Source organism: Periplaneta americana, chromosome 2 (genome assembly GCF_040183065.1).
Source record: "Periplaneta americana isolate PAMFEO1 chromosome 2, P.americana_PAMFEO1_priV1, whole genome shotgun sequence".
Lineage (NCBI taxonomy): Eukaryota > Metazoa > Arthropoda > Insecta > Blattodea > Blattidae > Periplaneta > Periplaneta americana.
The window spans coordinates 105,238,580-105,382,758 of record NC_091118.1 but is presented as its reverse complement, the minus strand read 5'-3'; positions in this window follow the sequence as shown (position 1 = coordinate 105,382,758).

The following is a 144,179-nucleotide window of genomic DNA, read 5'->3' as shown; positions in this document are numbered from 1 at the left end:
AACAATCATGTAACCTATTTGAAACATCTCTTCCTTTTAGTTGTATAATAATTCATTCTCCAATCTTTATTTAATGACTGGGCCCTTATTAAAAGGCTAGAATTTTTTTTTCGTGTATTTGAGATCACGTGTACAATCTCAAGTGCGAAAATATTAACGCTTTATTTAACGTTATATTTTATGTTTCTTAGAAATACAAATTTATTTGAGAATTTTTTTTCTATTTTTATAACCATAGGCGATATCTGATAATAGAAACAGAACATTTTGATAACTATGATACTGTTTTGTTTTGTCTTTTTGTATCAATTAAATAGCTCTAATGTTATTTATGTGAATGATGTATATTATTCACAATTACGAAATCTTTCTACGCGGACCAAATGCTATTTCGAGAATAATGAGCGAGACTAGAAGCGCACGAGAGTTACGAGACGAGACGAGATCGAAAGACAACGAACACAGCGAGCGAGAGTGGCAGTTAGATTTGTTCATTTCTAGTACAAATGCTACTTCAAAACGGCAAGCGATACTTGGATTGCAGCAAGGAAAACATCACGAATGAAGTAATTGTTTAACTGGAACTTCGTGCAGATACTGGCGAAGAGACGAGGTATTGTACCTATAACTACAACAGCCCTACAACTTCAATAGAAGTAAGGTGATATACGACTATTATAATAGATAACTTAAACCACTTCATACATATTTAAATCTTAGGAAATTAAAAACCTTCCTTCAACGACCCTTATTACAAATTCTCAATTCTTAGTGAATTAAAAAATTTTCTCTGAAATACCCTCTTTTTGTTCTGATTTATTTATCCTATACGTTTATTAAAGGTTCTCTCTCAAATTTGCAATAAGCTAAAGAGGAACTGCGAAAGTAATTCTAGCATGAAACGATTAACAGTTAGTAAATCTGAAGAAGAAACATCTAAATTATAATTTTGTATTTTTAGGTCTTTGATAGCGGATCCAAACTCGAAATGTCTACATAATAATATTTTGCACTCTGGAGAGTCTCTTGATGAATCAAGTGGCATACGCTTCTCGGCATCAACTGCATCTATGATCACGCTCCTAAAGTCGAGGCGAATAACGGCAAAGTTCAGTACTCTGTCACTGGACAAAAATAAAAGCAGAGGTGAGATATATAACTCGTAATACACTGAGGACTCCTAAATGGCGTCTGTACCAAATTTGTTTTTTGTTGATATCAACTCAATTAGTGAATCGAGTACCCATTGTCATATTAGCAGTGGTTCAATGTAATTTCAGATCGTCATGGATGGTGTTTATGATTTTAAACTTTTAAAAATTTTTTATTTCCCCATCGAAATAATAACAGGTTATGCACGTTGTATGGCTCGTATCCATCTAGGAACATCGCTAGTAAATTTTCTGCCCTTCCCACTTTTTAAGTATACAATGATAGTTGTTATATTTTAGATTAATTAGACATTTCTGTCATTAGATATTAGGCGCTTCCCATTTGAGATCTACTAGCTAAGAAGCCGTGAAACATGTATTTTCAAATCTCTAGTAGATAAAAGAGTCATTAAGTTGCTGCGTTATGCTATCCAATTATCTATTAAAAATTAAGCTTATATTTAAAATTTTATCTGTAATAACTGTTCTTAATCCTAGATATGTGCCCAAAGTTAAGAAATTCTAGTCTGAAGTACTGTATGTGAAACTGGCTTGTTTACAGGATACTCTGAAAATTAATAAATATTAAGTTAGCGAAAAGAAGACAGAACATGTGGACTCTACAGTCGAATAAAATAATGCAGACACACAAATCTGAGTAAAATCTGAGAAAGAATTAAAAAAAAAATAAAAAATACGCGGCAGGAAGTAGAGAATATCAAAAAGAACAAGCAGCTTCTCAAAAGACATAATATGTTCTCAATGAAAAACGCGTCTGCCAGACAGCTAGCGACAATTATTGTAACATCAGAAGAGCAAAAAGAAACTATTAAACTTGTGAGGACACTATTTCTAGTACATTTAAATAGAAGCAAAAATATAATCGAGGTAGCACCAGAGTATAAAGGGACGAAAAATAACTCCAAAATTGACTGATATTTCGTTGTAGACAGAATCTCGAAAACGGAAAGTGAAACGATGAAAAAATTCCGTCATTCGTTTTGACAATCAATCTTTGGAAACTATTCAAATTCGAAAGAGCAGGAAAGTAAATACAACAAGGAAAGAGAAAATGAGCGAACAAGCAAAATCAATATAGAAAAAATTCCTAAACAAGAATAAGTAAAAGCTCAGATGTAACTGAAATTGTTAAATAATCTTCCAAACAGGGAATGTGTTGTTTTTGAACTGGAAATATTCAATTGCTTAAAAGTTCAAAATAACATCATCTCAAGCGTAATTAAAATAACCATGCAACATCGTCACAAACTAGAGCTCTAGAATGGCCGTTGTCTTGTAATTAAAACTATGAAAGAAGTCCACCTGGAAATCATCAATTGCGCATTCCTTACAACAGTGGTAACTGATAATGACTACGATAATTTCTGTTCGCCATTTGCGTACAGAGTAGATGAAAATGAACTTCAGCAACGTTTATTACCTGAAATTAAAGTAAATAAATACGATCAATGCTTCATTCATTTTGGATTAACACTATGGCGAAAACGTACTTGCGAGCATATGTATCGATACCTGACAATTAATATAACACCCCAGCTAAGAAGTATATTTTCGGTATAATTTTCACATTTAGATTAGTAACTTTTTGTCTCTTAAGTTTTCATTGAATGTATGTGAGTAGACATAATAAACCACTTAATTACATAAGAATATCACTTCGTCAATTAAATATAAAATATGTTCTCAATTTTTAATTTACTAAAATATCATCATAACTCTGCCAAACAACTGTAACCTTTCCCACATTATATTGTTTGTTATATTACTCTGTATTCTGTGTTATTTATGGGAAACGAGATGAGTTATTTTTCCCTGGTGTGCTTAGGCCTCCTCATAATTCCAGCGATACAATTTAGTTATTAGTTATTCACACAGTACAATTCATGTTCGTATGTAAACGCGGTAACAAATTGGAGGCTCAGTCATTCGAACTTCTCGCACATCTCACGTAGATAAAAATATAAGCACACTTTAAAAAAGCCATACCGTAATCGCTTTCGTACAAGAATTTGTAAGAAAATACTTGATTAACAGTGGACAGTCTCGCAAATAACAGTATTTTATAGGGGATATGCATAAATGCAACTACTATAATTAAATAACATTCATGGAAACGACATCAGAACGAGGAAGGTGAAATATAATATTGAGTACCTATAAGGAAATACAGGGTGTTAAAAAAAGTATCCACTATTTTAGGAGGTTATAGTAGGCCTATGCATCAAAACAAAAGAAATATGTCTAATAAATATCGTTCCTACAACACATACTTGCTGAGATCTGAACACTTATTCATTGGAGGTGCTCAATGGGACGTCCTCGCCCTACAATACAGCAGACTACCAGATAATCATATCGTAGTTGACACCCCTGGCATGGAATACTGATACGCCGCAAGGAATACTGAAAACAAAATATTGGTTGCGGATATGAGCGGGGCTCAGCAGAGATAGCGTTGTGAATTTTCGTAATCAGTATGTGTAGGCTGATGAAAATTCCCATGCAGTTGAAGAAATAAGACATCAGCACTGATTCTCAATCAACTTATGGGCAGGTGTTCTTGGCGATAGATTAGGGGCCATACGTGCTACCACAGAGATTAACTGGGGCTCGTTATCAGGACTTTCTTATTAACGTATTGCCTACCTTGCTGGAGTATGTGCCATGTCAACAAAGACTACAGATGTGGTTCATGGATGATGGCATATCAGCACATTTTTTCCGCAATGAGCGTGAACACCTGACGCTGACATTTCAGGACCCCTGGATTGTTTGGGGAGGCTTCACACCTTGGCCTGCTTGTTCCTCAAACTTAAATCCCCTACACCTTTGGTTATCGAGACCAACCAGGTCAATTTCAAAGAGAGCGTGATTCCTTACGCCGAAGGGCGGAGGAATGCACTGCCATGAATAGACGTCACATTGAGCACCTCCTATGAACAAATGTTCAGATCGCAGAAAGTGTGTGTTGTAGGACCCATGTTTATTAGACATTATTTTCTTGTTTTGATGCATACTAGCATTCCACCTAAAATATTGGATACTTTTTTAAACACCCTGTATATATGCATATGCATTATAGTGGCGGAGGAAAACGAAATAGGCTAACTGAATATAGATCTACATAGGAAATAATATCTCAAAAATATAATCACAATGGAAAGTGTTGTACGTTCGGAAAATTTTCAGTGACATTCATACATTTTATTAAAATAACGTTTTTAATCATTGTACAAAACATAACTCAGGTAGAAAGTAAGTAGCCACTCAATCGTTACAAATTATTACAAGTACTTCTGAAATTTCAGACGTTCAGTGGAATCATACTGTATATCCCGCTAAATATCGAAAATCCTTTGCCCTAATATCATCACAAGAGAGAGTTTTCTCTTTTTATTCTTAGGATTTTACAAGCTGGTGAAGTATATATAGAAAATCCAATAACATTTCAATTTTCTGAATATGATGGTCTAAGAAATTTGATGTACCAGTAATTAGGCAGAAATTAAAGTAATGAAAAATTTAAAAACGGGTATCAAAATCACTGCTAGAAAGGAATTTTAGAAATAAAAATATAGCATCTAATATGCCTAGCCAAGTAAAAGAAAAAAATATACGTCATAGTAGTTTACATTTTAAATTAATGAAATCCATTCAAATTAAAACTAGAGTATATAAACGAAGCGCCTAAAAACTATTAAACCATACGTAATAGAGGACCACGAAAGAAATTATATTACATGTAAAAAGTAGAAAAGAGTCAAATATTTAACATTTTATCAAGAGAAATAAATCTAACATTCAAAATTAATGCACCTATGACAATAGATCAATAAAATTACTAAAATGCTTACTTAGACGCGGGAGAGACCCTGGATGATGCTAATTTGGAAGGAATTATCAAAAATTTTTTTGACTTTGATAGAAGGCACCTTATTACATGAACGTCAATTTCTTACGGACAATATTTTAAGTAGTGAAAATAGCAGTGTTATACAGGGTGTAACGTAAATGATGTCATTAGTTTCAGGAGGTTTTTCTTTGAGAACTTTAAAACAAAAAATTTTACAACTGTGTTCATTTTTACTTCCTTTTCGAGAACAGCGTGTTTTAGGAAAGCCATTGATTTAAGTCTTAATATGCTCAGTCAATTTAACAGAGCATTATATTATGATAATAAATGACTGAAAGAATTTTAGTTCTATCATTTAAATTTGCATAAATTTGATCAGAAGAAATGTAACCTTCCGTTCAGCAAAGATATTTTACAATGTTAAATTTGTTTGCATCAAGTTTCTGCACATTTAAAGGACAAAACTAAAATGCTTTCAATCACTTATTATAATACACTGCTCTCTTAAATTGACTGAACACACTGGAAATGTAATCAATGGCTTTCCCAAAACATGCTATGAAATGTTACATATAAAACAATTTTTATCTCAAAAAGAAAGCAAAAACGAGCAAAATTTTATTAAACCTTTTTGTTTAAATTATCTCAAAGAATAACTTCGTGAAATTTATTATAGTAGCAATGTTACACTATGTTTATTATACGAAATGTTGAAAACACTAGAGGAAGTCAGACAATCATGAAATCTTATATTTATTTTAAAGCATTAAGTCAAGTTCTTAACACATCTTAAAGAAATAGTTGTACGTGTATGTAAGGAAACATTGTAAATGAGACTTTTACATATTTACTTAACATAAAATTTTCAAAAATTCATTTAAGAAGCCTACATTTAAGATGTTTAACTTCATACACTATGCAGAAGTAATATAGTGAGAATCTTTTAAAACTATTGGCCGCCTCCTCGTAACCGCCGACATCTGTTTCCGTGAAGAGACCCATACTGACATAAATTATTATTAGCGTAGTACAGGAAAATTCTGTTCATGTGTAATAAGTAGGGGGCGAATATACTATAAACGACAAAATAATCATGCACGTATGCATTTAAAAAACAATGTACATACGCTAAAAATAAGAAAATATGCACTACTAAAATTAAAGGAATAACACATTTATTTTAATCAATGTATTATTACTGATGATTTTTCTGTAATAAGAATATTATTGAAAGCCCATTAATTAAAGATGCGTGTCCTTAAAACCACTGCTTCAACAGTACACTTCTGACACATTTTTCTTTAGGCATAGTTGATAAAACTAATTCAAAATTATTAATCTGTTCTAAGTACAGTGGAAGCTCTCAAGTTCGACAGAAAACGATATCCTATAGTTCGACTGCTTACGTAGGAGAATTAACACGCCCCTATATGGGCACTAAGCAATGGTTTGCCATTTGAATAGAAATTGGTTCTGTGTCTTTTAGTGATACTTTTGTTAAAGGAAAACAGAATATTTTATTGGTTAGGATACCATATTTAATCACTGATTTTAAATTAATGAAATCTTCTTTTTCTATTTGAGAATTGTGACGTTTGTGAGACGGACTGTCGAAACCCACTGTGATACTATAAGCGCATACACAGGTCTCGGGACGGCCAGGAAATACAAGTACAGTACTGTATTCGTTGATAGATAATCAATAAGAATTTGTATTCATTTCACCTGCCACACCCACTACCCTTATTACACTAAACTTTCATTTCTGTTCAGTCCAACTTAAGAGAGTCCACTGTACAATGCACTTTACACATTGTCGAATGTATCTCACTTGTCACATCATTACACGGGATGTCAGGACGCCTGCACTGCGTGCTGTCTAGAACCCGCACAACATTTTCTTAAGAGTGATGTTAGTACTTTATCTCGTTGATAAGTGAACCTTGTTGGATTTATATTTCTTGTAGTATGAGCACGTAATACAGGCATTTTGACATCCCGCCGTAATATAGTAATATATTCTGATTTACCACGTCGGCAAATAGAAAACAGAAAATTATCCTATTGTGCCTATATTATTCTTGATAGACGGCGAAATTTGGAGTTTAGTGAGCTCGAAGTCTATGAGCACTTCCTTCAACTTCAGCGCCAATCATATTGCAGCGATCTCGTGAAAACTTTAAAATCTTATGAATGTGCGTAGTAAACAATAAGGCGGCTTCTTGTTCTGATTTATCTTTATTTCAATCTCAGTTTTCATCCAACATAACATCCGAATATTATGCACTTACACAGAGTCAGCAATGCATTTAATTAGGGGGTATTTTCTTGATTGTCTCGGATTGTCCACAACAATTCGCCGACAACATTTCACTGTCTGCATGTTGTGAGATTGAAACAAATCAAATGTAACTACTGTAATGTGTTTCAATGTCTGCGTTTGTTCTTTATTCCATTTTCCCATACTTTACGTATTCATAATCATGGTTTAAGCTAAAAGAAATTAGAAAAATATATTTTTATATGCGCTGAAATATAGGCCTACATTAACCCCATATATTACACGACGAGGAAATTCTCAAAACTTGACATGTCTATTTTCAGAAAATACAATTCAGATACCAAAAACGTACATATCTGCAATCAGAAAAATTTTCATTCTATTTAAATATTGCAAGATCAATTTTCTCTCTATTTCGGTCGATTTGAGATGGAATAGCCCATATGGAGTTAATCTCCTCAAAAGAATATTGGATAAATTTATTTCACTTCCAATCATATTCACGATTCTTACAAATAAGAACCATTTCCTTAAAAATCTAAATATCACAATAACAGCCAACAGAGAACCTATGAATTCTCTGCCACTTACTTTTAGTTAGTAGTCATATATTAAATATTATTATTATTTTTTTTTTGCTGTATATTGATATAAAATTTCAGCACAGAAGTATTTTTGTTTATTGTATATTATATTAATTAACAAAATAAAAGTCTACAGAATAATTTAGAAAGACAAAAAGATTAAATACAGTAATTGTTTAGTAAAAAAAAAATCAGAGAAATGCAAACCCAATAGAATCATCAATGGCCAAAATATAAATGGTAATGTAATATTTGGATTGAATCCTGATATTGAATCCTACATATTTGTAGCAGTTTCTGAAAGTGGACATATTAGCTTTTGAAAATTTCCTCCTCGTATGTATGTGTGTGTGTATGTGTATTATAAAATTTGGACCTTCGGTCAGAAATACTAAAATCCGTCCTCTGATAATAAATATCCTAAACAATAAATATACTAACATAAATAATGAATGTATTTCGAGATTAAGAGGTTCATATTTTGCCAAAGTCAGTAACTTATAAAGCAGTGGTCGTCAGCACTCGCTGAAATGTGTAAAGCACTGGTCGTCAGCACTCGCTGAAATGGGTAGAGTGCATGGAGGGTAAGGAACTCTGCTCCGTCATGCACAAGGAATAGAGAAACAGCATACCCGCTAGCAGCTACAATTCCACGCTAGGGCAGTGTCTTGTCCGCGGGTAAGAGACGCTAGTCCGAGCGTGCAATGTTTTGATGACCACTGGTGTAAAGGGTATTCGGTGCAACACGATATGTCCCATCGTGCAGCAGGCTGAGAGATAGAATACCCGTCAGAGCTACGAGTGCACCGTAGTGCAATCTCTTATCCGCGGGTAAGTAACGCTAGCCCGAGGGTGCTCTGTGCTGACAACCGCTGTTATATAGTCTTGTGAACAGTCAATAACACAGGCTGTCTCGAAGCCACGAAACATATCCTGGTAAAAAATTAAATACGTAGGAAGATCATGTGTGTATACTTTTGTCTAACATATTACTTAAGCGTAAATATTATGAAGCTGTTGGTTGTAAATATTCATTTAGAATTAAGTATTAAAGGCCAATTACTCGCCTTTTATTTAAAGGCAAAATGAGTATAGGCCTAGACTATTTCGTTTTTAACACATGGGTCACTGTCAAATCATAATTGAACTTCGTTTGTCATATACCTGCTTATGCATTTCCATTTCAAGTGTAGAGGCCTACGAATCTGTTTCTTTCCTCCGATAATTATCGAAAATATAGTAAAACACTGCGGGTTGTAAATCAGTTCCTATGCAAGGAAGGCACAGATTCAGTGACATCTGGCAGCGCATGACTCTTCGAATAACCATTAGGACCAAGCACCGAGGAAAGTTGTCTAGGGACGTTGTTCTTTACGACAACGCTAGGCCCGATGTTGCGTACGCCATGGTCTCAAATCTGCGACAATTCAGTCGGGAGACACTGGAACAACCTTCTTACAGTTCCGACTTGTTACATTCTGACTTCCATTTTTTTAGCAATAGAGAGCTGTTTGAAGGGATGTTGGTTCAATCCCGATCAGGAGGTTAAAAATGCGATGGAATTGTATTTTCAGCAGCAACTAACAAGCTTCTTTGAAGCTGGTATCGAAAGACAAATACACTTTTGGGATCATGACCTTAATGGTGGAGGGATCTATTTCTAGACTAGTCTGATGCTATGACATGTGCACAGTGTTTGTATATACTTATATGATTTTACAAAACTTATAAAAGTCTGAGTCTGTATTTCATTTGAAGAAACTTTTAAGTAAATATCCTGCAATTTATTAATGTCACTAATGGTTACAATCATGTTTACACATATGTAAATTAAAATTACATTTTAAGATTAAATTAGAAAGTTAATATGTCTTACTTACAAACTGCTGAAGAACAGGAAACCAGTCGGAGAGTCTTACCTGAAATGAAGAGAGAGCGCATTAGAATTTGAAATAAAAAACTATTTAACACAAGCAAAAAATAAATTTTTGGTTAGTTTCAAATTCCGAAACAATTGGCCACTACGTCAATATATTCTGGGCTGCTGACTTCTGTTTACTTATTTCACACCTATCTTCAAATTCTTAATTTCTGAACTTCATACTATTAGATCGGCGGCTAACTGTACACAAAATATTGAGACAAGAGAGATCTGCTTCATATGAATTTGTAGCGATCATTTAAAATTTAATTAAGAGTACGGACAGAATATACGATGGACTTATGTCCTTGAGTTTCCAGTGTTGTTGTTGACAATGGTAAGAGAAGAGAAACTGTCCTTCGGAGCAAAGGCTTATTTTTTTCTTTTCGACGCTATTCCCCAACTTTTTTCGAGCGAAGTGAGACACATCAGTTTTTCGTTCTAGTAATATAGTTCAGTCGCGTGTTAATATTACATTCTGGTTCATATGAATAGCCTACTTCTCTTTACCATTTCAACATGAGACAAGTTCGTAAAAGTTATATTTTTGGTACGAGCGTAAAGTTTGTGAAACCAGACGAAGCCGAATTTCACAAATACATGAGGGTCCAAAGAAAATTTTACGAATGTGTGTCATACAATGTTTTTTTTCTACGGTAGCACAAATTCACATTAAATAAATATTTCAAGTTGGAAAGGTTATAAGATTACAATGTCATGGCCGTCTAAAACGATCATATAATCAACAAAGCGGTTAGGGACAGTTTAGCGATAAATCTTGTTACAATAGATACTACATGTAAGTTCAGAATGGGTTATTCGTCAAGCATGCTTTATTGACAAATCTACTCTAGTTTATTAAACATTCAAAATTTGTCTATTATAAACCAACATTTTTTTCACACTAACAAATAATAATATTATTATTCAATACTCAGAGCTGGAGCACCACATCTTTGTACGAGCCCTTATGCGTTGCGATCTGTGACAATAAAAAAGTTGATATTACTTATCCTAAAACTTCACAGAAATCTTGTCTTAAAATACTGTCGGTGACTCAGGAGAAGACGAGAGCGGACTGAGGAGGAAGGGATGTGAACAGATAACGTAAGACAACACGTACAATATTTGTACTGCAGTAAGCGGAAACATTAGGTCTCCTTCTGTTCAACTTAGCTTTAATTTCCATACGCATTGTTACTCATGTTTCCTGCACGAGTAATAACCTGGCTACTGGGATGCTTATCTGAGCGATGTTTATAATAATCAACAGCGATAGTCAAGAAGGTCACATTCTTTCCGCTGTCTTCCCCTGAGTAACGGACAGTAGGTACTCTTGTGGGTTAATATGCAGGAACTGTACACAATTTTACATAAATTAATCAACATCAGAGCCATATCTATTACGTTATTCACAATATTTTCTTTAGGTATGTACTTTAGGTTCATTTTTCTTTAATAAACACTTTTCATAATTTACATTAAATGAGAAAGATCTCATCCATCGAAATAGAGTTAGGAAATGATCCCAGGATGGAGGTAGCATTCCCTTGCTGAACCGCAATTACAATGCGTTGGCGAAGGAAATTGATACATTTAGGATCGCCGGTACAGGACAGTAGGCGTGTATAATAAGGGCTAAAATGTAGATATGAATGTTAAATTTATTCTTATTTGTGTTAGGTGCAATAATTAAATCATGAAAGATCGAAGTAATGCATTAATTTCTTACTGAATGCAGTTTTTACATTGAATATTATAATTTCTTTGGTAGTGCGTAAAATAAATAGCAGTGCCTAAAGTGATTTGCATAAAAAATTAAGCAACAGTGTTTTAAAGGCTCACGTAAGACACTGATAGCAGTAGGTGAAGTGCAACTTCGCGCATTATCGTAGAAAAATATTTGTATGTATGTATAGCACATCTACACACATTTACATCGATATAAACAAATAGAATTTCAAGAGGTTTTTCATAAGTGTTTTAACTTAAATACCGTACACGAAGAAAGAACGTTGCTCTTGTAGTGGTAAGGTAAGAATTAGGTTATACAGGTGTGTTTCACACAAAGACTCTGAATTTCGTTTATTTTCAAGACTTTTATCCTGTATGTTAAGCTTAACCTGTTCATGTGAGCAAATAATTTATAAGACAACAGTATCGTTCTAATATAATATAGTTTCACATGATTCATACTCATATAGTCTTCAACCGGATGCTGACACTGTAGTGAAGAGAAAGAGATTTCATAATCTGCCTAATGCCATGAAAATTAATTAATTAAACTATTTAATAACTTATATTTTCATTTAATTATTATTTCTTTATTAATTCACAGCAAAATCTCCTTCCTTTTATTCCAGTAGCTGAAACATTTATCAGATATTTTTTTAATATGAAAACGTGTAATTATAATTTATGTTAATATTTCACAGATACTACAGTAGTTGATGTTATGCACTCATTGTGTAATTTAGAGTTCAATAATATAACAATTATATTACTGCACAGAAATAAAACAGCACACATATCAATTGAAAGTATATCTGCGGTTAATATTAGATAACAGACGAGTAGTGTGGAGCCAAGAGATGAGCCGTATTGGAAGCAAGTCACTGCTGTTGGCTTGTTGTAAGTTCGAACTTAAAATTTCAGACCTTGCAAATTTAATAGGTAATGCGTGAGTTACCCGCAATTAGCTCACGACTTCCACTCTCCTTTAATTTTTATTCTGCCTGCATTTTTGAATGTACTTCACTCCCATCCCCTCTACTGGTAAACTTCCAACCGTTCTCCATACAGAGGCAAGGCCGCGTATGCGGTCATAGTAAGCAGTACTGAGTAAGTACAGTACGTTCCACAAATATGTTCGCGTTTTCCAGTGACAAAAGATCTTTCAATATTGAATTATATTTTCGCACAGGTACTGTTGTCCGTTTATCTACGTCGCGTTCCAGTTTCCCCCACTTGCTTCTGCTCGCCCCTCTGTAAAGGCTAGTGGCTGGGCTGTCTTAGCTATTTTCTGAAAACATTAATTTCTGTTAGGAATTTGACGTCTACGTAATATTATACACCTGTTTAAAATAACTTAAATAAAAGGGCCTCGTTAAGTAATAAACTGTCACGTGATTTCCCCCCCTTTCTACGACCCTGCTACACAACCACTTGGACGGACAGTAGGTAGCATATCTGAGGAATTTTATCTTTTCGGATCGGGCAGAAGTAAAGACTGAATTTACAGTACGTAAGGTACTCTTTTATAAAGTAGGTACAGAATTATTTCAACATGAGTTACTAGTACGAAGGCCGAAACTGGTAATTGGAATTAGGTACAATAGTTTATATTGCGATAATATGCACAAAAGAACTGAAGTCTGTAAAGAAATGAACGGCCACCATTTTCAAAAATGTGCTTAAATATCCATATCATGATTATTTTTCAATTTAACTTCATTCTCTATATTGTACGCTAATGTCCTGTAGACAGTATAATTTACATTGCATAATGAATACGTTCGCATATATAACTCAGTTCGTGAGTAAAAACAGTTATTGTTAATATTATACTGTATTTTGATTAAACAAAAACCTAATGAAAATTATCAAACTCAAAATTATAATATTTGCTAGTTTACATAAATGGATGAACTACTTTTCTTCCCTCCTATACCTAGTAAAGTGATTTGTTTGTATTTTACGCCAGTATCATCGAACTCCAGTTGAGGACGGGGGTAGCAAACGGTGTTTCCGGTTCTCAACCGTTAATCCAAAGGTATAGCCAGGTTAATATTAGAAATTTTAGCAAAAATAAAATGATGTCCCTGTGTATATATATATATATATATATATATATATATATATATATATATATATATATATACACAGGGACATCATTTTATTTTTGCTAACATTTGATGATTACTATGTATATATATATATATATATACATACATATATATACATATATATACATAGTAATCATCAAATGAGGCGACTAGACTTCAAAATACTTAAATATAAACTTATGACCAATGAGGTGGTCAGCAACTCCAAAGAAACAGCGGGAGTTAGATACCAGTTTCAATTCAAATGTGAGGGGGAAAAAAGAATGAAAAGCTTAACGAATGAAGTTTGTATTGGTGGTGGTGGTGGTGGTGGTGGTGGTGGTGGTGGTGGTGGTGGTGGTGGTGGTGGTGGTAAATGTGTTGATATATTGGTGGTAATACCGGTGACGGTTATAAACTATAACTTGTATGAGTGATGTAGGTGTTCATTTTGATTATGGTGATAATGGCTATTATGATTCTGATAGTGATTATGATATAGATGGCTGTGACAGTGGTGGTGGTGCTGCTGCTTGTAGTGGTGGTTCTAGTATTCTGTTTTGGCTGGTGTCGATTATAGCGCAATTGATGCTAAAATGTTTCCTTATTTGAAAGTTAATTATCTACATAACCTGTTTTGAACCATTCACTCTTAGGTGCAATGGTACCAATCATAAGCCCTCGACAGTATACGAAGATGTTTGATTGCTTCAAATACATAGTATAAATGTTAGCCTATGTGTAAGTCTGCTCATGCGTAACAAGTATTTCAGTTTGACGATCTGATATCTGTTGCTGCCATTTGTATTACAATGCCTTCCAGCAAATTATTGTGCGCTGACATTGATGAAAATACACTTGTTGCAAGTCCGATTCTTTTGCGGTAAAGCCAGGTGGTTTCGGCGTTCGCCGTCATGGCAGACATCGATCGCCCCGTTCCTCGTGCAATGTGTGGTACCTAACGCATGACCTACCCAAAGAGACAATCGCGCACTAGTTAATTTGTTTATGTCACTGTCTGTAAAAAAAACCGGCAAGCGACTTTAAAAATACAGATGCAGAATATAATCTGCATTTTTTCACCTAAAAATTAGATGCTACCAACTTCAAAATGACATCAGCAACAAAATAAGTTCACAAGACCAACCCTAGATTTAATTTTCTTGCCTATATCAAAACAATTAATTTTATATCGTGTTTGGAACAATCTTTGGTCGGCGGGAAAAGGCACATAAGTCAAAAAATAATAATTTTTCTGGAAAGACTTTCTTTTTAATTCACTCTTAACTGAATATAGGTATAATAATGAAATTCTTGTATGTTAAAGTAAGATCCTTTTCAATTTAAAATACAAGAAAATTTATTATTTAAAAAATTAGGAAAAATATTAGACTTATGTTATTAGATACAACAGAAAAATCGACGTTTTTACTTATGTGCCTTTTCCCGCCGACCAAAGATTATTGATAAATTCTCATAGACAAAGACGGAAAGGAACAAATATTACGTATATAAAAGTATGGCCCGTCCATAGACTCTATTTATCCATGGCATTTCGGCCAGTTTTCGAACCATGGACTCCACTTAAGTTAGTTTAATATTTGAAACAATTCATAAAAATTTCATAAACAAAGTTGGAAAGGAATATAAATAAAGCACTGTCCATAAAACCAGATTCTAGTATATACAGTCACGAAGCTTGAGTTGTGAGGGTGCTAGGAACAATAGACTGTGCTCGTACCATTTCGCATTTTCTGTAATGAGGCGATATTAACGATCCTAGTGGTTAGCAACTATCTATGGAGGCATATTTACTACGTATTGAGCTTCGTATATACTAGACTGTGATAAAACTATAGGTCTTCCATTGACACTAATTTATCTATGGCACTTAGACTAGTTTTCGAGCCAAGGCCTTCTCAATCCTCTTCCTTCACTTATGGCTTTCATGTTCGGAACAATTATTCATAAAAGTCTCGTAAACAAAGTTAAGGAAGAAACAGAAATTATGTAGGCCTACATAAAACTATGGCTTTTTCTATTGTTTTGTTTACTGCGCAGAATGTAATGACCGGCCCAGCTATATCAATACAACAGTAATGCAATTCCCAAAATAGTCTCACATGGAAATATTTATGCCTCCCCAAAAACTGTTATCTGGACGAACTAGACCGCTGTAACCGCATGATAGGTTGACCTCGTCTTCCTAAAGCAGCGGTGACCAAAACTCGAACGACAGTGATTACACGCGAAAGACAGTCTAGCTATGAAGTAAAGAGAAGGAGGAGAGGTGCATGGCATAAAAACTACAACCAGTGGTTGTTCGTGCACTAATATTGAGTTCATCAACCCGCTAATAAAAATCACAAGCTTTGCTGTATCAGTAATGTCACTACTGTCATCAAGAGCCAATAAATATTTTTTCCTTGCTTTTTTTTTTTTTTTTTTTTTTTTCCAATATTCCTCATGAACACAATCAGAAATCTCCTGAATTTTCTTCTGGATATTTAGTCGAGAAAGCGCAGTTTTTCAAAATCAATTAACAACTTTCATTGGACAAATTATTTCAGCCACCTTAATCATTACGCTTTTAAAAACTCTTCTTCGTTGGAAGGCTTAAGACAGGCATGTCAAAACCCTGCACATTGTGCAGTCGCGCACATTGTGCACTGGTCTCTGTGCAACGTGCAGTTCCTATTCTCCTACCTGGAGGGAGCGAATCGGCTTGGAGGGGAACGCGACAGGGCTGTACAGTACCTATAGTAGCAGATCAGCTTTTGTTTCAGTAACACAGATCAGTACGGGTGCTCATTGAGCTGTGATTGTGAATGCGTTATGGAAAATAAAGTGAGGAGTCCACAGATATAACGAAGAAGAGAAATCACGAATCATATAACGTAACTGTTATGATGTTTTCCTCAGCCAATAGTAATTATTTTAAAATGAAAGGGTTTCATCATAGCATATGGACCTAATAGTGATATGAGAATTTAAATCATATTAGTAAAGTTCTCAAAATATGATATTCGCCAGCTCTTATTTCTTAATTAGTACTCTCACGGCAAAACAAACATGAAAATGATGTTGTTTTGGAGTCTGTACTAACACAGCCATCAATGGTTAGACGACTTACAACTTTTATTTGATAAGCTGACAAGTGATGAGAATATAGTGAAGAATATATGTGAGGCTCTTGAGGTTGTAAGGGAAGGAAGAAAGCAACTATTTGTAAGGCGGAAAAATTTTCTGGAAAAATAATACATAATGGCGAATTTTCCATCCCACGTTACTATATTATCTTAATATACTTACGTTAATAAATCTTTAAACCTGACATAAAGAAAATGTCCTCGCTTCACAGCTTGTGAAGTGCTCTTTTAACTCAATTCAGTAACGCTCCCAACTTGCTGATAGTTGCTCTCAACGTTTTTCAAATTAACTATATATAAATTTAAATTCAAGCTTAATTTACCCAATTTATTAATAATAATGTGAATTTATATTAATATACAGCAAGGAAATGATTCCAGTGTGAAAGCTTCACAATGTACTATTGCATGTAATTGGGAGTAAAATATTTTCTTTAACATTTGTGCACCAATGGTCCCAATAATACTTGAGGAACAATGAAAGGGTATTACTTTGAAACAATCAGTGCCTACTACGTAAAATGAAATATTGTGTTCGTTTTTTGTTGTTTCGTAATTACTGCAATATTTATATTTTCTTCAAATACTGTATACAAATCATGTAAATAAATGATTCTTTACAAACGACTGCATTGTGAATTGAAACTGAGTAAGTCTATTGTTTCTTGTGTTACAATTATTGTCAAATATAGACACTGACAATAATTGTGTTTTTTTCCTTCTGCTAAGTATGTTTATAATGTCCAAATGTCAATTTAATTGAACACTAGAAGCGCAGAATAGATTCTTGTACATCCCTCCGGCTAAGAACTGGTAAGAGCAACACGTGAATGACGGAATCTGCACAGACCGGCGTTCCGCGCACATACACTGCACTTTCAGTGTCTGATTTTTGACATGCCTGGCTTAAGAGAACGAGCTATTTCGTTCGCCACTAGATAGCTGGCTTCCTTACATTTTATTTGTGTCGTCTTTCTCTTCATGACGATGATTTATGGCTGATTTCAGTTCTTGGAGTTTAATAGCTCGGTTCATTACTACACAAGCACATAATATTCAATCAGTTTCTCTACATTATTATTATTATTATTATTATTATTATTATTATTATTATTATTATTATTATTGCTTCTACTGGTAATGCTATCAGTATTGTTATTGTTATTATTATTATTATTATTATTATTCGAAATTTTCTCGGGCTTCCAGCCAGGTCATAAGTTGGTGATCCACCGACGTTTCGAGGATGTTCATCTTCCTCATCTTCAGGGTTAAATGATATCTGAGGGTACTCAGCTCCTTAATTTATAGTGCCAGAGGGAGGAGTCAGCCGAGGAGCTGTGCGCCGATTGGCTGTTATTAGTGCGGACCGCGGCGAGAATAATAATAATAATAATAATAATAATAATAATAATAATAATAATAATAATACCTGTTATGCCTGTGTATTCAGCGTATAATGCCCTGTAATGTTGCTTCTATATACGAGTACTTCTACTAATTTAACCGTTGAGCAAGGCAACAAACATTACATTTTCTCCGACAGAACTGCGAATAAATTCCTCTTCCCATTCTGTACCGACACTGCTTACCTTCAGTACTTGAGCGAGACAGAGAGCAATGTACAGGAAATTCCCCTTACCAGTATTAATGTCTTTGATTACACGATGTAATCACGATACCCAGTTTGGTCACAGCTGCTCTAAAGTGAGACGAAGTAACGTAGCTTCATCCGTAAGTGGATTCGTAAAAAATGGGTTGGAAAACCGTGCGAACACTGACAAACAAATATTCTCATGAGCACATAAAGTTTGTTTTTCTTCCACCATGTTAATAATGTCAAAACAATTGCTTATAGACATTATGGCCACTCGAGCACAAATACGAGGGCCGTTTAGAAAATAAGTTTCCCTAAGGCCGTTTACAGAAAGAAGATACTATTTTATGTAAAGATTTAATGGAACAGATACAATTGTTGAGCTAATTTTAAACATATTTTCTCCACCGGAACTGAGACAATTTTCATACTTTGGGATCAAGAGAGAGGTGCAGACGGCTATCACACACTGGTTTCGATCCCAGGCGGCAGACTTCTACGACAGAGGGATACAAAAGTTTATTTATTATTTATCCATTTATTTAATTACATTTTTTTACTTTCCTACTTACCTATTTATTTATTTATTTATTAATTCATTCATTCATTCATTCATTCATTCATTCATTCATTCATTTATTCATTTAACTAGCTAGCGAGTACAAATTAAAATTATAAAACAAAAATGTTTCTAACCACTACCGTAAGAGCCAGGCTCGTGTACGGTGTGGTCTTTGTCAATAATATAACATACAATTTACAAGGACAGTTTACTAAATACAGTAAGTAACTTAATTAAAACCAATAAATAACACACAAGAGCAAAAAAAGAAGAAAGAGAAAAATACACATTTAATACAAATTGACAATAGGACAGAAGCCAGCGATATTTAATAAAAACATGAATAGCCTATAGTCGACAGAAATAAAAGGTAAAAAAATACATTTGTTAATATTATATATCATGAACAATTTTATAATTTTTTTAAAGCTTCGATTTTAAAATATTTCAAATTTGGAAAATGGTTTGTAATTTTATTATAAACCTATCTCATTTCCGATGGGGAATATGTTGAAAAATAGCTCAAGAATTGCTGTATTTGTTTCAATAAATATTTTCATGAAATTGTGTTTCCTTTCTATAAGTGGCCCAAGCTCACTTTCTGGACGGCTCTCGTATCTGCGCTCGAGTGGCCAAAATTTGTATAAATACTTGTTCTGACAGTATTAATATGGTGGAAAGAAAAAAATATTTAAAATTACCTTTTTATCTGTTCATATGAGAACGTTTGCTTGTGAGCTGTGTGGGCGCCCGTAACTCCAGCGACTTACTTCATTACTTACATACGCATTTTCTTTTTCTTTTATTTTTACTACTCGATTGTCTGGAGCGGGCTTTACATTGTTCAATTACAAACAAAAGAAAAGGTAAGGAGCATATCATGGCGAAAATATAATCACATCTTTAAATATGTAAACTTAGTACTTATGATTTAAACAGAGCTCAACTTGAGTTTTTATAGTTGATGACAACAAACAACTTTTCAGAAAAAAAAACCTCGCCGGAATCACAACCAAATTCCTGACTTAGGCTAATTTACTGCAAACCGAACTATTTTATTTTCGTAAGAAACTACTACGCTATTGCGCCATACCTTTCCTTTGTACTAGTGCAACCCTCAATAGCCAATAAAAAGTCTGGAAATGAAAAGAATTTTGATATGGGGAAAGCATGACGATTCGTTGATTAGCATGACTGCGAGAGTCTTGATCGGCGAACAGAGCACGTTCGCAGCGACAGATCCGCTAATTTCGAGGCGGGCAATCGATGGATGCGTGCATATTGCTGCACACGGTGCCCTCAAAGCTTGTTACATCTCAATACAAGTCGGCTCGCTTCACTGGAGCATCGCCACCTGCTGCGGGTATTACCCACCCGCTCTGAGTCCGGTAGGGTAACGACACCAATGCCGGTTAATGTTGTGGAAACGCTACATACGTTGTTAATCACAACTAGACATACAGATGCTCAGTCTCCAAAATTTCAGAGGTTTATGTGTAAACATGAAAAAGTGCATTTAGTATTGTGGAATTTATTTTTAAGCAAACATTTACAAAATGTCAATCTCACCTTAAAATTCATTGCTTTACAGTGACTATATACGTATTTAAAGCGTTGAAATAAAGCTGATTGTATGAAGTTTATTTAAAATGCTGTTTACTTGACTATAACTTTAAGCAGTTTTCTGAATAGAGAAAAGTCCTTTACACAAAAGTTATTGTCAGATTGGTCTGAAACTTCTCACAGAGGTCAATTAAATGTAGATAAATAAAATTTAGTTAGCATCTATATGAAATATTAATACTAATTTCCTTCGGGACATATTCATATTGCACTTAGATTAAAATTATGCTGTAATGGTAAATTCATGAAACTATAAAAAATATATTCCGACTCTCTATTTAGACTAAGCTCAAAAAGCTAAATCATTTTTATTCCCATTACTATTTTCAAGCTTTTGAACAAATATGAACTATACATTTTTTAAACTTCAACACAAGGAGCCTTTTTACTAAGGTCAATAAAAATATTTAAAAAGTGTATAATTTCAAAACTATTAGCCCTAATGGCACCAAATTTTGAACAGATGATAGTATTGTAGGCATATTTATGTAGTTTAAAATTCATAAATTTTTCGATAAAAATGGTTGTACAGATAACTCAAGCTAGGAAGCTGCCTGGAGATGGGAGGTAGTACAGCTAAAGATGGAGACTCACCTACGGTCCGATACCCATGTATAGTCATATTATCTGAAAAGTTGACTTCCTGGTAATGTATTCAAGTTGCATCCTCCCTATCTATCTATCTATCTATCTATCTATCTATCTATCTATCTATCTATCTATCTATCTATCTATCTATCTATCTATCTATCTATCTATCTATCTATCTATCTATCTATCTATCTATCTATCTATCTATCTATCTATCTATCTATCTATCTATCTATCTATCTATCTATCTATCTATCTATCTATCTATCTATCTATCTATCTATCTATCTATCTATCTATCTATCTATCTATCTATCTATCTATCTATCTATCTATCTATCTATCTATCTATCTATCTATCTATCTATCTATCTATCTATCTATCTATCTATCTATCTATCTATCTATCTATCTATCTATCTATCTATCTATCTATCTATCTATCTATCTATCTATCTATCTATCTATCTATCTATCTATCTATCTATCTATCTATCTATCTATCTATCTATCTATCTATCTATCTATCTATCTATCTATCTATCTATCTATCTATCTATCTATCTATCTATCTATCTATCTATCTATCTATCTATCTATCTATCTATCTATCTATCTATCTATCTATCTATCTATCTATCTATCTATCTATCTATCTATCTATCTATCTATATATATATAATTTTAACTGGTAATGGAAATTATGGAAAAACGGCTGAACGGATTTTAATGAGTGACCCCTCATTTTCATGCCTGGCATCCAAAGTTTTTCGGAAAAGTAGTAGTTTTTAGTGAAATGTCAATTTTCCTACATAATTTTCCTATTTTCCAAAATTCATCTGTTGTCAGTTTTGAGAACTAATTTTATTGAATCACGGCCGACTTGATTGAATTTCAGAACAAAACGCACACTGCAATAAACAATAGGCTATTACACGAAGGCCATGACCTGCAGGATTGCCGACATATTTAGAGCTCAATTCAATTTGGTATTAAAAACTGATTCTGCAGTGTATAATTTTCTGAGTACAGCTGTGTATTGGATATTCAAATCTACGAAACTTGCGGTGGTTTGATGACATTATTACCATTAGAAATTAAATATTATTATAGTTAATATCATGATGCATCTATTTTTCATTAATTGTACATAATATTGATGCTATATTGATGACATGAAAGTGAAACGTTTTGAGGTTATGTAAGTAAATGTAGAGAATATCTTAATTTAGATCTTCATTTCTATAATTTACTGAGTGGCTGCTATATATAACTACAAGACTTAAGTAAGATAATAATATTGTTATTAAAAATCAAATATTTGTATACTTATTAACCCAGTGGAGTTGGGTTTTTTCATATACTTAATGGCGGTGTAATGTAGATATTGATATGTGTCATTGTCTTCAGTATTGGCTCCAGAGAGCGCAAAAATTACAGTTCCTAAGGAAAGATCAAAAGGTATTACTTATTGATAAAATAAGAGGCCTAGAAAATTTTGTAGTCTCAGATCATTTCAGCAAGATCTCTTAGTAGGATAAAATGATTTTACGCTCTACATTTCAAGTTCTACATGCAACAGCTATACGAAAATGCTATTGTTCGAAAGCTTAGAAAACCTGACATTTTTTTAACTTTTGCCTACAATCCACAATGACCTGAAATAGCTACTGCTATCGTCCTGACATTGACACTTGCGTTTTCGCGTTGAAACTCAAAACCAGAAGTTGGATAGGTTCAAGAAAAAGTATTTGGCCTAAAAAAATCCATTCAGAGGGAGTATGTTTCATTATTATGGAAGCAAATAACTATCAAAAAGACAAGTATTCTTCATTGAAAATAAATCTGAAAATTTTTTATTTGAACGAACTTATGCAGCAGCATTTGCTGCACAAGCCACTAGTAATATATTGAATAGTGTTGTAATACATAATAATTTGTTTAATATTATTGGTGTTAATAATTTATTTTATAATTGCAAAGATATATTCATTAGTATTACATATGACTGACCTAAATGTTCCAATATTATTCTAGTTATATGTGTCTAAATTATGGATTATATAGCGTTTGATTATGGAGAACTTTTCCCGATAATGTACTAACTTACTCATAATAGAAGAAATACTTTTATCACAAACGACAACCACACATAGAAACGTTCTTATACAGAATACAGCCTTCTCAACTGTTATTAGTACTAAACTGTACCGTTCTAGAACACAGTGCACAGCAATAGGCGGACAGTGGTAGGGGACATGTGCTCTATGCGCCTGCGCGAACAAGACAGCTTGCTGGTTTGAGGCATTTGTAGTTGTAGATGTAGTTTAAGTAACAGTAGGCCTAGCAGTACTAATAACACGTATGGGTGAATCCAGAAATGCATATATAGTGCTAGTTGGGAAACCTGAAAGAAAAATACTTTTGGCGAGGTCGAAACGTAGATGGGAGGATAATATTAAAATGTATTTGAGGGAAGTGTGATATGATGCTAAGGACTGGATTAATCTTCCTTGGATTGGGGCGCCGATGAGCGGGTTTATGTGAGAGCGACAATGAACCTCCGAGTTCTCTAAAAGCCATTTATGATTATGATTATGATTATGATGATGATTATTATTATTATTATTATTGCATTATATTTTAACGTCTTTCCTTTCCCAATCTCCATACACCACTATATTCCAGATCTCTTCTTCAAGTAGGCTACTCTCTCTTCTCTTAATTATTATATTTCGCAGAGCCAACCTAGTCTGGGTCTTCCACGGCACCTTCCTTGGCGTCGACATCTACAGTCTTTTCAGTAACCTTTTTTGTGACATTCTTCGAATGTAGTCATACCATTTGAGACTTTTCTCTGTTTTATCCAATATATTTTCCTGGTTCATTTACATCATATTACTATGATCTCATTAGGTAATTTTTCTAGTTTTAATTACGAATTGTAGGCCTTATAAGGTCCATGTCAATAGCGAGTAACTTATTCCGTGCTATTATGGATTATCTTCTTTTCCTTTTTATCGTCGTCATCATCATCATCATCATCATTCTCGTCTTACTATATTTGAGTGGTATAAACATTATTTATCTCAATTAGTATTTGAAGTATACCTCATCCCGACGTTAAAAATTGAAGGTTAATTTAGAAGATTTAAGTTTAAAAATGTTTCTTTATCCTTCGGGAAACAATCTGAGGTCTCGTTCGACAACAATTCAGTTAAAATTTAGTTTGTCTAGGGTATCTTACCATAGGAATGTTCATCTCAGGGATTTGATATATTAACTACCATCATATTTCAACTACTAGAAACATTAAATATACAAGTAGTGAACTCGCACTTGCAAATTCGAATAAATAAATCAAGACACAGATCACTTGAGCCCATCTTGTATTCTTCTTAAGTTGCATGAGGATTGAGATAGAGGAGAAAATGAATGTGGAGAACTGACGGCAGTTTACAACTCGCGTGTGAGTAAGTTAAAATTACACCCCAGAATTCAATTCAAATGTGTATTTCATGAGTTAGTAAGCACCATGAGGGATCCATCTTGCCAACATAAAATGCTAAGCTTAAAACGAGGGAATAAAGTGAATTGCTGAAAGGAATTAGAACTGCGTTCATCTGGAAGAAGCCGCCATTCCTCACTCAGTGACGAAGCAAGAAAAACCATCTGTGTCTAACATCAGAGCGAAGGGGTAATTCCTATGTATAAAGTAGAGTAGATTGAGCTCCGATACAGGCTTTAAGGTTCGATGTCCTCCCATTCCGTTGCACAGATATTATCAGTAGAAGTTGGCCTGCTATGGATTCCCTTATTTTACAGTATTACTGTTTTTCAGTAATCGACGTACTTTTATTCCTAATTTCTGAATGGTCCCTGTAACTTAAAATAAAATTAAAAGTGTATCATAAAAAGACGATGAAGTAACTGCAAGAACTAATTTCATAACATTTATAATTTTAAAAGAAAATATTTAATCACAATAATACAGCTCATAAGTAAGATATTGGACAGTACAAAGAAATTCAATGATTTTTTACTTTGTTATCAACTACGAGGTTAATGCAATAATTAAGCAAATGAAAACTGAATAGGGAGTCAATCAGCATACTGGCCAGGACAGAAAAATCAGCAAAATACTGCAGTAAAGAAAGAAAGGTGTATATACAGTATAGCCTAATGTGTAAGAACAAAAATAAATAAGAAGTAGAAGATGTAAGAAGGCTGACAAAAAGTAAAACATAGTCTACATTAAGAAATTCATGGAGAATTAATGGAGAAAAGAGAAACGGAATATACAAATGGACAGTAAAAGGAAATAAAAAACGGAACTCAAATACAAAGAAACAAAAATAAAAACGAGACAAAAAAAAACAAAAAGTGAAGAGAGGTATTAGTAAAAAGTGAGAAAGTAATAAAATAAGGATGAAAGAGAGGTTAGGAGGGAGAAAGAAACAAACAAACAAAGAAAGAAGAAAGAAACAAACAAAGAAGAAAGAAAGGAAGATAGACTAGCTAAAATTTGAAAGGGGGAAAGAAAATTGAAAGTGAAAGACGTTAAATCAAACAGTAACAAATTAATTGTACATTCTGGTCTATAGGCTATTACGTACACGAATACATGCAAAGTACATAACATAACATAACATAACATAACATAACATAACATAACATAACATAACATAATATAACATAACATAACATAACATAAACATAAACATAACATAACATAACATAAACATAACATAACATAACACAACACATTACTTTGGTACATAATAAAATATTACATTACAGCACAACATAACAATTGCGTAGGCAAGGGGGGCTCACCGGGCTGAAGCCTCCTCCCCTAATTTTCAAGAAACATTACAAAATTATATTAGATTTAAACCATGAAGAACCAATTCATCAATGACATTGTGAGTGTAATATTCGAAGAAAAATATTGTTTGATTGTTTCTATCGACACTGATCAATATTCAGAATAAAAAATCCTTTATAATATTTCTCCTGTCAGGTTGTTTTAAACTGACCGATGATTTTTTTTTTAATTATGAACCTACATTTCTCGACAAACTAACTAGATTCATTTAGGATCGGCAATTGTTCTTTCACTCATCAACTATGGAGAATGGATTTTGCCTCAACTTTGGGAGTCTTAAGTTGGTTTTAATTCTCATGCTATTAAACAGTAATCATTATTATCTTTTAAATATGTTGCATGTAAGTTATAGGCAAATTTGTCTAGTGATGTTCTCAAAACTTGCCCCCTGCCGTTTGTTAAATTCCTAGCTACGCCACTGTAACGTAACATTACATAGTTAACACTGCATTACACGAGTTAATTCATACTTACAAATAATTACATATCTTAAATTATATTATATGATATACATGTATATTATACTAAATTCTTACAGATGAAATTCACTATCCATAACTAAAAGATTGATATTTATTATCTGTAAGATTTTCTTTATTTCTCATTATCACATAAATCTGCGAAAGTAAATCAATGGAAGTAAATTTTAAGACGCATTATCATTTAGCATAATCAAAAGTTGTGCTGTTCATTGAAGTTGGGTTCTCTACCGCATGTCGACGAGACATTATGGAACAAAAGACGATCTACCTGAAATAAAACTGCGCCATGTTGTTGTGTATAGAAAATGGAAGGCTGCATGAATAACAAGAGTCTCATGATGACAATTTTTCAGCAATATGAGGCCTCTGGGAGTAGAATGGAGAGGCGAATCATGGAAATGACCGGTTTAGATTCTAGATTATTCATATTTGAATTAACCTAACTGCCACTCCATCCTATCGGATAGCATTAGCATGCTGCATTGCGCCTGCAACCCGGGACTAACGACTCCTGCTGACGCAACAATGCAGAAGTTCAGCCACCAACAACTACATCATGGCAAATATTGCCAATGGGTTATCAAGTCTCCAATATCAGCGTTCATTTTGATCAGTTCTATAAATAAAGTTTGCTTTCATCTTTAAATAACCATTATGGGACATCTAAAATCGGGTTACAGTAGAATATGGGATTGAAACCAAAATTATGTATTTCATAGGTTTACAGTAGGCCTATACGTCCTTGAATGGAAACATGTCATTTTTTAGAATAACTAAAATAATAGGTGCAGTTAATTCGCGAAATTTGTGTAAGATCTTTGTTTTATGCATATAAATTTTTATTAAACAGGGACAAATTCTCTTTGTAATAACAATAATAATTTTGATGATGATGATAATAATAATAATAATAATAATAATAATAATAATAATAATAATACGAAAAACTGAAATCAAATTCTCTGAGATGTTTCTTTGGAAGAAACATATGGAGAATTCAAAGTAAATACGAGTGTAAAGAAAGGGATTCGAATAAATTACCCGTTTCGAGAAATTCCCGTACCGTGTGAACTGACCCTAACTATACTATGTTAATGAAGCATGAACTCTTAAGAAACTTTGAAGCAAGAGAAGTGCAGCTCATGAAATAGTGTTACGAGAAGAACAGCGAGATACGACAATTTGAAATAAGGAAATAAATTATGAATTATTGGACTATATCGCAAGATTCCAAAATAACTGTAGAAATAATGTTGATAAGATGAATGATACACGGTATACGAAGACTTTTTTTTAAATGCCGAGCTCTCAAAATATGGATGGAGAACCCAAGATGGTAAAAGGCATTATGGATTAGTTGCTACTTAATAGAATGATGACGATGCTAATGATGAAGTCTATGACTTTGGTTACTGCAGGAGGTTTTTTATTAATTCGATTTAGAGTTGTTTTTAGGGACTGATTTAAATATTTTTCTTTTACTTATTTCTGGTTTAGCAATGTTTATAGCTAGTGTGGGAGCTAATTTTGAGTGTCATTTGAAAATATTATTATTTTATCAGCGACGACGATAATAATGATGATGATATAAATCTATGCTAGTAATTCTGCACAAAGTTTCATATTTTATAGATCTCTTGCATATTGTATTCGCTTATAATACACTTTACTTTTTACTACAATCCTCATTTAAAATTAATAGAAATATGTAAACGTGTCTGGTCATTTATAATGAGACATTGTGTAACTTTTATTTTAACGGCTCCGGCTCGAGTGAAAATTTATGGATAACTATTCAATTGAAAAAAAAACACTTTTACAAAAGACTGTTTCAGTAGACAACATTTCATTATAATAAGCGATATTTCGTGTTAAATAAATTACATTTTGTGTGAAGAAACAATTCCGATTATACATTCCCCATTTTTGGAACTTTGTCTCTTGCATTGAAAATTTATTATATTGTTTTCATTTACAGAAATAATTACAGCATGTAAATAATAATATGATTTAAAAGAAATTTAAATATTTGTTTCTTCTTCAGAGTCTTTATTTTGCTTTTTACGGAGGACGGGTTCGAAGGCTTGCACCATAGCACCACTGTCTTTCCCTTCTCTTTCAAATATTGCATTTCTCCACTCCTGTCTATCTTGCGTCTCGTTTTCAAAATTTATCCACCCATCATAACCTAGACACACGATCACAACACTCCTCAATATTATCCATTCCCTCCCACCGAACATCCTCATATTCATCTTCTTTCACTGTGGCTGTTCCTCGACTTTGGAATTCCCTACCGAGTAATGTCAGGGACTGTCAGACATCAAACCAATTTAAGAATAGGCTAACGAGATATTTTTCTAACAATTCTTGTTAACAATAATAGCTGTTTCAAGTTTCTCAATGTTTAATTGTTATATATATCACAGATAAATATCTAAATTATCTCATTATTATTATTATTATTATTATTATTATAACTATTTCTTACCAATGTTTATTATTATCACACTAACATTAGTTATCCAGTTTTCATTATTTACTTTCATGTTGTTTTATGATCTAGATATTAATGTAATAACTATGTAAGCAAATGTATTTAATTAGAATTAGAGTCTGGCTGGGCGGAAGAGAAGGCCTACTGGCCTTAGCTCTGCCAGATTAAATAAATAAATTATTATTATTATTATTATTATTATTATTATTATTATTATTATTATTATTATAGCCCCAGGTTTATTGCGCTTACCATTCCTTTCGCAGGGATCAAAAATCTGTAGGAGCACAATCCTGTAGGTATCATGATTCACTATGTTGTGTCAACTATCAATCCAGCAACACAACATGCAGTTCCGACAGAGTCCGCGATTAAAGCCTTTCGTCCCCTTGAAAGTCTGCAGTCTCCTCAGAACGATACCACCTGTATGCAACTCAAAGATACTGCATCCTGTATTGATCTGGAACTATTGAATGATAATAAAATAAGTTGAAGTTAATGATGGCAAAATGACTCCGAGGCCCAAAGCCGAAACTTATCCAGCAATTCTGCTTCAATAACTGGTTACGGAAAAAAACTAAGGAAAAACCTCAACCAGGATTTGAACCCATTTCTGCTCGTTTTACAGTCAGACATGCTAAACGTTACTTCACAGTGGTGGACAAACTGTCAGAATTATAACAATCTTACATAACCATTATTAAATCATTTTTCGTATCTTTATTTTTCTGTAAATAATAATTAATTTTTCTTGAAAATAAGGTTGGGGACATTTTTTTAGAAGATGAACAATTCAGTATGGACGGAAAAACGAAATTAACTACTCTAATACGGTTATATAGAGATATATTTCTATTCCTCGTGAATTCAGTCGTAGTTTCGAACCCTCAATGGTAGAAACTTACCAGACAGGTATAGCGAAGAATAGTATAAAGTGAGCTCACAAAGGATTTACCATCCTTAGTAAACAGATCAGTATGATACATTAGATAAAAGAATGAAAGAAAGCCTTAAAATTAAGAATAAAAGAATCCACAGGTGCATAGCTTTACCATGCTGCATGCTCGCATCTTGACATATAGACCAGTATACGTGTGGGAGCGACTACCTGCTGACAGGTACTGTTTTATTTCTTTACGTAAAGCTACATGTGGAAGGTGCTAGAAATGAAACGAGGTTGTGTATGCAATAATAATTTATTGGGCGTATATTCCCTTCTTCTCCTTGTCGTCCATTTCTCCTTGCACTATCATATTTTCTTTGTTATCCCTTTATCTACTTCCATTTCCCTTGTTCTCATTCTCGTCTCGTCACTTGTCCTCCTTGTATTCCCCTTGTAGTTCCTTTCTCCTCCTTGTTCTCCTTTTCTCTTTATTCTCATTGTCGTTACCTTTATTCTCCTTGTATTTTCTCCTTCACCCTTATATCTTCCTTGTTCTCCACGCCGTCACTTTATTCTCCTTGTATTTCTCATGTTGGCATTGTAGCAGCGAGTGGGGGTTGCATATTTCGATCGGTCAGTTCATAAGTGACCCCCTACTCCATGTTGTGCGAAGGAGCTCGTAGTTATACGTCAAAAGAAGAAGTTTAATATTTATTGTTACATTCCATCAATTACGCCACTTTAAGTACCCTTTATTATTAAATGAATACTTCGGAAACCGTATTATTTGTGGAAGATTGAGGAAGATTTGTCTTCACATTACAACACACAAACACACCCTTACAACAGGCAGAGATATCAAGATGACGCTATGATCCAGTAGGCTCTGACGATAGTGTATATACCGGAACAGCTGTAAGCCCAGATGCTTAAATATATAACACTAGTAAGTTGCCCATTTATGAATCTTTTGTAATAAAGTATTAAAAGTAGTGTACGCAAGACTCAAGATGTATTATGTCTTTCTTGTGTTAAATGTTATATTACCTTGTTAACATGTTTCAGCCTGCTATTGGCCATCATCAGAACTGGTTGTTGCTGGTCTTGCCTCCTTTGGTTTTGTTTCCTGTGGGGGTGTGTTTGTGTAGTGTAATGTGGAGTCAAAGAGTGTGTGTGTTCTGAAATTGAGTTGTGTGTTGAGAATTTCATTTGGATGTGTTTTTGTGTGTCTCTATATTTCGTATTGTTCTAGTGTGTGTTTTTGGTTGGAAGTGTAGAATACAATCAAATACGTAGCACAAGAAAACGGAATAACCCCAACATAATATACACCATAATAAGAAAGACAAAACATAATCACAAAAAACATAAGAATACAACACAAATACAAGAACACAAAAAATACATCACACTAACATACGAAAACAAAAACACACACACGATTGAAACCTCATTCAAGAAATTAAATTATAATATCGCATACAGATCAAATAATACTCTACAAAAACATCTCAACACACAAACAACACAAACAAACAAATAAATACAACCACAAAGGCGTATACAAACTCAAATGCAACACCTGCAACAATTTATACATAGGGCAGACAGGGAGATCATTTCAAACACGTTACAAAGAACACATCACAGCCATAACAAAATTATAAAACACTTCCACATATGCAGAACACATCACAAATGCTAACCACATCTACAGAGATATCAACACGGACATGGAAATTCTACACATCGAACCAAATTCAATTCAGGAATCCGCCCCTGAGCACGAGTTACTCTTTCAGGGGCGAGCTAAAGTTTCTTTGTATATGTTATATTTTATGTTACAATTATTAGCAAAATAAATAAATAAATAAATAAATAAATTAATTAATTTAATTAAATAAATAAAAAGCTAGAAACTAAACACACTTGAAAAATACGAAATATACATACACACAAAAACACATCCAAATGAAATTCTCAACACACAACTCAATTTCAGAACACACACACACACTCTTTGACTCCACATTACACTACACAAAAACCCCCACAGGAAACAAAACAAAAGGTGGCAAGACCAGCAACAACTAGTTCTGATGATGGCCAATAGCAGGCTAAACATGTTAACAAGGTAATATAAAATTAACACAAGAAAGGCAAATAATACGTTTTCTGTAGTGATATAGTTTTAAAAGTTGTGTAATGAAGATGCATATTAAATGAAAAATGATATCGGAAATGACAGAATACTTATTACTACAGAAGGAGTATTTGTGAAATTTAAAAACATACATCCACTTTAATCGTCCCGCGTCGCGGTTAAGGCGCTGCGCTACAAGCCGAACGGTAAAAGTACACTGGCTACAGATTTAATAAGGAATGTAGTAAGCCACTGGATGAAAAAACCATGGACAGCCAAATTTGGCTTAGGATTCAGAACTGGCTCAAATGGTACAAATATTTTCACTACAGTGGGATTTTATAGAAGTAGGTAAGTAGCGAAAAATGATTGGTTCAGACGTAAATATTCGGAAGACATTATGACTGCAGTTCTAATATATTTCTGTCTAAAAACTAGCATATTTACTTCAGGTAAATTAATTCTTTTGCTTGGCCTGTGCAGACGATATTGGTAACATATTTTGGGAAAGTATGCGATATGAGCTGCATCTTCACTGGCTTGCATGAAGTCATTACTACTTCGGAATTTCCCAGGAGAAATTAAAAACTGAAAACTTTTGAGTGAGAGTAGCCGTCATCCAGGATGGAAGTCGTGACCCCTTGATAAGCGACACTGTGGTTACGTAGTCCAGTAGTAAAGGGTCGGCTCCCTCATCCTGCAGCTTATCTGGAGATGTTCCTCCAAGGAGGAATTCTGCCAGCGTCTTACTGCGACGCGCTCAATTAACTTCCTGCCATTTGCATGCTGAGAGACCTCTCGCACTCTCGGAGTGTACTTCCAGCTTACATGGGGTCACCCTCAACATCCGCGAGGAAGAATGCCAACAGTTCATTAATTATCATCGTCATTAAGATAATTAGAAATTGAATAAGTCTGACAGATCTGAACGCAACGGGGTTCTTCCTGAATCGTAACGGATTATAGTAATCTTATTTGCTTCAAATAATGACTACGTAGTTTTAAAAAAATACAACAGTATAATATTTATACTTCATAATAAACAACCGAAAAATGTTATTACATGTTTACATACGTTTTGATATTACTCATAATTAGATCCCAGATGTTAGGCAAAGTGCCTTTTTCTAAACTGAGTGTATGTATGAAAGACATATTAGAGATAAATACATTTCTACGCATTTGGGGGACGATAGGCCCAATTTTTATTTTGCCTTTTTTGCCTATTTTAGCTCCCGTTGCCTATTTTAAGATTAAATGCCTTTTTTAGCCTTTTTACATCATTATGTACATTTTCTATATATTTAATGCATTTAAAATAAACCGCACATAAATTATATCAAAAAACAAAAAAGAACGGTTGTACAAATTAAAAATATATATTCACCTCACACAATTATTTGCTGAGAATCTTATTCTCCAGCAATACATATGTTTCCAAGAAGTCGTAAACCTTTCTCCTATACCGATTCCATCTTTTATGTCACTTAACAAAGATGTTTGAATAGTATAACCCTCAGTGCTCAGGTCACTTCGGAGTTTACCAGCGAAAGAAAGGGGATGAGGAAAGTATTAAAAGCAAGTCTCCAGGTCCCGTTACTGTTGTCGCTTGCACGCACAAGTCACGCGTACTTTGAAGGCTCTAATCCCTTCGCGCATTCCTATTTTTGAAACGATACACAGTCGGTCTTTCCCGATCTCTGAAAGAAAGTAGAGACAGCCTTCTGAAATAAGTTATTTTAAGTTTGCTCAATCACTTCAGTAAAAGTAGAAGATCTTTTTCCACCATGAAAAACGTTCTCTCTGACAGGTGGTCCACTATGACAGTTGACAACTTAAAAAAGCATTTTGTTGTGACATGTAACCAAGTATGTATGGGATAGTTTATTATTTGTATACTATTTTGTCTGTTTCCATGAACAATAAATGCCTATTTCACTGCCTGTGTTTACTATTTTAGTGCCTATATGCCTGCCTATTTTAACCAAAATAAATGCCTAAACATCCGGGCTCTACTCATAATATATTGAATTAAAACTTAATAAGTACAGTCAAATGTGTAGTTTAATAAAATATCAGTGAAAATTATAATCAAATATTTCCCCTAGTTCGGAATTATTAAAAAATTAAATCGTACAGCACGTTGGCAAACCGATGCTTTCTTACAGTTACAAAAATTACAAGTAGGACCTACAATAGTCTATTTCTCATCTATCAATACAGATTTAATTAACAGCAATTCCAACCTCCGTATGCATAAGAAACGACTAGCCGACAGCATCTGACCAAAGGGAGAAGATCATTGGCGAGTCATCAAAACGCGTGTAGGGCTATAGGAGTTCGTGGTAGATCAATAGGTCCAATACAGGATGATTATTATGATTATTGAGGGTCTTTAATATATATGGCTGCCGTAGCACGGGATCTGGTTCCTGAGCAACAAGTCGAGCATCAGCCTGCAAAATGCTCCCTACAACGGCGGAAGCAGAAATGGATTGTGAAACGAACCTTACAGTAGATGTTGCAAGTATCGTCTATATCAGACATGCTCACGTCGGGCATTCTGCACTTAGGGCGTCCGGGCACTCCTTCTGTTCTCTTTGTAAATAGTTTTCCTGTACCATAAAATACTTAAATCTCCAATAATTTCATCCTTATATAATATTATTCTACGTTTAATTTGTACTTCAGTAACTAATACTTTCTTTGTTCTTAAATTATCCAATAAATTGTCCAGTCTTTTTAATGGAGCAATGTTTTAGTACTTCGATTTTATTGTAACTGTAAATTTAATATTAACTGTAATTTTAATTTGAGTAATTGTATTCTTGATATTGTAGTTGTAATCTCCTGAAAGAGGAGAGAAGAAGGCCTGATGACCTTATCCCTACCAGATTAAATACATAAAGAAAGAAATTGTTACTCCCATTTGTGTAGTCATAAAATGTCATCAGAGTTCTTGTATGATGAAGTGCGCCTGGTGTTCTGTCTACACTGCAAATCATTAGGAGCAACAGTTTGAAAGTCGGATATTCGGTCGGATGTTCAACCTCGACGGTTGTTCTCCGTTCGGTTCAATATAAACCTGTTCTAAGCGCAGTTTTAGTATGGATATGGTTGGAATCTACGAACTTCCCCTCTTCTGTGAATTTGTCTTCCCTGTTATCCCTCGTTTTTTTTTCTATTTTTCCGTCCCATCTTCGTTTTTCAATCATTTCTTTTTCTTCCTTTTCGTCTTTATTCTGGCTAGTCCTCTTGTTTAGTGGCTGTTACGAACTAACATTGCAAGGAAGTGGTATACGTCCTATTATACATAGTTATATGACAATTGTGCGCTTGTGTTTGAATAGTATTTTAGTATATTACGATCATCTAAAAATGCTTCTTAACAATTTTCACCACTTCTGTTCTTAATCTGCTTCAGAAGATCAGATAGTAAGTAATTCTATTATATTCTGTAACTGAAAAGTATTTTTTTTTATTGAAATGTTCACTTCTACCAAAGATAGGCCGAATCCAGAAATGCATATAGTGTTACTTGGGAATCAGGAGAAAAAAAGACCTTTGGTGAGGCCGAGACGTAGATGGGAGGAAAATATTAAATGGATTTGAGGGAGGTGGGATATGATGGTAGGGACAGGATTAATCTTGCTCAAGATAGGGACTGATGGAGGGCTTACGTGAGGGCGGCAATGAAACTCCGGGTTCCCTAAAAGCCATTTGTAAGTAATTATTAAAGATAAGCACTTTTACTACCTATTAAACACAACTTTTTGTCATAAAAATGTAGGAATGAATCCTCTGGAATGTTTGATATATAATTACCAGATTTTGTAATTGAGGAGCTTATTTTCAAAACGACCTTTGTCCATTTCTATAATTTTGTGAAATCACAAGAAACTATTTAAGTCTAAAATTTCTTATCCGCGAGGCAAGACACATTATGAAAACGAAGACGTTGGGTGCATTTAGAATCAAGTGGGAGCATGAGAGTCTTCCATTCCTATACTGGAACTGATATTTTGTCGCAATTTTTGCAGTTTACAAGATTCAGTTTGATTCCAATAGTCACTTTTAACGCAGATTTTAGTAGTAGAGGGCGTTCAGAGCCAAATCATGACAGTTGTATATAGAGTTATATTTTAAGAATGCATGGACACAAGCTCATTTTCACTATCAGGTGAACATTATCTCAGAAATAATTACTCATGTGAGGTTCAACATTTTATACGTCGAATCCTTTGTTTGACATAACCGGTGAAGCCTTTTGTTACTTTCTGTACTCCCATTAAACATATAAAATATATAATTCAGCCTACGTATAGATTTTTATAATAATTTTACATTCAGATTTTTTAAGTCAATGATTTTACAAAATACTGTAATACGACATGACAGGCAGTATAGAGCTCCATAAAATGTATATATATGGAAACATTCATCACTCTATTTTTAATAGTTTCTGAGATAATGATACCTACACATGTAAGTCGTAACAATTTTTTTTGTTACCTGTGCACTTCATAATTGAAAAATCTGGTAATCATAAACAAGCACCCCTAGATGATTCATTCACACATTTCATGCTTAAAAAGGTGTGTTAATAGATGGTAAAAGTTTCAGGTCCTTTCTTTAATAGAAGTGAAAATATTACATTTTTCAAATACTACCTATTTAGCAATAAAGTGCTACAGAAATACAACCTGGCTTCCTTAGGTTGAAGCATCTGGTCAGACACAATGGCTTATGGTGTGTATCACAATGTAATTACTCTTCTGACTGACAAAGTCGAGCATTGTTTCATGATGCCATTGTAATTTGTTAACAATGTTTTATATGAAACCAGAGAAGCGGAAAACAAGATTAAATTATTTTACAAATGGCCTGTTTCACATAAATAGAGAGGACGTCTGTGTCTTCAAATTAGAAACCATTCAGACTGCATTGTTAACAATGGAAGACCGCCCTACAGTCAAAACGACTATATAACCATGCAGGCTTTGACTTACACAAAACAAACTCAGTGGAAAGAAAAATATGTGTTTATGTTTCTACAAAAGCACACACGTGTAATGAGGAAATGAGGTAACGAACTCAGTCTACAGTTAGGTACAGTATGAAAACTGAATAAATTTAGACATTAAAAATAACCTTACACAAAAATGTGTAATTTTAGCATACAATCGTCCAAATTCAGCTAACAAGCTAACATTCTGATGGGGACAGACAAAAAAGTTATTTTTTTCTTCCACCATGTTAATAATGTCAAAATAAGTGTGTTTACAAATTTTGAAAACTCGACCGCAATTACGAGGCCTTCCAGAAAGTGATCTTCCCTGAGGCCGTTTACAAAAAAAGCACAATTGCATGGAAAGATTATAGAAACAGACAGAGCAATCGTTTCGCTATTTGTCAACATATCTCCCACTGAAATGAGACATTTGTCATACCATGGGTTCAATTTTTGTACCTTGTTTCGTAGAAGTCAGCCTCCTGGGATCGGAACCAGCGTTTGACAGCCGTTTGCACTTCTCCGTCGATCCCATGATATGACAAATGTCTCAATTCCAGTGAGGAATATGTTGAAAAATACCTTAATAATTGAGGCATTGACATGGGAAAGGTCGTAAGTGCCAAAAATTCGAATGTTTAGGTTTTTCATTGAGAAAGTAATAAATGGCCATGTCAATGCACAGAGAAGGTAGTATATCCGTATGTAATGAAACGAAGTTGGAAACGTAGTCACTAGATGTTGTATGTGCACAGCTGTTGGCGCGGAGAAGGTAGTAACTCCTTTTACAACATCAGAGTGTGTCTAGACAAATATGGGCTGATAACTGTGCAGGGCAGAATAAGAATCGGATGATTCTAATGGTCCTGATTTACATTATTGCCAAGAAACATTTTGATTCATTGGACTTGAAATTCCTGGTTTCAGAACATTTCTACTATGTGATAGGGAATTTTGCATCATAGACAAAAGAAAAAAAAAAGATGCAAGACCATGGTTCCAGAAGAGGTAAGGCCTAATAATGTAATAATGATGAAGGATGGGGATTTCTTCGACTTTTCTGCAGAATGTGACAAGTTTTTGAATACAACTCCTATCAAAATCAGCACCCTCAGCTGGATTAGACTCTCAAGAGCTGGTTTTCCTCTAATAAAAACAAGACAGTCATTTAATGACCTTGAAATGTGAAAGAGCACAGGATTTTTAAGAAAGGACAGTCATTAACGTCAATCACTAACCTGCAGTGCTTGCAACGCCTTGAAAGAAGACCTGTTATCTATGTTAGACTTTCTCGATGAAAAGTATCATGCATTTTACCGAAAAATGTGTGCATAATGTATAAATAACGTTAATTCTTAGTTTGGCTAAGGAGTGATTTCAATGTTGTATTTTCAGAAAATAGGATTTCACAGATAAATCTGTGCCAGACTTTTCAAATTTCATATGTAACACAAACATGAGTGTATGCCTTTCATTTAAAGCAGTTTCTGTAATAATGTAAGTGAGAAAGTGTTCATAAATTTGTTTTTTGCTTCCCCTGAAAAATTTTGTTTTTGGCAGTTACTACCTTTCCCATGTCAGCGCCTCAATTGCTGTAATTCTAATATGAATTGTGTTTTCTTTCTGTTAATTTCCCTTGGCGAACTTATTTTCTTACGGCCATCGTAATTGCGGTCGAATGGCCAAAATTTGTATAAGCACTTCTTTTGACATTATTAACATGATGAAAGAAAAAAATTAACTTTTTTATCTGCCCCCATCAGAATGTTCGCTTGTAAGACACGCAAGTACTGTTTCAACCAACATTTATTGAAATGTTTTATTTCTTCGCTAACTACAATTCTGTGGTGTTTGGGTAGAGATAAGTCATAAAAATGAGATCGGAGATAAATGAAAATTAAACTTGGAACCCTTATTACAAATAATTTTCTACACAAATAAAACACATCAACTGCTTGTATTCTTTGATTTTTGCACACCCAATTGTATAATTTAACTTGTGTGTTCATCTGGGGAACAAAATTCCACCTGGACAAAAAAAAAATGACATACCCCTTTACCCGAACACCACAGAATTTATTTAATCGAGTGTTAAATTACATATTTAATAATAATAATAATAATAATAATAATAATAATAATAACAATAATAATAACAATAATAACAGAATGAGTCCCGCACAGTGGCATGATGATCTAAGGAATCATGCCTTGACTCACGTTACGTAATTAGAGCTGATCCAATTCTTCATGATGATGAAATTTTCGGCCACAGTGGGACCAGTGCCCACCCAGGTTGATAATAGTGATTAATTTGGGAAGCTACGATAGGTAGCGAAATACGGTTTTGAAAACCAGCCTTATTGGCTGTGGGGATCATCGTGCTGACCAACGATATCTCCGTTCTGGTTGGATGATCGTTCACCTCTGCTCAGGCATGTAGATGTTAGGCGCAGGAGCTGGCTTAGCTGGTTGGCTTGGTCCTTCCTCGGCTACTGCGTCACAGATTATTATTTAAATTTAAAAATGGAGATGACATAATTTGTGAACATTCGTCGCAGTAGTACAGTACTTTAATAAAGGAAAAAAAGCGAGGAAATATTTTAGAAATGAATAGGCTATATTATTTCATGTTTTAGTACAGGGACTAGTTTTGTTATATCTTTTCCTTCTTTCTCCTGCTTTTATTCTATTTATTTACCATTCAAATTTCACGAAATCCATTTCTTTCTATTGAGAATATTATATATACATTAGTTTTTGCACTTGAATTGGAAGAAACTAGTGTCTGCTCCTTTTCCTTTCACCGTTACATCGCTGATGTATTTCTGTCTCTGTGAAATTCAACAGGACTTATACAGTACTTTTAGGATCGTGCACTATGAGGGAAAGTAATACTGTAGCTTGTACACCCCTGCTCTACCGAAACCTACGCCATTTCGTATTATGAATATACTGTTGCAGTAAATGGATTCCGTTAATCCTTAATGACGTCCACACACATAAAACTACATAGTAATATTTGTAGCACTGCAGGGTCAATATGCGGTACAGTCCCAGCTGTAAACACAGTTGTGCATGCGACCCGATACCTCTATCACACACGACTGTTACATGTCATTTAATGAACAGGCTCACCACGAGGTAGCGGGCTGGTTTGTATCACGGACGCCACACATTTATTTTCGAAAGATTCTGGAAAGAGAACGCGTATCAAGACGCAAACACAGAGCTTATTATAACTCCAATTCTTGCAAAACGTGGAGATTCATGCACATTTCATACGTAGGGAGGTAGAAAGAAAGAGTGTGTGTTTGTTTCATGATATCCATCGTAACAAAAACTTAAAACTTATCTAAAAAATCGTTTTAATTGTAGGTTTTGAACTTGAAATTCTGAATGAAATAGCGCAAAACTTGCTCACTTTCAGCTATTTCAAGATCATGTTTCCTTTCTAAATTGACTTTATACGAGAACATGATGTTACTTATAACCATGAAAAGAAGTTACATACTGTCCGTCCGAGTGGTTATGTCGCATTCCAGTTTCTCCCACCTGTTTCTGCCGACCGCTCTGTAAAGGCTTGTGGCTGGCTAATCTTAGCTATTTCCTGAAAACATGTGCTGTTCGGAAATGGAATTCTACGTAATATTAGGCAACTTCACTTTTTAAAGTAATTTAAAGAAAAGGGTCCAGTTAAGTTTCACATGATTTCTCCCATTTCTGTGACCCTGTTACATAACCACTAGGACGGACAGTAGCTTTAATATGTTGCATATATTTACGCATAACTATTTATGGCCGTTGCGAGAAAAGTAACAAGGAAAAGGGGGACAAGGAGAACAAGGGGGAAAAGAGAATAAGGGGAATAGAACGAGAACAAGGAAAATAGAACGAGAGCAAAGGAAATAGAACAAAAACATGTGGAATAGAATAAGAACAAGAGGAATAGAAGAAGAAAAGGGGAATAGAACAAGAACGAAGGGAACAGAACAAGAACAAGGGGAATAGAACAAGAACAGGGAAAATAGAAAAAAGGAGAATAGGACAAGAACAAAGGGAACAGAACGAGAACAAGGGGAATAGAACAAGAACAAGGGAAAAAGAAAAAAGGGGAATAGGACAAGAACAAAGGGAACAGAACAAGAACAAGGGGAATAGAACAAGAACAAGGGAAAAAGAAAAAAGGGGAATAGGACAAGAACAAAGGGAACAGAACAAGAACAAGGGGAATAGAACAAGAACAAGGGGAATAGAAAAAAGGGGAATAGGACAAGAACAAAGGGAACAGAACAAGAACAAGGGGAATAGAACAAGAACAAGGGAAATAGAAAAAAGGGGAATAGGACAAGAACAAAGGGAACAGAACAAGAACAAGGGGAATAGAACAAGAACAAGGGAAATAGAAAAAAGGGGAATAGGACAAGAACAAAGGGAACAGAACAAGAACAAGGGGAATAGAACAAGAACAAGGGAAATAGAAGAAAGGGGAATAGGACAAGAACAAAGGGAACAGAACAAGAACAAGGGGAATAGAACAAGAACAAGGGAAAAAGAAAAAAGGGGAATAGGACAAGAACAAAGGGAACAGAACAAGAACAAGGGGAATAGAACAATAACAAGGGAAATAGAACAAGAACAAGGGAAATAGAAAAAAGGGGAATAGGACAAGAACAAAGGGAACAGAACAAGAACAAGGGGAATAGAACAAGAACAAGGGAAATAGAAGAAAGGGAAATAGGACAAGAACAAAGGGAACAGAACAAGAACAAGGGGAATAGAACAAGAACAAGGGAAATAGAAAAAGGGGAATAGGACAAGAACAAGGGCAATAGAACAAGAACAAGTGAAACAGAACATGAAAAATGGGAAAAAAGAAGAATAAGGGTAATAGAACAAGAACAAGGGAATTACAAAAAGAACAAGGGAAATAGAACAGAACAAGGAGAATAGAACGACAAGGGGAATATAACAAGAACAAGAGGAATACAGCAAGAACAATAGAAACAGTACGAGAATAAGGAGAATACAAGGACAAGGTTAACACAAGAAGAACAAGGGGACAACAGGATAACAAGGAAAATACAAGATAAGAATATCAGGTGGGGAAAGACAGACATGAGCAGATATTTGAAGACTTAAAATTGTTTAGTCGACAAGTTAAAAAATGTAAAAATTTATTTAAAAAACGTTATATACCTTGGACAGACGGCCCGTTTCGACGCGGTGTTGCGTCTTCATCAGTGCCCCACGAACTACTGTTGATCTTGGAATCTGCCATTTGCATTCGTCAGTTGTAGGGGTGGGGGTGTGTTGCTCTTTGCTCTTATGGTGGGGGTGGTTGTTTGTGTGTTAGGCCTATGTATTATGATATCGAAAATGTGTGGGTATTGAACTGTAATTGTGTATTAAGTATATGTTGTGGGTATGTTATTGTATGTTTATATATTTCGTATTGTTGTAAGATGTTTAACTGTGAACGTTTTGGTGTGATGTGTAGAATTTCCATATCTGTTTATATATTATTGTAGTCATGATTATTGTTGATAATATGTTGTGTGTGGAAAAAAAGTTTACCGGAACTCTATCACTCGATCACATTATACAACATAAACGTAGGTTTAAAAATATTAGGTCTACATACCTTATATTACAATAAGTTCCAAACGGAGCTCATCGATTTTAAGCATAACGGAAATTTTGCGATTTCGAGCTATAGTTTCAGGATCAATAACGGAAGATGGCAGCACTAGACTGCATGAGTTCCTTTTGCACCAACGATAATAATGAGAAAATGTAAACTCTTGGACTCGGCAGTGGTGGCAATTTTAATTTTCAATTTCGCTTATAAAATATATCTCGTTACAATTTGTAATGGCAAAAAGTTTACCGGAACGCGTTCCGGCTGAAATATTATATATAATTCATGCAAGAATGTAAGTCCCTTCCGTTAGCAAAAGTTCCTTCGTTTCTCCTTTCCTTTATTAGAGAACATTAAGATACATGGATCACACATGAGACTAAGAGGAATGGAGAAAATTGGAAAGATGGAGAATGCTGGGTTTGTAATGAAAGTCCTGTCCTTAGGAAGAAAACCATGAATGAATGAATGAATGAATGAATGAGACCGCTTGGCTATAGCTGACAAAACTATTCTCACACGTAAATAAGGTACCATACTCTCTGAAAAAAAAAATCTTTGAAACAGCAGTTCATTAATAAATAGTTAGTTACTTACTTACTTACAAATGGCTTTTAAGGAACCCGAAGGTTCATTGCCGCCCTCACATAAGCCCGCCATCGGTCCCTATCCTGTGCAAGATTAATCCAGTCTCTATCATCATATCCCACCTCCCTTAAATCCATTTTAATATTATCCTCCCATCTACGTCTTGGCCTCCCCAAAGGTCTTTTTCCCTCCGGTCTCCCAACTAACACTCTATATGCATTTCTGCTACATGCCCTGCCCATCTCAAACGTCTGGATTTAATGTTCCTAATTATGTCAGGCGAAGAATACAATGCGTGCAGTTCTGCGTTATATAACTTTCTCCATTCTCCTGTAACTTCATCCCTCTTAGCCCCAAATATTTTCCTAAGAACCTTATTCTCAAACACCCTTAATCTCTGTTCCTCTCTCAGAGTGAGTTCCTACATTAATTCTTTGGTTCGATAAGGCATGGGTGAGTGAGAAGAAACTTCCTAATATTGTTACCGATTAGTCTTCGTAACGATATCCTTCCTTTTTTTTTTCCTTCTTTTCTCCCTTTTTCCTTCCTTTCCTCCCTTTTTTCTTTCCTTCTTCCCTTTTTTTACTTTCTCCCTTCTTTCTCCCTTTTTTCTTCCTTCCTCCCTTTCTTCCTTTCTTCCTTCGTTCTTTCTTTCTTTTTCCTTCCTCCCTTCATTCCTTTTCTTTGCTCCATTATTTTCTTCATTTGTTCCTTTCTTCTTCTTTTCTTTTTTCTATCCTTATTTTTTTTTTCTTTTCTTTTACCTTCTCCTCTGATACCGACTTACAAGTTAGTGCGGTGTAGATCAACACTAGAGAATTAGATCTACACATTTTTCATTTGATGTTCAAGCGAGACTGTGTCAACTACGGTATTATTAAACGTCGATCAGATCGGTGATAGCGAGATGAGATGAGGCCGAGGATTCGCCATGAGATTACCTGACAATACGAGTTACAGTTGGAGAAACCTCGGGAAAACCCTCCAAATCCGGTAATCAGCTTAAGCGGAAATCGAACACAAGTACACGTTACGGATATCCTTAGTCTTGTGATCAGTACAGCAAAATTGAATGCTAGACTGTATAGCTCAACTGATGAATTGCATTGGCCTATGCTGTAAATGGTATAGTAGTCTGTATAACTCAACTGATGAATTGTTTATGATTATGTACAAATTTGTATAGCTTAATGAAAGTATGCTTGTAAATTGAATTAATTTGCTTACTTTGTATTGTATATGTTACTATAGTTTTGATTGATGAATTGTATATGCTTTAAATTGAATAGTAATCTGTATAGCTCTATTGATGAATTGTTTGTGTTTGTAATTTGAAGTAATTTGCATGATATGTATTATTACAACTGATTGAATTGTTTATGCCTTAAATTGAATTAACTTACTTGTTTTGTATTATATGTTATAGATCAACTGATGAATAATCGTTTGCGTTTGTAAATTTAATTAATCTGACTGGCTAGGTCTATATTTTTAGTAGAGCCATCGATGTAGCTCAGTCGGCAGACTCGCTGGCCTGCTGATCCGGAGCTGCGCTCGGGCTTGAGTTGGATCCCCCATTTGGTCTCATTGAATGGTTTCTTCCGAGGTCTTCCCCAGCCGTGGACTGAAGCCGGATGGTCTATGGCGAGTCCTCAGCGTCAGCTTCATTTCACCCCCTTTAGTCTGATTACCTGGTTGGTTTTTTTTTACCGAGGTTTTCCCCAACAATACGGCAAATGCCGGGTAATGTTTTGGCGAATCCTCGGGCCTCACATCATCTCACTACAGCTCGCCAAAATTGTTAAAAAATTGTAGAAAATTACAAAATTGTAAAATATTGTAAAAATTGTAAAGATTTGTAAAAATTGTAATTGTAATATTGTAAAATTTTTGACTTGTTCCACATCTTAAAGCTTCATTGCTCATGTAAGATCTATGGAATATAATAAATGAAATGAAAAAAAAACGAGCCAATGCTGAGACAACACAGGAGAATACACGACAAAATATAGAAACCAATTTCATGGACGACTGATTAATCTCTTCCTTTGTCCATGTTAGAAATCGAACCATAGACCGCTGGGATAGGATGCACCTGGAAGATTTCAAAACTGTATAGGTGCGATCCAAATATAAAAGCCTGGCAGCATTCTGAGTTGGAAGAGTCTAGCTAATTTCTAAGTCAAATTACTCGTACACTTCACCGGATTTGTAAATAACAATGTTATGACGCAATCTCTTGTAGGACAAGTTTGAAACATCTGCCGCTTGACCCTAAGGGTAGCTATGTAATGCTTGTAGTAAAACAGATTCACCTTGCTGTGTTTGTAAGCGATTTGTTATTCCAACAAAAACAGATGAATATATTCATGTGCCGGACTTGAATATTGCATGTTCACACCGTATCAATCCCCCCAACCCCTTCATCAACATACATATTTCGCTACAGAGTATAAACATTCATGCAACTGGACGATTGGTTTCTAACATCCCCCATTCGACATCACAGGAAGTATACAAGTAATCAATTACATTTCAACCGTGATGAAGCCTGCATCCAATAAACTACAAATTAAAATCAATAAACAAACCGTTAGAGCTATTCTCTTCTACCGATGAATAAAAGAATGAAATTAATATATTATGTAAAAATATAGCCTATACATGCATGAAGATACCTATTATTTTCCTCAATGTAAAGAGAAACAATTGTGACTTCTTTACTTATACAGGGTGTAAGGGGTGTAAGTGCCGTCCTTTTCACAGTCGTCGGGGAAGCTCTACAGGATCAAAAAATGTCATACAACATAGGGTCAAAATGTCATAGTTCTCCCAGAAAAAAAAATTCTTCTCTTATTTTATTCGCGTTATACTGCTTATATCGTTAGTAAAATCAGTAGGTATATCTAGCAAAGAGTTAATATTAGTTTAAATAAATATTTCTGTGTTCTATTAAGTTTCCGTGAAAGTAAATAACATTTCAAACTTACATTTTTTAATATTCCGGCATGAGAAACGTGGCAACGTGTTCAGCAGGCAGTACTCTGCACAGACGTACGTACATGTCAGCTGAGTTCAAGCTCCCTGTGCCGAGTGGATGACAGTTTCGGTACCAGGCCTTCGATAAATAACTTACAATGTCATTCACAGTTTAGGAATATCATATGTTATTAATTTATGGAGAAAGTTGTAATTCAAGTGAGGCAAGAAGATGTACCGTCAATGTTTTCCGCAATGAAGATTACCTAATCGACGAACTTTTGTAGCGGTTTCTCAACGATTTATTTATCAGAAACTAGGACTCTCTTACCTCGTTTCGAAAATCACACAAATAGAAATTTCTTAAAAAATGGTACTACTTTATTGAAGCGGGACAGATTAAAATGTTGCATTTAAAAAAACAGTTCATGTGATTTTGTGCAGTAAACCATTATTGTTTATTTTTTAGAATTACAATTAAAAATGGACCAATATTGACAATATTGTTAAATAAAATGGAAATTTACCATAAAGTTCTATTAATAAGATTGAAAGTTTGTATTTCCTGTTCGTTTTATGTAAACAACGGTCGGTCCCTGCATAAGAACAGCGCATCTGTATCCACTTGAGCTGTACCGTGTACTTATAAACTTCCTCCTCCTCATCAAGCAACGTTGCCAAACGCCTAATATTGTAAACTTCAATAATTAGTTAAATATTACAATTAAAAAAAATATGAGGACATTTTTTCTTCCTTATGACATGAACAATCATCAGTTAAAATAATGGCACTTATACCCCTTACACTCTGTATACGTTTCAAGGATACACAGGTTTCTATCACGTTACATATTCAAGAAGATTCAAGGGACAGCAAATACTTCGGAGATAGTAGTATGGGCTATTCTACGTGTAAAGTTCGTACAATAACCTGCTCAATTTTTAATAGATTTGGAGATACAGCTCTTACGCATAACTACCCTTACAAATAATATTATAGAAAGACAAATGACTACGCATTATTCACCACGTACAATAGTACGAGTATATTGCGATACAAGTGTGGTAAGTGTATTATAACAGAAGCGAAGAAAAAGTGTGAAAAAAGAGGCGAAGGACTTACGCACTTAACGCATATGTAGCCTATTGCACATTATTTTTTGGACGATCGTCATTTCAATAAATTTGTTTTTAATTTTGAATATTGCACAAATTTGTTTGATAAGTAAAAATTTCTCCTATAAGTAAGTTTTAAACGTCATTGCCAAGGCAGTGTATAGGTGATTTTGTTTCAGTGTGAACAGTCTTTGTTGTTTCTGGTTAGTAAATCTTACATTTGTATTAATCTGATCGATATAATAAGAGTTTAATTAGAAATTTTGTAATCATTTAATGATTACGGCAAAAGAATTGGTTAAGGATTAAGTCGATGAAGAGATTAAAGAAGCACAGAGAATCGGTTGAGCTAAGTTAATACCGGAAAAGTCTGAAAGAATATAATGTGTGTGTTTTCTAAATAAAGGTTTATTAGGAATAGCTAACGAAAAATTCCTGTTCCTCGAAACCTTGCAATCAAATTGAAGCAGTGAGATCAATAACCATTCAAGTCCATTTACACAAGTTTCGAGAAAAATGCAATTTTGTTTTATTTCTTAAGGTACCTAATTATTATTTTTGCATGTAATATTTCTGGTTGTTTTAGAGATCTAGACAAAGTAGTATACTAACTTTTAAAGTCGTAACACTTGTGGAAATATACAAAATTTAATTTCAAATTTGTAAAAAATGAATGACCACAAGTGTACTTGAATGGTTATTGATCTCATCGCTTCAATTACCTGGAGTCATTGCTCTGAGCCAAGCAGAAGAAAAAGTTCACCAAATTTTGAACGTGTAATCGTTCTGACACTTCATGCACCAATCAAGGCACACCCGGGCCTTATTAGAGACCTGCAGTTTTTCTTTAGTCTCTTGCTCACCACTCCCTTGCCACCAATTATATCTTAAATCTAATTATACTATCTTCAAAAGGAATTAAACAGCTTTCGAAAAATGTATAATACTTGAAATATTAGTTACAAATGGCTGCAGAAGTACGTAAAATCTGCACTTTACACAATTAGCCAGACAAACAACTCAAACACAGCAACATACAATGGCGGCAAACCAGTTACAGCTGACATGTGATATTAGCACTGTTAAATGCGCACTAGTACAAGATACAATCACTGTTGTACCAGATATCGCATATATTCTTTTAGCACAAGAAGGGGTGGACCTTGTTAAGAGCTGGACTTGTTTGATAACCTCCTTACTAAATGTTTGAAAATCTGCGACAGCGTTATTTCAGTAATGAATGGGAGAATAAATATTTTCCTGTTAAGTGAAGGGAAGACACAATGCTCAACATGCCCAACTGATATTGAAAATATGATACTTTTTCGTCACCATAACATTTTTGATGTGCATTTAAAGAAATGTAAATATATAATACAAACTGAAAAACTTTGAAGGTAATCATTTTCTAAGCTTTCATCTCTTTGCTCACCTATTGCAATTACAATGTGTATAAGTCAAAACATGTTTTCTTAAATTACAAGAGTTCATTTTTATTAGTTAATGGATCTGCTGCAGACGTTTGACGTTAATTTTAGATACAAAATTTCTGCTATCAGATAATATTACGTTATTAGTTGCAATCCTTAAAACTGAACATAAATAAATATTTTCTATCAGTCAACTCCTTAGCCTAGCCTACATATATTAAGTTTCATGAAAGAAGAAACTGTTTACACCTATACGTTCAGGCGAACATTGATATTATTTCTGAAATAAATTTATATTTTATTATTTAAAATAAAAAGTAAAAATTGAAGTAAATGAGGGTATAGTGATGACTTCAACGATCTTAATCATTAGCATGAGGTCGAGTGATGCACTGTATTAAATATGTACTCCCCTATCACGTCTAGCATAAGACCTGCGGTTCAGAGAGGGTAGAAGGGGAGGTAAGATTGGAACGTGTGCTGTTGCTTGAACGTAATTGGAGCCAGCACGTAACAGAATTGGATGACATCGCTGCTTTAGTTAATGGACGCCAAAAACTGTATCCGATTTGAGTAGCCATAAATTGAATTGACTACTAACTCTTATTCAAGGGTACCGTATCTATCGAATCAAGAATTACTTTTACCTGACACAAAAAATCACATGATAGGATCCCTGTGTGGTGGCATCAGTAAGATACGATCATCCGACGAAGGTAATATTTCGCACGAATTTAAGGACAAACATCCACAGTAAGTACTATTGCATACAGTACAACCGGCCAAAAGACGAGTTAAATAAATAATTGCCTTACGTATGTCTAATAACAGAATGCGACAGTAATGAATCAATAATCTCTTAATAATTCCCCTCCAATTAGGGGCCTCTCAACGGTTGGAAATGTGATTTAATTAAAATGTTGTGCAGTACAAATTTTAACGCCTATAACGGTCGATGTATTTTCATATTTGTTCTGAAAGCAGCACCACAGTTGGGTTAGCTTTCTGCACCGTTCGGGTTCCCTAGCACACGATAGATATTTGCATTATACAAGTGTTGTGTGCATCAATACAATCCCCTCACCTCCCTTCCCCTTGCAACCCTCTAGAGTGGAGAGGCTGCCTCCCTCGCGCAGCTATATTATTACAAAGTGTGTGTGTTCAGTGGGTTGAAAATTACACATACATGCAGCGGATACTATCACGCGGTAACCACTATTGTAATGCGAGAAAAAGGACGGACGATTCACAGAATCCGATCGGATACTCGCACCCCATCAACTGCGTCGAGGGTCGTTGTCTTTAGCTCCCCTGTAATTGGGTTTTTATCCGATTAAAAAAGCAAACTCTAATGTCTGCTTTTGTTCATTGCCATAAGAATCTGTCTTAACAAAAGAACACGTCTTGTAACAGATGCTAAATAAAGAAGACATATATTGAATAAAATCAATAACCAGTTTCTAGTTAACATATTTCCAGTTTAAGTAGCTTGTCAGATGTGACAACCCTACAGCAGCCGTGGCGAAAATGTGATCGTGCGCCGAGCCACTGTGTAACCTGCAACGTGCATAGCACCTATGGAGGGAGGCGGACATCCAAAGGGAAAGTGAAGCAACTGTCTGACATTAACGGATTTTCATTTTCCTTACGTCAAGCACTTAAATATAATTTTATACAGTATAAGGTTACAAATTAATGCTTAGTACGTGTAACGAAGAAAGAAATGAATAAGAAAACATAGGACATATTATCACAACCTAAAATTAACTGTCTTCAGAATGTCTCTGCGACAGAGTTTCAAAATCAGGAATTACGTCACTTACTGCCAGTCGTAGTTGATCACGAAGGTATTTGTCAGTCGTGATCTACATTTGGTTTTTACTATTTTCATTGTTGAAAATAATTTTTCACAAATTAGGTTTGTTGTAGCGAACATGGCTTCAACAGAGCAAGCAAAAGAACGAAACTTCGGTTATTTATTTGTTGGTAAAGATTTGAAAAGTTAAACATTTTTCAAGTCCTTACATTTAGCTTTTATTTAACATTACATTGTAAATCTGTAATTTTAAATTGAAGATCTAACTGCATTATTCGTACATCTGCTGAAAAAGGATCGACGTTCAGAGATAATAATAATAATAATAATAATAATAATAATAATAATAATAATAATAATAATAACAACAACACTCAACCTTTTAATGTTTCATGAGTGACATGTAATATAATAACGTTTTATGTTATACAACCGTTTTCCTCGTAATACTTGTGAACAAATCATACATTTAATATTCTCATCATATTGGCAGCAAAAAAATGCGTCCTCCCGTCCTGCTTGAAACTTTAGCTTTTGTAGAGGTGCATGATTTCGAGAGAGACATTACGACGATACGCCACTCGCACGTCAGAGAAAAACACAAATGGAACGGAGTTTGACTCCAGTGAGTGAAAAGGTGGAGGTTGGGGGCGGTAGGAAGCAAGAGAAATGCATAGCCACTATGTGCTCGCTAGTCACATTTTCGCCACGGCTGCCCTACAGTATGCCTTACGATACTATAGTGACACTTGTGGCGGGCAAGGAGGTTTCCTCCGACGATTCCCCGTTTCCCCATATTAGACATCAACATCATTCCGTCAATATTCCTCTATTTCGTCATCATTCCATAGGATTCCCCGAACGCCGGCTGGCGACGCAAGGAGGGGGACGAGTGGAGTTGCCTGCTCGAAACCTGCTTACGCAGCGAACCTTGGTGTAGCCAGCCGGTGCGGGTTTGGGAATGCGCCTAACTTGAGAGTTAGCGCAGTAGATCTTCAAAGGTCGCAGTGCTGCGTCGTAGTGCCCTCTTCCCAAAATTCCATTCCATTCCATTCCATGCCTTATGATAGATAACATATTCACTCTAAATTTGTTATAAGCATTACAATTGTCACACACAAGCATTATTATCCTGTAGGAGAAGGGCGCACCCCCAGCGCAACGTCCATTGTAGTTAAGTCACGTTAACTCCCAACTGAAAGCAGTTTCACCCATACCAGTTGACTAAACTAAAGTTTACTGTGAATCTAAATTGGATGTAGGCAAACCTATTATGTCCGTAGACCAATCTCCTCCGCACGTCAGCGTTTCGTCGATAATTAACGACATCATTAAGGGAATGAGATGAAGATCAGCAGGAATAATGTTAAGAGACTTAAACCCGTAGCCCTGCGTCATAGGCTGATGGTCTAGGTCACTCAACCATGACAAAATCACATATACAGAGAGGGCCATAAGTCGTCGTACCCATAGATATCTCTTAATTTTTTTACCTCATCTAATGGGTTTGTGAGAGCTCCATCATTGTCTATGCAGAGTTGGATACGTCTCCAGGCCCTTTGTGACATTTTACGTAACTGCTGTCACCCCGCTGTAGCTATGACTGAAGAAATTACTCCCTCATTTCCAGGTAAGTGTTACCTGCCATAGTAGCTTCTGCGAACATGAAAGGACCATTTACTTTTGGCCTTGGCCTCAATTAAATCATAACACACAGACTACGAGTTGCATATCGTCGTCACCTACTTTGTGCAACACCTGAATGTCATAACTTGCTTTTTCTGTGTGAACTTGAAAGCAGTTGATCTTGGCATATCTGGCAGGTTATTTAGACGACGACTCGATGCTTGAGGGCTCCTTTCGATGGCTTCTCGAATACGTTCCGCAGTCTACCAGAACGTGGCTCATCGGCAACATTTCCTGTCCTCTGAAATTTATCGACAAGGAGTAGGATGCAAATCGATATTTCAGGTATAATTCCCTGTAAAGTCGATTTAAATAATTTCAAGGGAAAAATTGATACCCGGCTCCCGAACAATTTTTCCCTCGAAATTATTCAAATCAACTTTACAATGAGTTGTACCTGATAACTCGATTTGCATAATACACGTCACTGTTCGTTAACAGAAAGCCACAATTCAAGTCAAACAGAGTTCATGTGCACTCAAAGTTGGTTGCTTGACAGTTGTCAGTCTACTTTGAGGTCCGTGGATACAGAAGGAAAAATTGGATCGGAGTCTGGTAGAATTCCTGGGTAGCTCAGTTGGTACGTTTAACCAAAGGTCCCGGGTTCGATACCCGACCCCGGAACAATTTTTCCCTCGAAATTATTCCAGGAGTAGGGTGTTTGCGTGTGTTGGCGACGGTTTTCCAAATTTACGCGTAAACTCCTGTCATCTACATATGTAAAACGCGAAACAGAGCACCGACAATAGACACCTGTTCTTCAGTACTCAGCTTACTAATAGGTTAGTCTGAAACAATAAAGAAATGCCAAAGTTTACTCCAAAATGGATCGAGACTTTCTGTCCACCCTGTATAATAACCACTAGATCACTGAAGACGACTCTTCATCTTGAACAGCAAACCTGTCAGAAAGAGTTTAAATTGACGATTAAAATTATAGCTTGTAGATACCTTCAGAAGGATTTGATTTTCAGAATTGATCGTCGGTTCTATAGAGATTGTATCGTTTTCTCTACCACGTACTCGGCCATATCACAGTTGTTATCCCTTCGTGCAAGTCAGCACTTGTAATAATTATATTCCCCTATAGGCTAAATTGAGTTTTTCGTATCAACTATGAGATGGAAAGAAGGAATGACAAAGAAAGAAGTAATACCTAATGTTTCTAAATATAAAAGTGTGTCATAAAAATACTACGTCATATCTGTAGCTCCATCTAGGATCGAAAGAATATTCTGCATACGAAGCAATTGGAACTGTGCTGCTATACAGACTGTAGAATGAATGCTGGGGGTATTAAGTTGATTGGAACTTAAAAATAATTGCAATTGCTTGTCTGTCGCTCGTCCCCATGATTGATTCGTGTACAGGCTTCGATTAATAACGGCTATTCACATCTAAGGTTGTGCTCTAATGAAACCTATGATTGATTACATATCGCAGTGGCGGCACAGGCTCCCTTTATACAACTCTCTTTTTTTGGACGTAGAATACGACTTTCTCCGCACTGAATATAGGCACCCGCTGTGGGATCCGTTCTAAAACAAGAGTTTGAAGAGTTTCAAATGCTTACTCTAACACTACGTGCTACAGCCGAATGTTAATTTTATTCGTAGTTAAACCATGAACCAATGTAACTTCTGTGACAACACCCAATGACCCCATTCCCCGCTCAGAGGCCTATGACGGCATGAGGGCGTCGAATTTACGTATAAAATTAGCCATGCCGCGGGAACTCTGTCAACAATATCTCGGCATCGAGAGCAGCTACAGACCTGTGCTATCAGTCGTTTGATTTGTAATCGCGAGTTTTGTAATATTAAAATGATAGTAGACATTGTACATATGATACACTTTTGAGTGAACCACTGTATTTGTTGTGAGCTGCACTAAATTCGGAATGTCGCTTTATATGAAGAGAAAGTATATTGCATGTCCTTTATTAAATACTCCTCTTATCATAGAATCATACTATTCATTTTTAAACAGAAACAAAAATTTAATAAAACATCAAAACCAACAAAACTCTATTTTCATTTCCGAAACTGAGTGATGTATTCTACGTGTCGTAAATGTTTGATACACTGCATTTTTTTACGATACAGATATCAAAGTTATTGGCTAACGATTATTTTTTGAAATTACTAGTTTTAATTAACTAATACATTCTTGATACTACTTCTCCGGTAGTATTGAATTCAAATGTCTAGTCATAAACTACTATATCTTTATGATGTTATTTATAAAGCAATGATATTGCGATATGAGAACGCAACGGATAACAGAATTTATTTTGACATAGACAACAAATAACCAATATTTTTTGTTTCATTTTTCAGACCCAAGTTTCTTGTACTTGACCCTATGCATCACTTTTTATAATAAGAAACACTCAACGGAATTTGGGTTGTCCTACAATAACCAGCTTTCCATTCCCTAATTTGCCAGTCAAAGAAAGCTTATTCGTAGAGATGAATGTATAATTATGTAACAGTGACGTTTCATGATTTCAGTACAATTTCTTACTTATTTACTTACAAATGGCTTTTAAGGAACCCCGAGGTTCATTTCCGCACTCCATCGGTCCCTATTCTGAGCAAGGTTAATCCAGTCCCTACAGTCATATCCTACATCTTTCAAATCCATTTTTATATTATCCCCTCATCTACGTCTCGGCCTCCCCAAAGATCTTTTTCCCTCCGGTCTTCCAACTAACACTCTATATGCATTTCTGGATTCGCCCACACGTGCTACATGCCCTGCCCATCTCAAACCTCTGGATTTAATATTCCTAATTATGTCAGATGAGGAATACAATGCGTACAGTTCTACATTATGCAACTTTCTCCGTTCTCCCGTAACTTCATCCCTCTTAGCCCCAAATATTTTTCCTAAGCACCTTATTCTCAAACATCCTTGATCTCTGTTACTCTATCAAAGTGGGAGTCCAAGTTTTACAACCATACAGAAAACCGGTAATATAACTGTTTCATAAATTCTAACTTTCAGGTTTTTTTTGAGAGCAACCGAATAATAACAGACATTTCTCATATCTATTCAGCGTTTAATTTCCTCCCAAGTGTAATTTATATTTGTTACTATTGCTCCAAATATTTGAAGTTTTCCACCTTTTCAAAGGATAAATTTCCAATTTTTATATTTCCATTTCGTACCATGTTTTGGTCACGAGACATAATCATATAGTTTATCTTTCCGGGATTTACTTCCACTAATCATATACTTTTTCTTTTTGGGATTTACTTCCAAACTTATCTGTTTACTTGCTTCAAGAAAAATTCCCGTGTTTTCCCTAATAGTTTGTGGATTTTCTGTTAACATATTCACATCATCCGCATGGACAAGCAACAGTAGAATTTCTTACATACTGTATTTTAAACTGAACATAATTTTCTGCTGAAACACACAATTTGAAGCTAATGGGTTAATTTTTTTTTCAAGCCAAAACTAATGTAGGCCTATCTGAAGCAGTCAGTCATTGATAAAGGAAGCTTATTTGTTTACACTGAAAGTGGAACATTACAGATTGTAGTTCTGAAAATCGTTAGCTTTGGAGTAATTAGGCCAAAGTTCGAAATAAATAAATTATGTTTGAAACTCAAGAGACTTAAAAGAAATTTTCTGGGATTAAAAGCATAGGCACATAAAAACTTGCAAAATATTACATAAAATTAGGCTTTGTGAGATAAACCAAGAATAAGCAGACGAGCATTGTTGATTTACTTGCATCGTCTACTCGCCCCTTATATCAATTAAAAGAATTATAGACTTTGAAGCATGCCACATTGTTAAAGTATTTTTATTAGAAATAATTTACATTATTATTACTGTTAGTAATATTGCGGTGTGATGAAAATGGTGATTGTGGTAAAAATGAAGTTGACCATTTTTTAAAATACTGTACTGTGTTAGGAATACCAGATGTAACTTGTAAAACCAACCGCCACTGAAAACGTGTGTCCAATAATGATCGTATCCTACAAGGCAGGCGACGTTTGACTTGGGACGCTTGATAATCTCATTCATTACTGATTTACATACACGTTCCGTCTGCAATCCTACTAATTGCATGTCTATTGTAAGCAAATGACAGCTAATTCACAAGTAGGCCGTTCCTGATATTGGACAAAATTTCAAACACAACGGCATCGTTGTTTCATTGGGCTGAATAGATCACGTGCTTTGCTATGCGTGTGTTGCAAGCAATCGACCTCCTTCGTCTGATCATTTAAGAACTTGGCCATATCGTACACAAGAAGGTTGAATCCTATATGGGATGTCTTCCGTCAAAAAACTGTGAAACAAAAAATCAATTTTGAAGGATGTTAAATGGATCAATAAGTGTAATTCTTGTGGATGATAAATAATAATTCTCGTGCTGATAATCATTCTAATTATATTGATGGTCATCTCAATGAAAATGATGTTTATACAATTAGAATAGTTGAATTTGATTAATTATTATTAGTAATTGCGGCAACAATGATTATTAAATTATTGCAGGATTCAGCATCACAGACATTGATTACTACCGCATAATGGGTCGTCTTTATTTATTTCAATGAATGTCGTATTATCGAATACGTCTTTCCGACGCCACCAGAGTTGATACTTAAATTACTCCGAAACCGATCATTTGGACTACGATTGATCGTGTATTTAAAAATAGAAATTGTAACAATGCTTTATATTCACTTATTATAGTTATTCATTATGGCATAGACTAATATCACAGCTTACAATCGTCAAAAGCGAAATATCGGAATTACATTTAAATAAGCTTCTGAGAAAATATTAGACTCTAAAAAAGTTTAAAAAAAAATTCAAACTCCTTGTTACATCAAACGTCAAATCTGATAAAATTAGAGTATCTGCAAAATGTTAAAGAAAATATAAAAAAATTAACATGGAACGTTATGCATCCTACAGCACATTAAATTATTTTGCAAAATAAGCAATAACGTACTGAACTTTATCTCAATTATGAATTTCTTTCCTTCATTTCTCACTCTCTTTTCTGTCTTTCTCCTTCTATATATCTCTCTATATTTATCTTTCTACCTCTCTCTCCCTATATTTCCCTTTCTATATATCTGTCAATATAGTTCCTTCTCTTTCAATATATCTCTTTATATTTCCTTCTCTTTCTATATTATGCCTCTTTATATTTCCTTCTCTTTCTTTATATCTCTCTATATTTCCTTCTCTTTCTATATCCGTCTATATTTCCATCTCTTTCTATATATCTCTTTGTATTTCTCTCTCTATCTTCATTTCTTTAGGCCTATTAGAGGAGAAAAATTCGCTCCGGCGCCGGGGATCGAACATGGATCCTTGATTCTACGTACCAAGTTCTCTAACCACTGAGCTACGCCGAAGTTCATCAATCCATAGCACCGGATCGAATCCCCCTCATCCAGTGTTTTTCCCATTGTGACCTGAATCCAAGTTCGACATATATGTTGACATAATATATTAAGTCAATTGTCATTATACAAGGAGCTCACTCAATTGAATGATTGTGGAATCCCAGCCACCATGTCTTGAACTTCAATACATTAACAATATGACGAATCTGTTAATATTCAATACACGTCATTATAACCTGAAACCTTCTAGAACTCTCCATCATAAGGACCACAGTCGACCTGAGTAACATAGTCGGTATAACGCTGGCCTTCTGTGCTCGAGGTTGCGGGTTCGATCCCGGCTCAGGTCGATGGCATTTAAGTGTTTTTAAATGCGGCAGTCTCATGTCAGTAGATTTACTGGCATGTGAAAGAACTCCTGCGGGACAAAATTCAGGCACACCGACGACGCTGATATAAACTCTGGAGTTGCGAGCGTCGTTAAATAAACCATAAAATTTTCAATTCGCCTGTTTTAACTTTTTTTTTTCCTAATTTCTCTTTTTCAGTGATTCATTTTTCTTCACTACTTCTCAATCGCCTGTTGAAGAGGTAGGCCTACCGTACCGCAAATAAGGTATTAAAATCACTGTCGCATTGTGTCTAAGTAGTTTCAATTTACTGAATAGGAAATTAAGTAGTTACAGCAGCTGCAAGTATCATATCCTCGTTTCTGTAAAGTCTCATCGTCTTTGGATATCTTTCGTATCCTAAAAGGAACACTGGATAATTTTCAATTGTAATTATACTTTTATTACCTCTGAGTACAGTCTGTTGCTTTAAAAAGCATGAAATACCTTAAACACCAATATAGCAGGGGTGGGGATATTCTTATCAAAGAGGAAAATCATGCCATACATCCAGATGCTTTGTCTCTTTCAATATTTTTGACCACAAAAGACACTTGCAATGTATGCTGTAGACAATATTTTGATGAAAACCCCCGCAGCAGTGTGTGTCAGGTGAGTGATAATCTATTCTTTGCATGTGAGGCAGAATCATTAATATAATAATGGAACGGGAAGGGAAAAACTGTAATAATTTTGATTAAAGCTACAGCAATAATTTAATTACATTTACTCATCATCGAAGTGAAGTCCTCAAATTCTCCTTCCTATACTCGTCGAGATTAAAATACAAGTATGTTCATAATGCTCATTAACTTATCAAAACTATAATGTCGACTAATCGCAGAGACTTACAAATTCGAGTTAGTTTAGCCATATCATCAGATTCGTTAGTGGTGGACAAATTGTCTGTACGGAATTGTTTCTTAGAATAAATCTGTCCTCACGGTTATTGTCATTTGATCAATGTGTGTTATCATTTCTCTGAGGGATAATTCAGACCTGGGCACTAATATCTCAATCGAATCACTGCAGAATACACCTTAACTCCCCACTTGACCTTCCCCCTGCTCAGACAGTAACGTTCTGGCCCGACAGGAAGGTAAGCATTGCTCAGTGACGCATTGCATAAGACATTGATGATAGCTTTTACGAACTTTCGGCTCCCGTTGATCGACTTAAATCCACTACTGATGCACATTGTTTGTAAGGCGGTGTAAAAGAAATTACATGGACGAGGGTTTTTCCATTTCCTTTCACTTCTCCCTCGTGGCCAGGGATGGTCTAATTGCTACTGTCCTTGATTCTTCACTCAACTATCGTGGATTTAGTCTCGGCCAAAGTAATAGGATTTTTAGATACAAATATATAAATGCGACTTTCACTGAATAAGCAATGATCTCTAGCGTGACATTTCGTAATCGTTAATACTGGTTTATTTTCATCATCATCACCATCGCCATCACCATCACCATCACCATCACCATCACCATCACCATCACCATCACCATCACCATCACCATCACCATCATATCTTCATGGATTAAGAGATTTCTCCTGTTCCGGCCCCATGTCTCTCTCCATCTCTTCATCGGTCTTCCAACGTCTCTTCTCCCTTGTGGTTGATAATCATATGTCATTTTATGGTAAAGAGTTTTATCCATTCTCTGCAAATGATTTCTCCATCTATCTCTATATTGTTCTATATCATATCATTTATTGGACAAATGTCTAATTCTTATCTTATTTCTTCATTTTTTATTTTATCCATTATTGTACATCCTTTATTAGCTCTTAGGTATCTCATTTCTGCCGCATTTATCTTATCCCATTCTTTTTCTTTTATCGCCCATGTTTCACAACTGTAGAATCACAACCTCACTACTGCTCGAATTTCAAATGTAGTTAACCTAAAATCTTATGTTCTAAAAATTTTATTGTTAGAAAATTTAATCCTTAAACTTCATTAATATGAAGTATTCAGACTACAATTTAAATGTGCTCTGATTTTAATTCCCAGATGATGACTAGTGGCTATTGACCATACCAGTTTTAAAGAACCCGGAGGTTCATTGCTGCTCTCACATAACCACGTCATCGGTTCCTATTCAGAACAAGACCAATCAGTATCCTGCCAGCCATATCAAAAGCACTGGAAAGAATCGTACACAGACAAATTACTAACTACATGAACGAACACAAACTATTCGACGAGTATCAGTCAGGTTTCAGAGCTGGACACAACACAAGCACTGCTCTACTTCAAGTGACAGAAGACATTCGTGAAGCAATCGACTCTAATAAAGTAACAATACTAACACTTCTTGACCTTAGCAAAGCTTTCAACTCTGTAAATTTCGACCTGCTCACCCATAAATTGAGAAATCTGCATTTCTCAGAGACTGCTGTGAGTTGGTTCGAATCCTACTTACGGGAAAGACAACAATGTGTTGTATCCGGGAATCGAAGCTCTTCCTGGTTTAACATAACATCCGGTATACCACAGGGTTCGGTACTCGGACCATTGTTGTTCACAATATATGTCAGTGATATTACATCTCATGTAAGGCATTGTAACTATCACTTGTATGCTGACGACCTTCAATGCTACATCTCTTCCCGCTTAGATCGAATAAATGACGCTATAGATAAATTGAACAAAGACATTGACTCGATTGTGACATGGACAAAGAAATTCCATCTTAATATCAATCCTGGAAAGACATAAGCAATCATATTAGGACACAAACGGCAAACCGACGCTGTAAAGCACCTCGACATTTCCCCCGTTAAAGTAAGTACAGTGCATATATCTTTCAGTTCTTCAGTAAAAAATCTTGGCATTCACATGGATAATAATCTCAACTGGGACATGCAAATCACAGAAACCTGCAGAAAAGTATATTCTATTATTCATGTGCTAAAAAGCATAAATGTTCATCTTCCCTCTTGCTTAAAAAAGTCCCTTGTGCAGACCCTTGTATTTCCCTATTTTGACTATGCTGACATTTTACTGACTGACCTTTCCAGCGACAACAAAATGAAACTTCAACGTGCTCATAATTTGTGTGTACGTTTTGTAAGCAATGTTCGTAAATATGATCATATTACCCCATCCCTGGAAGCAATAGGTTGGCTTAAACTAGATAAGAAAAGAAATTTACATTCACTTCTCTTTCTCTTCGAAATCTTGAACTCTTCTATTCCTTCGTACCTGTCGTCTCGCTTCACTTACCTTTCTTCCCACCACAATCTGAACACACGCTCTCGCCATGAAACAATACTAACAATACCATCCCATCGCACCTCCTCATACTCATCCTCTTTCACAATAGCCCTGCCAAGACTCTGGAATTCGTTACCTGCTAGCATCAGGGACTGTCGAAATAAAATTGAATTCAAACGCAAACTTACTAGGCACTTGGTCAGTAATTGAGACTCGTTCAGACATGGTTTCTTGTAAATAGTTCTTTTAATCTACCACAAAATATCTCAATATCCGGTAATTTCATCACTATAGAATTTTGTTATTGTAGGTTTAATTTGTAATTTAGTAAATACAAAAATATTCTCTGTTCTTAACTTCTATGATAAAATGTCTAGCTTTCATTAATCAGGTATTCTTGTCGTACTTTAATTTTTATTGTAATTGTAATTGTAAATTTAATATTAATTGTAATCTTATTGTTCATATTATAGTTGTAATCCCCTGGTAGAGGGGCAGAGAAGGCCTGACGGCCTTATCTCTACCAGGTTAAATAAATAAATCTAATCTAATCTAATCTAATCTAATCTAATCTAAGATTAATCCAATCCAAACATCATATTCCACCGCCCTCAAATCCATTTTAATGTTATGCTCCCATCTACGTTTCGGCCTCACCAAAGGTCTTTTTCCCCTTCAGGACTTCCAGCTAACACTCTATATGCATTTCTGGATTCATCCATACGTGCTTAATATCCTGCCCATCTCAAAGTCTGGATTTAATATTCCTAATTATGTTAGATGAGAAATACAATGCGCGCAGTTCTGCGTTGTGTAACTTCCTCCATTCTCCTGTAATTTCATTCCTCTTAGCACCAAATATTTTCATACTAAGCACCTTATTCTCAAACACTCTCTCAAAGTGAGAGTCCAAGTTTCACAACCATATAGAACAATCGGTAATGCCTGTTTTATAAATTCTAACTTTCAGTTATTTTCAAAGCAGACTGGATGACAAAAGGTTCCTAACCGAATAATAACAGCATTGCCAATATTTATTCTGTGTTTAATTTCCCCTCGAGTATAATTTATATTTGTTACTGTTGCCCCAAGGTATTTGAATTTTACCACCTTTTCAAAGGATAAATTCCCAATTTGTATAGTTTCATTTAGTACTATTTTCTGGTCACGAAACAAAATCATATACTTTGTTTTTTCAAGCATTTATTTCCAAACCTATCTCATTACTTGCTTCAAGTAAAAGTCTTGTGTTTTTCCTAATAATTTGTGGATTTTCTCCTAACATATTCATGTCATCCGAATAAACAAGTAGCTGATGTAACCTGTTCAATTCCAAACCCTCTCTGTTTTCCTGGTCTTTCCTAATAGCATACTATAGCAAATTTAAAAAAATAAAGGTGATAGTGCATTTCCTTGCTTTAGCCCGCAGTGAATTGGAAAAGGGTCAGGCAGAAACTGGCCTATATGGATTTCGCTGTACATTTCACTGAGACACATTTTAATTAACCGAAATAGTTCGAGAATATCAAATTCAATAAGGATAATACTGTATATAATTCTTCTCTGTCAAACGAGTTATATGCCTTTTTGAAATCTATAAATAATTACTGTACTGTGTCCTTATACTGCTATTTTTTTCCATGCCTGTCTAATTTGATCAATAGTCGATCTATTACGCTTAAAAACCACATTGATGATCCCTAATAATTTCATCTGCACATGTAGTTGATCTTCTCAAAAAAGTATTGAACAAAATTTTGTACGACGTGATATTGTCTTCGAACAGTTGACTCAATAACAACTTACTGTTGTGACGGAATTTTTTTTAATTCAGTGAATAAAATATCAAATAAAGGAAAATATATAAAACAAATAAAAGAAATGGTTAATGGTCGCATGTGAAACAAGTAGTTTTATATGCCAATTGGTAGGCATGAGATTACTCACGAAATGGTGACTGATTGTAAGTTATTAGGCATTCTGAAAAGTTCTGTTCTGCTTCTGTCATATCATACCAGTCTCATAGTCGCCGTTTAGACCCAAACTAAAATGATGGAGGTAGCGAATGACTGTAGTCTTTGAAACACAAAGACTTGCTGCCTGGGACACGCTGCACTTCGAATACAATAAGGTGAATACTCAGTGATGTTTTGGGGAGGCATTACATGGGTCGCCGCACGCCTCCCCTGGTCATTGAGGACAACCTCAATGTTCTACAATACAGGAACGACATTCTCCGACCTATAGTGTTACCGTATCGTCAATATTTCGGAGAAGAGTTCCTCTTCATGCACGACAACTCTCGCGTCCACCGTGCAAGCATTGTCAATGATGAAACTTGTGATGCAGATATCGTCCAACTGGAATGGCCAGCTTGTTCCCCAGACATGAACTCTGTTGAGAATTTCTGGGATCGTTTAAAACAAGCTGCTTTTGCCGACCACGCAATCGGCGAGATCTATGCAGAATTTTCATTGAGGCAATTTGGACCACCATTGGCTTAATGAACTGCCAAGAAGGAGCCAAGAGTGTCTTAATGCAAGAGGTAATAAACTCATTGGACTGACTTGTTCAAATCTACAGCGAGAGAATAAAGTTCTGATTTGTTTACATTATGATCTGTCTACCATTCAAAGAGCAATATGTACTGCGCATGTGTTCCATTTTCACGTGTCACTTCCAATTTTGTGACAAGTGCATTGTAAGTTTTAGTTCATAGGTAAGCAAACTTTTTTTGATATGTGAATTAGAAATAGATAATACGTAGGCCTATGTATACTTAAGTGATTACTGAAATGTGTTTCAAAACAATACCAACAACAGGTATAAACAAATCGTCCGTTGCCGAGTAATTAGAAGACAGAACATGATTAAAACATAAATGTATACTAAAGAACTTTCGAGATATTTAGTAAAATGGAATGGGATACAAGCTTGCTACTCCATGAAGCAATAAAAATATGTCAAGATTTAACCAAAAGGGAACTTCTTCGTATGAATTTTTGCGATTTTTTAAACAAAAACTTGATAAATACTTGTCATGCGGAGAGCTGGACAGAGGTGTGATGCTTTCCATGTAGTCAATATGCGAGGGTTTGAAACTAAAAATTCTTTTCGCTTCGTACAGTGTGTGTACACATAAATGGGTGTGCGAATTAATTCTTTTCACTCTTTGATGTTGAAATGCATTAATTAAATATCTCTATATATGCTGCAGTAGGCTACTGTTTTTGATGGCTAAAAATGTATTATCGCTCCCCTCAGTGCGAAAAATAATACCTATTTCACATTGCTCTTGCTTTACTGTATTTCATCATGGATAATTAATTGATACACGAGCAGAAATACCAAGATTATGGAATTCACGAGAAATAATCTCTCCTCTACTTGTTAATAATATGTTTCGTGTTAATTACTATGTAAACTCTTGCTTTTAATCAAGTTTTTTTTTAATACATAACTATACAGTTGTAAGATACAGTAATGTAATTCTCTGAAATGTATATTTCAATATCTCCATTGAAATAAAAATTTATTGCAACAAATAACACTGAAAAAATGACTTGTTCTATGCAGAATGAACTCTGTAGGAATTTATCACCTACGACAACGGTCATCAGCACAGTGCACCCTCGGGCTAGCGTCTCTTACCCCCGGATAAGAGATGCACTAGCGTGCAACCGTGGCTGCTGCCGAGTATGCTTTCTCCCTCTTTCTACTGCACAAAAGAGCATATTTCTATACACCTCTTACTCGTTACCCATTTCAGCGAGTGATGGTGACCACTGACCTACGACTTAGCGTGTCTCAGAAAGAAAGAAAGAAACAAACAAACAAACAAAGAAACAAACAAACAAACATACAAACAAACAAACAAACAAACAAACAAACAAACGAACAAAGAAGGAAAGAATAATAAACACCGATTAAAATTTCCAATTTGTTGTGTTTAAAATCTGTCCTATCCTAAACAAGATAAAAGGCATATACAGGGTGTTAGTGGTATGAGTGCACTTTTTAACAGGAGATTCTTTGTATAAAATAAATCAATAATTCTAATGAAATATATTTCTACAACACATAGTTCAGTCAATAAAAATTAAATTCTGTGGAAAGTTTCACTGCCGATGTTTCCAGCTCTCTTTAAAATTTTAAAGTTTACTATGAATTTCGCGATATATATTAAAAACATTAACAATTCATGTTTTCGTTTTTTCGCATAAAATGAACCGTTTATTGACAATTTAATGCTCAAATTTTATTATCTGTACGTTTCGTGTTACTAAATCATTAGTACTGTACGTGGCAACGCTGCATTCCCCACTACCATCCTCTTCTCCCCAAATCAGCTTAACTAACAACCGATGTACATTAATTAGTTTAACTCTAGCATTAACGTGAGCAAGTGTAGTGCGAGTACAAGACAGTAATTAATATTACAGATTATAATCAGTGGTTCAGATTATGACTTTTTCACGTCAAACAGATACAGCAATCGGAATCGAGACATGTGTCATACCGTAGAAAAGAGTATCTTTATACATAACTTTGTTATGGGAAAGCTGATTGCAGTTCGCGAAAAGGACGTCTGTATAGGACGAAATTTCCTAACACATATGTTCCAAGCCTCAGATATTTCACCGCGAAGTTTTGGAGGCAGAAGAAGCTATTTTGCGAATAGCGGATGAGCATTCGAGTGTGTTGGAGTGTCAAATTGGACAGTTCGTAGGACCTATGGGAGCAGTTACTTCGTCCATACCATTTCCATCGTGTCCAGTATCTTGGCTTAAACGATTATCAACCAAGTCAGGTTATTGCAACAGTGCGAACTTGATCTCAGTTTTCGTCACACGCGTTAGTTACTGACGGGTCTTGTTTTACACATGCAGGCATTGTTACCTTCCATAACAATCATACTTGGGCTGACGACAAATCCGGATATTGTGAAACAACGCCACTTTCAACATAAATTCTCGCTTAATGTCTGGCGTAGAATTATAGAAACAAATTAATAGGACAATTCATATTACGTCCACGGTTGACGGAAACCCCGTAACTTCTTGCATGATCTTTTGGATCGCCTCTTCAAAAAAAGACGTGACATGTGGTTCTTACGTAACGGGGCGCCTTCTCACATAAGTGTGCAAGTTCGTAGGCATTTTTAAGTAGGTTATTTTACGACGCTATATCAACATCTTAGGTTATTTACAGTCTCAATGAGATGAAGATGATAATGCCGGTGAAATGAGTCCGGGGTCCAGCATCGATAATGTTTTTTGCTTGGGTATTTAACGATAGCGAAATGATATTTGGCGAGATGAGGCCGAGGATTCGCCATAGATTACCTGACATTTGCCTTACGATTGGGGAAAACCTCGGAAAAAGATACAACCAGGTAATCAGCCAAAGCGGGGATCGAACCCGTGCCCGAGCGCAACTCCAGATCGGCTGGGAAGCGCATTATCCGACTGAGCTACACCGGTGGCTGCATCGATAGTTACTCAGCATTTGCTCATTTTGGGTTTAGGAAAACCCCGAAAAAAATCTCAACCAGGTAACTAGCCCCGACCGGGATTCGAACCCGGGCCACCTAGTTTCGCGGCCAGACGCGTTAACCGTTACTCCACAGTTGTGAACTACAGGCATTTGAACCGTATGCTTCGTCACCGGTGAATAGGTCGATTTTGACCAATAAACTGGCCGGCAAAATCGCACGACCCTAATCCGATATATTTTTATTAATGGGGCCATATGAAGGAGATAGTGTACCGTGAGGAACTCACTGATCTTCAACTTCTTCGGACACGTGTATTTGCTGCAGTTGGAAGAGGACAGTGGTGACCGAGAATTGGTTAAAAAAGATGTGAATCCTGCATACATGCCAACGGTGGACAGTTTCAACATCTACTGTAAACTTTTATCAGTCTAATGCTTAAACTCATGAAGTACCTCTGTATTTGTTAAATATGTAATTGCATCTAACACGAAAGGCGCACTATCTAATTGTTTTATTTTGTTCTCAAACCAGTGCAAGAACTCCGTCGCGTTTACAATGTCACTTGTTCAGTCATTCAACTCTATTCTAAACAGACACTGCATCCCTACTTCGTTAAGCTTGACTTCAGTGCAGTGCTCCAGTGGTAGATACCTTCTGAAAACAAAGCTCTAAACGTACACTGTTGCCGGATCGCGCGACGGTTAGATTAATAAACATTGCATTTGCGCATTAACCGTTGAATATAGCCCAAAGTTTATATATAATTTTTAATTCGTCGTACAGTAATCTGTCATTATATGAAATTTTTGCACTCAAATCCCTTACACCATGTATAATAAAAAATTGCATTTTGGTTAATTCAAATGAAAGTCGGCTGAGGCTCATATTTTACAAGAGTATCGGTTGGAGTTCGCTTTAGGGGTGTTGGCAAGAATAGTTATAGATTCCTATTGATAGCTGTGGTTGACAACCTTGTTATTATTGCTCTGAATAAAAAGAAGGAGCAAATTGGAAGCGTCCAGAAGTGAACAGTGTGCTGTAATTCATTTATTAACTGCAGAAAGACGTACACCTGCTGGTATCCATCGCAGAATGGTTCCAGTATGTGGAGAGACATGATTAGGGAAATCAGCTGTAAGGGATTGGTGTGAGTGGTTTATCTCGAGCCGAACGTTCCTACGGGATAATCTACGACCAAGGCAAGTGATCAATTATATCACGCCAAATTCAATATTTTGATGCTCTTGTACGATGGAATAGGAGAATAACAATAAGCGAACTCAGTTTATTACTGAATATCTATAAAATTCTCTACAGACACCTACACGTGTGAGAATTTGCCAATAAAATCGCAGGCGATATCTGGAGGAAGGCGGCTTCCAGGACGTTTCGTGCACTGTCTTTCGTCCGCGGACATTTCGACCAAGATCATTTTTCGTCCAATATTAGGGTCTACACTTCGCGCAGTACTTAACTTAAAATTTATCTTTTAGTAAGCAATATAAAAATACACTAGGACTATTAACACTGTGTTGTCGATTGTAATAAGCCTATCCATGGCATTATAACATCCCTGCAATTGTTTAGTGGCTGTACAATTCTTAGTGAATATAGACATATATATGATATATGAATATAGACATGATATATTTTATTACTTCCATAAGGGCAGAAATATTCTAGTGTACAATAATAATTATTGCTACCGCTTTAAGTCATTTCACAATACCAGAACAAAATATACTAGAAATATGAAATTCGACAGATTTATAATGCTAGATGTACACCCTTTGACACGGAATAAGTTCCATCGTGAAAATGCTAGGACAGGCCTGCAGAACTCGTAAGTAGGGGAAATATGACGTCAACCTCACTCCACTTCTATTGGGGATCGACTTCTGTATAGAGATGTTGACATTCTTAACGTGTGGGAGATCCATCAGTAGTGGCACTGTAATTTTCAAAAAGGATTGTAATGAAGTCATTGTATTTATAATGTGTTATGTCGTTTCAAGGTTTACGATTATACTAGATTTTCTGTTGGTAGTTAATTTGAGATTTCTTTGCGCCTAACCTGCTTTAGATTTCCCAAAACTTTCCTCCTATCATCACCTACGGAAATATAAATTTGTAACACTGAACCTTGAAATTAATATAAATGTCAATATTCACTTCAATAGAAAATGAACACAACGAGTGATGTCCTTAATTTTAGACTATATAAATAAATAATCATTATACAGTTCGTAATAATGAACTTATCCGAAAGTTTGTCTATTCCATAATTCTTAATATGGCTTTGTTGAAATGTCCTTTAATATTGAAATGATGAGTAGAAATAAATTGGATGGGACACAGTAAATAAGCATTTCTTTCGTCTTCTTCAACAACAAAATAATCATATTCCCATTTCCTTTGGAAGTAGTATTTTTTCACGTGTTTATATTTTGCCATGTTCCAGTTCTCTTCAAACTGCAGTACGCGTATTGTTCATTCATTCATTCATTCATTCATTCATTCATTTATTTGGCTGCATTGCGTTACAATGTTGAATGATAGCATTGAACTCCGGTCATATAGCTATCACTCACTTATCAGTATACATACATACATACATACATACATACATACATACATACATACATACATACATACATACATACATACATACATACATACATACATACATACATACATACATACATACATACATACATACATAGGTAGACCTTCTTACATTAAATGCATACATTTTAAAATTTATTTTACATGTCTTTTAACTTGTTTATTTTCCTCATTCGTTTTTCCCTTACTTCCCAACGGTATGTTCCAAAGCATTTTATTATCTGTTCATTTGTAATTCTTGACAGCGTATTGTGTAACTGCCGCCGCGAGAATGAATGTTAAAATAGTCGAGCGCAACTAGAACGCTATGACCACAGTGCTCTCCTGAAAAATATACAATTTTTACTTAAGACCTTTTTCCTCCCGGCCACATAACTATAGATCCAAATGTATTTGTCATTTTTTAATATCCACCTCTTACTTTCTATTTACAGCAAATATCGTGTTGTACTAGCACAAGAGGGGATATGTAACTGTCTGAATGTCATTTTTTGGGTCAATAAAAGGTACCTCCGAACAAAATTTGCTTATTAAACGTTCATGCATTTGGGATCGGAACAGAATTTTAAGCTCAATCCTCGAATAATGATGATATTATTGTTGTTTATGATGATAGTAGTGGTGGTGATAAGTTTGCTAATTGCAGTTCCACTATAACCTATATTCAATGAATATATTGGTCTACACACTGAAAGCTAGTACTACAACCTCTAGTGGCCTTATTATGCCTCTCCGCTCCCATATTAACGATAATTATTTTTGAAGTCAGAACGATCGAGATTTTGTAGATATCGCGATTCAGTTAGGTGTCATATGTCAATTCAGTCTGTAAGTTTCAAGTTTCTGGTGAATTCCCAATAGAGAGACTTTTCAACCCCCTTGAAAACTTACTATTCTCTCAGATCGATACCATTCGTACGTCAATCACAATACTGTAATTGTACCGCAATGTTTTGATGAATATTATTGAAATTATGGGATTGAATATTTAAATTATAAAGCAAAATACTGTAGTAGAACTCCGAAAAAAGTTTTAGGAACCTTGGCTTTGTCCAATAAAATTACGATTTCGCCAGCTCCTGGATTCAATCTTGGGTTTGCCGTCTTCGTAAGCCAATGCTCTGGCAATATAGTTACCAAGACGGCTACTTCTATCTGAATTCTCTCTTTCTTCCTTCTTTCTCAATTCTACCTTATTAATATATCTTCCTTTATTATTATTTATATTTCCGTCGTTACTTGTTTCCTTTTGAGTACACTTTTCCTTTATTCATTCCTTTTGTCTTAATTTCTTTCTCTTCTTCTGTCTTGGTCATCTTCCCTTCCTCCCATTCTTCTGTTCTTCATTTACATTTTCTTTATTCACTTTTTATCCTTCTGTCCTTTCATCTTCGTTTTTGTTTTTTCTATTCTCCCTTCGTCTCTCTTCCCCCTTCGATTCATTCATCATTCAAAAGTTTGCTTTCATTTATATATTCAATTTGTAGCTCTTAAATTTGTTTCCAAAGCTATTGCTGATGTTGATTCAGACTTGTATGTTAACATTTTCAATTTCATTTTCTTTAGTAACATAGGATATATTAGTATTTGTTGGTAATCTGAAATGTTTCTTCTTCATTTGAATTATCATTTTTGACATCATGAAAGTGTAACCTGACAGCACTGTCTTTTTCTCTAGCGTGAAGAAAGTTAAAAAGAAAATGTACAAATTTAAACAAGAAGTCATCTTGCTGGAGACCATACGAAATAGTACATAGAGAAATTAGAAGCAATGGGCTCTTAAATAAGTTGGGAGAGGAAGGAGAGATGTAGCAGAAAGAGATGGAGAACAGTACGTGATAACCATATTTGAAAACAGCGACGAATGTGCGATCCGCCGTTCTTGCACAAAATTGTTACGTTTACCCAAATACTTAAAACCAGCCAAGAGCAAAGCACACGTAGCACACAGAAAATTACACACTCACACACACAGCTTTACAACAACACAGTTTCTGTAGGACCATCTTTATTTATATGAAAAGGTTTCCAAGCTCCAAGACCACCCCTCTACGTACTGTTTACATATTACAATAACATCATTTCTAAAGGTCCCTCAGCCAATTTTGCCGGGCATATTACAGCTTTAAACAAAGGTCTTTATTACGTTTCTGTTGAACACGCACAGACAACCGGTGCACATTACCGGGTTATATTATCTCTCGGACTGCAGGATTTCTAAACGGTAACTCCTACTACCCCCTCGTTAGTGCAACCCTCTTCAATCCCTCCTTTCTAGAATGATTTTCAGTTAACCAACGGTTTCGTAGTCAAATACAAAAGATGATTAACGGTCTTTGGACGTTGCATGCGGCCATATGCGTTATCGAGTTCAGGAAATACGTACGTTAGAAGCAATAGTTACAACCATACATCAAGAGGCAACAAGTAAATTCCACACGTTGACCACGCAGAAAGATCACTTACGTATTTTCATGCACTTTATCATTCTTATGTTGAATTTCGCTACCTGAAGTAGTTTTAGGTGCAATATTAGTTAAACTGAGATCACTGTATTGTATTTCTAACAGAAGGAGTAAAAGGTGTCAAAATTTCACGATAGAGCACTGGGTATATAATGGAAGTGAAAATATATCATCTACATGCACTGATTTTAAAGTGGCTACATATTAAGAAGTTCTTTTATACACAATAAAATTACACCCTGAATGACAACAATGTCAATAATAATAATAATAACAACAACAACAATAACAATAATAATAATAGACTAATAATAATGATGATAATAATAATAATAATGATAATAATGATAATAATAATAATAATAATAATAATTTTCCAACAGCGCGTATTTCAGTATTCATTATTTATTGAATTGTGTTGGTGTTTAATTCACAAATTTTGAAATTTCGGCAAGATAACGGAAGTATCCCGTGACATTTTGGGGCCAAACTCCGTGTTTGTCTATCAAATGAACTACTTGGAATTTTAATCAGTCGTAACTAAATGCAATAATAATAATAATAATAATAATAATAATAATAATAATAATAGTAATAAATATAAATATTAACACCCATACAAACAGAAACTTAAGTACCCGTCAGATTACTAGATAAAGAACAATTGACTCCATGTTTTGGTATCTGTATCTCCTAAACGTTAGCCTACTTTAAGTAAAAGATTACAACGTATTTTGCCACTTCAAATAGTCCATTCCAAGTCACTATATATGTATGTAACGAAATTATAGTATAGAAAGCTCTCTGTTATCGTCTTTTGGAGAAATAAGACTCACACTGAACGTCAGAAAAAATATACAGTAAGCATGCAGCAACATTGTAAGTCTTCAATCTTCCAACTCAAATAGTTCTTGAGATATTAAAAACATATTATTTGTGATTAGGCAGTGTACTAGTGTACCTTATATTTATTCTACATTTGTTTACTACCTGAAATCGAACTAACTTGCCCCAAAAATCAGGGAAAAGTACTCCATACACTGTCTAATGTTTCTGAGTTAGCTTAATTTTCATAATTTTATCTTTTAGAAAAGTGTAAATCATTTGAGTAAAAGAACCAGAAATCCGGACATGTCTTACCTACAAATAACACATACTTTCGCACATCATTCGGCCTCTCAGACATTATCTAACCTTCATTATTGGGACTGGGCCTTAAATTCACAGAATGATAACTTGAAAAAAACATAATGTAACACCATGTGATTTTCACTGGAATATACTGTATAGGCACATCACAATTAATCTGTCGGAATTTGTCAGTTAAATTTTTAAACATTCTATACAGAGTGAAAGTGAAATAGTCATGCAGATATTCAGAGCGAATAGCTCATGTTGATTTTTATCCATATTTATAGGAAATCTAATAAAGACTAATTTATTTCTCTGGCGTATTTTAATAGCATGGACAGTTTTCGTGTAAATTTAATTTTAAATACCTCTAATTTCAAGCCATTGCATGATGCGACAAATGGCAACGTCGAGGAAGACAGCAGCTCACCTACCGAGATACACGAGTTCGTTTACCTCTTACATCTGTGTCACGAGTAGTGTGTGTTAGCGGCGATGTTGCCGGAATGCTGAAACTTCAAATTTAATTTTCAAATTAATCGAGCGTTTAATCACAAAACGTAATATAGGTTTCATATTCCTTCAAGTGTACCTTATCAACCCTTTCAATCTACAAGGTAATTTCACTTCCAGCCTGTATAGCAGCCTTGGCGAAAATGTGACTCGCAAGCACATTGTGGCTCACAATGAAAGGAGTGCATTTCTCTTGCTTCCTATCTTCCCCAACCCCCACCCTCTCAGTCAATGGAGTCAAACTCCGTTCCATTTGTATTTGTCTCTGATCTGCGAGTGGCGTATCGTCGCAATGTCTCTCTCGAAACTATGTACCTCTAAAAAAATGAAAGTTTCAAGTATGATGGAGGACGCATTTTTTGCTGCCAATATGATGAGAATATTAAATTTATGATTTGTTCACAAGTATTACGAGGAAAACGGTTGTATAACATAAAACGGCATTATACTACATGTTACTCATGAAACATTAAAAGGTTAAGTGTTGTTGTTGTTGTTGTTATCATCATCATCTATTTACGTCGATCCTTTTTCAGCAGATGTACGAATAGTGCGGTTAGATCTTCAATTTATTTGCACAGATTTACAATGTGATGTTAATTGAAAGCTAGATGTAAAGACTTGACAAATATTGAACTTTTCAAATGTTTGCCAAAAAATAAATATCCGAAGCTTCCTTCTTTCGCTTGCTCTGTTGAAGCCATGTTCGCTAAAACTTACGTTTGTGAAAAATTATTTTCAACAATGAAAATAGTAAAAACCAAATTTAGGTCACGACTGACATTTACTTTCGTGATCAACTACGACTGGCAGTAAGTGACATAATTCTTGATTTTGAAACTCTGTCGCAGAGACATTCTGAAGACAGTCAATTTTAGGTTGTGATAATGTGTTCTATGTTTTCTTATTCATTTCTTTCTTCGTTACAAGTACTAAGCATTAGTTTGTAACCTTACACTGTATAAAATTATATTTAAGTGCTTGACGTAAGGAAAATGAAAATCTGTTAATGTCAAATAGTTGCTTCGCCTTCCTCCATAGGTGCTAAGCACGTTGCAGGTTACACAGTGGCTCGGCGCACGATCACATTTTCGCCACGGCTGCTGTATAGCAACAGAATAGCCTATAGTCACATAAAATCTGAGCTCTAGCTATGACGTAGCTGTGACGCTGCCTGAACGGCAATGTTGGAACTCTGGAATTCAGCTATTCCATAGACAGATTTTTCTTCAAATTTCAGAAAATTAAACCAAGCGTCGTGTTGATTTCAAGTAACACGAATACCACCAAGTAACAACCTAACGTGGGTTCGAAACATCATAAGTAGGAAAGAAACTTACAGGGTCTCAAAACTCTTAAAGGAAAATATGAACGAATGTTAAAGACGTAAAAATCTTTATGAAAAGAAATACTAGGCTATAAAGTGGGATTAGGAATAAGATTCATTATTGAACTAGTTTTTTATTTGACATTTTTTATTTGATGGATCGTTCCGTGGAATGAGAGTTCTTGAAATGGATGACCAGACAGGCTTTTTTTCCGAGAATATTACTCTGAGCTTCTGATAATAAAGCTGTCAGGAAGGACTGTTACACAGGGATGCAAAGAAGAGTAATTTCTTCAACTCTTTCATACCCAGGGGAATGATGTTGATTTAATTGTTACAACAGACGCTGCACGTTCAGGCACTTTCTCATCTCTTGCTCCGATAATTAACAGCTGTTCTTTTAATTACAAGATGAATTATTCTCAATACATTCTCAGTTATGTCACGACGTCTTCCTACACAATAGGTAATTCCTGCAATACAATATGAACGCTAAGCTTCTGTGTATGTGGTCTAGGAGTTTATTTATTATTTCGTCGTGATTATCTCTACTTAAAAGTTGTGAATGAGAGAACAAGAGACAAATTCTAAAACATATAAACATAGAAAGTTTGGAAAATAAATAAATAAGAATGGAAGGTAATAAGAAATGACGAGATTGAAATTAAGAAATAATGATAATTAAAAAAACATAAATTGAGACAACAAGAACAAGGAAAAGAAGAATACGGAACTGAAACAATTAAAAGGAAAAATAAACATACGAAAGAAACGAGCGAGATAGTTTCCCCAACAGATCACATGAATAAAAAAAAATATGGTTTATTTAACGAAGCTCGCAACTGCCGATTTTATATCAACGTCGCCGGTGTGCCGGAATTTTGTCCCGCAGGAGTTCTTTTACATGCCAGTATATCTACTGACGTGATCCTGTCGTATATAAGCACATTTAAATGCCATCGACTTGGCCGGGATCGAACTCGCAACCTCGAGCACAGAAGACCAAACACATGAATAATGAAATTATCCAAAGTGAAAGAAAAAGTGAGAAAAAGAATGATCAGAGACAAAGAAGAGAAGAAGAAAAAGTAATAAAGGAAAAGTACGAGAAAATTAAGATGAATATTCTAAAAACAAAAATGGGATTAGGATGATAAACATAAAATTGAGAATAGAAAGTTTTTTTATAAATAATTATTTTTTTTTCAATGTCCATATTTTATATGTTGTACAATATTACAGTATTGTGAAATTTTGGACTTTAGACTAATAAATAAAATTTTACATATAAAACATTATAGCACTGAGCAAGGTCATTATATGAAATATACAGGATGTTTCCGAGATGGTGTTAGAAACTTTCAGGGATGATGGCGAAGGGCACATGTATCAATTTGAGATAAGTAACCATGGTCCGGAAATGAATGAGTCGAAAATTATAAGCAAAAATAGTTGTGTCGAAATGGAATTGTAATTTGGAATCACGTGCCCTCCTTCCCTTAGCCTTTGGAACAGTCATGGAAAGATAGTATGATCTCCTACGAGGGTACTTGAACTGATACAATCTGTGAGCTTGTCTACTGTTCCCATTGGCTCATCCGTATTTGAAAATCAGATCTGCGTATTCCGCTCTCGTGTACTCCTCCATTTTACTAGGACTAATCGACTGGACACTGCAGCTTGTAAACATACACTGCTGTCTACAGACGTGCATATCAGGATCGACCGTGTCCGTTACACATTACCCTATCTGTATTGCCTTAGTGTAGCTTCCTGTCCACATCCCTCAGACAGCGCACTGAATGGAATACTGTAAGTAGAAACGTAAAGAACGTCAGATGAATACAGTATGTGTAAGATGTACAGATAAATACACACAAATGTGTACAGAGGAATAAAATTATTTCACTTCCACACAACTATTTTTCCTTGTAACTTTCGACTCGGTCATTTCCGGACCAGGGTTCCTTATCTCAAATTGATACACGTGCCCTTCGCCATCATCCCTCAAAGTTTGTAACACCACCTCGGAAACACTCTGTATATAAGAGTTCCATCAATTATATATGATAGGTACAACATACACCCTTTCGTCATCATTTCAGTCGCACACAATGCACAAAATGTGTACTTCCGCACTGTCTACCGGTCTTCGTGTTCAGTCAACAGCATCAGCCTCCTCTACTAACGTCACAATAAATAATAATAATCAATCCCACTCTCACTTCTCCGATCTTCACTTATCATACGTTTCCAGGACGTCAGCCAAGTGCTCGTTGTCTCGCGGTTCTTGAGCTGCTTCTTGCGTTGGTTCGGTTTCTTACGCTTGTGGGGGTATCGACTTCTTGCGGCCATGATCTTGCATGGAGCTGATTCCCTGTTTCTCTAGATATTCCCCTATCTCCAGGTCATCCATGCTCTCAACGGCCACAGAACGCCAGAGTTTCTGGAACTCGTCGTCCACAGGCAGAGCTCCTGTCCTGTTATTGTAGAACACAATCTTCTGCTTGTCAATCGGTCGCGAGATGTATATGATCTCATTCTGCAAAGCCTTGAGAGTTTTATCAGAATGTGGCAGAGATTCCTGAACGTCTTCCAACAGAATTCGTTCAAGACTCTTCAAGTCATACTGCTTCAACGAACGCAGTTGTTCTGATATTCTATAATAATGTCACTGATAATATTATGGCGTTGTTAGCATAAGAGGAGATGATATTAATGGACTAAAGGATAGGCTACTTATGCTACTGAAGCTAAATAACAGCTGTGAGCAGTATGGGATGAAGATAATGGGAACAAGACGAATACCACTTTTATCGGAAGAAAACTAAAGAAGGTAAACGTGCGAATTCGAAATGAGGCAATGGAATAAGGTGGAGAGTTTCAAATACTTGGGGTGTACTGTAAGCAGCAGCATCAGCTGCTGCCAGGAAGTCGAAAGGAGATTAGCAATGGAAGGGAAGCTTTTAATAGAAGGAGGAGCATCTTTTGCGGACCAAGTAGTTGTTGGTAGGTGAGGACATCCTTGTCGTACTCCTCTCCCTGTGCCACTTCCTTCTGACATTTTTTTTCTTCCCTAATTTTGACTCGCTTCATATGAGGATTAGTAGTCCTCATATATTGTAGGTATTTTATATTTTAAAGCCCTCATGCTCCAAGTTACATTCGAATTCATACGAATTTCCAAAATCTAAACACCCAGGGAACTTTTCTCCTTCAAGAAAAAATTCGAGAGTCCAACACGATAATCGAAACCTAGATCTCCAAATCTGGGAGCCAGCATGCTGATCAATGATCACAACACAACGTAGGTAGTTAATCTAAACTATACATTTTCAAAACAGTCAATGTCCCCTTTTCGAGCCACATATTTATTTTAAAGAAATGTATTTGACAAACAAATATATCATTTCTATGTTTTTTGGCTCATTAGCTCGCTTCTTTTAAACTTTAAATATGATTATGCCTTCGTGTAACTACAATAATAGTGTACATGGGATTCGAACTCACAACTGATAATGCCTGCAGCTGTTACTCCATTGTACTATCCATTAGACTGTGCCGGTCAGATGGAATTCAATGGAATTTGGGATGCCAACAATAATTGTCTCTACTGACAAACTGAATTTTCAGTTGAGTTGGCAGAATCCTCTATAATTATTATGTACACACAGTGCAGTACGGGGCTGCTATAGTCCTGCAAACTTGATCACAATAGTGCGGCCACGTGGTTTGGTCTCATCATAACAATGCGCAGTTTTGTCAGTATTGCCCGACGAAAATGTCTCTTTGAATATCAGTTAATATCTTTTCTCTACGACAGTGTAACCACAGACTTGAATGAAACTCAAAACAACAAGAAAATTATTAGAGCATGTTTTGAATAAATCTTATTTTGTAAGTGCAATTTTCACACAACTATTTGGAATGATAATTTCGATTTTGCAGTCAAAATGATTACATTTCGTGTAGCTGTAAATACTTTTGGACTGAATTTACATCTAAATATTGAGTAAGAACAAACTCCGAAAAGTAGTTTAAGATATTTTTTTAATGACAAGGATAGACAATTCTCCGGCGCTAGGAATAATGAAAATGAAATAATTTTCATCACCATTTTGAAATTAGTTCTTTTACATCCATAAATTAATGTATTTTGTACGAGAAAGAAAAAAATACCTTTCAGAAATGGAGGTTTCATTACAAGTTGCTGTGTATCAACTATATACTGATAACAATCTTTATCTTTACTGAGCTTCTGAAGATCCTGTACATTCTGTAACGAAATAGGCTGTCAGAAACTTGAGTTTAGAAAGAAGACGAGTGACTGAATTTATAAAAAATAAAGTACATTTAGGGGATTAGTAAAATTTGGAACAGGACGAATTTTAGTGTCGTAAAAGATCAGCAGTATTAAACAGTACATTATGTAAGTTAAATTTATGGTAGATGGTTACTTCATAATATTCAGGAAGAACCGTAATAATGCCACTAATTTCAGGGAATTATTCTTTGAGATATTTCGAACAAAAAAGTTTAATGCGATTTTGCTTTCTTTTCGAAATAAATTATTGTTTTGTATGAAACATTTCACAGCATGTTTTGGGCAAGCCATTGATTTAATTCTCAATATATTTAATCAATTTAAGAGAGCAGCGTATTATGATAATAAATGATTGAAAGAATTTTAGTTTTGTCCTTTAAATGTGTTGAAATTTTATCCGAACAAATGTAACTTTTCATTCTGAAAAGGAATTTTACAATGTTACACTTGTTCGGATCAAATTTCTGCCATTTTTAAAGGACAAAATTAAAATTATTTCAATCTACTACTACTACTGCTATTATTATTATTATTATTATTATTATTATTATTATTATTATTATTATTATTATTATTATTATTATTCACTGCACTCTTAAATTAACTGCGCATATTGGGAATAAAATTAATGGCTTCCCCAAAACAGGCTATGAAATGTTTAATATAAAATATATTTTACACCGAAAAGGAAACAAAACCGAGTAAAATTGTATGAAAAATTTTTGTTTGAAATAACTCAAAGAATAAAACCCTGAAATTAATGACATTACTGACGGTTCACTCTGTATATTATGTTTAGCAAAAGCATATGAAATTATTTTGTCTCTCAGTAATGTTTTGATTAATATTGTAGACCTATTACAACTTTCGAAAAAATAAGACAACATTAATCAAATTATAATGATATCGTAATGAATCACAATGGTTCATATGCATAGATTAGTGCAAATGTTTCATTTTCAGTTGCTTTATGTAAGCGTAAACTTTATAAGAAAATAGATTTGATGGCTCAAACATTCCTTCAAATAATAATATGCTCTTTTATTTTTTTTCTTTATTTTTAAGTTGAAACTTCTTAAAGAACAGATAAGGAATCAGCTAACAGTTGCAGAGATAAACAAGGCTGTGGAAAATTATAAAAAATGGATTTGCTGTTTACACAGAAGAAATTACAACAGATTTCACTTGTATTCATAAAGGTTTCTGTGTTAGAGAAAATAATTATATACATTGCATTAGTCGGCCTTGTTGGCGCAGTTGGTATAGCACTGGCCTTCTGTGCCCGAGGTTGCGGGTTCAATCCCAGGCCAGGTCGATGGCATTTAAGTGTGCTCAAATGCGACAGCCTCATGTCAGTAGATTTACTGGCATGTAAAAGAACTCCTGCGGGACGAAATTCCGGCACACCGAGACGTTTATATAACCTCGGCAGTTGCGAGCGTCGTTAAATAAAACATAACTTTTTTTTACATTGGATTATCTGTAAGCTATTTGTACATTCTTTAGTGTAGATAGATCATACAACAGGCATATAACCCAATACTTTATTTGTAAGGAAACTGTTAATGACTTCTTGTCGAAATCTCTCTTCAAACTGCGCACCTAGATTTGCACAGCAGATAAATAAAATCTGCTGATAGTAATAGTAAGATTATGAAATTAAAATGTGAGTAAAAATCATAGAACTGTGTAACCCCGGTTTTCGATAGGTAGTGTCCCTCGGCTGGCGTAGCGCGTTGGGTGTACCAGTTTATTTCGTTTGTCATGTGACGAGGAAGGGATTCAAAGAGATGGCAATCAACTAGTCCTTTCAAACACAAGTCACTCCTTTTTTAATGCAAAATTCTATTAAATCTCCACAACATTATAAGTATGTAGTTGGTATTAGGAACTACGTTTTGTTCGTCTATCTGCTATGCAAGTCTAAATGCGCAGTTTCAAAAAATGTTTCGACATGAGCTCATTAATAGTTCCCCAGTAAATACCTAGCCACTGGCTATGATACGAAATACGAGAGAGCGAAAAAGTGATGCTTGAGAGCACCACCGCATACAGCGAATGTCAAAGCTATTAACGTAAATTGTACGATTAAGCAGTGACGTTTTTCGTGAGAACCACAGCATGAATTCAGTCTTAGTCAGTTTGTATCACCATTATTATTGCCTGTGACTTACCACAGCATGAATCCAGACTATCATCTGCCGGTATAAATGCTCTCAGCACCGGTGAACGTTTAACCCAGTAACTTAACATGTCATCAATATGTTCTAATTCTATTATTAGATATTACCTATGAAGTGTAAATAGGAAAATAATCTCAAATAAATTTGTATTTCTAAGAAACATAAAGCATAACGTTAAATAAAGAGTTAACATTTTTTTATTTCAGATTGACGACCACTTCCGACGTCTTGTTCGTTCCTTACAAGCAGTCAACGAAGGTAGGCAATATTGTGCTGGTTTTCGGCTTTGCGGGCGCTGTTAGTCTTGATTTCTCGATCATTGTTCAACTCTAGTATCAGCGCTCTCATCACCGGTGTACGATTAATCCAGTAGTTTAGCGAGTAAGTAGAACTGCATGAAACCAGTCTCTTATCGGCGAGTATAAACGCTATCACCGGTGTAACCCTGTAGCTTAGCGAGTAAGAACCACAGCATTAAATCAGTCTATCAGTGGATATCAGCGCTCTCAACACCGGTTTACGATTAATCCCGTAGCTTAGCGAGTAAGAACCACAGCATTAAATCAGTCTATCAGTGGATATCAGCGCTCTCAACACCGGTGTACGATTAATCCCGTAGCTTAGCGAGTAAGAACCACAGCATTAAATCAATCTATCATCAGTGGTACCAGCGCTTTCAACACCACTGTACGATTAATTCATTAGCTTAGCGAGTAAGACAACAGCATTGAATCAGTCTATCAGTGGATATCAGCGCTCTCAACACAGGTGTACGATTAATCCCGTAGCTTAGCGAGTAAGAACCACAGCATTAAATCAGTCTATCATCAGTGGTATCAGCGCTTTCAACACCACTGTACGATTAATCCTGTAGCTTAGCGAGTAAGAACCACAGCATTGAATCAGTCTATCATCAGTGGTATCAGCGCTTTCAACACCACTGTACGATTAATCCAGTAGCTTAGCGAGTAAGAACCACAGCATTAAATCAGTCTATCATCAGTGGTATCAGCGCTTTCACCACCACTGCATGATTAATCCAGTAGCTTAGCGAGTAAGAACCACAGCATTGAATCAGTCTTTCATCAGTGGTATCAGCGCTTTTAAGACCACTGTACGATTAATCCAGTAGCTTAGCGAGTAAGAACCACAGCATTAAATCAATGTATCATCAGTGGTATCAGAGCTTTAAACACCACTGCACGATTAATCCTGTAGCTTAGCGAGTAAGAACCACAGCATTAAATCAGTCTATCATCAGTGGTATCAGCGCTTTCAACACCACTGCACGATTAATCCAGTAGCTTAGTGAGTAAGAACCACAGCATTAAATCAGTATATCATCAGTGGTATCAGCGCTTTCAACACCACTGCACGATTAATCCAGTAGCTTAGTGAGTAAGAACCACAGCATTAAATCAGTCTATCATCAGTGGTATCAGCGCTTTCAACACCACTGCACGATTAATCCAGTAGCTTAGTGAGTAAGAACCACAACATTAAATCAGTCTATCATCAGTGGTATCAGCGCTTTCAACACCACTGCACGATTAATCCAGTAGCTTAGCAAGTAAGAACCACACCATTAAATCAGTCTATCATCAGTGGTATCAGCGCTTTCAACACCACTGCACGATTAATCCTGTAGCTTAGCGAGTAAGAACCACAGCATTAAATCAATCAATCATCAGTGGTATCAGAGCTTTCAACACCACTGCACGATTAATCCAGTAGCTTAGAGAGTAAGAACCACAGCATTAAATCAATCTACCATCATTGGTATCAGCGCTTTCAACACTACTGCACGATTAATCCCGTAGCTTAGCGAGTAAGAACCACAGCATTAAATCAGTCTATCATCAGTAGTATCAGCGCTTTCAACACCACTGTACGATTAATCCAGTAGCTTAGCGATTAAGAACCACAGCATTAAATCAGTCTGTCATTAGTGGTATCAGCGCTTTCAACACCACTGTACGATTAATCCAGTAGCTTAGCGAGTAAGAACCACAGCATTAAATCAGTCTATCATCAGTGGTATCAGCTCTTTTAACACCACTCTACGATTAATCCAGTAGCTTACCGAGTAAGAACCACAGCATTAAATCAGTCTATCATCAGTGGTATCAGCGCTTTTAACACCACTCTACGATTAATCCAGTAGCTTAGCGAGTAAGAACCACAGCATTAAATCAGTCTATCATCAGTGGTATCAGCGCTTTCAACACCACTGCATAATTAATCCAGTAGCTTAGCGAGTAAGAACCACAGCATTGAATCAGTCTATCATCAGTGATATCAGCGGTTTCAACACCACTGTACGATTAATGAAGTAGCTTAGCAAGTAAGAACCACAGCATTAAATCAGTCTATCATCAGTGGTATCAGCGCTTTTAACACCCCTCTACGATTAATCCAGTAGCTTAGCAAGTAAGAACCACAGCATAAAATCACTCTATCATCAGTGGATTAGCAATTCTATTAAGCTATACGTGGACCTCTGTAACCCGATACACTCATATAATTCTCGAAAATAACATATGTTCACTTTGCTTTAACAAACCGTTCCTGGTTTAGATCCAACTATTTGTACATAAATATTGTGACTCTCTTTTATTTTCTGCGACATTTATACGCTTTGGAGGATTTTCTGATGTTGATATTAGTTGAAATGCCTTATTAACACAAAATAGTTTGAACGGACAAAAATTGTACAAAAAGAATAGAAGCGTCTTGGAGATATATATTAAAATTAAAGAACGCGTGTAAATAATGAATATAGTATACCAGAATACCCTTAAAATATCAGTTATCTGATCACAATTATCTTCACCATCACAATATTCATTATCGTCACGATCACAATCACATAATCATAAAAACTGTCATTACTGCCAGAGTTTAGCAGGCACCACACGATTTGTTCGACCTCAGAAAGAACCCTTTTTTATCTTCGTGGTCTTCCGGTTTTACGTTAACTTTCGACTTATAATTAACTGGCTAATTAATGTAATGAATTACTTATTGTGTCAGTATACCTGAGCTGACGCGTAAAATGGTTTCAATTTATTCCACACATTTATTATTTAGATTATGTTAGCAATTGGGAGCAAATCAGATATTCCGAATTCTTACATGAATGCAAAGAATGACAGGATTATTCTTAGAAATCTAATAAGTATGCAACATTTTTTTCTCCGTGAAAAATTAAAGACTATTGTTCGGTAAAACGCTGTGGTACAGAGCATGTATTAAAGAGCAACAACAGCATGCTGTTTGTTGTACTCCAGAATTAATATTTATTATTTCCAGTGCAAATTAAAACTTTTCTGGGAACTCAAAAGTTTGAAACTTTCTCAAATCTGACTCACGCGACCCACACTTTCACTGTTCATTAAAATTTCAGGTCAAACTGAATTCAACCTCACTAAGAGATGTCACGAAAGGAATTAATATAAACCCAGTGATACCAACTGCAAATATAGTAGAGCATTATATTTAGTTTGCATACAGTAAATTGTTTCACAATTCAGAAAACTTTCTTTTACGAATGAATAAAAACCTATTTAAGTTTAAAGTCATTTAAGTTTAATTAATGTCATTAAAATATTTTCCCTTCATTAGTTTTTTTTTTGTCAGAAATGCTTAACATAGCCTACTACAATAGTAATCAAACTTGTCTTAATAAATGCAATTGAAAACAGAGAAAGAATCTATTTTCCAAACATGTGTTACGATATCGCTTCTCTAAGTTTCAGAGTTATTTATATACGGTATTCCATGAGAAAGATATCTACACTGTTATGTATCATACGTTAAGTTTGACCATTCATAGGTGCAGACTGATTATTTAGTCCTGACAGCTCAGCGACGCGAAAGAGGGGAAGTAATAGGAGTAGTGGGGAGAGCTCCGGAGTAGAGATAAGGGTGAGCGGTCGGTAAAGGAATGCAGTACAGCTTAATTGTACTAGAAACATACCGCTCTACCGCACGCATGACAACCGATCCCTCCGAAGACAAGCGAGTGACTAACACAAATACCCCTTGACTTAACTAAGTGGACTCGCTTAACCCAGGCGCACATCTCCGACGACTGTCAGGACTAAATAATCGTACTGTGCTAGTGCCCTGCAATGTTCGAACATGAGGTCGGCAATCAAGACATCACCAACTTCGTTTTATTTCATATGAAAAATTAATCACAAGATGTCTGCTAAAATCCGGGAGCGTTTAAATATGAAGGGGTGGGAGTGAAGGATAGCGAATATTTTTATAACAAGATGGAATAAACACGACAGGACTCCTCCTGCAGAGCGAACAAAGGCGAATATCGAACTTCACCATTCTCGACAAACGTGAACCGAACATGGCGCCTGTAATGTAGTTCATACAGCTAGGTAGGCCTAATGCGAAACTGCGCCGAGTTCTCCTTTATACAGGCTAACCAATCAGCATAGATGTACGTAACAGACGTTAACTGACATATTATTGAAAAGTATTATGTTCTAAATGTACACTACACTGTAATTACCAGAATATTCACTGGGTAACAGACGGTATCGAAGTAATTAACTTTCAACAACTAATGTAGGAGTAAAAATAGCATCCCTCGCCTGTACAAGACGTCGAATTCCGAAGCCAAATTTCTCTCAAATAGACAAACTGGCTACGCTTCACGAGGGCTGGGCGCGGAACGGGTCCGTGTACTTAGGCACGCTTTGGCACTTCGTCCACCCTTATATGCGATGATAGTCTTAATCCGTCAAGTGGCCTGGGTGATATTCGTGAATTCGACGCCGATAGGTGGGCCATCCTGTCTTAGACCTTGGCAGGACCAGGTCCAGTTTCGCGGACGAGTAGCCTGATAAGCCCTACGGACCCGGAGCCCCAAATCCTTCCTATATCAGCATACGAAACCCGTACCACCGCGAAAGACTTCACCCCAGCCTATTTTACCATTGTAGATGATAGATGAAATGAGAGAGATGTGGAGTGTGTTGATGGAATGAGAGAGGAAAATGGGAGTATCCCGAGAAAACCCCTCTGCAAGGTCCATCACGACAAATTCCATCACGACCTACCCGGGGATCGAACCCGGATCGTCTGAAAGACCAACGAGCCAGCAGGTCAGCAACAGACGCGACCCTCTGTATGATTATATACTTAGCTTCTTGTACGAGGCAAATGTGGAGACAGAGGGGACTGGTAACAAAGATTGTTGCTCTTGCAGACTCCATTAAATAACTACAAAGATATTTGAGTAACGCCATTAATCAATGCTGTGTCTGTGTAATGCATGCGCTCCAACTAATGATACCCAGGTCGAACATTTAATTATTTTAGTATTGAATATTCTACGGATTACTTATCACTTACGCATCTCTTGCTTAGCAAGATGAGGTCGAGAATTTGCCATATATTGCCTGACATTCGTCTTACGGTTGGAGAAAACCTCGGAAAATTCCCAACCAGATAATCAGACCAAGCGGGAATCAACTCACGCCGAAGCGCAACTCTGGATCAACAGCCGATGGCTACAGACAGACAAGACAGACAGAAATAAAATTTTAAACAGAGTAATATTAATTTATTTTGTATATTCTATTTGGATACGAAATTTGATTAAAATACAATCAATGGAAAGAACTTAAAAAAATTATCAAAAACGAAACCGACAGAACATATGTTCCAGATTAGGGCTGGCAAGGGTAAAGGCTGATTCACAATAAACCGGAAACGGAAACGATAACGAGATCGAGAACGGAAATATTGTTAAAATAAATGTATTTAAATGTGAGCATTCACAATAGTTAATTGTGAATCCTCGCACTTGAATACATTTATTTTAAGATTATTTCCGTTCTCGTTTTCGTTGTCGTTTCCTTTCCCGGTTTATTGTGAACCAGCCTTAACTCCCCGGTTTGAAAATACATAAATGGAACGTGCTGAGTAGCTGAGGTATTAGTACTATTTGGTGACGTGCACTAGATAGGGTTGTACAGTTGTGCTGTACATTAGCGGCGCGGCGGTGAAAAGTCATGCTTATTAGTACCACTGCTTGTATGATTTTAAAGAAATATAGTAACTAATAAAATAAACAGTAACTAGAGAAACAAACCAAATTAACATTAACTAAATAATGTTTATTTTACTCGTATTAAATTGTAATATTCTTTACTATGCTTAAGTAGCAGTAGCAGTAGTAGTAGTGGTGGTGGTGGTAGTGGTGGTAGTGGTGGTGGTGGTGGTAGTGGTAGTAGTAATAGTAGCAGTAGCAGTAGCAGCAGCAGTAGTAGTAACAACAAAATTATAGTAAACAAATCACAGCTTTTACGTTAAATTTCTTGCCAAAGAAAACAACATTATCATAGTTTGTAAATCTGAAACTTCATAAACAACATAAACGTACCTAGCAAACAACCACATTACAGTGAAAATAATTAACGTAACAGAAACGAATACATAAATTTCATACACGCCAACACTTTTTAAAAACAGAATACAAAATAATGAATATATCTGATTGCCAAAAGGAATACAGATTTACAAAGGTCTTAGATTTGTTTCCCCCCCCCTCCCCCATATTTTAATAATATTTTCAATGGATGGTGTAATAGACTTTGATACAGCAAGCCTCTCTACAGCTCTTAACCTACCAAGTGCAATCCGTCACATTTATTCTTAATCTTGGCTTCATTTTTTTCGTTCTCGATATTATGCTTCAGGATAGAACTTTAGATTGTTAAACACATAAAATGAAAATTGAAATAATACCACTTAGCCTTACGTCCTCACTTAATACAGTGAGTAAATTCAGCCTTTCATCACTAACGACATCTTTATACTTCTCAGCATGGAACACATTATAATCTCGCTTTAAAATATTTTCTGCACCTGACATGTTTTTACAAATAAGACACCGTCCATCTCCCTACTTTGATTCTTTAAAAAATAATAATAGTTTCCAGTCATTATCAAACTCAGTTCCAGGTTTCCGCTTTGCAACATTCGTAAAATACCTAGTACATACTTCATCTGTGATCTGTACGAAATGAACTGCCTGCTTTCCCCTTCTCCACTACCTTATAGAGGAGTAGCAGTCCAGCCCGCGAGGAATAAACATGATTTCATTTGCCCGTACAGGTAAAACGCTCATACGAGAAGTCAATTGCTAATCCTGTTCTAGATAGATGAAACTTGAAATAATTATTTCTTATGTATTTATAATTTCAGAATCGACATTTTAGTATAGGTAAATACAAATATTTTGTATGTTTGCTTTGGGTATTCTCAAAGGAAAAAAACATTCCATGTGGACAACCTCTCATTTCAGTCTGCCGTGAATCCGAACGAATGTTAGATTATTCTTACACTCAGTAACGCATTATACTCTCACGACTATCTATTTGTAAAATTATTACATAAAATAGAACATATTGAAAAGAACAGCTTTAACTTCTCAATATTTTAGACAGGCTATAGGTTAAGGCGTAATGCTACAAAACAAAGCCGGAAGGTCGCGGGTTCGATTCTCGATGAGGGTCATGAATTTTTCCATTGATCTAAACCTTCCAGCCGTACTATGGCCCTGGAGTCTACTCAGCCTCTAACAGAAATGAGTACCAGGGGCATTTCCTTGGGTGTAAAGGCGACGGGCACGTAGGACTGACACCCCTACTGCTATTAAATATCGACTGTCCATAAAGGTGGGAGCCTTAACCTTTGCCCCACCCGCTGGGTAGATGAACTGTCATGGGATTGCCTTTACCTTTACTAACAGTATACAGGGTGTACGGGGTATAAGTGCCGTCTTTTCACAGGTTCAAAAAATGTCCATACAACATAGGGTCAAAACTTGATAGTTTTCCCAGAAAAAAATATTTCTCTTCTTATTTTATTTGCATTGTACTGCTTATACCGTTAGTAAAATTACGAAAACAATTACATCAGTAGATATATCTAGCAAAGAGTTAATATTAGTTAAAATAAATATTTGTGTGTTTAAATAAATATTACGTTTTCGTGAAATAAAATAAAAATGCATGCTTAAATTTGTTAATATTCTGGCGTGAGAGACATGGCAACGTTCAGCAGACAGTACTCTGAACAGAGGTAAGTACGAGTCAGATGAGTTCAAGCTCCCTGTCTATAAGGTATAGGCTACTGCCGAGCGGATGACAGTTCGGTACAGGGTATTCAATAAACAACTTACAATGTCATATAGGGCCGTATTCATAGACATTTTTAGCGCTGGCTTCCGATGGATGATCAGCGTTTTTCATATTCATAAACCAGTGTTAGCGATAGGATATGATTTGAATTCTGTACTAGTAACCAGTGGATAGCCGGGGGTAGCTTAGTGCGCTCGTAGCGCGTGCTGCGAAATATCTATGAATAGCACCCTTACAGTTTAGGAATATCATATGTTATTAATTTATGGAGAAAGTCGTCGTAATTCAAGTGAGACAAGGAGGATGTACTCTAAACGTTTTCCTCAAAGAAGGTTACCTAATCGGCGAAATTTTGTAGCAGTTTCTCAACAATTTTTATAAACTAGGAGTCTCTTACCCCGTTTCGAAATTCACAACCAGAAATTTGTTTTAAAATGATATTGCTTTACTGAAGCGGGAGAGTTTAAAATTTTGCATTAGCAAAATGTTCGTGTGATTTTGTACAGAAAACCATTATTGTTGATTTTTTAGACATACAATAAAAATGGAGCAATATTGTTACTTAAAATGTAAATTTACCACAATGTTCTATTAATGAGATTGAAAGTTTGTATTTGCTGCTCGTTTTACGTAAACAACAGTATTATCATGGTCCGCTCCTGCATTAGAACAGAGCATCTGTACCGGTATGTCTTTACCAGCTTGAGCTGTATTGTGTACTTATAAACCCACTCCTCCCTATCCAGCAACGTTGCAAAACGTCTAATATTGTAAACTTTAATAATTAGTTAAATATTGCAATTAGAAAAAAATGTAAGGACATTTTTTCTTTCTTATGACATGAATAATCATCAGTTAAAATAATGGCCCTTATACCCCTTACATCCTGTATAAGTGGTAGTAATATAAATGTGCACATTTTAACAACTTGCTCTTCGGAAGAGTACAACAAAAATTCTAATATCACATTAGTCCCAAATGAATACCATTCTCAGAAAAAAAATTATCTTCTCGTAATTGTTAATACCGTTTTACTAGATAAGTAATATCCGTACTATTCTGATTTTTATTCTTATCATTAGAAAAAATAATAAGGAATGATTTTACAGTTTCTTTCTCAACAAAATGAATGGCTTTTCTTACAAATTACATAAAAATATTAACACACAATTATTTCCTGCCTTTAGTAAGTCTCGCAACTCTGCTGCACTGATTAAAGGACGGAATTCTGCTCTTCAAACCTGAGTTCGTAGGTGAGCCAGCGATGAGCTGTTGCCAAACTACGCAAATTTGCACTTAATTTGCAATTATTAACAATGCATTTCATTTCAAAACGCTTAATATATTTTTATTTATTTTAATGTATTCTACTGCTCCTTCAATGTGCACAGTTCTGTCACTTCCGCTCTGTACGTAAGGGGAATTTTGTATTTTCAATGGTTCCTGCCTAAAGGCAGATGGCACCAAATTAAACGTGAAACTGTCCTTACGTCTTATATATGAAATTAAACTGGAGCCAGTTAATTGCATTTTTATACCTATACTTTACCTGTAGGTTAATGAAAGCTTCGCAAGAGATTTCATTCTGACCCTCCCTCATAACGACACGCTGCAGAAGTCGTTCGTTATGACAGAGGCTTTTAGATCAAATAATGAACATTCCACAGTTCTTGTGAAAAAAACTCAACTCATAATTCGTTTATGATTTAATCATCTTTGAAATTATAACAAAGAATCCAATTTTATGGTCATATAATCAATTATGGAGGAGGGAAAATCTGTGCTATAAATACATACAGTCACAAGTAAAAATTGCATATTGTCAGAGTCAGTGAGGAATATGTAATTGTAATTACTGTATAGAGTTTATTCAAAATCGATAACTGCAGAAATTATATACAGACAATTAAATGAGAATTGTGCAGAAACCTTTGCAACATATTTTTCTGATCTAAAAATTGAACTATTTCAAATTAAACTCTAATATTATTCAAAACAACTACACTATATTTACAGAAACACAAATTTTACCAAAAGAGGAAAGCTACAAAAATTCGTTTTATTACACTTTACCAAACTTACTGACACTCATATACTTTCAAGAGAAAGTACAGAGGATATTTTGTGACTTAGTTAACACATATCAATGATACTTCACTTAGACGAATTCCAAGAAGAAAACCGTTGGTAGAGGCACTAATCACTAATCAGATCGTTATGACAATCGTTGCTATAACTGTATTCCTCGCACACCTCAAAATTTAAGGAAGAATCTAAAAAGAAGAATGTGTCACGAACGCAACAAACATTTTCTTTCTCATAGGTTTTAAGAGTTTCGAAATAATCCAGTTTTCTTATTATGTTGCGAATGCTATTAGTTGACTTTCTTGAATTATTAATCGACATACATGCGATGCACCAAATAAAGAGATGATCTTTCGCTCTGTAAATACACAAAAGGCTTTATGTATGATCCAAATTTGAGATAACTGGCTTCATTTATTAATTGTATGCTCAAATTAGATGCATAAGATTGTTATAATAAATTACGGTTTATTTAACGACGCTCGCAACTGCAGAGGTTATATCAGCGTCGCCGGTGTGCCGGAATTTTGTACCGCAGCAGTTCTTTACATGCCAGTAAATTTACTGACATGAGCCTGTCGCATTTAAACACACTTAAATGCCACCGACCTGGGCCGGGATCGAACCCGTAATCTCGAGCATAGAAGGCCAGCGCTATAGCAACTACGCTACCGAGGCCGACAGAGATTATTATATAAGTTTATATTCTAGTAATGTCTGATATCAGTTTCTACTCAACTAAAAATTACTAAAATTTCCTTTGCTTTACTCACTCGCAACAAATGTTGTTTATGAAAAGGAATAACAATGCCATTACAATGACGCGTTCTTCACTAAGGTTAGAAACTATATTTGACTTACCCTGGAAGCTATTTGAAGTTATAATATTCGCAAAACATTTCCATAAGGATCTGGGGTCGAACTTAAAGTCCTGCACAATCGGTCAGGTCATATGTAAATTATACAATATATTGCCACTGAACGCCTTACGGACTGCCTCAGTGTTGAGTTTAAGAACTGTTCATTTTTTTCGCTCTCTTTTTGAGTGAACGGCTCTAGGGTGTATAACGCAGACCACATTTGAGTCACTAGATATTACAGCTGTTTATCGTCAAGAGAAACAACATGCAGCATAAAACTATATCCACCAGGAGCCCGAAGTTACTTTTTTTTTTCGTTAAAAACATTATCTAGGTATATTTTCTTAAAAAATTATATCATGAAATAACATGTATTTGCTTATAGTAACTAAAACGCATTATATTTGAACAACTACATTTTTAGGTATACATTTTGAGTTTAAAGTATAAATGTTTCAACAGAATGTATGTTCTTATTTTCTGTTTTGTTTTGTAATTGATTATAATTCTATTTTATATCCCACTACATATCATATTCCACATTATATACATTATGCTTATTCTCTTTACTATTACCGATCTTCACTTCTTCATTTATGTAATAGTTACAACATTACTGCAATTTCAAAATAATAGAAAAGGTAAATTTATTAGTGTCCAATCAACTGTAGGCGTATTTTTTTCAAACTAACACTTTTCTTTAATCGAAGTAAATTACCTTCAACTGTCTCCGTTTGTGTACTCAGAAAATGTCAGTGTTCGTGTATGATTAAGTGTGCCTGGTGTTCTTTATAGCCTGCAAAACATTAGGGATAACCATTTGAAAGGTAAAATATTCGGTTGGATGCTCGATCTTGACAGGTGTTCTATGACCCATCGAATGTAAATCAGTTTTAATCCCTATTCACCAGCTATTTGTTGTGAACTATGACAAAGTTCGCAATGTCGCTTCATATGAACAGAAAATATTGCATACCTTTCATTGATTACTGCTCCTATCATAGACCTATACCCTGCTTTTGTTGATGGAACAAAAATAAAACATTGAAACTAACACAACTGTAGTTTCATTCCCGAAACTGGGTGACGTGTTCTATTGGAGAATACTGGGTTTCCAGCGCAAGACCTGTCCTTCAACAGAAAACTATGAATAAATATTGAATATGAACAATATCCATCAAATTGATTAGGAAAACAAGTGGATATGCTCGAATATAGTATCAATATATAAAATGCTTAAAACTTGTTTATCCGCAAAAATGAAAAATCGACTTACCCAGAATCACAGTAACAGTCCTATCTCTAATATATATATATATATATATATATATATATATATATATATACGTATAATCGTTCAGGTAGATTATACTGGTATTTACAGTAGTGCCTGTAAATTTATGTTTTATTAAAATTGTACTTATATAGTGACAAGTGCCACTTGAATTTTTTTCCTACGGAAAATCGCTCACTTCGTGAAAAAGCAAATAATTCGTATTCCATTATAGTGGAGGAAACTGCTAACGAAAAATTCCAACTTAACTTTAAACCAAATTTATAGTTAGGCCTATAAATTTTAATGAGCATTTCTTTTACGAATAACTTAATATCATATAAGTCATTATTTATATTAAAAGGACTTTATTATTGAATTAATGTGAGCCAATAATAATAATAGTAATAATAATAATAATAATAATAATAATAATAATATTCTAGAAAATGTCGTCAGGAAAGCCCAGGAAAAGAGGCTTTGGAATTGAATAGGTTACTCCACCTGCTTGTTTATGCGGATGACGTGAATATGTTAGGGAAAAACCCACAAACGATTAAGGAAAACACGGAAATTTTACTTGAAGCAAATAAAGAGATAGGCCTAGATTTGGAAGTAAATCCCGAAAAGACAAAGTATATGATCATGCCTTATGACCAGAACACAGTACGAAATGGAAATATAAAATTTGAAAATGTATTCTTTGAAGAAATGGAAAAATTCAAATATTTTTAGCAACAGTAACAAATATAAATGGCATTCGGGAGGAAATTAAACGCAGAATAAATATGGGAAATGCTTCCTGCTATTCGGTTGAGAAGCTGTGATGATCTAGTCTGCTTTAAAAATAAGCTGAAAGTTTCAATTCATACAAAAGTTATATTTCCGGTTGTTCTCTATGGTTGTGAAAATTGGACTCTCACTTTGAGAGAGGAATAGAGGTTAAGGATGCTCGAGAATAAGGTGCTTAGGAAAATATTTGGAGCTAAGAGGGATGAAGTTACAGGAGAATGGAGAAAGTTACACAATGTAGAACTGCACACATTGTATTCTTGAACTGATATAATTAGGAACATTAAATCCAGACTTTTGAGATGGACATGGCATGTAGCACGTATGGGCGAATCCAGTAATGCATATAGAGTGTTAGTTGGGAGGCCGGAGGGAAAAAGACTTTTGGGGAGACCGAGACGTATATTTGAAGAAGTTGAGATATGATGCTACAGACTGGATAAATCTTTCTCAGGATAGGGGCCGATGTCGGGCTTATGTGCGGACGGCAATGGACCTCCAGATTCTGTAAAAGCCATTATTTGTAAGTATTATTATTATTATTATTATTATTATTATTATTATTATTATTACCATTATTTCTATGCTAACACATTCATCGTTACTAATGAAAGGGTTCCTTTCTCTGATTGCGATTACAGTTTTTCTAACAACGAAAACAAGATTGCAAAAGAAATTGCGAGACATTAATCACTTTAATCACACAAGCATCACTTACAAATAGATTAATACTTAGAAATTAGGTAAAGTTTTCAGATATTAAATTTAAAAAAAAATAATATTAACAAAGAACAAACTCATTTAAATAGAAATCTATGTTTTATATTCAAATAATATTTTAGCTACATTTACCATTTTCGTAACTACTGACAGAATAACGTACATTTTTTTGTGAAACGTTAAGTTCCGGAGGCATCTCCCTTTTTAAAATAGACTCTAATAAATGAAATGAACTCAATATGACTCTGCGTGGATTTCCCCCCTACAGCAAAGGATAAACCAAACAAAATTGAAATGACGCATAAAGAATAGTCATTACGGAGAATGAAATGTGCATGACGTGATATCAATTAAAAGAGACAGTTTTAAAACAAAACACGCCGGTACCACATCAAATTAATGTCCGTCAAAAATAAACACGCGATAAAAATGCCAATTAACATAAAAAATTGGATGAAAAAATTGATTACATATTTCTAACAAAATTCAATGGCAATACCTCTTTCATTAAGTCCGCAGGTATAACAATTTTTTAACTTACTACATTAGTTTAGATAAACTTATAGTTAAAATACAAAACTATATATTTGATCGAGCTCTAATTCTTCCTTTTTTTTTATCAATTTGTGCCTTTTCTGTATTCGGGATTTATTTTCATGTGTTAATCGAACATTACAAGATTAGTCTACATAATGCGGGCCTTCCTGGAGTTCAGAGCAGCACGACGCGGAACCACCCCCTAGACAACTCAGGACAACTTCAAGACAAGATATATACACCTTATTCTACGACGGTGGAACTAAGCTATAGGTGAATTGAATATTTCATGACAAAATGTATTGTTTTCTTACCAGTTGAGCGCATAACTTTTTTTTTTAATTTCGTGTGAAAATGAATTAAAACAATGAAATCAATTATCTGAGAATTAGAGGGTCGAATTAGCGATCAAAATTTTGGAAGCAAAATAAAAATTGAGAACAGATAGGAGAGCACCTGAATTGAACAAAGACGTATCATAAACAAAAACAATATACACAGTGAACAAAACTTCACTATACTGCTATCAAGTAATTTTTCTATCCAGGTGCGTGTTATTACACATTGGTTTCCAGGAAAATTTAGTATTGGTAATTTAGCAAATTCCGAAATATTAATATACAAATATTAAATTTAAGCAATTCAAATATCTTTTACATACCAAAACTAAGTGAGGACCTGACAAATATTTACCAACGTTTCCACAACATTTCTGGCGCTGTTTCTAATGAAATTACTCATTACACGAGGTGCAATTACTCTTAATGGAAAATAGTAGTGCTGTTTCAACGAAAGCCATTTCTCAATCGATAAAAAGCACGTGAATTTCAATTTCATGGTTTAAAGTAGCCGAGGCATGAAAGTCAAAGAAGTTTAATCAGAGGAATTAAGTGTGCTAGATATTAATAGGCCTACTCTTAATTACTTTCACTTCGATTTGTTTAGGAATTTCTTGCTTGGAAACATTAACGGCATATGACAAAGGTGCAATTAAAAAAGCAAAACAATCTTCAATCGCTTATGTCGCCAAAATTAAACTGTAAAAATAACGTCACTTTCTATCGGCATAAACAGTTCCTTCAAGAAATTCTACCGCTATCATCTTGCAAATAATATCACATTCTACAGCTATTTTCCCAACATAAAGGAGTACTTTATGATGGAAAATGTGCTTTTTAGAGCTCCAGTATGTGTAGTTTTTAAAAATTAGAACTCCATGGAGGTGGAACTTTAGGATCGATTTATGTCATGCAATGTGTCCATGGCCCACTCAGAAAATACTCCGGCATACAATGTTATTGATTTGTAGTTCATGCACTACTACACTAACTTTGACAATAACATTGGACTCCGTCTCCTGCTAGGGACGGTGAAGCGAATTTTAAACGGCTTTCCAAGTGACAAAAAATCTCACCCAAACATTCTTGGGTAAGGATCGCACTCGGTTGTTTATTTTCATCTGTAACATTTCCTCCACCGGAAATATGGACACAAGGACATGATGGAATGTAGCCAAGTAGTTGGTATGTCATTTTACTGGGAATGAAGAAGAATAAGAAGTAGTGTTAGTATGACCTAACCTCTTTATGAATTTTGATGTTGTAATGCTTTTTATAGAAGGAAATATTTCTGTTTTCAGGCATAAAATTTATATCACTAATATCTGTAGCTTAAAAGGCCAAAAAATACATAACATACCTCAAAAATATTATATCATCTTGCACTTTTTTCCTTTAGTTGCATCTGCTTCACCAAAAAGCACCTTCGCTTGCTAAAACTTGGATGTAATCACTGTTTCCAGCTTCTCTGCATTATAGAGCTGTAAATTCAAACTTATCTTACAATGTTTTCACAAAACACATAGTATGTCATTTTACCCAAGTATGTCATTTTAGGCCTAACTCCCCTACACGTTTTTGGACGATCATGCGTTTTTTATTATTTACCGTTAGTGTTGCCATGGCACGGAACTTCAAAATTAATTCCCACGCGATTCCCTGTAACTGTAGCAATGAAGAAAAAACAATACTGTTATGAAATTTTCCCGCACGCCGCGTCGTGCGGAAAGTAAAATCATACATAGAAGCACAACCTACTTTCTACGCCTTTTTTATACATTTTCTCAGCCTAAAATTCCCTTGCAAGGACGCATTTTCATATATTCTTTAAATATTCCTAGTCCCATTTCCTTATTTACAATGACAATCTACTCTGTTTCCATTATACAGTTGTTTGTGTTATGTTCATTATTATCTTCAACTAAATTGAAGAGTTTCCATGCGACTGATATACGATTTGGTGCCATTTAATTCCACTCACAACTACCCTCAGTCCGTACGCGCCGGTCGTCCTTGAGCTCTACGTCCTCCAACATCGCTTCGCTCCGAACCACCGCATCCCTCCTTTGTTCCCTGTTCCACCTACGATAGTATCGGAGATCACCGGTGGAGAGCTTTATTCGTAATCTCCGATTTCTCCGCGGTAGTAGTCAATCCGATGAGCAGCACTAGTAGAGAGCATACCCGCTAGCAGCTACGAGTGCACCATGGTGCACTGTGTTCTCCGCGGGTAAGAGACGCTAGCCATATGGTGCTCTGCGCTGAGGACCCCTGTAACCGATAACTTTCCTAACTTGTTTGGGAACGGAAATGCACTGCCTGGTTCTGAAAAATAGTTACACAGCAACAAGTTTCTATGTGGGAATTCTAACTTTCAAGGCCTAACAACAATAGTCGTAAATACAACAGTACGATAGTGCAGAAACGTATATGACACTACATTAGACTGCAATTCAGTAGAAGACGGAGCAGTGAATAGGGCAACAAATCAGAAATTAAACAAAATAGAAGAGAAAAATGTAATAAGAAAAATGAAAAGAGCAGGGATAAATAATGCAGGAGAGGAGAGGAGAGGAGAGGAGAGGAGAGGAGAGGAGAGGAGAGGAGAGGAGAGGAGAGGAGAGGAGAGGAGAGGAGAGGAGAGATAAGATTAAAAGAGCAAGATAAAATCATAATACTACAGAACAGGGTAAAACACACTGGACTACTACGCAGCAGGACAGAATAAAACAGAACTGATGGCACGCCCCGTCAGTACGTGTGCACAAGTAACATGAAATCCCCGCGCGAGGTGCAATGAGAGGAGGTGGGGGATCGAGAGTAAAATGAGCCGGGAGTACCGGAAGAGGATGTATAACGTGACGCCGAGTGGACGAGAAGGGGAAGCAAAAAGGGTTGCAGAGCAGGGGTGGGAAGAGAAAGATAAAAAATACAATGTTAAGGAGGGCTGGAGAAATAAGTAGCAGATCATTTTTGTGATACGCGCATGATGTCGACTTAAAAGCGGTGCAAGTATCAGTGTCACGCTACAAGCTACTGTGGGCAGCAACTGAATGCGGAACAATTTGACACAAATAAGGGCAAAACTTCTCTCATCCTCAAGCATGGATGGACAACAAGGGCAATCTGAAATGTTAATATAATAAACAAGTATACTTCCATTCTAAGTAGCTACACTTATTTAAAAGACAACTCTTAGAGACAGTTCTGATAGCAAATTTAAATTTTTATAGTAGATTCCATTGTGTTCTATTAGTGTATAGTTTATCGCAATATTTTATCAATTCTTGCAACTGTGACACATGTCGCTACTCTAACAATTCTCTCTCAGTTCCTTGACTGTTTAGACAGAGTTTTTATAGGCAGTCTCAAATGAATCCCCCAAACAGGAAGTCCGAAAGTAATTGTAGTTTAGGCTGTAACCTCATAATTTCAACTACAAAAATCAATGTCCTTCAGAGGAGTTGAACCAATAAAGTCTAAAGTAATAAGCAGGGAACGGATTTATATGGACTAAAAATATATGAAATATGTAAATATATATGTAGTTATTTTTACCAAAATATGGAATTAAATATGGATTTTTACCAAAATATGGAATTAAATATGGACTTAAAATTATAAAAAAAATGACTATGTACGTTAAATATTGGTACATTTTAATCAAACTAAACAAAAAATATAATGGACGTACCTTATCTTCCAATGTAGTTTCAACAAAACACAATTTTTATTGTCTGTTACCATAACAATAGGTTACAAACATTTCTTTCAAGTGCTGAAAAGTGAATCTTCTTCTATTGTCTCTGAGGATAGATTTATACTGACTAAAAGAGCGTTCGACGTCACAAGAAGTAACTGGTACATAATTCAATTTCACAATGTCTGCTGGGGATAAGTCCAAGTTAATCTTCACTGTTGATTCACCACTCATCACAGCAACAACCTTTTGTAGTTCTTCATATCCAGGGTTTTTTTAAAGTACAGTGTCCACCTTAGCTCTTACTGCATCTGCAACTTTACCTCTACCACGATTCAGTTGTTCCACAGTACTATTTATAATTTCAAAACTTTCAGATAGTGAAAGGTGCCTATTTTGGAGACTTTTGAGCGTTTTTATGATGCATGAAAATGTATGCTGAATGTGAGCTAAGTCATTCTTCACACTTATGTCACAGGTAACTGTTTTCGCAGTATCAATTGAGACTGCATCTTCAGAGTCCAATGCAAGGAGAACATTGTTAATAGAGTCTATATGTTCGGCATAATATTCAACTGCTTCTAGCCATGTACCCCATCTAGTTAAAATTGGCTTTGGTGGCAATGGAATTTCAGGGTACATTTCTTTCAACACGTTAACTCTACTGGGAGCTTTGAGAAATACTTTTTTCACTGATGAAATCAACAAATCTACTTTAGGGAAATTGTCTCTGACCACTTCTGCCACACGATGAAATGCATGCGCCACACAAGTAAAATGAGTCAATTTAGGATATACAACAGATAATGCTTGTCCAGCTTTGACCATATAAGGGGCAGCATCGCTAATAAAGAATAACACATTATCGTACATAATACCCTTTGGCCACAGGATACCCATAGCTTCGTTGAACAGTTTAACTATAGTTTTGTTATTGCACTTTTCTAGAACATCACAATGTAAAAGAATTCGTTCAGAATATTGTTCACTTAACAAACCGATAACTACATTACCAACAAGTCTACCTTCTTTGTCGGGAGTCTCATCAATGGAAACCCAAATTGAACTATCTTTAATTTCATCTCTTATCTTCTGTATTGTCTCATCGTAGATGGATGGAGCATACGTCTTCCTAAGTGTTGACTCATCCGGGATTGTATGTTGAGTATATTTTTCAAGGAATTCCCTGAAGACCTTATTCTTTAGTTTGTAGAGAGGAATATCAGCAGAGATGAGAGAACGGCACAGGTCGATGTTAAACTCAGATCTTACATTCGATGTTGTTGGTTGTGTTAAAAACAATTGTCTCTGCTTGGAATTTAGTTGTTTGTTGGCCTGATGTTTACTAGTTGTAATGTGTTGTTGCACCAGGAACTTTTGTGTAGATGATACTGCACACTGACACAAATTACAAAATAATATTTTATTGTCAGTTGATAAACCATCTTCTTTAAATTCTGAAATGTAACTTGTTAGTTTTGATTTTAAATTGACTGAATGACGTACTTTTGGCATATTTACCGTCTTTATAGTATGATTTACAAAACTGAACCTATGTGTACTCTGACTGGCATTTAACTGTTGAGCTGCACAACTGAAGTCTGTTAAAAATTTTAAATTAAATTAATACAGTTTTGTAACTTACTTTCCCATTGTTGATAGGACTGCTAATTTTCAAATAACTCTGATGTTAAAGGGATTACTGAACATGTGTTTAAATCTCTATTGTTGAAATGTATTTTTAAAAGTTAATGGAATTTTGTTTTGTTTTATTGTTAAACCTAATATAATATGGACTGTTTTATATGAAATATGGAAAATATATGGAAATTAACGAAAATATTTACTAAACTCTAAAATATGGAAAAATATGGAAAATAAAAGTAGGATTTTTCAACCCTACACATTGTGAAACATAAAGATAATGCAAAATATAAATTATATTAGCTTTATAAGTAAATATGTATTTACATATAAATCCTTTCCCTGATGATTACGATTAGGAAGAATATAAAGACGATCAACATGGTAATGAAATTAAAACAAACTGACGAAAAGTAAAAAAAAAAATGCTATTTTACTCGTATATTACAGTGCGTCAAGTAAAAAAGCACCAATTCTTCTCATTTGTTTCAGTATAGAGTATGATTTGGTAAATTGAATGTTTTCTTACTGAAATTTAATAATATACTAGTATATCAAGTGTATCATCACCACCACCACCACCACCACCAACACCACCACCGCTACTGCTACTACTACTGCTAATACCACCACTAAACATAATTATGAAGGAGAAGAAATTTATTATTTGTTTTGCTTATTACTTGATTGCTTGCTTGTCTAATTCGTTTATTAATTGATTCATCCATTGATATATTAATCCATTCAATCATTTATCCACTAATTCATTAATCTATTCACCTATCCATCCATGCATCCATTCATCCATCCGTTCATTGATTCGTTCATTCGTCTATTAAACCATTCACCCAGTCATTTATTTGTTCGTTCACTCATTAATTAATTAATTAATTAATTAATTTATTTATTTATTTATTTATTTATTTATTTATTTATTTATTTATTTATTTATGGTATCAAAGTTATTAAACACAACGGGATTATAATAAAGTACAGACTTAAAACCGTTGTATGGATGAGCAACTCTTTTACGATCCTACAGAGCTGCGTCCTTCCCGCGCTTGTGTGTTTCATTGTTATTTACTGTTCTGTTCTAGACAGATCACTTCGGTATGACGAGAAATCCTCTTGCAGAAACAGCTTCAATTAAAATGGAACATTGGTTGACAGAGAGGTATACTATAGCACCGAAGACGATATGAGATTATGGTAGTTGATTATGAAGCAAATGTAGCTATAGCTATCAAGGAGTCTTCCCCACATCCTCTTGTCCACTTCATACCTCATTGTCAGAAAACATTAGCGTTAAGACACCTGTAGAATGTTTAAGTGGTGCTAAGTGGATATGGGATCCTCGTACGACTTTCCTCTGTGGGTTGGTCTGTAACTCGTTCTTACTTGAATAGGCTGTCAGTTGATCTACTCCGTCTCACGCAACACCTGTCAACCTTACAGCCTCGTGAGTTTCTTATCCGACCACCGCTCGTGGCGCTTATCCCCACATGCTTACGGATGTTCTACACTCCATTCGTGTTATAGCAGGATTTTGTATGTATAGTGTTGTACCAACATACGAGTGTGTCTGTGTTTTGGAAAAACAAAACAACCCATATAAAAATATGTTAACTTCTGAAATACTACTAAATGCGAAACCAAAAATATTAGTCAATTTACATATTGCTCACTTACGACAACCAGTCTTCATACTAGTGACTGAACATAGTGTATAGCATATGGTGTTCCTAAGTTCATTTTTTTATTTAAGTAGGTTATTTTACGATGCTGTACCAACAGCTTAGGTTATTTAGCGTCTGAATGAGATGAAGGTGATAATGCCAGTGAAATGAGTCCGGGGTCCAGCACCGAAAGTTACCCAGCATTTGCTCAAATTGAGTTGAGGGAAAAATCCGGAAAAAACCTCAACCAGGTAACTTGCCCCGACCGGGATTCGAATCCGGGCCATCTGGTTTCGCGGCCAGACGCGCTAACCGTTATTCCACAGGTGTGGACTCCTAAATTCAGCAATAGAATATAAATTCATTAAATAAAACAAATAAACATAGAAGGAAAGGGAAAAAAATGGCAGGGATTGGAGGAAATTCTTCTTGTGATTACAGGAACTAGGGTAATAGAATTAGAATAAATATAATTTGCCAGTTCTTTATTGCTTTTTCGCAATCGTTATTTATTACCTCTAAAGTGTACTTTATGCCTTTAAATATATAATCACTGTTTTCGTTCGTTATTAGTTTTTTAGATTAGTTTTTTTTTTCTGTAAGATGTCGTTGGTCTACAAAAATCCATTTACAGTCTACAAATAATCGCTTCAGATTCCAATCTAGAAATCTCAACAGAGAAAATAAATCAGGGCATTTTTAGAACAAGAGCCAATTCCAACTAAAATCATGATAAGTAATAAACAAATTGAACGTATCAATTTATTTAACTATTTAGGCTATAATTTTTTCTTACTGTGTATTACTGATGAAAATATGGCAAGCAAAATATAAATGTATAAAAATCACTGAAGTAATTAATACCGTCTTCAAACCATCCTATGTTCAAAAACATACAAGGCTAAAAGTCTATAAAAACACTAGCTCGGCCAGTTCTGACTTACGGCAGGGAGGCATAGGCAATCAGAAAAGCTGAAGATAAAAGGCTAACAGTAGCTGAAATGAGGTTTATGAGGACAGCGGGATGCTCATTGCTCGAACACCGTAAAAATGAAGACATACTGAAAGAACTAAAAATTAATCCTATAGTTCATTTTGTTCAACAATATAGATTTCAGTCGAAGAAATAAGTCGAAATGATGGATCGCACTAGCTGGCCTAGACAAATTCTTGCCTACGTACCAAGAAGAAGGAGAAATTTGGGAAGACCACGAAAACGTTGGCATGAGACCAATAGGTTCTAACACGTGAAGGACTTGATGATGATGATGATGATGATGATGATCATGATGATGATGATGAAGAAACTCGTTTCTTCTGTAAAATTTCGCCATTTTAACGTTTTTCTGCTTTACGCTTTCTAAATTACGCATATATTGTGCACACCTCTGTTTCTTGTCCATGTCAAAGCGTAACTGAAGAACATTATTTTTCAGAACATATTGTAATCCCCCTTCCCATAGATTATAATTAACTCTTTCAAGTAGGCTATACTGTGTATCTGTAGAACTACTTACATTGTTTAGTTTATAGGATATGGCGTAATCATTTCTATGGCAACCGAAGTCGAATTTCCTTTCCACAAAATACTTTCATTTTTATATTAGGTCGAATATACATAGGCCTAGATGTTAGACGTCAAAAGCAAGAAAAGAAGAAAGAGAAACAAAATAGAAGCAATACTATCGTTAAAATTCGGAAAATTAAGGAGAAAAGAAGAAGAAAAGGAGGAACAGAAGAATAAAGATTTTAAGAAATAGGGAATAAACAGAATTCAAGATTCAATTAATATAAAGCAAATATGAAATAAATAAAATATTTAAAAATAAATAAAAAAGAGAGAAGACAAGAAAAGAAGAAAAATAAGAAGCAAACGAAAGAAATGTAAGAAAATGTGGATGAACAGAAAATAAGAAAGGAAAATGTAAAAAAGAAGAGAGATGGACACGAAATGCAAGGAATATAGCAGTCAAGACAACAGATGAACAGAAGCATTAAGGGAAATCCAAGAACAAAAGTTAAATAAAAATAAATACACTGAAAAGAGAAATACAGAATGGAAAGGAAAGAAAGAGTAAAGTAGAAACAAAAATGAGGGGAATTGAAAGATGAAAATAGAAAAAAAATAATAAAATAAAGTGAATAAAAAAAGACACGGGAAGAAGGAGGAAGATGGAAGGAAATGAGGACAGTAAGAATGAAAAATAACAAAATCTAAATAAAACATAATTGAAGGAAAAATAGGTATAGGTCAATATAAAGAGAGAAATACATAGTGACAGATGGAGAAAAGGGAGAATAAATCATTTTTGGGAGAAAGTGGAAGGAGAGACAGTCGGAGGAGAAAACAAAATTTATGTAGAAAGAAAAAGAAAACTGAGAGAAAGAGGAGGAATGAGAACAAAGGGAAGAAGTAGAGTACGTGAGAGAAAGATAAATACAGAATGAAACCAATATAAATAACAAGAAAGAGAAAGACATGGGGTTTGGCAGAAAAGGGAAGGAACGAATAATAGAAGTTAAAATGTAAAAATACAAATGGAGCTGTTAAAGAAATAGGAAAAAATTCGAAAATCGAGATATGAAAGAGTACAAAGACAGAAAAAGAGAAATGAGTCAATAAAAAGCAAAAATTAAGTAACAGATTGAAGATATACACAAAGAATTAACAACTAAATTATATATAATGCGGTATAATTCAGTGCCAGTAATGTAATTGGTGCAATATATAATAAACTTACACATTACTGTTAGAGCAGTTGAACTCGTCTTTGGTAAAGGTGGTCAACTGACTAAGATTAGTTTAGGCCTGACATTTAAGAGTCTTTATAAACACGTTTTAAATATTTCATAGCAAACATTTAAGTCATTCGCCGTATATAGAAGTTTGCAGTAGGTTCACCTCGCATCCCACATTATGATTTAATCACATTTCTAACTTTGGAAAGACAAATTGCAACTTAGAGTTTAAATCCTTAGCCAATATTTGTATGTAACTTCCTTCAGCATTTCTTTGATGTAAAATGAGCATCATCTCAATGTTAAGTGAAATCTAGCAAATTAAAAGATAAACAAATTTCTTACTTGCTCTTTTGTAGCTTATTGGTCTACAGCGACAGTAGCTCTTTCTTTTGTCAGATCTGTAACTGTGCTCAATTGCACATTCGTGTAGGTCTTTGTTAAGCATACACTTGTCAGCATCAGTGAATAGCCTGTATGTTTTTTTGAGATATGCAGGTCTTTGATACTTCAGAAAACTAAAAAATGAAATCTGATTTCTAAATGTATCGTCTAGAAACACAGTTGACACCTAAATTTCACATCCTTCCACTGTCGCATTATTTTTCTTAAACATCTTCTATACTCGTTGTTAGTGTATGTATGATAAATTATATGGAAATATGCAATAAACGCTACTATGAATTCGAAAAATGATGAATAAATGGAATTACTGCGAATTGTGTAAAACGTATCCTAAAATATACAGTACGTATGTCATCTACTGCCTTCTACGTAGCTCAGTTTGCAGACCGAGGCAGAATCTATTTAAAATCTCGACGCTTTGTGGTGTACAAAGTCAAGTTGTGAGCTTTTTTTTCTCTCAGTATTTTCTAAATTTTGTTTTTCGTCATTCCGTGAACACACTCCACAATGTAGACTACTTTTATTATCTCACACTAAAAAAATAGGGCAGCTCCTGCGTTTGCGTAATGTCAAAGCCGCCGTCCGTCACAATAGATATTCTCCCGGTTGGTCGACATATCAATAGATGTCAGTTATGCTGCGTTTGAGACTACTCATAGTTCTATATAAGAGGCACCAACGGATGACTACTCATACATATTATATAGGTAGATTGATGAGGATTGGGAGATCAACACCAGAGATATATATGGATTAGAAGTCTGGAGAGGAATGCTTAATGTGGCGGATGATGGGTCGTCTTAGCCAGGCAGCACAGTTGGCATGCAACTGATTTCATTACGGATGCACAAAATTTTTCTGGCCTGAAGACCTTCGGGATGTTTCGTGTCCCGCACGATATGCATCTCTATACCTCTGTAGGTGATCTACGTGCCACTCACTTTAATGTTTATTTTAGTAGCAAAGGACAAAGTCCAGTCCACTATTGCAGCCATGCGTAATGGCTGAGTCGCGACTGAAGTTTGAGTCGCACAGTGAAACCTGCTCCGAGCCGAAAACTACACTAGCAGTTCATTCAAAATATTTCACTACAGATGCAGCCACGAACCAAGTACAATCTCGCTATCAAAACCTTTCGACCTCTTCGAGCAAGCAAACATTTATGGAGGAATAAGATGAAATTTTTTTTTCTCTAGAGGCTGAAGGAAAAAGCGTTAAGTGTATGTTATACTCCAAAAAACATTATTAGGAACACTTAAGGGAAACATCAGATGCCACTATCAATTGAATCACAAGGAATCCGCAACTGAAAGTAAGAGAACTACATATAAACTTGAATAAAATAAAATAATCGTCCTGTGACAAGGTATTTCGTAAACATGTAATCTAGAATGATTTACACATTTTTATTCTTTTTTTTTTTTTTTGTAGGAATGGCAAGGTAGATACAACTGCAATAATTAAAATGGCTTTTAAGGAACCCGCAGGATCATTGCCGCCCTCACATAAGCCCGCCATCGGTCCCTATTCTGTGCAAGATTAATCCAGTCTCTATCATCATATCCCACCTCCCTCAAATCCATTTTAATATTATCCTCCCATCTACGTCTCGGCCTCCCAACTAACACTATATATGCATTTCGCCCATACGTGCTATATGTCCTGCCCATCTCAAACGTCTGGATTTAATGTTCCTAATTATGTCAGGTGAAGAATACAATGTATGCAGTTCTGCGTCGTGTAACTTTCTCCATTCTCCTGTAACTTCATCCCTTTTAGCCCCAAATATTTTCCTACGAACCTTATTCTCAAACACCCTTAATTTGTATTTTTCTCTCAAAGTAAGAGTCCAAGTTTCACAACCATACAGAACAACCGGTAATATAACTGTTTTATAAATTCTAACTTTCAGATTTTTTGACAGCAAACAAGATGACAAAAGCTTCTCAACCGAATAATAAAAGGCATTTCCCATATTTATTCTGCGTTTAATTTCCTCCCGAATGCCATTTATATTTGTTAATGTTGCTCCAAGATATTTTAATTTTCCACCTCTTCGAAAGATAACTCTCCAATTTTTATATTTCCATTTCGTACAATATTCTGATCACAAGACATAACCATATGCTCGTACTTCGTCTTTTCGGGATTTACTTCCAAAGCTATTGCTTTACTTCCTTCAAGTAAAATTTCCGTTTTTTCCCTAATCGTTTGTGGATTTTCTCCCAACATATTCACTTCATCCCCATAGACTAGAAGCTGATGTAACCCGTTCAATTCCAAACCCTCTGTGTTATCCTGAACTTTCCCAATGGCATATACTAGAGCGTAGTTAAAAAGTAAAGGTGATTGTGCATCTCCTTGATTTAGCCCGCAGTGAATTGGAAAAGCATCAGACAGAAACTGACCTATACGGACTCTACTGTAAATTTCATTGAGACACATTTTAATTAATCGAACTAGTTTCTTGGGAATACCAAATTCAATAAGAATGTTACATAAAATTTCTCTCTTAAAAATACTTACAGTAAATAAAATTAATCGCAACCAAAACCAAACAACAAACATAATATGTCCGAGAAAGTGTTATTAGCTAGTTATGTCGCGTTGTAAATTGTGAACAAGAGACGCCTTTTGCGGAAAGTGAATTTGTTTAAGTGTTTAATAACGATACCTGAAATTCCATACTCCGAGGAGAAAATTAATTTTGCAAAAATATATCTATCATGACGTTGCAGAATGACTATATTATGTTCTGTTTGTCTATGCGAACAATCTTTTTATTTAATTACATTTGTCATATAAGAGCGCAGGTCCTGTTTAATCAATGAGCACTTGTTGACAATATTAAATACTCGTATGAGGATAATTAAAAAGGTAAGGTAACAAGAGCTCTCACGGATGACATATTCGCCCTCTTGTTCAAATATTCCTCCAGGGTCGCAGAAGCAGACCACATCTTTATCGCGCAGCCATTAGATGGTGCAAATGTTTCGTCAGACCTTCGCAATAACTATCAGTTATAAGATGGCTGCGCGCACGGAAGCATGGTCAAACGTGGAAGTGCGTAATGTGATCCAGTTTTTGGAGTCTGAAGGGCATCTTACCAGCAGAAATTCATTGTCAAGTTCTTGAGGTATACGATGCGAAATGGCTCTTCCGGTGGGAGGTACTGGACCATTCTTTCTACAGCCCCAACTTGGCACCAAGTGATTTCCATCTTTTCGCAACGTCGAAGAAGTGGTAGTGACGTAGCCTCAGGGACTTGACGCATATTTGTTCCATGTCGGTATCGATACCTTGGTCTACTGTTGAAACAAGTGTTTGGATAAGCTGGTGACTATGTTGAAAAGTAATGCGTACCAGTGTCCTACTACTGTGCATCAATATATCTGCATGTGAAATAGCTAATGTTTATTCATGAGATGTCTTGTTACCTTACTTTTTGAAGTTCACTCGCATTTCTCTTACAGACACAGAATCTATAGTATCGTCATTTCCCAGAACTATGGTCCTGGAACATAACTATGGTCCACGATGCAACCATTCAAATTTTGTACTCCATAACATCGTATCCCGTTTATCTATATTTTTGCTGTACTGTAGTTTGAAGTCAAATCACTGCAGCTTTCTACGAACGGTCTATGTTACTTCTACAATGTTCTTTTAATGGTTGTGTTGTGGACCACAGTTTTGTTCTAGGACCATAGTTATGGGAAATGACGGTACATAATAAGACAATTTTGTATTACTGGAAGAAACTAAATGTTTGTTTTAGAATTAAATTTTGTTATATTTGTGCCAAATTTGTATGGAGTTAAATATTATGTGAATTGTGTTGCATAGGTTTATTATTTTATTTTAAAAATAATTATAAAGAAAAGAGTACTTGTGCCTAAGAATATAGTCCACCACTGTACGGCTAACACAGTGCACACAGCAGAAATTTTGGACCCAAAATATATAATGAATTAATTCGACCTTACCCTGAGCTAATTACACTTAACATACACAGATTTAAGAAACAAATCAGATTAATTGTTTAATTGTTTAAGCTAATTGAGTTAAAAATTGATACTCTAATATTTATGTACTTTTGTATTTTCTATTTGTATATAGACCCTATTATTACATGCTCTATTATTTTACCATTTATTAATGTTATTGTGCTCAATGAACTCTTAATTTTGTGATATATTTTGTATAACTGATCTGAACTGCGCCCGAGCACGAACTTCTGCTCTTTCGGGCTGCAATGCCTAATGTAGCTCAAGTATAAATAAGTAACTAAATAAGTAAATAAATAAATAAGTAAATAAATAAATAAACAAATAAGTAAATAAACAAATAAATAAATAAACAAATAAATAAATAAACAAACAAATAAACAAATAAATAAATAAATAAATAAATAAACAAATAAACAAACAAACAAACAAATAAATAACCGCCTTCCTCCCAGCTCTTTCCAGTGTTGTGGATTCCGTATTTTGAGTCGCAGCGTGCCCACATCCGCACTATTGTTTCTTATCTCACTTAAAAAAAAATAACTAAAAATAAAGCGAAATATCCATAAAAATTTTGTATATATTTAAATTTAAAAATTTCTTTAACTGTTTCTAGTCAAATTTAACGTACAACTTACATTCCACGATATACATTATTTGTCGTACTACGTCCATGTTACAGAGGATGCATCCAACTCCCTTGCACTCCGCATAATTTTATTTCGATCTCCCCCAGAGCTGTCGTTCCCCGCCTCGGACTCGTGTGGGGGCGGGTTGGGAACCCCTGACAGCTTCAAGTGACTGACTGCTCTTATAAGTCGCCCGATCCGTCGCCTCGACTCCTTCAGCTTGCTGCTGCTACTGCTGCCTGCCCCATCCCAGCTTTTCAATAAAACAACAAACGGAATGCGTAACTCCAAGCAAGCGTCCTCTGAAGCACGGGGCGCAGACAAACAAGTGTCTAACTCCACTCCACTCCACATGCTGCAGATGTATCAGCACTCCGACTATTATCAGGATTCGATGTTGTACAACTTACAGTCAACGATACATCTGACAAGCAAAAATTCTGATGGGGGCAGATAAACAAGTTAAAATTTTTTCTTCCTCCACCTTATTAGTGTCAAAAGAAGTGAAACAAATTTTGGCCACTCGACCTCAATTACGACGCCGTCCAGAAGGTGATTTTCCCTGGGGCCATTTACAGAAAAAAGCACAATTGCATGGCAAAATTTAAGGAAACAGATACAGCAATTGTTGCGCTATTTGTCAACATATTTCCCATTGGAATTGAGACATTTGTCATGGGATCAATTTTTGTATCCTTGTGTAGTAGAAGTCAGCCGCCTGGGATCGGAACCAGCGTTTGACAGACGTTTGCACCTCTCTGTCGATACCATGGTATGACAAATGTCTCAATTGCGGTGGAGAATATGTTGAAAAATAGCTCAATAATTGTTGTGTCTGTTACAATAAATTTGTCAAATGAAATTGTGTTTTCTTTCTGTTAACGGCTCCTGGCGAACTTATTTTTATGGCCCTCGTAATTGACTTCGAGTGACCAAAATTTGTACAAGCAGTTTTTTTGACATTATGAACGTGGTGAAAGAAAGAAAAATAACTTTATCTGCCCCGATCAGGATGTTTGCGAGTCAAATTTTGTACGAAAACTTTGAATTACTCGTCACTTTTATCTCATAATTCATCTCTTCATCGTAGTATCATAATCTCGAGGACTATCAACTCGAGTTGTATGTGTCACTAAATAATAAACATCCACTTCTCTTTCGCGGATCAAACCTTGTGATTTTTGTACTTCAAGATAGATCTGAGAGTTGATTACGCCTTCGAGAGAGAGAGATCTGCTTCTCGTTCTGTCCAGTTGGTTTGTAATAAAGAGTTCTCATGTGTTTACAAGTTTAAACAAGGTACTTAGTGCATAGGCCTACTCATTTCAGTTCATAGTTTAATTTTCTACATCGCGAGCAAAATTAAAATATACGAGGTAGAAAATGGTCAATGACAGTAACGCCACAGTTTAATTCCTTAAGAAAAATGGACATAATTTTCCTTCGCCATTATTCGTTACTTATTTTCGTTTTGTGGCAAATTGCTTGTGTTTACAGAAAAAAATTTCAGTAAATTCAGTAACATTTTCAATCCTTCTCCGTACAAGTGAGGAGATATTACGTAAGGAAACATTTCCTGCTAAATGCTCCGCTTTGCAGAACTCTCAATGCGCCGGCCATACGACCTACGTCCTGCGGAACTCACGAGTTTACTTTTCGGTGGCAGCTTTGCCAAACATCCATTATTGTTGTGTTTAGATAGTTTGGCTGGTCGTAACATTCTGCGCAGTAAGTCAGTCAAGTCCATTCGATACTGACAAGGAGGGAAAAAAAGGGATGTATGGGTTAGTTGCTATGCAGCTCCTGTGGAGTTCACTTCTTTTACTTGTGCAAGTGCGTAGTATACTTACTATTGCAAAAACATTAGTACCGTAATTGAACTAATAAAAACATTTTAAGTTTAGTTTATTGTGAGTGGAGGACTGAAAAGGAAGAGTGCGTTGTTTTAAGTACGGGTGTTTGGATAGCAATGAGTGAAAAAAACTGTGATTGCCCATGAAGCGCAGGTACGTGACCAACGTGTTTCAACATAACTATAACTTACGTCAGCATGAATGCAGTTCTCCTCCTTCCCCAAAGAATATGCTGAGAAACTCACTCAGTCCACATCACTTCTACTCAAAAGTTCGTGCATAAAACCGGTCAAACTATGTAAATACAACATTTTTAAAGTGGCTTCTTAATAGTTGAAGTTTTAAATGGTTCATTTTATGACGCTTTATCAACTGCTACAGCTATCTACCGTCTAAGAGAGATGAACGTGATAATGCTAGCGAAATGAGTCCAGGGTCCAGCGTCGAAAGTTACCCAGCATTTGCTCTTAATGTGATGAGAAAAAACTATAGAAAGAAACAGGTAATAACTTGTCCCAACCAGAAATTGAACCCAGGCCCACTAGTTTCACGATCAGACATGCTAACCGTTATTCTACAGCGATAGACTAATAAGTGAAGTATTGAAGTACTCTTAAATCGTAGAAATGACAGAAGCATAATGTATAAACAACCTATATGAAAAGAAATAACATGTTGTGAATTCATTTACCGTAGTTTATAACTTATAACAAAGAATCCGTATAAATATTCTGGAGAGTTCATTCTTCTTACATGTTAATACCAATATCCCCAGTAGTCTTGCAAATATATTTAACGTTAGATATTACTTTTCATTTATTTCCTAATTCATCATTTTGTACCGAATTCTAGAAAAGAATAGGTGGTGAATATTATACAGAGTGTAAACGATATAAACTGCCAAAAAGATACTGGTGATAGAGCATAAATGACTGAATAAAAATATCTAATACAATTTTTCGTAAACTTTGTGGTTTGCCTAGAAAAAAAATGCTATCTGTGAGTCTGATGTCTTTGGAATTGATAGTAGATCATCATTATTTACTCCGGTCTGCCACGTAAATCGCAACTGTAGTGATATTCTTGTTTACAAAGAAGAGTACTCTGTTGTCTCTCTATCGTAGTGGTGTTAGCTTGTGTTTGACGGAAGGTCATTGACAATCACGTTCACATTTACTCGAACAGTGAATATTAAGACTACTATCAACCCGAAAAAAAAAAAACATGTTATTTTAGGAATTAAAAACAAAAATAAAGAAAAGTAAAACAAAATTTCACTACACGTCATGTTTAGTAGATAGAGATGTAGGTCTTACAGTCTGTATAATTTTGACAATTTATGTCGTGTATACCATGTAGGCTATATCGCTTTTCATAATGTAATTTTGACTCAAAAGAATAATCAAAAACGTATTCTCCACTTTTTAGGTGCAGCCTTTGTGTCGGGTGAGCCCGTATCACAGAAACTCAACAAGTACTGGCCTAATGTTAGATCTTTTTTAAATTATTTTACTTGATTATTTAATGACGCTGTATCAACTACGAGGTTATTCAACATCGACGGGATTGGTGATTGTGGGATGAAGCCGATAATTCGATATTTTGCATTACGGATGGGGAAAATTTCGGGAAAACTCAACCAGGTAATCAGCCCAAGCTGGAATCGAACCCGCGCCCGAGTGCAACTCCGGATCGGCAGGCAAGCGCCTTAGCCGACCGAGTTACGCCGGTGGCTGTTAGATCCGGAAATGGTTCCAATGGTTCAAATGTGAATTTAAATAAGAATTTTCAAGGGTTGTATTGCACATAAAGAAGGGAAAAATTCTGTTTAGTTGTTTCAATCTATAAGAAATCGAAACTTAGGCGTAAGTTCTATTCAATCAATAACTGTCAGGTTAACATACACATAACTAATCATCTGTACATTTGTAAATGAGTTGCAATTATTGGAATAACATAAATCTCTATTTGGATAGTTCTTGACATTTTTGGTGAAACACAAATCACATTAGGCCTAGCAAGCTTGAAAAGTGCAAAGCAAAAAGTTGCAAAGCTTTTTGATGGAACAGAACTCTGAATTTCTTGAACACAGTATCCGACAGCAAAAGGGTTAGTCACACGCTAAGCATTTTTATGAAGCAATTTATCAACAAAATTCCATTTCGGCTGCATATCTGACCAGACCTTGTCCTAGAAAAATGCTGTCCACACTTACTGAGATAATTTTTACGAGCACCCAAATATCCGCAAACATTTCGTGACAAAGGCACTTTCAGTTTCCTTTGCCGATTTACAGTCACAGCTAGAGTTCACGGCATGGCCGATTATGGAGCTCCTGGACACTGTTTCATTACACCCAGTGCTTAATTTTCCTGCAGACCTTGGCAAATTAATTCGTTTCTATGTTTTACTCATATACAATACCGTTAGGTACCGTACAATGATACTGTTTTACTATAATTTTACGCTAACGTGTTCTTCACATTCTTCTCCATCTATCACGTCTCACACACTTGTGTTTTTTTTTTCAAAACCTACTTCTCCTCCATAGCTTCTAATATTTTCGTTTCTTCCTCTTCTCCTCTCGACTCTTAATCTTCCACTTCTATTATCCTCTATCGCATCTCCTTTATTTCCTTTTACCATTTCTCCTTTTATATACTATAAACCTCATTTCATCCATCTCTCCCTTTGCGCTTCTTCTCATTTTTTTCACATTTTTACCCTTTTCTATTTCATCCTCTCCCTTTCTACTCTTAGTTATTCCTTAATCCTTCGCCTTATATTTTCCTCCCATTCACTTTCACCTCCTCTCCCTTAATTCTCCAGTGATTCTTTCCCACACCCTCCTTTCGCCGCTACCCCACATTCTCCTTTCGGCTTTACTTCACAGTCTTTAACTTCTTCCTCACACCCTCCTTTCACTTCTTTCCCACACCCGTATTTCACCTCATCGCCACATCCTCTTTTCCCATCACCACATTCTTTTTCTTTCACCTTTTACCAATACTCTTCCACTTCTTCCCCATACTCGTCTCTCACTTCATCCCCACACCCTCCTTTCGTCTATACTCCACATTCTCCTTTCGCCTATTCTCTACTCTCATTTCTTCCCCACACCCTCCTTTCAGTTCCTTTCACATTTTCCCCACACCCTCTTCATTTTTTCTCTACCCGCTTTTCACCTTGTGTCCACACTCTTCTTTCGAATATCCCTTCACTCTCCTTGCGTCTTTTCCTTATATCCTTCTTTCACATCGTCCCCACACCATCTCTTTATTTCTTCCCTATAACTGCCTTTCGCCTCATCCCCACACTCTCCTTTCGCATGTATCTCACACTTTTCTTGTGTCGTTAAATAAACCATAATTTAAAAAGTTTTCTACGTCTCGGCCTCCCCAAGGTATTTTTCCCTCAGGTCTCCCAACTAACACTCTATACGATTTTCTGGATTCACCCATATGTGCTACATGCTCTGCCCATCTCAAACGTCTAGATTTAATGTTCTTACAATTATTCCTGGTATGACATGTAAGTGTCAGAAGTGGGCATTCAATTGTATACAGAGTGATTCACGAGGAGTTACCACCACTTACGGAGCTTATTTCCGAAAATATTCTGAGCAAAAACTGCCATATAGCATGGGTCTTATTCTCAATATTTTCTGAGTTACACTAATTTGAATTTGTTAGGAATACTTTTTTTCTTTACATAGTTTTAAGGATAAAAGCATGTTACAAATAGAGAATGAAATATTCAAAGTACACTTTCTTCAATTGGTTAGGCCTAGTATTTTGAAACTAAAAATGTGCTGTTAATTTCTTAGTAGATTTATACAGATTTTTTTTCCAATTTTTAATTAAAAATTGCATTATTCTTACACATTTATCACAACAAATGTTACAGATCACACGACTTCTAGCAACTTGATTCTTTACAGTTCAATTCTGCATCTTAATATACAGTCTTAAAGAGTTTACAAGAATAACGTGATTTGTAACAATTCTTGTGTTAAGTGCGTAAGAAAAATTTAATTTTGTAGTTAAAAATTGAAAAAAAATTCTGTACGAAGCTACTACGGAATTAACACATTTTTAGCTCCAGAATTCTAGCCAATTAAAGGCATTATAATTCTTAATAGTTCATTCCCTATATTATTCTTTTACCCTTCAAATTAAAGAAAAAAGTATCTTTAACAACTTCAAATTAGTGTAACTCTGTAAATATTACCTTTATATTACTGTCTATATTACTTTTTTCTAAAATTCGAGAATATGCTCCGTAAGTAGCGGTAACTACTCATGAATCACCCTGTATAACCCTGTAAACTCTGTTCAGAAGAAACGAAGCTTAGGACATACAGTGTTCTGAAGAATCATTATTTCGCTGAAAGAAATTAGTCTCTGAAAAGAATAAAACTATGGCATGTTATGAAATATGAATATATAATTTTCATTCAGAATACAAGACAAAAAGCATTGTGTGGATGCATCCATCCTCACCACTCACAAAAAATTCAAATCTCAACCATGTTGAAGGAAAGTAATGACAGATCCGATTTTGGATGTTAAAGGAAAAAACACCGTCATAATTTGAAAGATTGTTGTAGCATATGTAATTAGAATTGCACCTATTTGCTGAAAAACAAAGTGAAAAGTGATACCAGCGTCACTGCGAAGATGACATAGAATTCAAAAGGGAATTCGTGTACTTCGGAATAACGCTCGTTCCCACTGCATCGAATATATTGGACAACACAAGACTGAGAATTAAAAAAATGTAACATCAGATTATCATGACGTGTTTACTCCCAAGAAAGTAATTTTCAAAGGAATCAATTTCAGTGTTAATGATCAGGTGAAAACAAAAGTGTAAGCCTGGCTAAGGGCCGGTTTCACCAAACAAGATTAATTATTCTATTGTCGCAATTAACTTAATCTCAGTAAATAGTTAATCTCATTTGTTAATAGAGATAATTTTGTATGCATTTCACGAATTTTATTCAAGCAGAAACTAATGTCAGTTGCTTTAATCCAGATATATTTATATCTCCAGAGATGAAGTGAAGAAGGACAGAAAACAAATGAAACTCGGGAAGGATTTGTGTAATAGAAAGCGCCCGATTCTTTATTACTTCTTTTGTTTCTAACCTAAAATCTGTTAACTTCGAAATGTCAGTAGAAAGGAGTTCAAGAAGCCCACAACCGCAGAAGGAAAAACTGCATTGGTCGATCTCGTTACAAAGCATTTCGAAATCCTAGAAAATAAAATAACAAATGCTATGACACAACAGACGAAGCTTAAGAAATGGAATATAATTGCACACGAATTTAACTCCATATGCATCTATCATCCATGTATTGTGGGTCCCTATCACCACGGCATGGCGCGTCCTCAGGTTGCGGATCGAGGAGACTGCCTCCAGATATGGAGAGTAGCTGTGAATATATTGAATAAGCAGTCGCGGACAGCCGATGAGGGGTGGTCCTCCAGCTTTGGGGGGCTGGGCGAAGGGCTAACAACCCTTCACCGTAAAAAACAGCTTGTTACGAATCCTCCAAATAAGCATCGGAATGGGACTGATTCTCTGGCACGACCACAGCAAAGGAATAAGGTTTTGAGATTTGGTACTTGGGATGTTACAAGTCTATATAGAACAGGACGGGTATCATTAGTAGCAAAAGAACTGGCTCGATATAGAACAGACTTTGTGGGAGTACAGGAGGTTAGGTTAGATGGGAATGGCATAACACAAATAGGAGATTATTTGTTGTATTATGGGGAAGGAAACGATAATCACCAATTAGGAACAGGATACTTTATTCATAAAAAAATAAAATCAGCAGTAAAAAAGGTCGAATTTATCAGTGATAGGTTATCATATTTAGTACTTAAAGGTAGATGGTGCGATATCGTAGTTATAAATGCTCATGCCCCTACAGAAGAGAAAGACGACCATATAAAGGATAAATGCATATAGAGTGTTAGTTGGGAGGCCGGAGGGAAAAAGATCTTTAGGGAGGCCGAGACGTAGATGGGAAGATAATATTAAAATGGATTTGAGGGAGATGGGATATGATGATAGAGAATGGATTAATTTTGCTCAGGATAGGGACCAATGGCGGGCTTATGTGAGGGCGGCAATGAACCTCCGGGTTCCTTAAAAGCCAGTAAGTAAGTAAGTATGCATCTATCATCGCACAGCCGAGTGAAGCACTCCGTCCTGTTCATCTTGAAATTATTTCTGAAGATGTCACTACAATAAATAATTCTGAAGAAGGTAATGATCCATCCACCACCAAGGATGGAGAGGGAACATCAAAGAATACAGCTTCGACAGCGACACCAACTATAAATCCATCTTGGACTAGAAGGAGGAGACCTAATCTACAGAGAGATAACAATGACCTGGCTTTTCTGCAGAGAACAAAAAGTGAATTACTTGAATTGCAGAAGAGACATGCCATTGAACGACAAAATATGCTTAAAGAATGGACCTTCGTTTATATAATCTTCATCAGAAGAAATTTCATAGGCAATATTATTCATTTGAGCAACCATGACAATCGTCATTAATCTATATTAATGTTGTAAACTAGCGAGATTTGAACAGTTAATATTTCATCTAGATTTAGTCTTATTAATCTGGATTATATCAGAAAAACACAGTCGTGAAACGTAATAACAGAAAATCTCAGATTAAAAAAGCATTAATCGAGTTTAAGAAAATAATCTCTGTTGGTGAAACCGGCCATAAGACATAATGAATGGAATAGCTTGTGCAGTGGTGGAACAAAATGTGCACTTTTAGATAGGAAATACTAGGTACGTTAAAATTGACAAGAGGTACAGATTTTTTAAAATAAATATAATGATTTGCTCTGTTATGCCATTTCTTATTAAATGGTTAAGTATCTTAATCTTTATGAACAAATTTATGGTTCCGACCCCAAAGTTATTCTTTAAATTCTCCGTGACAATTGTAGGATTTGGTATGCCGTCACCACTCCGGTATTCGTTCAGCATATTCACAATTTTGTCATGATTTATGTCCTAAATTTTAATACTTAATTCCACTCGCATTCTGTGTCATAGCCAATTCTATGATATTAATAGTTTTAATATAAATATTTTCTAAATCCCTATGTTTCGGTTGTTATATATTTGTCATTTAAAATCTAAGCCCCCACAGGTCATAATGATGTAGGCACGCACAATATTCGCATTTGCTGTTGTTACGTCGTTCATTTCATATTTTATTAATTCAAGAAAAACAAAATATTAAATGAGATTAAAAGTATCCTGAGGGCGCAACATGACATTTGAATTAAATACAACAGAAACGTGATGTTCATTTTAATTAAAGCTATGTTCTGATAATGAGTGATGTATTATACAAACACATCATATCTTTCTCTTTGAAGTATTACAAATATTATTATAGCATAGCTACATATAATTTAATGATTTTCCATACGTCATCATGGATGATCGAGTGCTTACCAAATATCTAGAATTCAAATCTGTGTACACATTTTGAAAATTATTGCTAGTGCTTGCTTTGGAAGACAAGATAAGTACGCGATTAGATGTTTTATACATAGCCTATATCTTCTAGTGCAGAGTTTCTCAAACTTTTCTGAAGTGAGGACAACTTTTTAAAGTCAGAACAGTTCCGCGGACCATCTTACTCTTGTTCCCTTCGAAAGCAAATTTATCATTTATGTAGCATATATTAATACCAGTATACTTACATTTTAATGTAGAAATAATTGATTAAAATTAATTTAATTCAATTAATTTTATAATAGTATTAACTAATTAAGTTAATGTTAATGGAAGAAAATTTCTTATATCGTCATCTGTAAAAACAGAAATAAAAAATATATTGCAGAAACATGCCCGATTTTCAACAAGTAAATATGCAATTTTGCATTTTATATTATTGGAGTACGACGTACAGTACGTGACCATTTCAATGTGCATACTGGGTGTCGCCAAATTATTAAGAAAGCCATAAATACATGAAAAGGTTCGGTACTTTGGTCCTGTTATGAATTCGGGTAGCCCTAGCTGGATTACAGGCATGACGCCAGATGTGCAGGGAAAAGACAGCGAAAAACACCACGTTCGTAGTGCTTTAAATCCCTCTTTTGTTGCTGAAAGCAGAGTGGGAAGTCAATAGATGGCTAGAGTAAATAAACTTCATAAAATGTCAGTACCTGGGAGAAAAAGTGAAAGGCGATTGCCATGTGTCATTTACAAACTCTGAGATTTTCAGCTATAGTGTGATATGGAATTCGTTTGAATTTTATTTTTTCTTCTGTCATTTTTGAAGGACCACAAGGGCAGACCTCGAGGACCACAGGTGGTCCGCGGACCATAGTTTGAGAAACGCTGTTCCAGTGTAATGCCGTACCCAACGTCAGGTTTGCCAGGAACTTCGGGGATTTCCATAATTTATTACTTTCTCCGGGTCAAACATATTTATTAAATCCTTATAATTGGTACCATTTCTTCTTATTTCTAGCCTTTATATCTCAGACATATTGTTACTTCTATCAGGTTTCATTTATTGGTTCTTTTCTGTACTTTAAACAGTACACATTAAGTAGGCATATGACGGCACTTAAGAGTTGTGTATACCAGGGTAGAAGCAGAGTAAATATTTTAACAAAAAATAAAATATATACTCGTATTTATATAGGTACATATATGAAAAGCTTCATGCATCACGATAGAGTACAAAAAGAAATTTTATTTTATTTTATTTTTTGTGTATAATTTTACGTTTTGATTATATAGATGCCCTGGAGAATTGTAAGTTATGCCACATGTACAACAATTATGAGTTCATTTAATTAGCACATGACATCAACTAAACAAAGAAAAATTGTTTCACTGTTACGTTCGGATCATCATCTCGAGAAGCGGTTCTTTAAGAAGGAATATAACTGTGCAAAAATAAAAAAATCCTTAATATTTTACATAACATATAATGTATAATAATATATAACATATTGCGTAACATATACAGAGATTTTTAAAAGTAACGCATAATGTGTTTTATTATTAGATAAGATTAGAAGGTTTAAAAAAAATGCTCAGACACGTCGAATCTTATTACTTAAAAGGATTTATTTTGTAAATGAGAATCTTGTTTTTCTGTAGTCATTGTTACATGATTTATGACGTCATCGAATAAATTGTTCAATTAGAAGATATGATTTTTTCACATTTTCTGAAAAAGCGTGTTTGAAATTGCACACTCTGGAAAATCTCACTTATTTAATCGAAGTTGATGTCTCTCTGCACAACAAGAAAGAAAAGTAATATAATTTGACTAACTTTCACACAAATACGTGAATGAGACAATTAATTTTACTAACAGTAAACAATAAATAAATAAAATAATTTAATTAATTGTTCAAAATGTCCTCCACTGACAATCTGGCAATGACTAGGACGCAATACGATTCCTTTAAAACATCTTATATCACAACTGGCGGTATTTCTCTACATTTCCTTCTTATTCAACTCGTTCATGTCAGTAGGTTGCGTGGCAAAGATCCTACACTTCAGTAACCCAATAAAAAAAATCAAGTGGAGAGATCAGGTGATCTTGTAGGCCATTTGACGTGTCATCTTCTTCCAATCCATCCATTCGGAAACACTTCATTTAGGTATTTCCGAACAGTGACTGCGTAATGGAGAGAAGCACCATCGAGTTGAATCCAGATTGAATATCTGTATGTAGAACAGCAAGGGCTGGTATAAGATCACGCAAAAACACACGGCAGAAAAAACGTACTTAAACAATAGAAAATTTCTTCAAAATTGTAACATACCATTCTAGAGACACGATGTAATCACTGCGAAAGTTATGTACTTAATAGGCAACAATTCCGCATACGCAAGTCCTTATTTACTCGATCAATCATGGCTTACTGTTCTAAATAAAAACAATAATTAACAATCGGTATCTCAGTCATAACAACCTCAAAAAATACCGCATGAAAATATGAAGTAATTACATAATTAAATTATAATCATTTGGTCCGTTTGTGGTGCAAGTATTACTCCTTTTAACATACGAGTTTTTAGGCTTTCACAGTGACTATGATCAGAATTAGGTTTTTGGGTATTCCACCATGGGTTAGAACTTGATATTTCAAACGTTTTGAAACTACATATAGGTTCCATCATCAGAGCAGATAGGTATTACCAGAGGGGTCACATACACTGTCGGGTTCGTTACGAAAGAGTCGTCCGATTAACCTGGTGTAATGAGTCCAACAGAGTAGGCGACCTCTCTAGTCTTACCTATCTGCCCTGATGATTGAATCAGTATGTAGTTCCGAAACGTTGGAAATTTCAAATTCCAGGACACGGTTGAATACCCAAAAATGTAACTCAGATCCTTTTAAGATGTTTCTTAATTCCTATTGTAGGCCTATCCGAACAATTAAAATTCGATCATTTGGTCCAAGAAGCATCCGTTTCTATTGCAAGGATAATTCGTTTAACTTCTTTCTAAATTCGTCCTGAATACATTCTTTAATAAAACACTCCAAACTAATGTGAATGTAGTGCGGATTGTGTTAAAGATATTTTTTGTGTTGTCCTCATTATCTATCATTGTTTACGTAATAAAAATAAATTACAATCAACATGGCACGTATATACTATTTTAAGATTCATAGGAAACAAGTATGTAAATAATAAAAATGTACACCTTACGGAATAATTAATACTTAATATGCGCCGTCTATATATTTATAAAGTGTTTCCATCTCTCGCGTTAATTTGATCGTGAAATAAAACAATGCAAATCAGATATGTCCCATGTGTAGTGTTAGAGGACATCAAAGCTCCAGTAATATTTTAAGAAATCCTTTTATTGTTAATCATTGTAGAAGCCATGGCTGAGTCCATTATTTAAGCGTAGTTAATTTTACTGTCATTCCGAGACAGGCGTGAACTAGTACGGGTCAAGGGAGCATCCATTTTATTGCAAGGGTAATTCGCTTAACATGTTTCTAAATTCGTCTTGAATACATTCTTTAGTAAATTACTCCAAATCAATTTCAATGTAGCGTCGATTGAGTTAAAGATAATTTTTTGTGTTGTCCGCATTATCCATCGTTTACGTCAGTCGTCAATTGATGCCCATAGGAGCAAGCGCGCGGTTTAGAGCTCAGGAGAGCCTGAGCGCTTTACAGCGGAAAGGAAAGAGAGACGAAAGAGATAGTATATGCCGCTTGGTCGAGCTATATTCAGGAATGGCCAGCACTGATTCAATAGATAAAAGGAAGAGAACTTATTAAAACTGTAGCCATGTTATAATTTTTAGATTTGTCTGAGAAGTATGAGTGCATTATAAGAATGTAAGTTTTAATTTTAATGTTCATTTTTCACAAGTTTGATTTTTTATTCAAAATAAATGTTTTCTCAACTTTCTTTTATAGAAAAGTGAAATTTTCAGATATAGGCCTATTTATTTAGTAGCCTCACAGAATGTTTTCGTAAATCTAATATACCGTAAATACGTATTACTGAAGATAGTGTATTGAAAAATGGAAATTGTTTGTAAGGAAATTAATTAACAAAGCAACTAGTGTTACATCGTAAGCAAAAGATACGTGCCTATGTGTTGTATGGCTTCAGCACATTTCGAGAAAAGTATTTAATATTATTATAATAGGAAGTTGCTCACCAATATCACCTTAAAAGCATAATGCGATGAGGGTTTTGTTATGGAATATTAGTTACACTTAAAACATATAAAGTACCTATGTAACTTTGTTTTGTACTGTAATATTGTTTTATTAGTTTATTGATTACTTTTATAAGGCTAACGGTACCATCAATACCAATTCCAACTTATCATGTCATACTCAATCTCTTTTTTTCGGATATCACTTTCTTTATGAATGATGTGTTTCATCCATTTAGTACGGTATAGTTGTACTACTATGGAATTTATGTCAATATTCCTTCTTAACTCTTTATTATGTTATTAACATTTAAAACACAACTGCAATATTAAGAAATTGGTATTAGTACTTTTGTTTTACAGACAACATAGATAATATCAAACAGAAAAAAGCCATGTAAAAATAACAACATAAAATTTCACGTTCCGTTTGAAGTTTGTGCACCACTGCTTTCTTAATCTAACAGGCTGCTTATTCATATTCACAACCCTTCCTCTTTCCTTACTTAGCGCTTGTTGCCTGCGCACGACATCTAGGTCAGAAAAATGCACTTGCTTTGACATCACTGGTTTACGTAATAAAAACAAATGAAAATTAACATTGCACATATATTATTTTAAGATAAACATGAAAAAGTGTGTAAGTAATAAAAATGTACACCCTGCGGAATAATTAATACTCAACATGTGCCGTCTATATATTTATAAAGTGTTTCCATCTCTCGCGTTCATTTGATCGTAAAATAATGCAAAGCAAATGAGATATTAATCCCATGCGTAGTGTGAGAGGACATCTGAAGCATCAGTAATATTTTAAGAAATCCCTTTATTGTTAACCACTGTCGGAACTATGACTATGTCCACTATTTATGTGTAATGAATTTTACTGCCAAAACCTTGTCGAGTTCTGAGACGGTCGCGAACTAGTAAGTGGACATAGTGCATTCTGCCTCCAAGGCGAGCAGGCCTAGCGCTCTAAGTACACCTCCGTGCGACATTCAGTGCGGCACTCTCTGCCTCATTAATACTATTCCGCCGGAAAATATTCAAATCACTGCAAGTGAGAGCCTTACAGCCCTCAGCTCATCACACACAGCATGTCACTTCCTACTAGAGTCGACAACGTAAACAAGCTGGTTGCTATGCTTTTTGGGAGTGTTCTGTTTAAATCTCAAATCATAAGCGTTGCAACAATAAATTCAAATGTGTGTTATGAAATTTAGTTTCCGTTTGAGGAGAAAAGTAATTCAATATCCACATTTAAATATTGTCTTCTCATTCATTTTGACAAAATATAAACCAAGATATTACATTTTGTGAATACATTTATTATCTTGATGAACAAGAAAGCTGAGTAATTCACATCAATTTTAACAGTGTTTTGTAATAGTAATAATAATAATAATAATAATAATAATAGTAATAATAATAACAATAATAATAGGCCTAAATGCTTTTATCCGTTGCGCAACAGCCTATGTAGGACCATCTCCGACAACAAGACCGCTAGTCTGACGTCCACATGCCTCATCAGAAGTGAACGATCATCCAATCAACACGGTGGTAGCATGTAGTTAGCATGATGATCCCCTCCAGTCGCTATAAGTTTTATTAAGTTGTTTATATAACGACGCTGTATCAACTACGAGGTTATTTAGCGTCGATGAGATTGGTGATAGCGAGATGGTATCCGGCGAGATGAGGCCGAGGATTCGCCATTGACTACCTGGAATTCACCTCACATCCAGTCGCTATAGCTGGCTTACAAAGTCAGATTCCCCTATTCACTGTAGCTCTCGAAATTTGTCGCTGTAGGCCTACTTTGTGGGCGCCAGTCTCTTACACTGGTCGAAATTTCTTGAGGAAATTCCTTTTTCAAAGATTCGAATAATGATAATGATAATGATAATAATAATAACAATAATAATAAATACTTTTATCCGTTGCGCAACAGCCTATGTAGGACCAACTCCGACAACAAGACCGCTAGCCAGACGTCCACATGCCTCATCAGAAGTGAACGATCATCCAATCAACACGGTGGTAGCATGTAGTTAGCATGATGATCCACTCCAGTCGCTATAACTTTTTAAGTTGTTTATTTAACGACGCTGTATCAACTACGAGGTTATTTAGCGTCGATGAGATTGGTGATAGCGAGATGGTATCCGGCGAGATGAGGCCGAGGATTCGCCATTGACTACCTGGCATTCACCTCACATCCAGTCGCTATAGCTGGCTTACAAAGTCAGATTCCCCTATTCACTGTAGCTCTCGAAATTTGTCGCTGTAGGCCTACTTTGTGGGCACCAGTCTCTTACACTGGTCGAAATTTCTTGAGGAAATTCCTTTTTAAAAGATTCGGATGATGATGATGATGATGATGATGATGATGATAATAATAATAATAATAATAATAATAATAATAATAATAATAATAATAATAATAATAATAATAATAAGCACTTCTCTATTTGCACTTTCCACAAAAACTTCACACGTCGTCCAAAAAAATTTGTTTATCGATAACTAGTTTTTCTTATTCCCTTATTTTTCCGGCTGTTATGTTGATATTATTCTTATGTTGCAGAATTTCTATATATTGTACAGAAATACAGTATCTATCTGTTCTTCCCATTCCAATTCCAGATATAAAACAGAAAACTCGGTATACAAAAATTTCTCGACGCTTCTCATTTTGCTCTTCAGCCTATTTTGATCACACTCGGGGTCGGTAAGTGAATTCATTGGGAAAAAATGTATATAAACTATATTAATTTAGTAACAGTATTACTTGAAAACATTACGACAAAATTGCTCAGAACTTCGCTCGAGCGCTTAGAATATTAAACTGTACTGTAGCCTATATAACTCACACTGGGAGAAAAGTACGGAGTCCTCTATACAATTTCATTAGAAACTGTGAATTGGATCCATTTTTGACAAATTTTCTTTAATTTGTTATTTGTATACGAACTACGTTGACGTGTGCAGTTGATTCTCGGGGAACTACGTATAAAAAGTTACAAAGCACAACATACAAACATATTAAAGGAAAAACAGAGCAGAGTCTTGCATTCGTAATCTCTCTTTTACTACGCCGCCACGTTAACCTTAGACTATAGGTTTCCAGATAACAGTTACGTGTTCTAAAGAGTCATTTGAAACATTGGCAACAAATTATTGGAACTCTCCCGCTGCATAAAACATTCACGAAAGCATACGAAGTTTTCCGAGTGGGACTTTGATTATGGTCGCCGATCATTATTTGTATCTAGGATGATACCTTTGGTGTTCACTAGCCATCATCATGTAGAACATCATACGCCAGAATACGTCACCACGCTTGGTGGGTTATCGCAAACTCGGTGAAAGACGTAACTACAAATCTGAGAAGGGCTGCAATATAATATAATATAATATAATATAATATAATATAATATAATATAATATAATATAATATAATATAATATAATATAATATAATATAATATAATCTTGAGAATTAAAAAATAATATTTTAGTTAGGTTTATTAAAATATAATAATGGTTATGAAATAATGACTAGTACGATAAGCATACTTCAAAATAATCAATTTTCTTAATTTAAGGTACTTCATTAGCGGCTATTAGACTTCATTTATAGAGCTATACATGTATCACTTTCACCATGTTTATACATTGCCACCAGAAAAGCTCAGACTGTAAAAACTGGACTCGACATACGAGGTTACGCTCAGGCGTGTGTTTCAATCCCCTTTGGACCGATTACTTAATGAGGATCATTCTGAAATTTTCTCCAACTGTAAGACAACTTAAAGTAATACTATGGCGAATCCCCGGCCTCATCTCATCAAAAGCCATTTCGCTATCACCAGTGGTTCAGATGTTTCGGAAAAAAAATATGTATTATGAAAGTGTTAAAAAACATACATACAAAGATTCGATTTTTTTATTTTCAGAAGGAGGTACATGAATTCGAAACATATTTGTCATAATTCATCACTAATATTTTAGACCACGAATATGCTGAAACTCTTTGTGATATTCAAATAACGGTTTAAATAAAACTTTAGGAATTTTTGTAATTCTTCTACACAGTTAAATTCCATATGGTTAGGTTCATTGATTCGTGAAATATTTTTCAACCAAATGAATATATTACATAAAACAGAAACTAATCATTTTTTATGGCTGATATTCCAATCATTCCATTTACAACTCAAGAAGTATGTTACAGAAATGAAATAATGGATGTATATCACTTGGTATATTACGTTAACCGTTTTTGTTCGGTTTATTTTGCACCTCAATATTTCTGCACCACTTTCAAAGCGTTGACTATATTGCGCTATATTCCTGCATACTATGTATCTAGTTTGTGATAAAGAATAAAACTTCACGTAACATTTTAAATGTGTATGAAGTTGTGGAGAATTATGATGCCAGCATTGCCCTAATAAGGTATTTTGTTTCGAAATCCACATATAAGGAGTTATTCGCAATAGTACATAATTATGGAATTTATTATTCTAAAATATTTGAACACTAAAACTGAGCAAAACGAAATATAATATAAAAGACAGTGTGCAGTAGTACAAAGAGAAGTGAAGATAATTAAAAGACAGAGTTGGGGAAAAATATGTAAATAAAATTGAAACTAATGTACATGGCTATCAGAAAAAAGCATTAAAAATCATGAATATGCTCAATAAAGATGAGAAGGACAAGACAGATTTAGATGTTATTCCAATAAAAAAAAAAATGGGAAAAATATTACAAAGATTTATGGACAGGAGAGGAACAAAACAACATAATAAGTGTATGTTTCCTTTTCCTTGTTTATGTTTTATAAATTAGTTTGTCAGTCTTGAACATTGTAATTGGGCTTTGCCTGTTATGTTCAATAACAAACAAACAAACAAACAAAGAAACAAACAAACAAACAAGCAAACAAATAAATAAATAAATAAAAATCGTCGTTGTTCCTGTAATAATTCCTATGTGCAAAATATAAAAATTTTCTGTAGGAAGAAAAAAACATTTATTCATCCTATGGTAGCCGTATATAGGAGACTGTGAATTCTTACGTTTTCGAAACAAAGAAATATACGTAATTACAGTACATATAGGAGATTTTATTATTTGCTGTATCACTTTTTAATTTATTTAATAGAGCAAAAATCTGAAAATCGATAAATATATAACATAGGAGTTATTGCAGGAACAACGACGATATATACAATAAATGATGATAGAAGTATATACTTAATATCAATGGGAGAACTTCTACAAGCTCTGAAAAAAATTCAAAAATAAAAAATCACCTGGTTCGGACAATGTCAATACGGAGTTAATCAAATGTTAACTGACACCTTCTTACGACGACTTTTAGACTTTATTAAGATTTTTTGGTTAACTATGTATGGTTGCGGGTTCGATCCCGGGCCAGATCGATGGCATTTAAGTGTGCTTAAATGCGACAAGCTCATGTCAGTAGATTTACTGGATGTAAAAGAACTCCTGCGGGACAAAATACCGGCATATCCGGCGACGCTGATATAACCTCTGCAGTTGCGAGCGTCGTTAAATATAAAAAAAAACTATGTATATACCAGAAAGTTCGCAAGATTCCCTTGTAATATCTATTTAAAAAAGGAAATAGAACTGTAAAATTATCGACGGATTAGTCTCCTCAATTCAGAGTATAAAATTTACGCTAAGATAATTACAAGAAGATTAAGCACTATATCAGAACAATTGATTATAAATGAACAACATGGATTTAGAATAGAAAGATCCTGCGTGGACTGTATACACTGTATATAGTATGACACAATTAATTGAAAAACAAAGAACATAATAAGCCTACATATATATAGCATGTATAGGTTACAGTAAAGCCTTTGATAAAATCAATAGAAATACATTTTGGGAAATTATTAAAGATAAAGGAATTCAGCAACATCTTCTATGGGCTGCAAAACGTTTATACAGATTGAAAACAATGGACATAGAAGTGGAAAATTAATTGTTAACCAAGTGGTAAGATATAGGTGTCCGTTATCAACTGCGTTATTCAATTTTTATATTGATGAAGTTATTTCAAAATAGAAAAAAAATATATTTTTTCGAATTATAATAAACATTTACCAATGGTTAATTTATTTGCCGACGACCACGTTATATTAGCAGATAATGAGGATGATTTACAGAGGTCAATTCATAAATTACATTACTTTAATTTTGAAATATCAGTTCTGCAGTGCCTGGGAAAAGTGACACGAGTCAGTTTCCACAAACCTTTTTTGATAATTTATTGACAACTACGGAACATCTGCTCGTTTGGAAAAAAAAAGAAAAGTATTTCTGCCATTACAATAATTCATACAGAAAAAAAATGTAAAATCGACATAAACCAGTGTAAGTTTTCGATAAATTATCAAAAAAGGTTCGTGGAAACTGACTTATGTCACTTTTTCCTAGCACTGCAGAGTCAACAAGACTAAAGTACAAGCGTTTGCAGGAAAATACCTCAAATGAATGACGATTGTACTATCAGACGCTCTTGTTGAACAGGTTAGTGATTTAAAATACCTAGGTTACATTCCAAATTTAAATAAGGGCAAATACGTAGATTTTAAAATTAAAAAATTCCAAAGTTCATGTGACACAATAAGACAAACTCTATATGGTAAAGCGAGTATTGAACCAATTTTAAAGTTTTATAAAGTGATGGCAGTTCCCACAATTCTTTATCGAGTAAAATGCTGGACCTGACAAAACAACAAAAACAGAGAATTCAGACTGCAGAAATGAAATTTTTAAGACCAATTTTAGGATTTACAAGAAGACCGATTAAACAATAATGATATTAGACAAAGGTTGAATGTAAATAGCCTGGTGGATGAAATTCGAGGGCATCAACAGAAATGGTTGGACCACGTAGAAAAAAATGGATAATAATAGACTTCTTAAACAACTATACAAATATAGAGCAATTGGGAAGAGAGACAGAGGGCGACCACAGACAAGATGGAAAGACCAATTCTGAAAGGAATCCTTAAAGACGGAACAGTCTAAAAAGAAGTTGGTTATGATGATATTATTCTAGTCGGACAAGCAAGTAGAAGTGACTTTACAAAGTATCTACAGTGTTGAAATGTATATATGAAGAGAAGGTCAAGTCACTGCTGTAAGTTGGTACAACTACGTTCATTTATTTTTACGATAAAATAGTAATAACACAATCTAGTATATACAGTCATGAAACTCAATACGTAGTAAATATGCATCCATAGATAGTTGTTCGCCACTAGGATCGCTATTATCGCCTCATTACAGACAATGCGAAATAGTACCGGCACAGTCTATTGTTCCTAGCACCCTCACAACTCTAGCTTCGTGACTGCATATACTAGACTGTGATAATACTAACGACGATGACGACGACGATGATGATGATGATGATATCCAATATATAAGACTCGTTCTAATAGTTATTTCATTCGTAATCACATGCTTTATTATTCATATAAATAATTCCGTGAAGTCACATTCCATTTTCCAACACAGTCTATTTATTGATGTTCACGCTATTCCCATAATTTCAACTTTGACAATACCTATGTTCTATCCCTCCTAAAAATCTCAGTCTAATTAGCGACTGTCAAGTTTAAATTGGGATATTGAACTCATAGTCATCGTACAGCGATTGCTTCTTGATTTAGCTTTGAGGCCTTGTATCGAGGCGCGGTTGGTAAAACTGAATGAAACGCTGTTGTAACTAGCGTATTATTTTCTTCACTGAATGTAGGTCTAAGAAACAGTGCAAGACCATAGACAGCCTCGACCTATTAACTGTTTTGCAGAAAACAAACCATAGCAACAAAGTGCATTGCGATCGTTTCACACCACGCACCAAGAAAGCTTCCAGTTTCTCTGAAGTGGATGCAAAACTCAGAGACGCAATAAGATTTAATGCAGATTGGAGTAGAGATCCTAATGTTGCTACAGTGAGGATATGGGGAACAGACTTCCAACTTTCAGAGAGTAATCATTGGAAGGAGAACGTCGATACAGAAGTAAGGAAAAAGGAGCGAAGAAACCAAATAAAACAACAAACCTCGTTTACAAATGAGCCTTTCTCTTTAAAGTCTTCAAAAACTTGGTGAGCTCTACTGAAGTTAGGTCTAACGGATAAAAAATAAGAAAGTCTTTAGCAGTACTTAACCGAAATGCAAAGCAGTCCACAAGTAGATCGTTAGGAAGTATCCTTAAAACTTTAGTCTATACGTAACAAAAAGAAATAGTCATTCCTATGGGAGGAAAGGGAATATTTTGGCGATTGTGGCGAATCCAGACGCCACTTGCATCTCTAATGAGGCAAATAACCAACTTATGTGAGAAGAAACAGTACTGTTTTAGCTGTTGTTGCTATATCAATGGCAGCCACTTTTTGCTCTTAAGAATGAATATAAATTAAAATTCATTATGTCTCTAAGTGAATATTCGTTCCTTTTGAAAATGTCATGGAATCATTTGAGAGAATTTGACACTTTTTGTGATAAATCAGATGTAAATAATACACAATTTTAAAAAACTATGACAACCAAATCATGTAGACGTCTTTCATTACAACGTTCGAACTGTCCCGCTCAAGCACACGGGTGATTGGTACAGTGTTTTTTCGGTATTATATTTCATCTTACACTTAATGGGTATAAATATATTATGGCTGTCTGTAACAAAATTATTCCAATTTCTGGTATTTTGAAAAGGATTAAAAGACCTTTGACTACATCTTGTCTCTTGAATGTATATTATGCTTTTATCCGTTCTCATTTAATGTGTATATAATTTATTGGGGACATAATAAGAAAACTGCTTTGAAATTATTCAAAATAGAACTTTAAGAAATTTATTAGGTTTTCATTATTTGACTCCAGTTAAATATGTATATCAATTTTCTTTCGTTCCACCAGTTGAATTAATTATCAAATTAGGTGTTGCAAATCAAGATTTCAGGTATAACTCCCTGTAAAGTTGATTTGAATAATTTCGAGGGAAAAATTGTTCCGGAGCCGGGTATCGAACCCGGGACCTTTGGTTTAACGTACGTTATTATTCAAATTAGGTGTTGCTATTATCATGTACAAAATTATTAACAATTTAACACATAGTAATATTATATTTCAGTTTAATAAAGATATACATACTTATTTAATAAAAAAAAAGAAAGTAATTTTTTCTCAGCATGGCTCAGTAACTTATGGAACGAACGGAATTAAGAATTTTTAACAACAACAAATTCTAATCAACTTCCTTTAGAATACACAATTTTATCAAATTGACGGTGTTTTAAGAATTGTTTAAAAAGATGTTTTGGGAAGATTATTTATTTTATTTCTCAGTTAATTAATTTATTTCGTAGTTTCAAATTTTTTTTTTCCTTTCTGTCCAAAATGTTATGTTACCTTACTTTTTGTTCTTATTTTGCTTTCTTTCTTTAATTCTTGAGATATCGTATGTTTTTCTCAGACTGAAGTTGCATGACGTTTTAAATTACATTGTGCAACATACAATACCGGTCAAAAGTTTTCGACCACCTATCACAACTATGGATTTGTGGTTCAAACAGGGATTTCGTTTTGAATATCCTATCATATCATAATGCTAGAGTCCACACCTGTGGAGTAACGGTCAACGCGTCTGGCCGCGAAACCAGGTGGCCCGGGTTCGAATCCCGGTCGGGGCAAGTTATCTGGTTCAGGTTTTCTCCGGGGTTTTCCCTCAACCCAATACGAGCAAATGCTGGGTAAATTTCGGTGCTGGACCCCGGGCTCATTTCACCGACATTATCACCTTCATTTCATTCAGACTCTAAATAACGTGAGATGTTGATACAGCGTCGTAAAATAACCCAATAAAATAAAAATAATGCTAGAGAGAGAAAATATTTATTTTGTTGGTCTATTTAGTTTTTCCGATGTGTTTGTACATTGAAATAAAGTATATAATTTTCACAGCTGATCGAAAAAATTTTATGTAGGCTATGCGTTCTTGTATAGCCCCTACATATGAATTATAGTACTTTTTGGGGCATCTCAATAAATTAAAAAACAAAACAATAGGCGATATCATTTTATATTTTATAATTTTAGTGTTTCGAAAGACAACTACTACTTATACTTCTTCTTTCAACTCCTCTCTTGAATACACTTTTAGTCTAACCCTCTCAGCATTGAACAGTTCTTGAATATTTTCGCATATCGACTAGAGATTTTCCTTCCGTTCGATAATTCGGTACCTCAGTTCAATAGGGAAACAATTCTAAATTTTGTGTTATGAAGATATGGTGCACATTATATGCCATTGCTTGAAATCCTTCAGTTCAATATGGAAACAATACAGCAATACATCTAATTACCTGAGGAAATTTGAGATTCAAGAACAATATGTATTTTTAAATGAACAAACTAAATTTAGGGGCCGTATTCATAGACATTCTTAGCGCGGGCTTCCGGTGGATGATCAGCGAACTAACGTTTTTCGTATTCATAAACCAGTGTTAGCGATATGATATGATATGAATCCTGCACAAGTAACCAGTCGATAGCCGGGGCTAGTTTAGCACGCTCATAGCGCGGGCTAGCGAAATGTCTATGAATAGCACCCCTAGATGTCGTTTATATCAAAATTGCAAATTTAGACTTATTTCTGTATTGAACTGAGGTCAGTGGCGTGCTGTGCCTGCTGCCATAGGGTAGGCTCTCCTTTTTTAGACAACTTAATGTCACTACTACCCGGCAATATTTTATAATCCATCTTTAGAAATATATTATGTATTATGGTCATTAAATCATTCTAGCAGATTTCGAAAACGAGCACGAAACTAATAAAGAAATAACACAACATTTCAAAGGAATCATATCTTGTTTATTTGAAGGAAAACTTCGTTCTTTTCTCTTGCTTCACAAAACAACAATGATGTGAATAATAGTTTTATGAAAATATAATTTATTTATCGAGTTTTGAAAAGATCTCTAATTTTTAAGACGTAAATTCAATAATAATAATAATAATAATAATAATAATAATAATAATAATAATAATAATAATAATAACAATAATAATAATAATAATAATAATAATAATAATAATAATTTTTATCAACATCATTTAGATTGTCTCTGAATAGAGACTGTATTCTATGGATATTCTTTAAATATAATATCTTTGTACTTAAATAAAAAAATGCGATTCTTGTCGAATGAATGAATGAATGAATGAATGAATGAATGAATGAATGAATGAATGAATGAATGAATGAATGAATGAATGAAGTGCATTTATTGATACACAATTATACAAACTCATGTACACAAGATCCTTCGCACGAGACCGTAGGCCAGTCGTGCTGTAACTATTAACAATTTTGTAAAATAATTTATGCGTCTACCGCTTTTGGAAAAACGCTCAATTATATATTAGAATTATGTTAATTTTTTGTAATAACATATTCAACATTTTCCAAACTTCCTCTCTCTTTCATCTGTACAAAAGGTAGTAATTCTGGAAATTTTGTCATTTGGTCCCAGCGACCGAGTAGCACGTTGGCAACCCTGCACGATGCTATGATAAATGCAAGTTTATAGCTTGGCGTAAAAATAGCTGAATAATGAAAAACGCCTAAACTTCTCGGACTACGTTACTCATCTCTCTCTCTCTCTCTCTCTCTCTCTCTCTCTCTCTCTCTGGACAGTCTAATGGAAGCCAATGTACGTTAAAAGGAAAACAACCACGACACTTTTACAGTTCCAGTCTCTGTGCTATTATGTTTTTAGGACAATTTAACGATGTCTTTAGATGTATAAAGCAAGGAAAGTTACGAGTGGACCGGGTTAGAATATGCGAGATGAAGCTGGCGACGTTCAGACGCCTAGAAATTTGCTGCAAGATGAGGGAGATGTCCGCATGAGCGGAAGTTGGCTGTGCTGGAGCCTCCAGAAGCCCTACCAGCTGATCTCGTATCTTATAAAGACTGTTTCCTCTTTCAGAAACAAGACAAAAATACTGTTAATATATTCATCACCAGACATGCAATAGCTGAGAAATGTTATAATGAAAATGGTGTTAAGGGAAGAATTTAATATTAGTAGACCACGCAGTAGAATTGCAACATAATAGTGTACTTGTGCTTAGCATATTAACTTGTGTGCATAATCTGAACACATTCTACAGAGAGTAGACAACATGCAATGTTAAGAAGAATCCATAATTTTTATTTTGCTGGTTTATATACTATATGTATGAGCTTATTTAATTTTATTTGCAGAATTTGATTGATATGGAAAATGTCAGATTTATTCTTATTGATTATTGAAATTGAATTTCAGATTTTTTCATTTAATATTTTATGCACAATATCATACATTATTTTCTGCGGAAGCAAATTCTATATTTAAGGTTGAATTAGCCTGTTCTGAATTAAGATCATAAGATTGAACTGGATTACAGATCGAGTGTAAGACAAACAAATGAGTCCATAGAATCTCCATAGAGGTCCATTATCTAAACTTCAGAGTTTAATTTTTCGAAGTGGACAATAAGTGGCCTAAAATTTTGTCTTTGACTCTTTAATATACAGAGTGATTCACGAGGATTTACCGTCCTTTACGGAGCTTATTTCCGAAGCCATTCTGAGCAAAAAATGTCATATAAACATGGGTCCTATTCTCAATATTTACAGAGTTACGTTTCGTTATTGGAACGTATTGCTGTGAACGCGTGATCTTGGTCAGCGTGCAGTCAGCACCCAGCGCGAGCGCTACGGAAATTAAAGATAGCCGTATGCAGTTACGTAGCGCGACGAGTGCCGTTCACAAGCGTGCGGCCAAGTGTATCTACTCAAGCGGACGGCGACATTTTTTAAAATGTATTTTAAACTCTCCAAGACTGTAAATTAGGATGCAAAATTGAACTGCAAATAATTAAGTCTGTGGAATTGGTGTGATTTGTAAATTTTTGTTATAATGTGTAAGAATAATGTAATTTTATAGTTAAAAATAGAAAAAGATGTCTGTACGAAGCAACTAAGGAGTTCACAGCACATTTTAGCTTCATAATACTTGCCAATTAAAGAAATAATACTTCTGAATGGTTCATTCTCTATTTTTGTATTATTCTTTTACCTTCAAACTAAAGAAAAAACGTATTTTACAAACAACTTTAAATTAGTGTAACTCTGAAAATATTGAGAACAGGAACTATGTTTATATAATATTTTTTGCTCAAAATGTCTTCAGAAATAAGCTCCGTAAAGGACGGTAAGTCCTCGTGAATCACCCTGTATAAGTAGTACTATTTTACACGCTCCAAACCTATGCCATAGGCTTTCAAGTATTATATTGGAGTGTAGGCTTTCACGGCCGGCGTCAATAGTAGAAAAGTTTTCCGGGCTATGAGGCCGTGGTCTGTTGGTTGTGAGACCAAACGTTTCGTTCACTGCTGCGGTGAACATCTTCAGTGGTGTCTATTGCTGGTGCGGCTGGTTCTACTGCGTGTGCTGATTACAGTCTGCGCTGGCTGCATCGTTGTATATATAGTGCGGGAGGGCAGCAGTGAACGAAACGTTTGGTCTCACAACCAACAGACCACGGACTCATAGCCCGGAAAACTTTTCTACTATTTTCAAGTATTACTTCCAAAGAGTTAATTCTATGGATTTTTAATGCTTTTCAAATCCATCGCCTTAATCCGGACTTAAATCTCGGAATTAAGTACCCAATGGGTAATATGAGAACTACTAGATAGCTGAGGAATACTTACGAATCTGACACATGAACCATAACGAAAAACAAAACACGTAGTGTTATCTGTGAAAATCTTCAAACACATTTTAGAACCTTCAAAATATTTCTCAATATTGAGGTACAATATAAAACGAAATTAATATTTCTTACAGAAGGATAATATAGTAATTGAAACAACAAAAGACTCCAATGACTAAGGGAAAAAAATAGGTTTTAACATGCAAGACATCTAACTTCATTGGTCACATGTTGAAACTAACAATCGAATACATTACAGAAAATAACAACGAACCAAGGTTCAACTATATGAATGAAAATGATCTCTATTTAGGCGCAGACGAATTGTGAAACTTTATTATCTAAGAGGTGAAAAGCATAAGAAATATAATACAAGTGAAATGCGCCTTAGGTTAATAGATGTCGAAACTGCATTTCTCACAAAATGTCATAAAGAAAGTAGGCTACCTGTAAAGATCTTCAAGCATAAGTAGGTATCTGAGGTTTGAGGTGTCAACAGATTAGACAGTAGATAGGCCTACCATAATTATTACACATTTGGTCACTTTGTGTTGTTTCCTCGAAAACTGTTTCCTGCTGTGTATTTTCCGGAGTCATATTTCAGATAACGCACTCCCATATTTAGAATTATCTATAAATCGTAGTTTAGCAATAAATAAAATTAAAAAACCTTTACGCCTTATGCCAACTGAAAAAAAACAGGCCTTGGTGAAATATAACGTCACTAATAATCAAAATGGTGATGATGACGATGATATTGATAATAATAAGAAAGCACATACAGCACCGTATTCAAGCTAAAAGATTTTTATGAAAAGTTATTTAAATCACTCTCACATATCAGAGTTCCGCGCCGTGGCGCCGTGGTCTAAGGCCTCCTGCCTGGGACTCGTGTTACGGAATGCGCGCTGGTTCGAGTCCTCATGGGGGAAGAAATTTTTTCATGAAATTTCGGCCAGTGTGTGGGACCGGTACCCACCCAGCATTGCGATGCACTTGGGGAGCTACGATAGATAGTGAAATCCGGTTACGCAAACCAGCTATAACGGCTGGGGGGATCATCGTGCTAACCACACGATACCGCCATTCTGGTTGGATGCTCATCCACCTCTGCTTCGCCATGTGACCGTGAGGCCAGCAGCCGGCTGGTCGGTCTTGGCCCCTCGTGGGTTGGAGCGCCACAGATTATATTATCACACATCAGAGATATAACTTCAATGTTTACAATATCAAGATCAACATATCAGTTTTTATAGGAATTATTATAATACAGATAAATGATGATGACAATTACAATGAACATGACGTCGATAAGCAACAAGAATGTGATGATAGTTACAAAAATAAAGATTTTGAGGACTATGAAGCTAGGATGATAATGAATACAATAAAGAATTTGAAGATAAAGATGATAATTATCAAGATGATGATGTGGATGATGATTAACATTGTGATGATGAAATTAGATGTAGTTAGGGTGAACAAAATGAAGATAATCGGGTTATGAATGTACGAGTTACATGAAGTTGAAGTAAGATGATTAAAGTGATAAAAATGAAGATGAAAAGTTAGGGGTGTCGAAGGAGAGGATAATTAAGATAAGGATGACGAAGTAAAGTTGACGATGATGAAGACAGAATAAGATTGATGAAGACAAAAAGAGAGACGATGAAGAATAAGACGAGAATGATGGCAAACATGACGGAAATGGGGAAAATGAATATACAAAATTGAAGATAAAGATAAAGCTGAAAAAATGTTTGAAGTGATGATGATGATGATGATGATGATGATAACGAAAATAATTATTGAAGTGGCGAAAACATGAAGATAAAGCTCACTATACAGATATATTCGAGAAACTGTCGAATATGTCTCTTATCCAGTAACCAGAAAGATACACCCAATATTACAGAATACAAATTGCCGATTTTCGTCGATTACCAGTAATCGCGTGTCTTGGAATCACCTCCGCGGACGTCGCGTATTCGTGACGCAAATTGGATAATTAAACGAAAGTGCACATTCGATAGTCCAAGGTCGCATTCAAACCCCGCCCCTTCGGTCGAGTAAACAAATCGCCTCTTCTGTCGATTAAACTGGGTTGTGTTACGTTTTTCTCGCTCATAGATTCTCTGCCAAATGTAATACTCCCGACAGTGTATAAGAACACAGTAACCATCCAAAACAAGCCTGTAGCGAAAGAGAGTTACAATATTCTGCGCTGTTCACATTATTAGTCAACACATTTTCCATCACCACCGTCCCGTCAAAATCGATCTGAAGACTTGCACTGTTATCATTATAGCACAATAGTGATAAAAGCTACCTTAATAATATTAATAAGAGAAACGATATTAAGTTCTGAAAGTTTTATCTAATAACTACACGAAATACTTTGGGAGGTTGAGAAGAAAACTGATCAAATTGCTTTAGGCCTACATTAAGCAAAAATATCGTACATCATATTATAATATAAAGAAAAAGATAAAATAAGTGCGTGATCTTAGCTTTTCTAGGAGTATTTCTTCGTAGGCTGGGACTTAATATCCCCAAGATCAGCGATTCAGTTCCCCGGATTATTATATAGGCTATATGCACTCATAAATTTGTACACAGTTAAAGTAATATAACTGTGCGGATTGAACGGGGTAATATAATACATTAAAATAAATAAAAACCTTATTAAGTCTACGCGTTTTGCAATTAAGCGCATGGTTGATTAGAAAATTAGGCTGAGAATCTAACTTGTTTGGCAACAGCGCATCACCGCCTCACCTATGAAAATACACACGCACTCGATCTGAATGGCAGGCAGCGTTCCATGCATTAGCCGCCACAGAAGGGTTGTAAGACTTCCTTATGGAAGGAAATAACTATACACGTTAAATTTTTATTTGGTTTGTAAGAAAACCGTCCATTTTATTTAAAATTATATAATATATTTATATAATTATTTGTCAGCTACTGTAATGATAAGTGTAAAAATCAGAATCGTACGGAAAGTACTACTTATCGAGTCAAACAGTGTTAACATTTAGGGGAATTTATGAAAAAAAATCTTTTAAGACTAATTATTACACTTTTTGTTGTACTCTATCCAAGTAATAAGCTGTAAAAATCTGCAGGTTATTTTGCTACTCTAATCCATGTCATATTTCTACTTTATTTACTTCATTTTTCAGTATGACTATAGGCCTGTATTCATGTACAGGATTATATCTCCTTCTTTCACTCAAAATTGCGTTTTTTATTACCGTGTGCGAAGGTTTCTGGATTTAGACGCGAAAAATTCGTCTTCCAAGTTTTGGAAAATTCTTTAACGTAGGAAATGAGTCATGGATCGAAACAAATGGTAATCTGAAGGCGTAAGATCAGGGCTATGTGCCGGATGTGATAGCAGTTCGATTCCTCACAATTCCTGATTATTTCCATGGTTGTTCGAGCGGTATGAGACATCGCATTGTTCTGTTCCGAGATAATTCTATTTCGATTAACTTGAGCCGGGTAACTTTCAAACCTTCATGAACTCTTTCCAGCTGTTGAGAATAAAGATCCGCATCGACTGCACGTCCATTTGAAACAAATGTCAATGAATCAAAACTTCAATATTCCACCAGAAATTTAGGGCCGAACCGATTTTGTTAAATGACGACTTTGGCAGGCTAATGGGGATCGAACCACTATTCCGAGGTGTCAGGGTTGCGGAAGTATACGTGAAAATTATGCTGATAAATCTATCATCCATGGGATTAGCACTAAGCTGATGACAGATATTCACTCTGCGTTGAGCCTGTTCAGGTGTCAATTCATGCGGTACACATCTACAATTTCTATATAATTTTCTAAGCGTCTTACTATGGCGATGTATTTTATCTTTTGAAGTGCCACGAAATTCTTTTGACAACCTACGAGTAGTTCTTAGTAGAATTTATTTCAAAACTCGGCGTGTATTCGAATATTCCATACCTTAGAACTTCAAGGGAGTTGTAAATCTTTAATGTATCCTTCTCCTTTATTAAAACATTGGAACCAATATTCTGCAACACTCTCACTAACAACAACTTCACCCTCGACTTCATAGTATTCTTCGAGCTGAAGTAGCAGCTTTGCGATTTTGTTTTCAGTAGTACTTTAGAAGGACTGTAATCTCAGACTGCATCCTGTCTATTTTATATTCTTTGTATTAAATATTGACGACTGTCACATAGGCCTATTCATAATACGCAATAACAACCATAGCGTCCTGTAAATTGCACTGCCCAACTAAAGTAAAGAAATAAAATCATACAAAATACCAAAAGTTAAACCAAAGCATGGTTTTACTTATAAGACGACATAATACGTTCATATAAAAATTTGCACTCGAAGTATAGGCCTATACGTTACTTTGTACTAATCATATCTTCATGCAGCTCCATATTTGTAGGTTACACTAATGTCCATGTTTACAATTTTTCAATAGGCCTATTATCGCTGGCTTAGGACCAGGGTAGCATTTCTACAAAAATGGCTAAATAGCGTATTTAACGTTCTAGACTCTCCGGATTTCATTACGTTTACTACCAAAATAGTGTAAGTGAATTATATATTTTTTAAAATGAACCTGTAGCATAATTGAGTTTGTGTTTCTGTTAGAGCCTTACTACCGCATCTCAAGTTACGCTATAGGCCTATTGCTTCTGAAAGAAAGAATTGAGACAGGACACAAAATATTAGTGTATTGATTGTTACGCTATTCTGTCATTAACAAGTTACAGTTTCTCGTGTTTTATTAATAGATTATGCAGCTGGCATCTGCATCATTTTTCTTGTCTAATCTACTTTCTTTGTTGTAAGCTGTATTTTCTCTGAAGACAGGAGCAGTTAAGTTCATTTCGCTTGTGGTATAAGGTTAATTACAGGAAAATGTACTTGAGTAGTAAAGTTTGTTGTTATTGCTGGCACAAAAGTATGGCGAAGAGGAGTTCCAATGAAGTAGCATCTTGTCTATTTAAGGGTTTAAATAATTTATCAGATGGAAAGGAAATTACATTAATGTCAGACATGTGCAGTGGACAAAGCCGTAACCTAACTGTTGCAGCATTCTTATTGCATTGAGTGCAAGTTTCTCGATGTTCCTATAATAATTAATCAAAAAAGTTTAGAAAGAAAGAAAGAAAGAAAGAAAGAAAGAAAGAAAGAAAGAAAGAAAGAAAGAAAGAAAGGTGGCATTGATACTTTCGACCTTCAGGATTTTATACCCTAGTAAGATTGGCATGCAAAAAGAATCCTTATGAAGTTGTTGAATTGGATCAGAATCAATTTTTTTGATTTCGCTGAAATTAGAAAACATAGCCTATTGTGAAAAATAAAAAAAGTGGATATAGATGGAGAAGATGTTAACTGGCTCAAGATAAAATGGTACAGGAAAAGATGATTCTGAGCACATTCTCTTTAAATATTCCCTTGAGGAAGAATCTTTCAAAAAATTAAAGTAATTCGAAGGAGTCTTGATGTTTCCGTAAATAACATAGCACTGAAACCAGCTTATCATGAATTCGCAGTTCAAGAAGAAAAATACAAAGACCTTCTTGAGTTGTGTGAAACAGGAATGATAAGGAACCCCTACCACTATTTCTGCAAGTCTTTAAGACATGGAGTTCAGAATGATAGTGAGAGTGATTTGGACGAATAGATCTGTGCCATTATCAGTTTGATGAAAATGTTTTCTTAGAGTATTAAAAACTATTTTTTGTAATATTTTCCATACCAAGTTGATTATTATTCATATTACTACAATTAAATCTGCAATTTATTATCGTAAATTGTATGGTTGTGTC